General features: G+C 50.3%; 2 protein-coding genes across 5 annotated transcripts; both read right to left on the reverse strand.

Annotated features, from left to right (window-relative positions):
• Positions 1 to 31,115: 31,115 nt before the first annotated feature.
• PTPN20 (protein tyrosine phosphatase non-receptor type 20) lies at positions 31,116 to 59,207 on the reverse strand. 4 transcript variants are annotated; one of them, XM_006118146.4, is made up of 17 exons: positions 59,076 to 59,207; positions 57,666 to 57,840; positions 56,877 to 57,087; positions 54,398 to 54,435; positions 51,042 to 51,128; positions 50,558 to 50,622; positions 48,847 to 49,008; positions 48,070 to 48,238; positions 45,939 to 46,027; positions 43,863 to 43,936; positions 41,437 to 41,552; positions 38,805 to 38,953; positions 37,680 to 37,770; positions 36,507 to 36,841; positions 34,836 to 35,051; positions 34,534 to 34,596; positions 31,116 to 32,505 (listed from the first exon to the last, which is right to left on the reverse strand). In XM_006118146.4, the coding sequence occupies exons 1-17, from the start codon at positions 59,076 to 59,078 to the stop codon at positions 32,425 to 32,427; spliced, it is 2,124 nt and encodes a 707-aa protein (XP_006118208.2). In that variant the 5' UTR covers positions 59,079 to 59,207; the 3' UTR covers positions 31,116 to 32,424. The 4 variants fall into 4 exon arrangements, with proteins under 4 accessions (XP_006118208.2, XP_025037939.1, XP_025037940.1 ...); XM_025182154.2 differs by lacking the exons at positions 48,070 to 48,238; positions 48,847 to 49,008; positions 50,558 to 50,622; ... (3 more) ...; positions 57,666 to 57,840; positions 59,076 to 59,207 and adding an exon at positions 46,542 to 46,649; XM_025182155.2 differs by lacking the exons at positions 48,070 to 48,238; positions 48,847 to 49,008; positions 50,558 to 50,622; ... (3 more) ...; positions 57,666 to 57,840; positions 59,076 to 59,207 and adding an exon at positions 46,523 to 46,621.
• Positions 59,208 to 59,706: 499 nt separating this feature from the next.
• FRMPD2 (FERM and PDZ domain containing 2) lies at positions 59,707 to 103,377 on the reverse strand. Its single transcript, XM_075935621.1, has 29 exons — positions 103,257 to 103,377; positions 99,678 to 99,835; positions 98,848 to 98,913; positions 96,462 to 96,647; positions 95,823 to 95,940; positions 93,987 to 94,112; positions 91,123 to 91,207; positions 88,567 to 88,717; positions 86,718 to 86,789; positions 85,415 to 85,589; positions 84,630 to 84,780; positions 84,394 to 84,532; positions 83,022 to 83,174; positions 80,738 to 80,923; positions 79,602 to 79,758; positions 74,861 to 75,062; positions 73,909 to 74,012; positions 71,908 to 72,006; positions 71,155 to 71,262; positions 70,924 to 71,040; positions 68,473 to 68,708; positions 67,850 to 68,044; positions 67,260 to 67,353; positions 66,844 to 66,929; positions 66,519 to 66,666; positions 65,229 to 65,443; positions 63,492 to 63,590; positions 62,417 to 62,781; positions 59,707 to 60,099 (listed from the first exon to the last, which is right to left on the reverse strand). The coding sequence occupies exons 1-29, from the start codon at positions 103,375 to 103,377 to the stop codon at positions 59,757 to 59,759; spliced, it is 4,455 nt and encodes a 1,484-aa protein (XP_075791736.1). The 3' UTR covers positions 59,707 to 59,756.
• Positions 103,378 to 121,896: the final 18,519 nt, after the last annotated feature.

Raw genomic sequence — 121,896 nt, forward strand, 5'->3', positions numbered from 1 at the left:
TTTACCTTGGAAAGCTGAATTTTGAAACACAGCTCTGCAGAACGGGGCGTTCAATTCCATTGTGAAATAAGATCATAAAAGATGGCGGCTTCTCAGACTGTGATTCACCAACCCCTAGAAATCAGAGGCCTCCGGAAGGAAATCTTGTACGCAGTGCAGTGGGTCCCTGGGAGATTGGAAGAGAAGCCGAGTCTGTGGGTGGATGTCTCTCTTCCTGAGCGGACCACCCGACAGCAAAAGTGGGCACACTGCTAGCTGAGAAGTATTTTCCATCCCTGCGAAACCTCCCCCGCTGCCCCGTCACCAGGACGGTCTCAGGGTAGCAGAGTCAACGTGATGTACAACCCCCCCTCATTCTGGGCAAATACCTGAAGCAGCTGCCCGTTGCACTTCAACGAAGTCAAAAATTATTCTACGAGACGTGTTGACTCTGTAAATTATAAGGACTTAATTTTTCCAACCGCAACGAGCAGAAAATGACTGTGTGAAATGATAAATGGAAAGAACGGTTAATATATTTATGGTTTGGCTACCAGGAGCTGTCCACCTTCCAGCTTGCAGCAGAGATGAACCACGATTCAATGGGCCATGCAGGAACCTCATGGGATTGGTTTCTAAGGCTTGAAAACAATACAACTCAAACCTGGTACCTACAGCAGCTGCCCGGTGAAAGACAGGAGTGAGGAAACTCAGGAAGGAAAGGAGAGATGTGCTATTCTGGAGAGGGAGAGTTGGCCAGAAGCAATCATTTCGTGGACTTTGGGAAAATATTTTCATTTCCCGGTTTTTGAAAAGAACTTGTTTGGAAAATGTTTGTTGAATCTTACACTGAAAAAGTCTTTCCAAAAAATGTTGATTAGTTGGTCTCTCTCTTTTCCCTTCCTCTTCCCTTTGCTGCTCAACAAAGGGGGCAGGGGAAAAGGGAAGGAGAAAAGGGAGAAAGAGGGTAAGTTATAGAAGAAATAAGTGAATATAAAAAATAGGGGAAATTTCAAATATGGAAAATTTCAATTTTCTAATACAGAAAATTTCAAATGTCAAATATGGAAAATTTCAATTTTCTAATATGGAAAATTTCAAATTTCAAATATGGAAAATTTAAATTTTCTAATACAGAAAATTTCAAATGTAAAATATGGAAAATTTCAATTTTCTAATACAGAAAATTTCAAATGTCAAATATGGAAAATTTCAAATTTCAAATATGGAAAATTTCAATTTTCTAATACAGAAAATTTCAAATTTCAAATATGGAAAATTTCAAATTTCAAATATGGAAAATTTCAAATTACCAAAAAAAAAAAACCACCCAGAATTTCTCATTTTCTAAAAGAGGTACTTTTCAAAGAAAAAGTGTCATTAGAAAAATTCCAGTCCGTTCTTTAGAAAAGGACTGAGACATTTTAGCGAGGTCTTCACCAGTGCTAATGGGCTTGAGCCAGAGTACCCCACACCCTTATGTCTTTCCTCTTCCTATGGGGTATGATCATTCTGCCCCATCCAATGCAGAAGTCCAGGGGAAGAGACCAGAGGGAACTAAGTGAGGGCAGGAAGGCATCAATGGTCAAGGAGAACTCCCATGAACTTTCCCAACACTGCAACCATGAACCGTCGAGAATGGGATGCAAAATGTCTAAGCTGGGAGCCAGACCATGTGTGGGTGGGAGAGAAGCTCTGTTGACCTGGTGTTAGCTGTGGTGAGCGCAGAGACCTGCATTATCCGCCATTTCCTAAGGGGGGGCCGAGCCAAAGCAAGAAGGGGCGGTTACAGTGGGACTTTCATGTGTAAGAGTACAAGTTCAAGCATGCAGAACCTGAGGGAAGTCCACAAACATACAGATCAGACAAAGTGGGGCTGGATGGGCTCTCCAGAAGTCTTCTAGTCCCACCCCTTGCAATACTGCCCATCATCGTCAACAGTAGCAGAGTCCAATGGAGAGAGAAATCGGAGCTCGTGTGCAGACCAGCTGTCCGGTGGCTTGAGCCCCATGTCTTGTGACCCTGCTTAGAACAGGTCTCATCAACAGCATCTGCCCATGGCCCATCTACACTGTGGCTTCCACTCGGAACCTGGTGGAGCGGCGCTGGCGTTCGCCCCGGTGGAGAGAAGGCACTAAGACAGCAAGCGTTGAGTTTTCTCCATTTCATTTGCTGCTGCTTCTACTGACCTTCTGTGCAACCTCAGCTATGTCCCTCGGGGTCTGCAGGACGATTGTCTTGTGTCATTGTGATGCTGACAAAAGTTACCAGACAACACTGCTGGCTCCATAATTAAGAATGCATCTGAGAGTGTACGTGGAGATTGCGTTGTAAGAGCAGTTCAGCTCCCCCTCCTAACCCCCACCAAGACATGGCTTATTGGTTGTGAAATCCTTCCTTACATATCTTGCTTCCCAAGGCATCCATTTCTTCTGGTGTTGCTGCTGCTGGCCAGTCTTCCCTGAAGAGCGTTTAACTTCCTCTCTCCTTCTCACTTAAAAACCTTTGTCATGTAACCTGAGTCCTGAACCTTCAGGCCCCAGTTATTAAAGCAGCCCAGATCCATCTCTGCCGTTGTCTTTGGAGGGGAGTACTGGCTTCCATCGTGGAATGTACCAAACAAGGTGAAGTCTGCACAGGATGGTCACAAAATCAACACTGATCACAATAAATGAGACCGGCTCCCAGAGGTACCAAAGCTTGGGATGCCCACTGCCCTGGAAGTTCTCCTCAATGAAAGAAAAACAGGAACCTAGAGCTATTTTTTGGTCAAGTTAATGGAGAGCTCTCCAAGGAAAGCCAACCGGAGAGACAACATGGGTGTAATCCTCAATCCCTAGAATATGGGAGCCAGGTCTGGTTGCTACCCAGTGTCAATGAGGAGTAAAGCCAATGAAGTCACTGGGGTTATAGCAGTGTAAATCACCTCAGAGCCAAACCCTGGATGGGCATCAGATCTGTGGGCCCATTCTTCCCATTTGTTCCTTAGGTCTTGTCTACACTGGCATGTTTGGTTGCCAAAACCTGCCTTGTGGCAACAAAATTGTGAGAGCGTTTACATTAAAATGCAACTTTGGTTGGGAAAAACACAGTTTTGGTGAAAAAAACCTTTCACCCCCATAAGAGACTTTTGTCTTCCCCTTCCTTCATTGTCGACAAAGAGCCAGTGTGGACTCTGCTGTTTGTTTGGTCAAGAGAACTGGCTTCTGCCAGTATCGCACAATGCCTGCCCGGATGGCTCTACTCAGTGTTTGGTGATCTCTGCTGCCCTGCAGGCATGTGCCCCTCCCCTTTCAAAGCTCCAGGAAGTATATCACAGCTGTTTGTTTGGGGAACAAACAAAGAGCAAATTATTGGAATGCTCCTGTTCTGCCCTGTTAGGAACCCAGCATCAGGCAGGCTGCTGCTGCAGGGGTAGAGCTAGAGAGACAGCTGTGCTACTTGGATATTCCTCAGCACAGAGAACTCAGAGCTATGAAGGAATCCCAGAAGTGCAGGGATCAGCTCTGCCTTCCCACCACACTGCCCTCAGGATGCTTCCCCACAATGCTTTGCTCTGTCTGTCCGTAGGGTGCTAGCAAAGTGGCCCTACAATGTTGGCTCCCAGTGCAGACAGAGCCTGACTCACACCAGGATTCCTAGTGACATCCATTACTCACTCACGGGAGGGCTTGCGGGATCAGGCTCCGTGGGTTGAATCGAGCCATAAAACGCCTATTGACGGGACCTTCCTTGCTAGTTGGCCGCTGCTCCCACCAGATGTCTCATGAGAAGAGCCGTCCATTCTGTATTTCAGGGCATCCTCTGCTAGCAGGGAGGAGACAGAGCCATACACAAGGGGAAACAAAAAAAGTCAACTCCGAATGGGATTTGGGGTCACAGCAACCTGTGGGGTAAACTTCAGGGTTTATTTCCAAACTGGCTCAGCCATCCCAAACATCTGAATTTTGATCCGGAAACATTTCTCTCTCCCGTCTACATGCAGCCAACATTAACCCAGTGCTGGTCTTTATTCCCCTCTAGTGACTGGACCACATATAAGAGATCTCCATGCATGGCCGTCCTTACCCATACACAGATTATGCAGTTGCATAGGGGACCTGAAAATTTGGGGCACCGCTGGGTCTTAATGTCCACCCGCCTGCCTCTTCCAATCCCTGCTCTGCTTCCCCCAGGGAGGAGCTAATCAACTTAAAAGAGAAAAGGCCTGACAGAGCTTTTTAGCAGAACACTGAACCTGGGACAGAGCCATTGAAGCGGTAACAACATCATTTCCCAGACATTTGCCAGCCCAGGTATAACCTGTCAGTTTCTCAATTTACTGAGCTAGTCAACAGGACCTTTGTTGAAAATTTGCTTTAAACTATTTCCGTAGCGTGTTGCTCCAGATCACATCTCTAAAAAAATTGCCATTCCTGTGCCCCGGATGGCCATTGGGCTGGAGGGTACTAGTTTCATAGGACTACCTACGGCCCTGCACATCCTCAGGATGGCCCTCTCTTCATGAGCCTTCTACTGTCCTCAAGCAAATGGATCTGCCTCTTCTGAGGTGGGACTAAGAGCCAAGGGAGAGGAGACAAGGACGATAGAGCCTGATGGGGGGAGTAGAGAGACAGGGGTGGGGGTGGAGAAAGGACTGGAAATGATAAATGGAAGATCTTGAAGTTGGGAATTACACGTGCGGCCCAGGGCAATCTCAACAGGCCGCATGCTCTTGGTAGCAGCTGACTGAGCTTTGAGGGGCCAGTGCGAAATGAATCGGTGGCCACAGGCCAGTGCGGAGTGGTCAATCTCCCGACCGACCTGAACCCATCCTTCCAACTGGCCTTCCTTGGCCCTCCGGTCAGCGCTCTTCCCAAAGAAGACACGGGCTGCAGGGGCCTGCCCCCCCTCAAGGTGGTCCCTGCGGGCCGGGGTCGCTGCCCCGTGGAAGGGCTGCGTGTGTGGCAGAGCGGCTGATGTCACACCAATTCTACGGACAGAGGTCCTCTGTCTCCATGGCTGTCAATACGGCCTCGGAGCGCAGCAGCCAACTCACCCAAAGAAACGTGCTGGACCCTGCTTGGCCGATGCTCTTTATTTGGATCATACAATGAAAATGACAATTTTTTATGGAGGCGCCACTCAGGATGCAGGCCACGTCAGCTGCCACCCCCGGGATTCTTTCTCTTTGCTGGACCGTGGCAATGCAAGCACGGCCCATCATGGCACGGCTACCTTTCGCGCTCCCATTCAGGGCATTACTAACACACTGGTGGGCCCCTTGTTCTGGGCTGGTCTATTTCCTTAAACTTTCGGCCCCCTTTCGTATTATTATTATTTTTTCTGTCATGTGCGCGGCTCCCCATGGCCAATCAGGCCTCCCGGCTAGAGCTTTTCTGCTCAAGGGCTCGCAAGCAGCTTGCTGCTGAATGAAGAAGGCTTTTGTCAACGTCCAGGGACCTGCTGAGTTTTTCTAAAAACCAACCCGTAGGACAAGAAGCTTGGGAAAGCGAAGGCCTCTGATGGAAACAGAAAACAGAGGCGCGCGGCCAATAACCCTGGGTTGACACATGCTGGTTTGTCAGACTCATGTCCAAGGAACAAGCCTCTAGGAAACAAACGGAATAGCTATGTGTCCGGGACCGAGCCTTCCAGGCATGTGTGTTCAGGACGGTGTGTGTGCTGCTCCAGCGAGTAGTGATGTCAACCGTCGCACATAAAGGTGCCATAAGATAAATAGAACAAACAGACCAGGCCTTTGTAGAACAGGAAATGGAAAGGAGAGGACTTAAAACAAAGCCATTCTAGGACAATGCCTGGAGTATAGGCAGAGAGGATACATACTAGGCCCAATTCAATTTTACAAGGGCAAAATTCCAATTAACCCTGACCCTCCTATACACTAGTGCCTGAGGAAAATTAGGAACTGATTACCAGATCAAAACAATATAAATAAATCATTGTTACATTACAGATGAAAGCAACTGAAGAGAGGCTGTGTCATTAATCACCTCCATGATCCTCTCCCATAGATATTAGAAAGCATGAGGAAATCACAAGTCAAGGACGGATTCTTCTACATAACCTTAACTCTGCCCCAGTAGTGCTATTAATTGGCACCAACGGAGAGGACAGAATCGATCCCAGCACTTGGAACTGATGCATCCGGTGGGGGCCATTCACTTTTCTACCATCTTCATTTTGTTTCAGGCACAAAAGATGCACGACAGGGTTGCAGGATGTTTAGGAAGGTGGACCGGTACCAACTGTGACCTGTCTGGTCCCATAACACCTGTGTGAGAAGGACAGTGCGGGAAATGCCAGAACAACATTTTCACCCGGTTCCTACTCCCCTGCTCACCCCAGTGATGGAGCCGATGGATATTGACGGGAAAGATTCTGCTGGAATCTCTTAGGTTCTACTGGATTCAGCTGGTGGACCAGAAAGGACAGGTCCCCATTGCTATGGGAACCAGTAAAATCCTTTAGCTGGTCTGAATTTCCATGGCTCTGTTCGGAAGAGAAACAACAAGCATCTCTCTCCTCCATCCCCTCCCCCGACCATGCTTTACGTTACGACAAGAGGAAGCTACATGCCAAAGGTGGTGGGCCGTGCTCTTACCGTTTAGGAGGAGTTCTTGCACAAACAGACGGACAGACAGACTCGCTAGCTCGCTCACTGAACGGATAAATCTGCAATTTGCCCAGCTGCACTTATTATCTCTGCCGCCCGGAAGGTATCCCAGATGATCCCTCTCGCAGATGATATCGCATTGCTGCAAGGAAGCCAGGCACGATGATACAATGCGGTCTTTTTTTGGAAGATCGCAAAGCATGCCAGAAACCTGAATTAAGCCTCGTTCTCTCCAGCAATACAGAAGCAAGTTTCCATCCTCATCGCACAAATTATAGGCCCGTAGTACAGACCACGTGACACAACTTTACTCAGGCTGTGTCTAAACTACATGGCTCTGTCGATGGAGCTATGTAGATGAGGCTGATAGGCAGAGGGAAATGAAGCCGCGATTTAAATAATTGCGGCTTCATTTACATTTAAATGGCTGCCGCGCTGAGCCGACAAACAGCTGATCAGCTGTTTGTTGGCTCAGCTCGCTAGTCTGGACCTGAAAGCCCTTTATCGACCTCCTCATTATGCCTCGTAGGATGAGGTTTACCGGGGAGGTCGATAAAGGGCTTTCATGTTGACAGGGGAGTGTCCAGACTGCCCCAATCTGCCGACAAACAGCTGATGGGCAGAGCAGGGCAGCCATTTAAATTTAAATGAAGCCGCGATTATTTAAATCTCAGCTTCATTTCCCTTTACCGAACAAACAAATCTACATGGCTCGGTCGACGAAGCCATGTAGTCTAGACGTACCCACAAAGTCATAGGACAGGCCAGGATCAGAATTGAGGACCCAGGCCTTCGTGTGCTCTAACCATTAATCCACCCATCCCCCTCCTTGTAGAAACAAGCCTCCATTGCAAAAGTGCAGACAGATGGGAAACTTTGCTGCTAAGAATTCCCTCTGCACGGACGTTGGCCATAGAAGGCCTCGATAAAGGCGAGAGAGTCTGAGTAGGGCCCAAACCAGTTTGGAAGTGATTCGAAACGTTGCAGGCACTAATTGATTCAATATTGTGACCAAGGACGTCAGTGTAGCGGACGCCTTTCCCAAGTGGCTTCATCAAAGCCCACAGCAGGGTTTGTTTGGGGCATTCAGCTCACGGCTTTGCAATGCGTCGGCTTGGCATACGCGGTGCAAACGCCTCCTTCCTCCGCCTCTTACCGTCTGGGAACTCGCTAGCCAGACGGAGCGGCATTACTGGCTGTGTGCGATCAGCCAGAGGGGTTACTCCTACCAATCACACCCGCAAATAGCACCCTCTCGCCGGGACACCAACCCTGGCATCGGTTTAGCTTTCAAGTCCTCTTCGCTAGCGAGCTGCGGTTGTCCACATGCTCACTCCTTGTATTGCCAGAGTAGGAAACCCAGGTGTGCTCAATTCGGGCATTAACAGAAGGTGCTAGAAAAACTGGGCTTGCTGCTCTTCTACTTGGACAGTCGCTCAGGAGACAGTCACATGCCGCCCACTTGATTAACAGACCGCCCACCACGTGGTGTTTTGTTTCTCCTTGTGGTGCACATCCACACAGGCCTTGGTGCATACAACAAAATTGATGCCACTGGCGCCGACGCTGTTTTGACAGGGACTCTTTGGCATCACGTCAGCGCCAAGCATTGTTATTCTATTCTGCTCGTTTGGTGTTGATTTAAGAGTCACTCTTGGCAGCAGCCAATGGCGGGGATTAAAGTTTATGGGATTCAGCTGGTTATTAATAGAAAAAATACAAAGCCTCAAGCAGTAAGCTGGGTTGTTGTGTTTTTTTTTCTGGCAGGGAAACACCCCAAGAAGTAGATGGAACAGTCCCATCTTGTTACCTGCCCAATGTTTCTGACATTGGCTATTGTTGCTCGAGAGCCTTTTTCTCTCCGGTGGCGGGTTTTATATGTCGGAGAATTGACTGGAAAGAAAAGCAGTGACTTTCCCGAGTCGCTCTTTCATTCACCCTCCCTCCCCCGAGCTGTAGCTGTGAGACGACCAGGCGCTCACATGAATGGGTCTCCTTCTCTCTCAGGCCTGCTGGAAAACCAAACACATACCGGCATACATTTGAGCGACTGCGAGTTGACTTTGGAGAGGGCTGGTATTTTTGCACGATAACACTCCGTTGGATTCCCTCATAAGTCTCTCAGTTCTTCATTACATAAGGACTTTTCCTGAGCTGCAGGGTAGAGCGCGGCATGTATGTAATCCCTGTTTCACATTAATGCATCGCATGTGCTTCAGATTTCAAAGGTCAATATTTTGAGGAGCCTACAGTAGGGCTCTTTTCTGCAAGCAGGGTTTGGATTATTGCACAAACTGGTCTACATGGGACTCTATTTCACTGAGTGCAGGTTTTGCTCTGCTTTCGGTACATTTTTATGTTTGAAAAATGTTCCCTTTATATAGAGATAGAAACCCCCAAAGCCCAGCAGTGCCTCGGCCATAATAATTCTGCAGTACAAGCTGAACCTCTCTAATCCGGCACTCTCTGGTCTGGCAACCTCCATGGTTCGGCATGATTTGAGTTAGCTGAATGGCCACTTAGCATGGGTCTGGCCAAGTTTCCCATAATCCCAGAAAGTTTGTTTACAGCCCCCAGTCTTGGCTCTCAGTGTTCTTTGCTGTTGTTTAGCTCTAATTTACCCCCTCCATGTCTTCTCAGAGCCCAAGAAGCAGTGGAAGTGTTGGTAATGCTGCTAGACCAATGTTTCTTAAACTTTTTAACACCAAGGAACACCAAACAATATTTTTTTTTAAATGAGGAACACGAAGGATTTTTTTTGTTGAGCAAAAAAAAAAAAAAAAAGGTCGCCTGCCCCTTTAAGAGCAGCCATTTTGTTCTCTGTGGCAGAATACAGTTTAAGAAACACTGTGCTAGACAATATTGACCTCCCGTGGTCAGTACCGAACCAGAGATTTTGCCGGGTCAGGTTCCGAGGGTGCCAGACTGGAGAGGCTCAAACTGTATTTGCAGCTAAGAGCTGGAGTGGGTTTTTTAAAAGGCCTCACTTTGCAACCTTAACTTTCTTTTTACCTGTGGTTCTGATTGAGTCAGATGGTTCTTTATCAATTGTAAAGCTACACCCATCTATTGACTTGTATAGGGCCCCACATCTACACCAGATAAAGATCTGTCTTCCTCCGAACACTGTTCTATCTTCTTTTAGGGAAGCTAATAACGCAGTCACTCTAATCATTTCCTTTCATCGGGTTTAATCACACTGTCATTTCGTAGCATCTAAAAGAGGGGCTCGTCGACTGTCCTCCGGCGTAACATACAACTTCCCCACCACACTCCCTAGAGTGAATCTTTGAGAGAAACCTCAAAAAAAAGAGGTTTACAGGTTCTTGCGCAAAAGGGGTTTTTTGGTGCAAAACGGACCCGTCGATGCTACTTTTCTTTGGTGCAAAAACCTCTTCTGCAAAAAGCATCGGAAGAGAATATGCAAATGAAGCACAAGAATTTGCTAATGAGCGCTTCATTTGCATTGCCTCTTCCACACAAAAAAGGCAGCGTCGACGAGCCAGGGGACCATCAGGTGTTTTGTGTAGGCCAAAACTGTAACAGGGAGCAAAAAGGAATTAGGAATCCATCAATGGCCATTAGCTAGGATGGGCAGGGAGGGTGTCCCTAGCCCCTGTCTGTCAGGGGCTGGGAATGGGGGACAGGGGAGGGGTCCCTTGCTGGTTTCCTGTTCTGTTCACTCCCTCTGGGGCACCTGGCATGGGTCACTGTGGACAGACAAGACACAAGGGTGGATGCACCTTAGTCTGACTCTCTGGTCTTTCTTATGTTTTAATTTGTAAAGCGCTGATGGATCTGGAAGTCTGACATGGTGTAACAGGGTAACACTCGCTACCAATGGCCATCTAGCCTAGTGCATGTGCCTACTCTCGCTCCGTTCTTCAGCCTTTTTTGGCTATGCAGCCCTCCAGTCCAGCCCCATGCTGGGCTAATGCTAACCGTGCGCCTGCTCACAGAGTCGTGGGGAGAAATGGGGGTGGCGTGAGCTGACAGCTGGACGTAAGGCACACGGGCATTGCAAGGCCTTCGACTCTTTTCATCGCTCCTCCGCAAAGCCGCTAGCGAGGCTCCTCCATCTTCTACCCCGTGGCGTTAGGGAGGGATTAGCGCACTGCGTTTCCATCTTTAGCTCGTCTTCCAACACCTGAGACTGTGCGTCCAAGCCTCACCGGTGGCCTCCGTTGCACACACCAGGGCCGGTTTCTGCCCTCAGCTCCCCCTCCTGCAAACCTAACGACTGTCGAAAGATGGCAGGGCCGATCGCGGCCCCGTTCTGCCCAATTCTTTCCCATCCACGGCACCAGCCCTCCACGAGCTCAGCGTGAAAAGCGTCACGTTTCTCAAGACACTGCCTCGCAATCAGGCCGGCCGGCAATCGGCAGACACAGAAAGTTGTCTTTTGGGCATGACCCACCCTCCCTTTTCTGTCATGCGCGCACAATGAAATCCCCATGAGTGCTTCAGCTCAGCAGATGCCTGCTGAGCGCCACAAAGGGAAGTGTTAATGGTCAGGGCTTGTCAGCAGCGCATTGCTATTCACCGTTAGTCACACTTCACTACCAGGGTGTCATTGTTAGGATACGGCATTTTCCCGGCAGAGGCCGCAGATCCCGGGCTGAGAGACCCCGTGAAGACTCTGATATTCCCTCTCACACAAACCAACCAACCCCAGAGCCTCAAGCGGAGCAGCTCCCCACAAAACAAATCCAAGGGCAACGTGAGAAACGCCCGTCACTTCCTCCTTTTCGAAATGCGTGTGGGTTACGTGCTTGCGCTGTCGTGAAAAAGAAACCGCAGCCCTTCCTTTCTGAGTGCGCCTTTTCTTGGGAGCAAAACTGGACGGGTGCAGGAAGGAGGATGGGTTAAAGCGATCTGGGTTTTCTGTGATGCCGGGGAATTCATTCAGCCGCTTTGAGTCTCCGGCTTCTATTTCGATTGTGAGACCCTTGGAGCAGAGACGGTCTTTTGCAATGGGCAGGCCTCGATCTAGCCCAGTGGGACCCTGCTCTCAGTTGGAACCACTAGGCAGCACTGCCTTTGTTGTATGTATGCACAGTGGCAGTGCAGAAGGCAGGGTGGCATGGTATAAGGTGTGCATCTTGTGGCACCTGGAGTTTGGCTTGTGACCACGCTCACCGGTGTCAGTTCCAGACCCCCGGGAAGAAATCACTGAGCCCCCTGCCCACTCTTTGAAATGTTTCATTTTGACTTCAACCTTTTTTGGGGAGGGCAGGTTACACTTTTTTAAACTATCCCTTAAATTTCTAAATGTCAAATTGTTTTGCACAAAAAAAATATGGATTCTTTAAAATGTCTATTTGGGGTGTCTAGACAACTTTAAACTTTTTCTTCCAAACCCCTCTCCCCTCCAAAATTGGTCAAAACTGACAGTATCCTGCAGTTTGTTTCAACGAATCAGTATTTTCTGTCCACAAAAAAGCAAAAAATTCCAGACACCTCTCAAGACAGTGAACAAAAACGAACAAAGTCCGTTATCTTGCGGCAATAACAGATGGATACGTTATTACAGAGATGAGCCACTAGAGGGGGACAGAGAGGCACACGCTTAGGATGGGCTAACTCAGAAAACGTGGGGCCAGATTCCGCACCCGCCAGCGTTTGGGATTATTCAGATCTGGGATTGTGGGGCAGCCCGTTAGCGCGCGAGTCGTTGACGAAACACGGCCGCAGAATCGGGATTTGCATGTTGAACCGTCCCACAGTTTGGAAGTGCTAGAGCCGGGCTTTCCTGCAGAGTTCCTGTCTCCTTTTTGGGTCCATCTTTTCTTGTGATGGTTGTTTTTTATTTGGGGATTATTTGGCGCTCAAGGGAGACTCTGATGTCCGAGCAGCTAGAAATTAACTTGTCTTGCTAGTCACGGGATGCGCGGTGCCCTAAAACTCCACGTTAAATGAAATTCTACCTCCTCCTGCCTTCCCGACAGCAAGTGGCTCTGCCAAGCCGCAATCTACAACTCCTGGGCTGCCCGGAGCCACGTGGTCGTCTTGGCAGCACTGCCAGATGAAGGTCAACATTTGGGGATAAGCAAATCTAATGCTCCTTATTTGCACACCTATGAAAAATCAAAGTCAGTCATTCATCTCTTCTGCTGGGCAAACACAGCGCCGCGCTGCACTCCGCTCTCCGGGGGGCTGTTTGCGCACGCCGCCATGGGACGATTTCTGTGGCTGCGTTTGCCAATGTTTCGGGGCTGCCTCGCCAGCGCGAGGTCCTCCTATGCAGCCTTTCCCGCCTCGTCAATCAAGGGGCCCGTCGTGAAACTGAAGCGCTAGTCAAGCGCTTGACGAAGCTGTTTCGGGAGCCCTGGATGGGAGAAGGAGCACTGTGGTTTCTCAGAGGTCTAATGTGAAGACTCACTTAGAACCAGGGCCGGCTAGAGCCATTCCTGCGCCCCAGGCAGCTGGTGCACAACGCATGCACAGCTCCACCCCCGGGCCCACGGCGCATGCGCAGCCCCACTGCCCGGCGTGCTGTGCGCCTGATTTCAGCTCTAAGGGGCGCCATGCGGAGCCTGATTGTTGCCATCAAGCACCCCCCGTAGGTTGGCGCCCCGGGCAGCTGCCCAGTTAGCCCCCACCTTAATCTGGCTTAGAAAACAGAGCACCTGGATTTCTGCCCTGCTGCTGTTAGCGTGTACTAAAGGCGAGAATGGGACATTAGCCACGACGGGGGAGGGCTCTGCTGGGAAGACAATTCCACAGCATTGCGGTGGGGAGCAGGACGCATTTGCCTAACAGAGAAATTGTAGGCTATTCCATACGGAAAAATTCAGGGTCAAGCTGGAGGTTCTGGGGTCCTGTATCCTGAGCATCCACACCAAGCAGTCCCATAGCCTGATCGCTATCACAAGCCGGCCATGGGTGTTTCACGGCAACACAGAGCTGCATGACCCGGCTCTTTCCTCCCCCGGGACATCTCGCGGAAATGTTCAGCTCCACGAGCGTGGCTTTCCCCAGCTTCCGAGGCCTCGTTTGCAGCTGAGGAACATGCACGTGTGGAGTTTGCCAGCAAGAGTGCCACTGCCGGCCTTTGGGCGCGGGAGGCGAAATGTGCGGAGACTAGCGAGGCTCACCTAGGAATAAAAAGATGAATAAGAAGAGTGACGTCCCCGTGTTCTGTGTTTGTGCGGGATGAATGAGATTCCGCAACACACGTAGTCTAGCGGCGGGGGGACCTCCGCAGGTCCAGAATTTGGCTCCAGTTTGGAGGAGTGTCCAAAGGAAGGGGCGGCCGAGGAATTCGGAACCCCATGCCTCTCGTGCCTTAATGGTAAAATTACGCGACTGTCCATCCGACAGCAGAACATCCTCAGCGACGCGCTGGGACGCTCGTTTGCTAATGGCATAAAGGGAGGAGGGTCTGCCCAGCACCACCCCTGCTATCACCTCTATGCAGGTCTCCTCTGCACATCAAACTGATCCCCAGTGTCTCAGGAAGCCCAACAAGAGCTCGGTCCAGGGTGGAGTGAGAGCATCCAGGCACGGACACGAAAAGGCCGCCACACCGACCTCTTGTGCATGGAGGCCTAAGAGCAGAGATCTTGCCCAGCCAGCGAGGAGCAGGACTCCTGAGTGGGGCTGCCCCGGTGACTTGGGGGGGGAAAGCTGGCGATCTCTGTAGGCACGTGTGACTGGCAGGGCTCCCAGGTACCCTGCTGATAATCCCCGCAGACACTGACCATCCCAGCCTGAGTTTGTTCTCCAAAATATCAGGCTGGCAGGAATTTCCCCCACCCCGCCTTTCTCCATAGCATGGGAACTCCACGGCCAGCACGTGGACAACGCCACGCCATGACGGCGTTGGGCGTTGCCGCTGGACCATCCTGGAGATTCCTGCGCCACCTCGGGAGGTCGCCCGCTGCCCGCACAGCTCTGCCGTCTGCAGCGGCTGCAGGGTCCTCCGTGACTCGCCCAAGGCAGGGCTGTTCCCTCCCGGGAAGGGGGTGGATTTCTGCCAACCCCTCCCGAGGGGGCGAACACAGATGTTCTGAGGACGCCAGAAGGAGCCTGGCGAGAAGCACCGAGATCAACCAACCCAGAGCCATCTCCCCACTCGTGAGTCACTTCCAAGGGCTGGACGCTTGCTGCTTTCTCTGCAGCTACAACGTCACGCCGCAGCGGCCCAAGTCCGCATGCCGTTTGCGGTGCTCTCATCAATCACCCAATACACAGTCATTAAGGAGGCCAGCTTCCAACACGGCCGCCGGGGCTGCTCTGTTCGATCAAAAGGTCCGTCGCATTCTGACAGCTGCGCGACAAATTGAAAGGGACGAGCCGGGCTGCCTCGGGGCCCATCCCCTCCCTGCCTGGCAGTTCGTTTACAGCCCTTCCTTTTGTTCCCCCGCAGAGGATGCAGGCTGGAAGAAGGAGCTGCCAAACCCCTTGGCTCCGGCTTCCCGGCCGGGCCAGCAGGACGGAAAGTTCCACTGGGAATTCCTTAAGCAGGCAGAGCCTTTCTGAAGGCTCCATGGGGCGGAGACCCACACAGCTCCCTTAACTCGGCGACAGCCATCAAACCCTCTCCCCCTTGACTCCCAAACACCACTCCCCAAGCAAGAGCCACCCTCTGCCTGACATCTAAGCAGGCTTTTTACATCTGTCCATAGTGAAGACAGTGGTACTTGGAGATAAGGAAACAGGAAGGAAGCTCAACGTAGATGGGATGGAACTGGAGAACGTAGAGACGTTCACGTATTTGGGGAGCAACATGACGTATGATCTAGACCAGCGGTCCCCAACCTTTTGGGGCTGCCGGGCGTCCGGGGGTGGGGCTGGCCCTGGTCACTCGGCAGGCGCACATAAATTCCCCAGCGGGCGCTGTGGTGCCCACAGGCACTGCATTGGGGACCACTGATCTAGAAAGTAAGAAGGAAATAGCGACTAGAATAGCGAAAGCAAGAGCGCGTTTGAAGGCGATAGATCAGATCTGGAAAAGCAAAGTGCTTAGCTTAGGAATGAAGCTGAGCACCTTGAAAACGTGTGTATTTAGCAGCATGTTGTACCGATGTGAACCATGGCTGATAATGAAAGATTCGAAGAGAAGGATATTGCCGTTCGAGAGGAGTTGTTATAGAAAGATCCTCAGAATAGGATGGATGAAGAAAGTCACCAACAAGGAGTTCTATAGGGAGATACAGCCGAAAGAGAACCCGAAAGGTTATAACCCATCCCCCCACCTCCCCTCAGGCACCCCAGCGCTCCCTGTGCCCCCCCAACCCCACGTTACACAGAAGGTTATACAATGGGGCTGTGTCTAGACTGCATCCCTTTTCCGTAAAAGGGATGCAAATTAGACACATCGCAATTGCAAATGAAGTGGGGATTTAAATCCCCCCCGCTTCATTTGCATAAACATGGCTGCCGCTTTTTTCCGGCTCGGAGCTTTGCCGGAAAAAAGCACCAGTCTAAACATGGATCTTTCGGAAAATAAAGCCTTTTCCAAAAGATCCCTTATTCCTCTTAAAATAAGGAATAAGGGATTTTGGAAAAGGCTTTATTTTCCAAAAGATCCGCGTCTAGATTGGCACCTTTTTCTGGCAAAGCTCCGAGCCGGAAAAAAGCGGCAGCCATGTTTATGCAAATGAAGCGGGGGGGATTTAAATCCCCACTTCATTTGCAATTGCGATGTGTCTAATTTGCATCCCTTTTACGGAAAAGGGATGCAGTCTAGACATAGCCCGGAAGTTACAGCTATACGGGCATCTCTGCAGAATGAACGACAAGCGAAAAGTGAAGACCCTCGTATTCGGCATGATGGATGGTCCGAGTAGGAGAGGCTGACCCCACAGAGAATGGGGAGATGATCTAGTAGATTGGTGCGGAGCTGGTCTACAGAAACTAAGCCACTGCGCACTGGACAGGGAAATATGGAAGGAAATAGTGAGGGAGGCATCAGACACTGATGGGCGTGAGTGTTGTTGGATGCTGATGATGATGATAGCCGTGTCAGGAGAGTAGGTAAATAGCCCCCCTTCCCCGGGTGTGATTTTTCTTCCTTCAAACAGCGCCCGCCTCTGTACGGCTGTGGTAGGACAATCCCAAAGGAAGAAATGGCTGAGTGCGCCAGGGAAACAGACTCAGACTTCCAGGCCAAAGGGGACCGACCTCCCCCACCCTCTCCTGCAGTAGCCCCTGATGGCTGAGTCACTGACGCCCTCACCTCTTGGATTCCAAACTTCAAGTCACGGAGAATCCATCGTTCACGCTCTTTTCATTCTACAAGTGACCCGTGTCCCTGCTGCAGGGGAAGGGGAACGCCCAGGGTCTCCGCCAGGCTCCCTTGTGGGAAATTACTTCCCATCTCCAAATAGGATGATCAATTAGACCTGGAGTCCATGGGCAGGACCCTGGCAAGGAATTCTCTGGAGTAACTCAGAGCACTTCCTGCTGAGCCGCCCCTCACTGGCCACTGGGGATCTTTGCTGCTAGCAGCCTCCATCAGCCACAGGCCAGGGTAGGCAGGACCACCTAAGGTCCCAGTTTTTTTACCTCCCCTGCTCCCCTGGGAAGGCGGGTCCGGAACGGTCGCTCCTCTGATGGAGCTGAACCTTCATTTAAGCGGACACCAAAACTTTTTGATGGCCAGTTTACAGCCATTGGTTCTTGGCCAAGTTGTTGACTCGAGTCCCATGACTTGAACTCGAGTCCCACGTAAGTCGCTGAGGTGACTCGGCTTGAGACGTGACTCGGGTTCATTGTTTGTGACTTGAGACTCGGCTTCAGACGTGCTAATTTTGTTAAATCGACTTGGTGAAAAACTAGTCCGAAAATGCCGCTATTGATGGCTTGTACAAAAGTGACTTGACATTTTTAAAATTAAGACTTGAGACTCGACTTGGGACTTGACTCGAAAGCGACTTTAGGGACTCGAGACTCGACTTGGACTTGACAACAGCGACTTGAAGACAACACTGGTTCTTGGGTCCACAGGGGCACTCAACTCCTCCCCCTCCCTGGTACTTATGAGGGAAACTGACGATTCACAGCGAGCCTGGGTCCCTTCCAACGAGCATCAGGCTTACACGCCTGCAAACCTACCATGGGTCTCGCCACGCCTGGTATTTTCCCACATTGCGGCCCTCCGGAGAGTGCCAGCGAATCTCCGCTTTCCTTTGCAGGGAACAATTAAAAACCAACGTTTCTAGCTCTCGCGGGGGCAGGGAAGCGTCTCAAAATGGGACTCCAGTGTCCCCGGAAGGCTCTTTATCTAGAAGGTGAGCAAAGAGCTGCAGGTTTGTTCTCTTTTTTAAAAGCCCGTGAGTTTCATTTGCCTGCCTCTTGGCTTTTGTGTGTGCAGGGGAAGGGAAGGTTTGGCAACGTAGCTGGTTCCCGCATCAGGTCTGACTTACAGCGGGGCAAACAAGACCAGCCCTGGGCCCAAAGAGTTGCCGGAGCACACGCACCGGGAACAGGAAGGAAACGGCTCATGCTTGCCCATCGGAGACAGGTGCCAGGCAGAGCCCGTGAGATGATTCCAGAGAGATGCAGACCGGCCCCTTTCACATCAAGAACCCTGCTCGCATTTTCAAGGTCACAGGTCTACATGATTGACCTTGGGGGTGTAAAACCCTGTTTAATCAGTTCACTGGTTAACCGTTGAAACGGCCGGATGGGTGCAGCCCCCCTGCCGTAGCGGGAGCTGTGGTGGCCCCTCTGGGCTGGAGAAGCCCCCTGCCCACATCGGGCAGGGATTGCTCCCACCCTTCTGGTTAACCATTCACACCCCTATGTCACCTAGGGCTGAATTACACCTCCTCCGCCCTGGTGTGAACGAGGAGCATCAAGTGGAATTCCTGACCAGTACGAGGAGGGGCACCAGCTACGGAGTGGGGAGCCGCAGAGGGGAGAGGAGCACGGTGTGGGACCCCTCTGGCCGCTCCTCTGGCCTGGCTGCGCCGCCCCCGGCCCCTACAGAAGGAGGAGACGGCTGCCTGGAGGAGGTGGGGGCCGTGCCAGGGGACGGAGGCAGCGGAGGTCCCACAGTCGGGCACGCTGGCCTAGCCCCAGCGCTCTAGCCGGCGCGGCGTGCCGGATAGCGCCGCCCCGCTGGGTGTCCCTCTGCCGACGTCCACGCGGGTCCAACGCAAGCCAATTATTGGCCAGATTCAGGTCTCTGAATTTGGCACTGCCTGCCTCTCCCCCCCCGAATCCAGCCAAGCTCCTGTCACCTCAGGGAGCCTTAGGCAAGGGAGTAGGGTCTGCCCCACACCAGGCCTCTCCCGGGGAGCTGGGCCACTGGGCATCTGCTCCCCTCAGAGCCGCCGGCTACTGCGCTCGGCTCTCCGCCTCCGTTCCTGGCCTGGCTTGTGCTGAGACAGGGTCTCTCCAGGCCAAAGCAATTCCTTCCCCCGGGGCTGGGGGTCCCTTGCTGGGCCGGGGGCCGAGGGAAGTCAGTTGGGGGGCGCACACATGTGAGAAGCAAAACAAAACAAAAAAATCCAAACCCTCACGGGCGTGGCCCCTAAGGAGGAGACAGACCCTCCCCACGTGCCCCTCCCATCCCAGAGCCTGGGGGGCCCAGCCTAGCGGATTGTGTGTGCTCCCCGATGCTGGGGGGGAGCCCTGAGCCTTGAGGGGCTGGATGCAGGCAAGCTGGGGGCTGCCTCTGGCCCTGGGCCCCCATCCCTGCCTTTAACCCCTTCCTGCCGGGTGCTGGGTTTGTAGGCCCCGTCCCAACTCACCATAAAGAAAACGCCTCCCCGACGCAGGAACGTTTGACCCCAGCTGAGCATTGGGCCCAAGGAAAAAACTCCGCCTGGTGCTTCAAAAAGTGGCCTCAGGCGCCTCCACGCACGTAGGAGCGCTCCGGGAAAGCCCCCCGCTTCATGGGCCACACACGAGAGCTGCCGCTGCCCTCTTCCCTCTGGAATGATGCAGGCACCGAGCGCCTACGGCTTCCATCGCGCTCAGGGGGATTTAGGGGGCTCAGGCTTGCGTCGTCTGGCCTGAATTTATTGGGACTGGAATCCTCCCCCCAACCCTGGCAGCGTGAAGCGCTCCAGGGTACAACGCCAAACTTCCGCCCTCGAGTAACAGCCGGGTTGGTCACAGGAGGGCTAGGCAGGGGACGGGGGTGTTTAGAGAGGCAGGAACGGACTCACCCCGTAGCTTAAAAGCCTGACCGCATTTCTGCCCGAGTTTTATTTTGTGGTGGCAGGAGGAAGAGCATGGGAGATGGATTGTGATCCAGAGCCGAGGGGGGCTCCTGAAATACACCCATGCCTTCAGCCGCACGTCCCCTGCCACGGCACAGACAGTGCAAAAACAGCTAACGCTTGGGGTAGGCACTAGGCCTTTCCGTCGCCTTTGCAAAACACCTCGCGCAGAGGAGCCCCGGGCCGGATGGAGGCCTCTGGGCACCGGGGTTAGTCGAAGCCAAATGAATCGCGATGCGCTAATGTGGAGAACACAACCGGGATCAGGAAACCGAACTCCAGAAGCCGGGGCTAAATCGCCGAGAAACCCTCTTCAGAGCCGACAAACGGAGGGCGACGTTCTGAGTTTGCGAGTGCCACCGGAGCATTCGTCAGCCTCTCCCGGAGACGAGCGCAGACCCCGGCGTTGCAGTTCTGGGAGGACTCGAAGGGACCTCCGTTACAACAGGTTCTGTGCTCGTTTTGCACCGAACCGCTCCGGAGCGTCCCAAAAGCCTGTTAAAAGGGATTCTCTGTTTGTTCAATTGCCCCTTTGCACGCCTGTCCCAGCCGCCCACCCAAGTAAGCAGGGCCACTCCGGACTTACACAGGTCTGACCAGGATCTGTCCCCAGGTCCTAGACTACGGCCTGCGTTTCTGACCACGGTGGTGTCAGATTTGGCTGCCGATAGAACAGACCACACTGCGGCTCAGTGTGTCCCGGGCCAGGGTGGCAGAACAGACTGAGGCGTTCGTGGGGTTAAATCCCATTGCCCAGGTTGGATAACTTAGGGGAGACAGAGAATCAAACCAGCAACGAGGAAAACGCCCCTTTCCCCGGCTGGCAGAACCGTAGGGATGAGATCTTCCAGTGGGGCCCGGGAGGCAGGCAGGCCAAGGAGCCATAAGTTGAGTCTCTGGCATGCTAAATGGGACCGTGACCAGCGATCGGCCGTGCGCCCCAGACAGGGTAGACGTGGTTTCAGATCAGCGGGCACCACTCTCCGGACTTGAGCCGGTGCCTCGAACCACGCCGCTCTTGCTACAGCGCACGTCCAAACTTCTGGGAAGAAAGCCCCCGGCACGTGCCCAGGAGGCGCGAGGAGGAGAACGGGGCCAGGCGTGGCTCAGGAAACATGCCAGCTCGCCCCACACGGGGATGGCGAGAGATGCCTGGGGCTTAGGGCGCGTGACGATCCCCCACGTTCCAGCTGGCCTTGGGCGCTGCTGCCAGCGTCACAGCTGCTGGCGTGACATCTGCAGCAGCTGTCAGCGTGAGCACGTTCTCAGGGCTTCTGTGCACCCTGCCCCCGCCTGCCCAGCCCTCCCTGCCCCGTTAGCAGTCCTCATTAAGGGATCAAGGATGTTATTGTAATGGTGTGCAGAATGCATACCCTCCGCATCTAATCAGCAAGCCCTCCATTCCTGCGAGCCGGGGCGCTTGCCAGACAGGATGCCAGAGGTTCTTGGACAGTAAGGAAATAACCGAGGGCTGGCGTAACGAGCTAATTAAAGACGCCAAGGTCAGAACCCGGAACGCCGTGGGGAGATGGGACTCCTGTGATGCGCAGCCCTGCCCTTCCGCTAACGGGCTAAACGCCCTCCGAGCCTCGTCACGGCCGCCGCACGACCCTCCCGCGCCTGGAGTTCTCAGCCAAGCATGGCGGGGAGAGGCCGAGCGCGGCTTAGCGCACCAGCGAGCGGCTTGCGAAAGCCGGGAGCTGAAGCCCTGAGTCCGTGACTGACAGGTCACAGCTGACTGAGTCTGCCCCTCCTCCTTCCTAACGAGCCCTGGTTGGATGTGCAAATGCAGCGTTCGGGGACCAGCCACCAGGGAACGACTCAGGCCGCGGGGAGGCCAAGCCGGAGGTGACTGAGCTGGGTGTGACAAGGGACAGCCACCGCCCTGGCCAACGCCTCGGCCTCGGCTTCGGCGCAGCTGGAAACACCAGCGAGAGGACGAGCCAAGGCAGCGGGGACACATGCCCGACGGGGAGAGGCTGAGGGATTGGGGCTTGTTCAGTCTGCAGAAGAGCAGAGTGAGGGGGGATTTGAGAGCAGCCTGCAACTTCCTGAAGGGGGGTTCCCAGCCCCCACCATACACAGGGGAGAGGTTATAACCCATCCCCCACCTCCCCTCAGACACCCCACCACTCCCTGTGCCCCCCTAGTCCCTCCCTTACACGGGGGAAAGGTTATAACCCAACCCCCACCTCCCCTCAGACACTCCAGTGCTCCCTGTACCCCCCCCCAGCCCCACCTTACACAGGGGAGAGGTTATAACCCATCCCCCACCTCCCCTCAGACACCCCACCACTCCCTGTGCCCCCCCAGCCCTATCTCACACTGGTGACCCAGGATCGGGGCCATTCCCAGGCCTCTGTCACCCGTTTCCACGCAGGCCTCCTTGCACACCCGAGGCAGAAGGCTCCGATCCGGCGCGGCCAGGCCGCACTGGCTGCTGTCTCGGTCCCACGAGCATCCGAGCAGGGCAATTAGCGGGCGCGTTAATGAATACAAATCGCTCCCCAGGCTCAAGCCGGGCCGCCCGTCCATTATCTTACCTCTCGGCGCGAGCAGCCCTGATTGCCGCGCGGGGAGAGGCGGCTGTCAGGGCGCTCAAGGATGGCCGCGGCTGATGAAGACAAATGATCGCCTTCAAAGGCACGCCGGCCTCCCCTCGGCCGCCTGGCTCGCCCGCACCCTGCCTGGGCTTCCGCAGAGCCGGGGCCACGGCGGCGGGTAAGTGGAGGCAGGTGCTAGGTCCAATCGAAATGGAACGTCTCGTTAATAAGGACAGTTTGCAACAAGCAACTTCGCCGCCCCCCGGGGGGGATGTGGAGGCAGCCAGCTGAGCGCGGCGCCGAATGACTTCATTTCTGCCTGGCTTCCCCGGGCTCTTTGCGGGCTGCCCCACGCTTTCCTCCGGGGCGATGCGGAGGTGCAACCGGTGGAGCCGTGCAGGGGACAAATTGGGTCAGCTGGCCCCGTGCTTTAGGGGCCCAAGGCAGCCAGCCCTACAGTCCCTGGATGGGACGGACTGGGGCATTGTGGGGGCCTGGCGTAGCGGCACCAGGGTTCACCTTTCCCCATGGCAGGCCAAGGAGCAGGCCTGGAGGGGACCGTTGAGGGAAGCGCAAGGGCACAGAATAATTTTAATAACACAGAGGGGGGGAAAGTAATTCAGAGCACCAGGAATCCAGAGCTGCTCTGTTCCTCCTCCAGACCTGAGGGCAGCCTGAGCCGGGTTGGCTGGATCACACCCCCCCTTGACTCCTACAGCAACGGCCTCTCTGCACGTAGCCCAAATTTCCAACCAACTCCAGTCAACATAAGAGCCGCGTCGGTGCGAGTTTTGCCAAACATGGGGCTATGTCTCCACTCGTGGCTTCTTGCGCCAGAAATATGCAAATGAGGCTAAGCTTGGCATATCGCCGAGCCTCATTTGCATACCTAATGAGCCGCCATTTTTGCAGAAGAGGCTCTTGCGCCAGAAAGAGCTGTCTACACGGCCCCTTCTTGCGCAAGAAAAACCCCTCTTGTGCAAGGCCTTTTCGTCAATTATTTTCAGGAAGAACGGCGTTGCGCAAGAGGGTTTTTCTTGCGCAAGAAGGGGCCGTGTAGACAGCTCTTTCTGGCGCAAGAGCCTCTTCTGCAAAAATGGCGGCTCATTAGGTATGCAAATGAGGCTCGGCGATATGCCAAGCTTAGCCTCATTTGCATATTTCTGGCGCAAGAAGCCGCGAGTGGAGACGTAGCCCACAATGTGCCTGCCTCAGAGTGTGGGCGTCTCCCAGCCCCTCCGGCATTCCCAAAGGGTTATCACAAGGCTCATAATCGTCACTGGGTTTCTTTTATTTGGAGCCCCAGTTCTTGGTTTCCTGGGGAGCGGGGGGAGGGAGAGCTCAGCTTCCTTTTAAAAACGTTTCTAGCCTGCCGGTGGTGCAGAAAAGTTTGAAACGTTGGTGAAAACACCAACCCGAGAAGGCAAAGAAACCCCCCCTCCCCCCCCCAAAAAAACCACTTCTCCGTTTCAAAATCCAGAGGCTTTCTAAGCCTATGCCATAATATTTTGAATGGGGGATGTGACTCGTGCTTTTCAAACATAGGGGACTGGGCCTTCCCCTTTTCACGGGGGAGCCGAACTGAGCGACCCACTCTGTCGGACGAATTCAGACTGCCCCATTGATGAAGACATGGCAGAAAACCTGTTTGAGCTCCTCTGGATAGCTGGGGACGAGGAATGGGGCTGCAGGAGGGGGCCTTTCGATCATGATAACAACGGCATAACAAGATGCAATGGCTCGACGCAGAGCCTCCCCCCTAAAGTTATACGTTGACCCTAACAAATTCCAGCTGGAAGGAAGACTCCCGCTTGTAAGAGATTAACCACTGGAGCATGTCCCCACGAGCTGGGGTAACATGAATCAGTTGGTCTCTTTCATTCAAGCCGGGCTATTTTACCCTGACAGGGGTTGCAGGAGCTTAACCGCTAGGGGCAGGGGCAAATCCTGGCTCTCCGCCGTCGATGGGAGTTTTGGCATCCATCTATCAGCCATTAAGGAAACACCCTGGCGGGGCTTAGGAGAAAGGCCTGGTTCTCCAGCCATCTCAGGTTCCCTCCGATAGCGTTAATCTTTCGCTTCCCTTCTTGCAGGCTGGTTCGGCCGCCTGCCTCCGAGAGAAAAGGGGGTTTATCTTCACCTGACAGGAAAATAGCATGGTACTCGCTCTGTCCAACAAGTCGGATCGGAGATACACTGCACGGCTCAGTGCTGACATCTATAGGAGCTGGGGATGGGGTGTCGCATGGTGACTGCCGTGCCAGGAAACAGGTGAGGAGCGAAAGGGAAGATGCTAGCTCCCGGCCATGCTCCCCTCCGGCTGCATGACAGATTAGACGGGTTAACCTGTGTTCGTAGGGTGGTCCTGCTGAGGAGCCCCAGCCATGGTACAGACCTCCAGCTCCGATCGGGGCCTGTTGTGCAAGGTGCTGAAAGGGGAAACACAGCGAGACAGTCCCTGCCCCAAAGCGCTTACACTCTTAATAGCACAGCGGGGTGGGCAAGTGACATTCTCCCCACGGGGAACGTTGCCTTTCCCATGGCTCATTACAAACAAGGATGCGTCTTGCTCTTCAAGCAGCACTTGCAGGGTTCCCCCTCTGTTCCCGGCCTTTTCCATTCTTCCGGGAGCCTGCTGAAAAATGTTGCACTGGCTCTAACTAGACAAGAAAGGGATGAAAGCAGGTGGGGGAAAGCTACTCCCACGTCCTTGCCATTAGCCTCCACTGCCCTCCTGCTGTTGGATCGCATTTCCTCCTGTAGGTGGCTAACCCTATGTGGGTTATCACGGGCCAGATTTTCCCGTGGGCCTCTGAGGGAGTGGATGGGCTTATCCATATCGGCCACCACTACAATGGCTCCTCCCGGATGCTCATATCACCTTCTAGCTCATCCTATCGAGGGTAGGACATTGCTACTTGGGACCAGCAGAGTGAGGTACCACATTAGCATATGTGGGCGGGGCTTGTGCTTCTTTATCTCTAGAGGTGACAGCTGGCGGGGGGCCGATGACATATGTGTGGACACAGGCTGCTTGCGGGGGAGCGTGAGTCTGTGCAGGTGAAGGGTGGACGTTGGTGGTGTGTCTGCCCCTACTGCGTGTTTGCGGGCTGCTTTGTCGCAGGCTTATGGCAGGGAGAAGAAACTGCCACGTAATCCGCACTGGGGATGCCGGGAGGCGATACGGGATCAGGCCCCCGCGGTGGCACAGGGGGAGTCTCTCCGAAAGAAAGACCAGGAGTTTGCTTGTACAGCTCATGATGAACCTCCGTGGAGGATAACGGAGAGAGAGGAAGACTGGCCTCTTCGCATGCCCGTGGCAGGAGGTGGACCAGGGGGGACACCCCAGCCCAAAGGGGCGTGTGTACAGAATAGCATCCCTCCTTCTACCTAGTCTTCTGGACTAGCTAGAAGAGACCGACCCAGACAACTCATGCAGCCAGCTCCTGCCCCTACCAGCAAGCGGACCCAAAGTATAGACTGGAGTCCCTAGCTTGTAGGCCAAGGGGGTAGGGAACCCAGGACAGGGACAGACACGTGACAGAGCGGGGACTGGCGTATGAGCAGTGTGCACGCAGACTGGCTTGGGAACGACTTGGGGGAGCACATTCAGCCCCATGTGCCCTTGGCCTTCGCTGGGTCTCCCTTGGTCCTGGAGAGCCCAGTGCTCCCATTTCACACCCTCCCTTTGAGTGTCAGTTCCAGCCGCCCACTGGCTGCCCGCGCTGCGAGCCATCTGGCCAGTATTAACCCAGATGACCTAGAAGTGAAGGGTCCCAACCCCTGGTGCTAGGCACATGCCTGTCGTGGAGGGAGCAAACCCACCGACTCCTGACCCATGTGGAAGAGCGTGGCGACATCTAGCGGGTAAGGCTGGGATTGCAAACTTTTCCTTCTCGCCTTCCTCCCGTTATCGGTTTATCTCTGGGGGTCAGCAACAAGGGGCTGCTGGAAGACTTCTCAGCCAAGGGATGCTGGCCACACCGTCTTCAAAAGCAGACCCACCTTGTGTGGGTGTTGCTGCTTTTCACACACACACACACACACACAGACACACACACACACACACACACACACACACACACACACACACACACACACACCCTAGCACTGGAGCAGTAAAAGTAACCAAGGCGGGCTTCTGGGCAGGATATTTGGCACTTCAGAGCATCTCTCTCCAAGGCTCTTTCGGCACGCTGCAAATGATGACTAAGCCTCAGCCGCCCCCGTGAGGCGAGTGAGCATTGCGGCCCTTTGATAGATGGGGAAACTGAGGCAGAGCAAGTTGGCGCAATAGATGGGGAAACTGAGGCAGAGCAAGTTGGCGCGATAGATGGGGAAACTGAGGCAGAGCAAGTTGGAGCAATAGATGGGGAAACTGAGACAGAGCAAGTTGGCGCGATAGATGGGGAAACTGAGGCAGAGCAAGTTGGAGCAATAGATGGGGAAACTGAGGCAGCGCAAGTTGGCGCGATAGATGGGGAAACGGAGGCAGGGGAAGTTGGCGTCTCCATCACCAAGCGGGTTTTAAATCAAGGCTGGATGCTTTTGGAAAAGACCGGCTCTTGTTCAAACAGGCATTAAGACAAGGGAGCCCCCAGGCTCACCTTCTGGCCTTAGCACCTAGGAATTCTGAGCGCAGCAAGAAACAGGACCCAGGAGTCCCAGGCAGAGTGCAAGATGAAGCCATGTCATGTAGGGGCAGCGTTTCTTCCCCTTTTCTCCAAGACAACCCACATTTCCCAGTGCTCACCCTGAGCTTTAGGCTGAAACTGACCACACAGCCCACACCAAAAGTCAGTGAAAGCCTTGCGAAGCAGACATTTCAGCTGGGCTCCATGGGCGAAAGGATGCGGGTTGGGCTGGTGGCTAGGGGCTGGCAAGAGCTAGGTCTGGTTCTTGGCTCTGCTATGAACTTGGGCAAGTCCACTGCTCCGTTCGTGCCCCATTTGTAGACGGGGGATGCTGCTGCTACCTGCTCTGCCTCTGTAGTTCAGGGAAGGACTGTGTAGAGTGTCTGGGTCCCTTCTCAGGGGCAGCCCTAGACTAGCTGCCAGAAACCGGCACCCTAGGCAAACCCTGCAATCGGCTCCCCCACCTCCAAACCCCTCAATGAAATTGCGCCACCATTTGGCGCCCCATTTAATTTGGCGCCCTAGGCAACCGCCTACTTGGCCTATATGGACGGGCCGCCCGTTTCTGGGCCCTGCCGGGGGATTACCAACAGCTGGGCTGGTGATGAAATCCAAGGGCAGGTGAGCATGCTTCTAAATCTCATCGCACACACGTGGCAGCTTTGGACCCAGCTCCCAGCCAATCAGAAATGCCTGCGCCCTCTGAGCTAGCCGCGAGAGCAAGACTCCGGTCAATGCCGGTGTGGCGAGCGCTTACAGCAATTCGCAGAAATGGGGACCCCGTTTCTTGGCCCATTCGGATAAGGAATTCTGAGTTAGCGCAGATAATACCAGACTCCCTTCCACCTCCCTCTTCCGGCCCCTCCGCCCTCCACCAGTTCCCTCCTTCCCCGTTTTGTGTGTCTTGTTTCTTCCCACTTCCCACGGTCTGTCTATGCCCAAGAGTGCTGGCTCTGTACTGTCCGGTCTTGCAGCTGTGGCAAGCTGGAGCACTGCGCAGTTTAATCCGAGCGTGCCACTCTGGGGAGGCAGGGAAGCCGCCAGTCCGACTACCTGGCTGTATCTCTGGTTGTGTGTTTCTTTACAACAATTACCGCTGAACTACTCCCTGTTTCTTGGTGTCTGACAGTCGGTGCTTCAGCAAGTCCTTCCAGCGGCTACCGGCAGATGGGCCGGAAGAGCTCATGAACCGGCAGGTTTGGCCCAGAAGAAGGAGAAGGGAGGTGACTGGGGGCAATCTCCTGACACATTTGGATGGAAAAGGGGACGCTCTGAATCGGAGGGGCTCCTTTCCGAGAGGGGCTGAACCGCCTTTGCTGGAGGCAGGAAATGAATCGAGGAGGGAGATGCTGGTTAATTGCTGGTTTGTGCTAACGAGTGAGGAGCCCCGGCCAGGAAAGGTCCCATTGGGCCTGTCGCAGGGTCAGGGCTGCATGGTCCTGAGCATCATTCCTCTTGTTTCACGTCCAATGGCATTGGCTGTGAGGGCCGCGCGGTCCCTGGGCATCCAATCACAGCGCTGCTACGGTGCGGTCAGCACCCGCGCAGAGTCTAGCGACGCAGGCGCGGGGGGCTAGAAGCAAACCTCTGCCTTGGCTGTGACAGTCGGGCCCACTGCGATGGAGGAGGCCGCGCCTGCAGCCCACTCAGCAGCCCAGGCTGCCCCTGGTGGGTCTAGGCACTGAACAGGATCGGCTAAGGGTGTGGGGTTTGCCCTGGGCCAGTAGGTGGCAGTGTTTATTCACCGTCCGTCGACACTGCTCCCTGGCGTCTACATTCAATGGCTCTGCCCCGGGGACACAATTACCATTAACTCTGGCCATGCCCGGCCCTTTCTGCACTGCCCTGGGCTCTTAGATTGCTCTCTAGGGTAATGCAGGTGGGCCAAACCCAGCACTGCCCACTGCACCGCGCTGCCTTTCAGGAGGACTAAGCCGGTCGGGATATCCTGTCTCGCCGGGTTAGCATCCTGGGCTCCCAAACGCCAATACGCCACGGCTGCTTGGTGAACAGTTGGACAACGCGTCAAGTGCTTCTCGGTGGCTGGGCTACAGGAGGGCCCATAGTTAGGGCTGAAGGGCCAGGGGTTCAAATCCTGCCGGCACCGGTGAGTCACACAGCAAGATCTCCTTGCGGCGACTCCGCTGGGCAGCCTAGCAAGGCATCAGTCTCCAGTCACCCTTCCAGCGAGTGTGGCACGCCGCTCGCGTCACCTGCTGCCAGGTGTCTTGGGAAGCAAAACGGGCAGGTGTCAGTTATCCAGGGGTTGCTGCTGAAAACCTAACCCCCCTGGCTTGAGCTCCCCTGCAGAGAGCCGGGGAAATGATATGGCCTCCCCTGGACCCCGTTTGCAAGGCAATGCTTCCCTCTCGCAAACCTGCCGGTTAGGGACTTGACTGGGGAAGGGGAGGAGGTAGGAAGGGAGACACAGCGTAAGCTCTGTGGGTCACAGTCTCCAGTGCACAAAGCAGCTTGGCCTCACCCTTTGCGGGTGCCATGTGTGCTCCACTAGCCCCATGGCGACTCCTCCTCAGGCCTCCCCTGTGCAGCACCTACCGGAGCACTGAGAGCAAACACAAGGCATTTGCACCTGGCCCTTGGCGTTCTCTGCCCCCAGCATGCGTCTCCATCATCCTTCTCTCGCTCCCTGGCCCGCGCCCTCTCGGTGGCTCTCAGCAACTCCGCTGCGCCCCAGCAAATGGAGGCTCAGCACGGTCCAGTCCTGCCCCGCTGGGCAGTGCGAACCCAAGTGGCTGTAGGTCCCGCGATGAACACGGCTCTATTTCCTGCTCCAGTCCGACTTCTCCCGCAGGGAGAGCTCTCCCGCAGCGTGCTGTCCAGAGAGCTGAAGGCTGGCTCTGTGGCAAGGTGCAGCCTTACCACTGCGGTACATTTTGCCTGAGGCCGGATGGCAGGACGGGACCCACCTCTACAGCACTTGCCACGGAGGTTACGCTACCGAGGAATCAGGCTCGGCCATTGGAGGAACTCCGGGATTGCTGGACTGGATCACACCCCCATCTGTCCAGCCTTCTAGTGGCCACAGCTGCTTCAGAGGCAGGCACAAGAAATGCCACAAATGGGCAGAGGTAGGGCAGTTTGCCCCCAGGGAATCACAAAGATGTAGGCCCATCACGAGTTCATTGAGTCCACCCCTCGTGCTAAGGCAGGATTAGGTAACCCTGGCCCGGAGGAGACAGGTATTTGCCTAACCTCTTAAAATCCTCCAATCACAAAGATTCTACAACTTTCCTTGGCAACAGTCTACTGCGCGACTATCCTCGGAGCTAGGCTTCCTTCTGACCCCCATGTTGTTTTATGCCTAAGGCGGGGGAGGGTGGGCTTATATTGCTCCCAAACCACTTGCTGGTAGTTTAAACTTTGCTATTATTGCATCTATTTCATATCAAGAGACCGAAATGAGACACAAGCCACTGCTTCCAAACTTCTCTTACTTTAATAGCCCTGTAAAACAGGAAACGTGTACGTTCAAACAGCTGCAAAGCTGATGCACGTGTAAAAAGTGGAGCAACACGGGGCTGTCTTTACAAGTCCAAGAGGTTTGTTCACAGCCATCTCCGTACAAAGTCCAGAGCGTTTCTATTGCAAAACTGGTTTGAATCGGTTTACTATAAAAAGTGAATTGTGCAATAGGTGGTGCAATTTTATCTTACATTGCGATGCATGCACAGTGCGGTAAATAACACCAAAGTGAAAGGCCAGGACCAAATAGAGGTAACAGATTTATGAACATTCATTTGGCTAATGATGCTTGACAGATCTGTGCAAATAGCTGCTACTCTAGATGACACATGCGGAGTGAAACAAATGGAGAATGATGCTTTCTAGAAGGCTTAATTCATTCAAGATAGAACACCAGGTTCTATTCTCATTTACAGCAGTGTCATTCTGGAGTTGTGCCAATGACTTAATAGACATTCTGGATTTTTAGCACTGTCACTCACTCAGCATCTGGCTCATGCTGTAAACGCTACTCCCAAAAGTTACCCCTGGGATAGCTCCATGTAGCTGGGGGAAGAAAGCAAAAATTGGCCTGGAATCTCAGAATAATTTCATAGGGATGTATTTTTTGGAAAGTTGGGTTTTAAGTTGTATTTAATGCCATAATCCTCCTGTGCCAAAAATCTATCACTCGGATCCACAATAAAATGAAACAAGAGTCTTTATTATTGTCTTGTAGCTCAAGGAGTGGTTTTGTATGCCAATACCTCTTAACATGACTACTACCATCTTGAAGTCAAAGAAGCAGTTTTTATACACACATCACTGTTAATATATTTCGCCACTGTGTTGCCTGCCTTGACGGAAGAGACTCTTCTGTTGCATAGCTAAGAATTCTACATCCGTAAATAGAGCCCTCTAGGCAAATGAGTTACAAGAATATTCTAACAGTATGCAATTTGCAAACATGAAAAATGAACTCCACCGCGCCCCAGGCTGGGAGGCAGGTAAGATATTCCAGAATGCTTCCCAGTTTAATGCAGATTTCAGCCTCGCAGGGGGAACAGGAGATTTCGGCGCAAACCAGAATTCACAGAAAGTGAACCAGCTTTCGCAGATTCTAGTCAAATCGAGCTATTTCATGCTGTTGAAGGACCAGATTGTGAAATCGATGGGACTTTTCGTCAGCTTGAATTGGAGCTGGATCAGGCAGGCCCTAAATAAGGGATTCTTAGGGAGCAACTCAGTGGGGAGGGAAGAATTGCATGTTTAACGGGACAGTTATTGATACACATGCTCCCAAAGCTGGTTAGTAACCCTTTCCCTTTGACATGAGTGAAGAGCGAAAGAAGTTAATGATCTCACCTAGGCTGACATTGCTGGGGGAAAGTTGCTCCCGTTCCAATTGTTTGAGCTCTCTGCCTGCTCTGAAAGTGGCTCACTAGGGCTTTGGGGTCATGTCCCTCCATCAATTCCTTTACCCAATGGCAGCGGGATCCCTGAAGCTAGGCTGACAGCAGGAAATGGCTCGAAGCTGTTCCAGCCACCAGCAGCAAACAAACCGGCTCCCTTGCTTGAGAGCATCCCTGAGGGCTGAGAATACTGATTCGAAACACAGGAGCAAAAGTCTGGAGCGGCATGAGAGACCGACGCCCCTGAGCTTGACACAGTCATGTCTCGGGGTTCCTAGCTGCCCCTCAGATAGTAAAGCTAACCGGGTACCGCGGCAGTCCTTGATGGTACGTCACTCCAGGGCCACCTACCAGAGTTACTCTCCTGGCCACGTTAGGCGGAACATCCACATGACTCTTACCAGGTGACACGGACAGTCCTCAAGCCAGCGAGCCAACGTATAAATAATTGACCAGCCTACGTTCTGGGGGTTTAGAAATGCTTTAGAAATCAACGGTTCCTGACGCAGCGCGCCAGGCAAGAGGGCACGTGGTACAGCACCTGCCCATGCCGGACCGTCAGAACACGGCTCCCGGAAGGTGGGCTCTCCAAGGCGGCTCTTACTGCAGGAGATCGGCTTCCCTGGTTTCGATGTTTTGCAGCACTTGCAGCGCTACCTCGTAGCAGAACAGGTACTGGTCCTGGCATGTGGAGACAGAAACCAGCACGCAGGCACCCTGTTACATTGCGGACACACATCCAGAGAGGCCTGGAGGACTGGCTGGCCTGGGAGGGCGACTGTACCGTGCACATACTCTAAGGCTGCAGGAAACTCGGGGTGCTCCCCCTCCGCCCCACTCACTCCTGAGGGCCTGTCTCTGGAAAGGCGGCCCGGTTGAGGGCAGCGCGGCAGGTTAGGCACATTCCTGAGTACGGCTGGACAACGGGCCTGTGGGGGCTAGGCACTGCCTCCCTTACCCCTGCCTCAGTCGCTCCTAAGGCAGGCACTCAGCCATCTTCTCCCCCCTGGAAACTCATGGCCGAGCAGGGGTGACTGAGTGGTGGCCTGAACTGAGTTTTTCCCACCTTCCTGCTGCCCCCCCTCCCCAGGATTCAAGCCCGCTTTAAGGGCTGGCTCAGCCTATTACCTGTCCTTTGTAAAGAGCACACTGGCCCCCTCCTGGCTAAGGAGTCTGGGGAGTGTCGCCTACTCCGCTGTGCCCATCAAAGGGCGGGACACTCTGTGACCCCGGGGATCCCTCCCCCAGCATTTCTGTGGCCAGATTCTAGCAGCTTTGCACGACTGGGACCAGTCATGGAGGAAGGTACCAGCCAGCCTGAGCGGCAGTGGGAGAACTGGGCCTTCAGGCCAGTGCTTCATTCGAATGGAGGAGGGGCTCAGACAATTGTTTTACTTCCGCAATGGATGCAGCAAACCCACAGGGGGGCCAGGCCTCTGAACAGCCAGGCCCAGAGGGGCCAGGACTATGACCATGAAGGCCCAGAGGGGCGGGGTTATGAACGGCCAGGCCCAGAGGGGCGGGGTTATGAATGGCCAGGCCCAGAGGGACCAGGACTATGACCATTAAGGCCCAGAGGGGTGGGGTTATGAATGGCCAGGCCCAGAGGGGCGGGGTTATGAATGGCCAGGCCCAGAGGGACCTGGACTATGACCATGAAGGCCCAGAGGGGCGGGGTTATGAACGGCCGGGCCCAGAGGGGCGGGGTTATGAACGGCCAGGCCCAGAGGGACCAAGACTATGACCATTAAGGCCTAGAGAGGCGGGGTTATGAATGGCCGGGCCCAGAGGGGCAGGGTTATGAACGGCCAGGCCCAGAGGGACCAGGACTATGACCATTAAGGCCCAGAGGGGCGGGGTTATGAACGGCCGGGCCCAGAGGGGCGGGGTTATGAACAGCCAGGCCCAGAGGGGCGGGGTTATGAACGGCCAGGCCCAGAGGGGCGGGGTTATGAACGGCCGGGCCCAGAGGGGCGGGGTTATGAACGGCCGGGCCCAGAGGGGCGGGGTTATGAACGGCCAGGCCCAGAGGGACCAGGACTATGACCATTAAGGCCCAGAGGGGCGGGGTTATGAACGGCCAGGCCCAGAGGGGCGGGGTTATGAACGGCCGGGCCCAGAGGGGCGGGGTTATGAACAGCCAGGCCCAGAGGGACCAGGACTATGACCATTAAGGCCTAGAGGGGCGGGGTTTTGAACGGCCGGGCCCAGAGGGGAGGGGTTATGAACGGCCAGGCCCAGAGGGACCAGGACTATGACCATTAAGGCCCAGAGGGGCGGGGTTATGAATGGCCAGGCCCAGAGGGGCCGGGGTTATGAACGGCCGGGCCTAGAGGGGCGGGGTTATGAACGGCCGGGCCCAGAGGGGCGGGGTTATGAACGGCCGGGCCCAGAGGGGCGGGGTTATGAACGGCCAGGCCCAGAGGGGCGGGGTTATGAACGGCCGGGCCCAGAGGGGCGGGGTTATGAACGGCCGGGCCCAGAGGGGCGGGGTTATGAACGGCCGGGTCCAGAGGGGCGGGGTTATGAACGGCCAGGCGGGGCTTTGCTCTGGTAAGCCCTGGCACCAATTAAGTGCTGCTTAAGGCCCCAGTTCAGCGAGGCACATGGATACTTGTTTAAGTCTCATGAGCGCCGGTGGCAGCGCCCGTGCCTTGCTGAATCAGGGACGTTATACAGAGTTGGCCGACCTGGTGGCGGAGACCTTACCTGGGTTTGAATCATGCCAAATCGCTGGTGTCTGAGCTCTCTCACTATCTGCTTGACGTTGAACTGCCGGGAGAGAACAGGGTACGTCAGTGCCGGACAAGAGATTGAAAAGAAGGAACCATTCTCAATGAAGGGGCATAAGGCGTCTCTTCCTCGTTTGGCTATTAACTGTTACCCCCGAAGCCAACAGGAATCAGGACTTTCTACCGTTGTCTTTTGAAACCTGACCTGGGGCGAACTGTTGCCCCTCCACGAATAAGGTAGAGGGACCATTCGCTACGGCTTGGGTCAGACATACTCACACACAGATCCTTCTCAATGCAGCTCAGCAAAACATCGATACACAGCAGCACCCCGCTCCTTCCGATCCCAGCGCTGCAGTGGGCCGTGATGGGGCCCGTCTGGTGAATTTTTCTCATGTAGCGAACAAATTTGACAAGATGCTCTATCAGCCTGGGGGTGCCGTGATCCGGCCAGGTGGTGAACTGCAGGTGTCTGATGAAGCGCTTCTCTCCTGTCTGGAAGAGAGCGACCGCCAGCGTGAAATTCATGATAGGGGGCAGGGAGTGACACCTAGAAAGGCAACCAGTGGTGCCCGTGGACTTCCTCAGTAGCCGTGCACTGTTGCACATGGGTAGGTGGCCGAGGGCTCCCAGAGGTTTCGCCCAGGCATCCCAGAAAAACAAATAGGTTCCTCGGGTCTGTGTCGGATCCCTTTGACACTAGCATAGAGTCACTGCCTGAGCACTGGGCAATTGCAGTGACTTTATATCTGAGCCCATAGTTCAAAGGGACTGCGCTAAACGTGTTCACAAAGCATACAGACAAATGCCAGGTATTGCAGCGTTTTCCACAGTGTTAGTACCCATGATGGGCATCCTGGGATACTGGAGGACGGGAGTCATTCAATCCAGAATTCAAAATGAATCTTCGAGGCTCCAAACTGTTCCATTGACTCCCCCCCCCCCCATAAGAGATCCCTCTATCTCGTGCCTCTGCCTAGGGTGGCTCCTGGAAGCCCTGCAAAGAGCATCCTACCTGGTTGTCTGTTCCAGGGGAAGTAGGAAGGACTGGACATCTTGCCCAGGAACCTGTTCTAATCCAGCAGGCTCAGGAATCTCCAAACATCTGGACATCCCATGTAGCTGCTTCTCTGAATGGAATGCAGACTGTCTAGCGATGCCACCAGTGATCATCTCCCCGCCATGCCTCCCCCCACACCCCTCGGTCCTTGCTGAGGACACAGTTTTATCCCGGTTCTCATCTGAGCACACCCTGCAAATGCCCTCAACTGCATTAAAGGCCTTCAGACCCTGTCCTGAAAACGGCATGGCCAGATCCACTGTTTCTGCCCAAAGGTAAGGCCAAATCCCTCTCTGTGGCACTCCTGTAATTCCAGTTCTGAGCAAGCGGAAAGAAGATCAGAACATGCTACGGAAGAAGCGTATTCAGCATTGCTCTAAATACCGTCAGAGAGACACAGTACGTAGCGCCCGAGGCCCCCTTGTCAAACATACAGGCTGTGTCTAGACTGGCAAGTTTTTCCGCAAAAGCAGCTACTTTTGCAGAAAAACTTGCCAACTGTCTACACTGGCCGCTTGAGTTTCCACAAGAGCACTGACGATCTCATGTAAGAAATCAGTGCTGCTTGCGGAAATACTATGCTGCTCCCGTTCGGGCAAAAGTCCTTTTGCTCAAAAGCTTTTGCACAAAAGGGCCAGTGTAGACAGCTCAGATTTGTTTTGCGCAAAAAAGTCCCGATGGGGAAAATGGCGATCGGGGCTTTTTTGCACAAAAGCGCGTCTAGATTGGCACGGACGCTTTTCTGCAAAAAGTGTTTTTGCGGAAAAGCATCCTGCCAATCTAGATGCTCTTTTCCGCAAATGCTTTTAACAGAAAACTTTTCCGCTAAAAACATTTGCGGAAAATCAAGCCAGTCTAGACATAGCCATGTAGAAATGCACTTAACGTACCTGCTTGTGAATTATTTCTATGATTCGGATGATGAAATATTCCAGGATCTGGTAGGTGTCCAGCCGCAGATGGAATTCACTGAGTTCTACAGCGTTCTGTGGAGGTTCCGGCCAGTATCGGTGACACTTGGCTTTCCCGAGCTCCACTTCTTTTGTCATCATGGCGATCACATTTGACTCGTTCTCCCAAATCATTTGCCAGAAATCAGCCACCGTGGACGGCAGAGGCCCTTGTGTGGAGATGTAGAGATACTCCTCCTCTCCGATGCGCGATCGGATGTAACTGGCATTAATGTAGCCCCTGTTTGCTCCAAGAGGGACCCGGGTGGCATCATCTGGACAGGAAGAAAAAGTCCTTTCAAGTTTTGCTTGTTCAGCGGGCGAGCTGAACCCATGCTCAGCACAGGACACAAGGAGAGTTTGCACAGCTGGGACTTGCATGCTGTCTCAGTCATATTTAAGGTGCTTTCGGCTGGCCAATACTGCTGCGAATAAGCAGTTCCTACAATCGTATTATAGACTCATCTCTTCCTGCTAGGAACTGTATTGTTTCTTTAGGGCACTTTGGTCACAACCTGACACGCCTTACAACAGGATCCTATGGTAATAGTGCAAAACGCTGCTGCTCAGCCACCATGATCTGAACCAGAACCATAGGATACTGGCAAGTTTCTAAAACACGGGGAGCCTTTAAACCTTGTAATATTTCTCCAAGATCCCAGCACACTGCACTGCAGCACAGCCTGCCTTTTTAATCCCACTGGTACGGGTCCCAAAGGGTACGTCTAAACTACATGGCTCCGTCGATGGAGCCATGTAGATTTGTTTGTTTGGCAAAGGGAAATGAAGCCACGATTTAAATAATCGCGGCTTCATTTAAATTTAAATGGCTGCCGCGCTGAGCCGACAAACAGCCGATCAGGGAATTTGTGCTTTGCTTGGATTGATCAAGAGAGACAGGCAGGGGCCCTTCTGGGAGCTAGGATCCACATCGCTGCAGGGGTCCAGCTCCCACAAACCCCACACGCTCTACCCACTGCCTGTGTAACAGATTCCACTGATTCTGGCGCCCCCGTGACAAGAGGAGGGGAGGGATTTTGCCACTATAACAGCCTACCAGCTGCTTTCCCTGGGCTCCCGTGTATGCCCGGAGTAGCTTTAGGCCCTGCTTACATGGAAGGATATCTCGGTATCTGTTCTTCTCCCTGTTTTCTGGCGCTTTCCCGACGCAGCAGCCATCGAGCGGCTTGATGAGTTCTAAAGCCTAGATCGAAAGCAGACGGACAAGACACTCAATTTCCTGCCTCCCACAAGAAGCTGCAGGGTCAGTGTAAGGACTCACCATCAAGCTCTGCGACCTGTGGCCGGGGAACAGAGTTTTGTCTGGGATACGCTCTATATGCCCTCCTCTGCGTTTGCAGGGAAGATGAAGCAAGACGCTTTCTTTTGCCAGCTCCCACATCAGGGGTGGGGAGCCTCAGGCCCGGGGGCCGGACGCAGCCCCCTGCTTGTCTGGATAGCCCCCTCCCCAGCATTGGGGAGCCCACGTTGGCGCTCCAGCTGCCCTGCTGTCCCACCCGTGGGGCTAGAGCACACAAAAATCTACTCGGCCGGGCCCCCTAGGCACTGGTGTGCGGGGGCATGTGGGGAGTGGCGTTCTCCTCAGCTGGGGGCCACGTCAGTGTGGGGGTGGATTGTGTGTGTATTTGGGTTTCTGCTTCTCATTTGTGTGCAGGCCCCCGACTGATTTTTCAGGGGGTCAGCACCCCCCCCCCCCGACCCAAAAAAGGTTCCCCACCCCGTCCCAAAAGCCTCAAGAGACCCAATGACATTCTTCAGCTGTGTCACAAAGATCAGTTTCCGGTCCAGTGCCCTGGCAGGGGTTTCTCAATCGGATGCCACCCCTGGAGGCTCCCCGACACAACAGCACAACAGAGCTGAGAGGACTCTGCTGAAAAGGGCACACACCTCAGGTGTGTTGTCTGGGGATGTTTGAATCCCGCCCAAGCCAATAGGATCTAGGGAGATAGGCTGTCAAGGTGACTGAGCCCTCCCCTGCCTGGAAAAGGGAGATCTGCATACGTAAGGTCTCCTCTGGGCACACGTCATGGGGCACAGTCTAGCTGGGAGTGATTCCCCGACCCCGTGGAGTCCGAAAGGACCATCCGCACCCACAGGTCTCTCCTGCAGCCGGTGGGGACCTGCGAACCTGGGACAGGTTGGGTTCTCTCCTGCCCAGCTCCCTTTCCCAGCCCAGCCAAACACTTGGGCTGGTGAAAGTGAATTAACGCATCTCACCACAAACTCCTTCAGGGTCTCTTGCTCCTCAATCTGGCGCTGGAGGCTCTGGATCAGGCCTTTGAGACGCGAGCGCAGACCTATCCCCGTCGTGGCTGGCGTGATGTGAGTCAGCTCCGTCAGCTCCTCTTCAGTAACAAGGATGCTGCCTAGGCCGTGACAGCAAAGAGGAGAGTTCAAGCCTCGCTTTAATTCCTGCAGCGCAGTGGGCACACATGGCTCGGCGGGGATTATTCGTGCCCAGCGCCTTTTGCCACCTACTTTGTAGACGCAGAATCCAGAAGCAGGTTTTCAACCTACTTTACGTTTCCAGCTGACACAAGCACAAGTCAAAATCCCAGATCAAAACACTCCCAAATTCCATGCAGGCTGGACCATGAGCCAAACACCGTAGCTCTCGGACAGGAGTGATTTCTGAAACCAGCCTAAATACAATGTGACTGCAGAACTGTACACGTCAATGCCTGCTTGCACTGGTGCAACAACCACACCCACCTCTTCGTTGGAAATCATCTAATTTCTACTGCTCCCTGTGGTCCCTCTCCTGGCGCTAGGGAATAATCTCTGTGAATTAACGGTTTTCTCCAAGTCCAAAAATATCTTGGTCTCCTTTTTTCACCTCTCCAATAAAAATCATCTCCTCTGCAGAAATGGGGTTTACCCGTGAAAACTCACAATACCATGGATGTATATATCCTGTTAGTCTCTGTTACTCACGACACCATGGATGTATATATCCTGTTAGTCTCTGTTACTCACGACACCATGGATGTATATATTCTGTTAGTCCCTGTTACTCACGATACCGTGGATGTATATATTCTGTTAGTCTCTGTTACTCATGACACCATGGATGTATATATCCTGTTAGTCTCTGTTACTCAAGATACGGTGGATGTATATATCCTGTTAGTCTGTTACTCACGACACCATGGATGTATATATCCTGTTAGTCTGTTACTCACGACACCATGGATGTATATATTCTGTTAGTCTCAGTTACTCACGACACCATGGATGTATATATCCTGTTAGTCTCTGTTACTCAAGATACGGTGGATGTATATATCCTGTTAGTCTGTTACTCACGACACCATGGATGTATATATCCTGTTAGTCTGTTACTCACGACACCATGGATGTATATATCCTGTTAGTCTCTGTTACTCAAGATACGGTGGATGTATATATTCTGTTAGTATATATTCCACAAGGAGTAATGGTAGTTCGAATTAGGATCTTTAATTTGAACTACCTACTCCATGCCGCGTGTAGCCGTGGGCATGGAGTTCGGACTAAGGGGGATTTAAAAATGGCAGCTCCCAGGAACATGCAAATGAAGCCCAGGATATTTAAATTCCAGGCTTCATTTGCAACTCTGATTGCCCTCATTTGCCTACCTAGTTTGAACTAACAAGCTAGTGTAGACATGCCCTCAAGGACTTAGTTAGAATGAACTGCTACACGCGGCAGTTTAAAGTTAATCCAAACTAAGTCCTTTTAACTAAGTTTAAAGTTAATCTAAGGAGTCCCTGTGGAATGAGGAGTAACAGTTAATCCGAACTAAGTCCTTGAGGGCATGTCTACACTAGCTTGTTAGTTCAAACTAGGTAGGCAAATGAGGGCAATCAGAGTTGCAAATGAAGCCTGGAATTTAAATATCCTGGGCTTCATTTGCATGTTCCCATCTGGCCGTTGTTTTTAAATCTCCCTTAGTTAGAATGAACTGCTACACGCGGCAGTTTAAAGTTAATCCAAACTAAGGGAGATTTAAAAACAACGGCCAGATGGGAACATGCAAATAAAGCCCGGGATATTTAAATCCTGGGCTTCATTTGCAACTCCGGTGGCCTGATTTGCCTACCTAGCTTGAATTAACGAGCTAGTGTAGACATACCCTGAGGGGCCACAGGATCACTCATTGTTTCTAAAGTTACAGACTCCCTCGGCTGCCCCTCTGAGGCTAGGAGGACAATACTGTCTCTCTTCGGACTGCTGGTCACAAGAGATTCTGGGATGAATTAAAATACAGGACTATGTAGCACTTTAAAGACTAACAAGATGGTTTATTAGATGATGAGTTTTCGTGGGCCAGACCCACTTGGAAGTGGGTCTGGCCCACGAAAGCTCATCATCTAATAAACCATCTTGTTAGTCTTTAAAGTGCTACATAGTCCTGTATTTTGCTTCAGCTACACCAGACTAACACGGCTACATTTCTATTACTATTCTGGGATGAATTAGTTTGTGGCTTGTACCCGAGGGGCTAGTCTGTATCTGCAAAACCAGTGCTGAGTTTGCAACCTTGCCTTGTACTAGAAACCATCTTAAACCATTCTGTGTCTTTGCTTTGCATCCGGCTGCAACGTGCCCGCGCCTCACTTGGTGTTCTCGCCGAAGCTCACGAAAGCTGACGCCCAAATAACTCTATTAGTTTTAAGACGCCATGGGAGTCCTCACTGTTTCTCACGTTGCAAGGGTGTATACTGATGGACCAGGGCAAGCTAGGTTCTATTCCTGCCACCGCGGGGAAGCTCCAATGGCCACAACATACGGATTTGTGTTCCAAGCAGGCATAGGGAGATAGAGGGCCAGTATGCTGATGAAAAGAGAGAGCCTTTCACACATTTACCTTTGGGTTCGATAGAAATCCTCCGGGACACATCTTTCTCACTCAGCCAGCTGTAGGTCTCCGATTCCTGACTCTCTGTTCTGAGGGTGCTTTGGTGCGCCAAGTATCTTGATGATCTGTAAACCAACACTCAGATCACATTCTTGTTGGGAGCAGGCATCCCTGGGACAGGGAAGGGTTTGAGTTCTAAGCTCCTTTTTTAACCACTCAATGCTTTCACCAGCTTTTCATTTTCAGGCACTGTCATGAGTTTTAAACGTCAGAAGTCTGCTGCAGCAAAGGGTCCTTTGCTCTGGCATAGTGTCTGTTAATACAGCAGCTAACAGTATCCATTGTTAACTTTATGGAGCTCAATTTTTAAAGGGTCTAGGAGGCCTTATATAAAAGTCAAAACAACTCTTTAACAACAGCCAGAGCATAGCAAAGTTACAAGCAACTGAAAACGGAGTCTTACAATACAGGAAAGCCTACTTTAGCTAATAGGAAAATCTGGTAGGGCCTCCTAAAATAAATATAACTCCTGTGTATTATAGCCTGGAACAGAGATAGTCCTGAATTGAGTCACAATCCAAATACCTCTTAACTTTGGAAAGTGTGGGCCTGAATCCAAACTTTGAACAATGCAATGAGCCAACCAAAACCCCAGATCTAAATCACACTAAAGTTTGGGGAAGTCTGGTTCAAGAGCCACACTTTTAGCTGGGACCAAGTTCTAGCGTAAATGGCAGATTCTCTGTAACTGGAGTTCAGCGACTCAGCCAGAGGCTAGGGGTCTGTCCAGGAGTGGCCCGAGGCCGGCTGTGGCAGCTGGCACCCCAGGCGGAACACGCAATCGGTGCCCCCGCCTGAAGGGCCGTCAATGGACTGACGTCATCAGGCGCCCTGGATGGCAGCACCCTAGGCAGCGGCCGAGTCAGCCTATAGCCACGGGCCACCCCTAGGTCTGTCGCAGGAGTGGGTCGGGGACGTTCAGTGGCCTGCAATGTGCAGGAGGCCAGACTAGATGACTATGATGGTTCTTTCTGGCCCTGAAGTCTATGGCTGTGTCTACACTGGCATGAATTTCCGGAAATGCTTAAAACGGAATACTATTCCGTTTTCAGTTTTTCCGGAAAAGGAGCGTGTACATTGGCAGGCTGCTTTTCCAGAAAAGCCCTTTTTCCGGAAAAGCGTCTGTGGCCAATGTAGACGTGCTTTTCCGGAAAAGAGCCCCGATCGCCATTTTCGCGATCGGGGCTTTTTTCCGGAAAAGACTACTGGGCTGTCTACACTGGCCCTTTTCCGGAACAGTGTTCTGGAATAAGGACTTATGCCTGAGCAGGAGCAGAATAGTTTTTCCAGAATAGCGGCTGATTTTGTACAGTAGAGCATCGTTGCTTTTCCGGAAATTCAAGGGCCAGTGTAGACAGCTCGCAGCTTATTCCGGAAAAGCGGCTGATTTTCCAGAATAAGTGGCCCAGTGTAGACACAGCCCTCGTGTCTGGTATAGAAGATAAGAAACTTTAGCTCATCTTGAATTTCAACAGTCCACAATGAAAGGTCACTAGCAGGTCACACAAGAGCCACGTTCTGAACTACACAGAGACCAATACCAGATGCAAATATTTGTGTTCATAGTCGTTAATTTCCCACAACCCCCCCACCCCAATTCTTGTACCTCCACGGTCAAGAAAATCACATCCCATTTCTTTCTCTGCTTGTGTGAGGGACGGCCTCTGCTGATTGGGTGGAAAATGCAGCCCACCCAAACGTTCTACCAAAATTGCAGCTACAGACTTTGGAGGCTATGAAAGTAGCTGATTAACATTTTCTTTTCCAACTCCTGTCTGTGAGAGTCTGCATGAAAGGGCCAACAATTTATTCAACCAACTGAACTCCTTTTGCTGTCTGTGAATTACCCACAGACAGACGCCGGCCTTTATGATTTTGTTTGACATTTGACGAACGACTTCTACAAACATATGTCAGTCAATGGGCGGCGCACACCAATTCATTCATTAGTCACGCTCTATGATGGCAGGTCCCTGTCTGCTTTGGGTCACTGATTCGATGATTTCCAAGGTAGAGCCAAGCAGCACCAGAGACACTCAGTGATGTCAATGGCAGCTGATGCTGCTTAACATGCAAGCCAGACCATCTGGAGCTGCACAGACAATATAAATCTTGACATGGTTTTTGCAAGAGGATAATATGCCCCCATGTCCTTGCCTAAATTCTCCCTCCTATCACTTTGGGGAGGGGGGGGGAAACTTGTCAGCATCCTCCCTCCAGAGGTAGCTGCATTTCAGTGGTGGTGAATGACTGTAGCTTAGAACTAACTATAGAATGGGTGGTGTTAATGTATGATATTAAGGTGGCTTCAAAAGTGAAACAACCAACCGACCGTGTTTGTTTGTCATGAATTTTAATGGGCTGGATAGTCTGACCTTTCTGCATCTGCCTGATACTCCAGTTCACTTGATGGACTTTGCAGGGACGAATTGAGGGCACTTCCTGAATCCTGTGGGAACCAAATAAAAAACCTGTGAGAGGACGCATGGAGAATATCATTAACTTCCTTGATACATTTACTTTTCATCTGACAAACACAGGTCCCTTGTCAATGCCAGGAAATGGAAAGGTGAAGCACAGCTTCCCCATCAAAGATAACTCCACAAATCTCAATTGGGCATTGAAGGATCCACTCGGCGTAAAAAGTCTCGTCAGCTGTAGTTGCAAGCTCCTCAACAAAGCAGACATCTGTGTGCAAGCGCACAACCTAGCTCGCACCACAGAAGTGTGGAGGGAGTCACAGTAGATATTCCTCTCCGCTCTCACAAGGAGAGTACAACCACTTGTGGGATTTATGAGCCATGCCATGCTCTCTGTCTCCCAGGCACTGTATTAATTGGCAGCAGGAAGTGACACTGAATGAGCATGAACTACTGGCAATAAGTTGCGTTTGATCCAGGCACAGCAATGCCAGCTGTTAGTGTCACAGTGCAGCTGGTCCATGGAAGGAACACATGACTGGCAGAGAAAGCAGACACTTGATTGCCCTCCAGATGGCGGAGAGCATGGCTGATTGTGTCGTGTCAGAATAATCATTGGAGTGTGCATTTAGATTATGATATGAACATCTGCCTTTCTCATATGCAAGTTGCTCCGTCTGGATCGTAACGTTTGAGAGAGATTTACTTAGATTTCAGTTCAGGGTGGATTTACACTCATTCTTTGCCTACTCTGTATTGCAGATGCACTCAGAAAACCACCTTTGCCTGTTACAAAGTGCAAACTGTGGAATCTGCAAAAAGACCTTTATAAAAGTCATCATTTCTGCCTTATTGCCATATATTCAAGCTTACTTTCCCCCCTCAGAAATGCAACAAAAAAAATATGAATTCAGTAATCCAATTTCTACATCTACCAACCAAACTGAGTGGAGAAAACCATGGGGATTTCTGTTGGTATTTTAGCAGAGAAAATATATTTTCCTTTGCTCCTTTATTCATCCATGTTTCTCAGTTTTTTTGGCAGTTCCAAAAGCTACCTGTTGGGAGCAAAGGGGAGCAGTGGTTTGGAAAGTAAAGGATATACACTATCACCTGTGACTGGTCTCAAGACATGCTGAAAACAGACGAGAAGGAGACATGAATTTTAGGATCCTAACTTACAGGTGAATTTAACGATAAGCATCTGCTTTGCTGAAAAGGCGGGACTTAGCCATATGCTTAAAATTTAACAAGTGTTTTAATACCTTGCTAATTCAGGATTTCCTTTTATTTTGGGGGCTTGCTGATTTGCTAGGTCATAGGTGTGATTCTATATTTTGGTGATCTCAGACTGCTAAGTTACAATCTCCATTCTAATCCTTTGCTCAAACTTTTATTCAAAACATTCCTCCCACACTGAAATTTTCCAAGCTCAATTCAACTCAAAGATGCTTTTTTTTAATATGAGTTAAATTGGTTGAGATTTTTTTTATGATTTGAACATGGAAAAAGTTACAGTTTTGGTCCTATGTTTTGATCAGCAATTTTGCAGCTGGATAACTCAAAAATGGCCGAAACTACAAAACTTGGCATGTTCTGTAGTCCTTGCTGAGGCTTAGATACCAAAGCAAATTTGAGAAAGTGTAAGTGTTTAAAGGCAGAAACAGGAGGTCAGGAAGGTGAAACTTTTAATATGTATTCAATTTAAAAAAAACCCAAAGTTAAAAGAACCTGAAGGTCGCAAAGTCAGCCATTCTGAAGTTAGGAAATGCCAGAATTAAGGTTTTTTATGCAATTTCAATTCAGCCCCTTTGTGTGTCTGCACCATGAGACAGTCTTTAATTACATGATCCTGTGCTGTGTTTATTCCATATGAAGCCTCATTTAAGCCTATAATAGCCCATTCCCTTCCTCAGGGTGTATTGTTTTACAGAGGGGTGGCTCGTTAACTGATTTCCTTTCCCCAAACCCATGCCGCTGAGAAACCTGCAAACAGGCAGCCAGGTAGCATCTCTAGAAACTGCACTTCACCTTGCTGCACATCTGGCTGGCTTCCTCTTCCGCTCCTCTGATAGCAAAGGCGTGCTTGGCTCTTAGGTTCCCCGTGCCGCCTGGTTCATCTAAGCGCACGAGAGGGAGAGCAAAGAAAGGTCTTTAGGATCAGAGAGGCGAGAAGTACGTACACAGAGGTGTATACATCCTCTTCGGAGCAGGGTGACGCGGGCAGCTGAGCCGCCGTCGTGGGAAGCCCAGCAGCAGAGAGCTGCAGAAGCAAGCACTGGCTGTAAGCCCCCGACTCTGGGCAAATGACCTGCTGCCCCCCCTCTGCCCAGCTAGCACGCACAGGGTGCAGTCCTGCCCCATGGGAAGTCAATGCCATGGGCTTTGTGGGTGCAGAACCTCCCCCGGGCTGCGTATCTGCCGGCTCGTCCCCACTGGAGCCGAGAGGCGAACAGGTCACCCCTGCCTGCCAGGCCAGCACCTAACACAGCTTGCAAGCCTGATGGAGAAGCAACTTTTAATGTGGCTTGTAGCTGGGGCCGTGCCCTCAGCCTGACGCTTCCTTCATCTGGACTGGGAAAGAGAATGTAAACCAACCGTGCCCTAAATCTAACCCCAATTCCCAGGGGTCACCTGGGCGCCATCTCCCTCATGGGCAGCCTAGCCTGATGGACCCCCGCCCCGTCCGTCCCGCCTCATTCCTCAACTGCCGCCAACTGTCACGCCCTCTGGTAGAACCTTCTCCGTGGGTCTCTGTGACATCGCCGGCTGGCATTCCCAGCACCCAGCCTGGTGCACCGGCAGGACAACATGGGCAGCATCAGGGGGGCCAGAGGTTAGAGCCCCAGCCAGGCACTCAGGAGATCCGCGTAGGATTCCTTGCTCTGCCACAGCCTTCCCGTGTGACTCCGGTCACATCACTTCGTCTCCCAGTGCCCCACTACCCTACCTCCCCGGAGTGCTGCTGAGAGGAGAAATACACTGACGGTTGGTTCTTCAGATGCCAGGCTGACTGGAGCCTGGGCCTAGACAGACTGAGGGAATTACTAGCCACCCAGAGCCGACAGAAGGCGCGGATGTGAGAATGAGCAGACTGAGTGTAGACGTGGCTAACAGAAGGGTCGTGAGCGAGGGAATAAAGGCTCCATGTGGATGATAGCAGCAGGGAAGAAAAGGAAAACGGGCCCCTCTTTCTGGGTAGCAAGATGAAACTGCATCTAGATCTAGGGACTAGGAAATGCTTGCAAGGCTTTCTAGAAAACCACCATGCTGCAAGGTCCTTCTCCCCGCACAGTGCGCCAGCACCAGGCGAAAAGCACCAGTCGCTTGTCCTTTGAGCTCAGCTATTTCTATTTTCTTTGATGAGCAAGCCAAAACACGGCCAAATAACGATCAATCCAGAGCTCAGATCCCATCGTCTCCTGGAGCGCAAAAGCTTTGGGGGATATCCAGGGTGATTTTTGGACCATTTATTGGATCATGAACCAACAAGGCTGACTCGGGGACATCAGTTAGATGTTAAATGGCCAGCTGTCCATGTACACTGCCACCACTGTGTATGTGGCTAGTGCAATCAGTGTGTGCAAATTCTACGAGTCATGCTCTCTCGGCCAGCAAAAACATTGGTGTGCATGGAAGCAAGAATTAGGACCATGGATCTGATATCCAAGGGCTGATTCTTACCCCCATGACACCTGCCTGCACCCGCTGAGGAACTTAATCAGCTGCCAGGCGTCTTCTCGGGCAACTTAGAAATTTGGATGGTAGAGAACAGACCCCGTGACAGTCCCCCCGCCCTCCCCCCATTGCTAGCCTCTGGCACAGGGAACGTGGTAAGAATCTCTCTGTGCTCCAGCTATTCCCAGCTATGGGAACAGTCCCCTGAGAACAGAAGAAACCAGCGCGAAGGCAGAGCAGCCTGAAGCTGCTATAACTTTGCCTCCAACCATCCCCACCGTAAAGCCATCTTGGCCTGTTCCCTGCCAAGCACTGCTTGGCTGAGTGGAGAATCCGGGCCTGGGGCCTCCATTTTACTGGCACTTACAGTGTTGTCAAGGAGGAGCGACTCCTTAGAAGTCAAGGGGGCTAAACTGGGATCACTGAGAGTCGAGCCAGAACTCCCCCCACCTCCGTGAACGTGCGAGGAGGGGGCGGAGCTTACCCGGCTGTGCCGTTGCGCTCTGGAGGGAAGGGGTCTCGCACGGGCGGCCGGAATAAGCCCAGTGCAAAGCCGCGCTCCGGCAGACAGTCAGCTGGACGGTGCCTCGCGCCTTGCGTAAGAGGTCGATCACCGTATTGCGCGTCAGGCCTGACACCAAATCCCCGTTCACCTGCAAAGCACCAATGCTAAAGGCCTTTACCGCCCCGGCGCAGAGGGGCTGATCGCATCACACGCCGGCTGATCACATCACACGCCTGCAGCTCAGCGCTGTCAATAACCCATTAGAACCCCTCCGAGAGGAAGGCTTCAGTGCTGTGCGCCTCGGAGGGTTGTGCTGCCAGCAAGAGGGCGTGTGTGTGTGTGTGTGTGTGCGTCAGACACAGCCACCACCCCACCGGATCGGTCCCCCCTTCCTCCCGTCTCCCCACACCTGCCATCTCCACTGCCCCCGCCCAACTTGGTACTGATGCAGAGGGTGGGGGAGAAATGGCAGCTCCAGCTGGCACAGGCCCCTTGCGGCTTGGCCAGACGCCTGGCCCCTCAGCCAAACTTGGGGAGCGGGAGGAGAGGGGAACAGCTCGGGCCAGGGAGTGGAGCAGAGTCAGCAACACCCCACCCCACTAGCCTTCCCAAAGTTCGGACGTTTGCCCCTCGCGGCAGGCCGCGGGGAGCCCCAGGGAATCCCGGTCAGCGTTTGCTCGTGACTGCACAACCTGCTGCCATCTCTCCTGGGAGCGGCAGAGCAATCCAGGCCGACGCAGCCCCGCCCCGCGTTACCTTCAGTAAGATGTCACCCACTCGAAGCCTCCCGTCGAGATCGGCGATGCTGCCTGGGCTGATGGCTTTAATGAGGACAGCCCTGCCATTCCTGCCGCCTACCAGCGCAAACCCCAGGCTCCCGTTGGCGGCTTTCTCCAACTCAATCTTAATGATGCAGTCCTGCAATACAGAAGGGTCCCGCTCAACGCGGAGCCAGGTGAAGTGACAGCGGCTGTGCCTAGACTCCCTGGTGTTCTGTGGGGTGAAGGGCACCGTACGTGTGCTTTACCGTCGGCACTCGGGGATGGTATAATGTAGCAACGCGTCCTGTGAAACGGCAGCTGCTCCCTTGGATCAAAGGGATAGTATGACCGAATTCTCTGTAGCAAATGAAGTTATTCAAAACCAATTGAAGTGCCTTGAGGGGAAAGGCCACCCCCAAAAACAACGCAAGGCAAAGTCTAGCTCAGCGATCCTTCTCTAACAGGCCCAATTCACCACTTTCACGGATGGGCACGTCACACACCTCTCCAATACACACAATAAACAACACGCAACACGGCCTCTCCCCTGGACCGTAATGCAAAACATAAGCTTCAGCACCACCACTGTGCATGTCTGTGAGGCATCTGTGCACTGCTGGACCGTATGATGAGTTGCTTTCACAGGCAGACCTTTGAGGTCAGAGCCACGGTTTTGCAGACAAATGTAGATCAAGTGCAGTGCCCTGGAAACGTTTACGTTTTGCTCCTGAACAATAGGGAGAGCACACTGATTTTGAGGCACATTCTCTAGCCCTTGTTAGACTCTCTTCACTCGAAAGGACAAAGAATTGCTCTTTAACGTGCTTCCTGGATAGTCACTGCTGATTGAGGGGATGCACAAGAAGCTAGTGATGGCAGGGTAGCTCTTCCTGGAGTTTGGTGGCTGAATTTTAACAAGATGCTTCCAGAAGCCCCCTCCAAAAGATCATCCCCAAACAACGGGGCAGTTTCCATTCCAGGCCACTTTGCAGCCCTGGCATTTTTGCAGAAATGGGTTTCTGCCGGGAGACTTGGGAAATGCCGTCCGTTTCAGGGGGAAGACTGATCGTCCTGCAAACACACATCTGGACACTCAATGCGTCACACACCCCACCTCCTCTCCCGGCCAGTCAGACTATTTTTAAGGGAAAGCTATTTTGGCCCAACAATGTTTGTACAATTGTACAGCTGCACCACACTCGACTGGTTTGACAATCTCACGATGAAATGCAGAACTCTGGAGTTCCTGGGAGTTCGGGAGACTCTCACACTGGGAAAACGTTTCCCAGGCCTCAGTTGCGTTTATTTCCGCAGAATCACCAGCCATACCACCAGATCTCTAGCATCTGTGCTGTATCCTTGATCCTGAGAAGAGCTAGAACCTCTATGTGCCTTGTGGGCGCTCCCGAAAAGGCACTGTGTGTAATCCGGGGGTTGTATACTGCCTTGCTAGTAATACAGTGACATTACACATACAAACACAACAGCAGAGGGACTCAGGCCTGTGAGCCATTCAGCACCTCCAAGTCGGTGACCGCTCTGTACCTCACAAGCTGAGGCCGTCGTCGAATATGCTCACGCTTGCAAAGTAACAGAAGATGAAGCAAATATATTCAGTAGAAAATCCCGCTACAGAAAGTAAAATCTGTATGGAGATCCTTGCACTCGGCAGGCTGCACCACAAACTCGTTAAAACCACGACTTACCTCGTTATCTGCTGAGTCCGATGTGCATTGCTCCCCACCGCCGCTTCCCTCCTCTGCGTGCTTTGCTGCGAGAGAGCAGGAAGGGTTCTTACAAAGCTGGATTAGTAGCAGGTTTTACCGGGTCACACTGGACCTCACACGACTATTAGACACAAGGCAAGTTCTTGTTGGCACTCGCAAAAGGCCAGCACCACAAACTCACTCTGCACTTACACGGTTTGCTGGTTCGGTTCCACGTCTTGAGCTGTTAACTGAACCTCTCCTGTTCTCTTACCTCCCACATAGCAGTTTCCCCAGCAACCCTCATAGCTGCACATCACAGGCTCAGAGGCATCAGTTGGATAACTGATAGCACCCAAACATGTTCTCTGATACTCCGGGGGGGCAGTTTTGCTGACTAATAATTAATCTTTTCCTGCCAATTGTCTTGCAGAAGGCATGAAACTACAAAGTCAGACCGAGAAATGCAAAGTAATTTCCTTACTAGGTTGACTGGGTAGATGTTGATCTTGGAGACTCACATTTTCATTTGAGAGTGATACTTTGACTTCCTCTGGTTCAGCAGGTGACCCTGAAAACAAGCATGTAGATTTGCCATAGCTGGTAGGCACCCCGCTTAGCGTAACGTATGTGAGGGAGCACAGACAAAGGTTTAGATTAGCCAACGAAATGTCTGGACTCCTAGATTCTAATCTCCGCCCCAATACTCGAGTGCATTTACACTGCAATGAAAACCCTGTAGCTGGCCTGTTCCAACATGCTCGGGTTTGCACGGGGCTCATGGCTGTGAGGGGGGAGGGTCCTAGAACTCCGGTTCCAGTCTCGTGTGTCTAGCTGCTGACACAGAGTCCCTGTTCTGTGCTGAAACTTCCCCATTTGCACCATGGTATAATTAGTACTTGCATCACTCCGGGGAATGTCGTGCATCTTAATCACCGTAATTAACAGTTTTTAAATGCTGACAAGAAGCACAGGGCAAAGTTAATGTTATCTTTGGAGAGGGGGGTGTTGAAATACAGCAGATCGTTTAGAACAACCTACAGGCTTGATTTAGATATATGCGGCAATAGAGAATGCGGTTAATAGCTCCAGGCGGTCCAATGGCCGCATTGTTAAAAATGTGCATCTTATTCCTAGTCTGAATTTTTCTAGTGTTAATGTCCTGTCATTGGATCTTTTTATACCTCCGGCTGCTGGACTGAAGAGTCTTTTATTTTCAGCTGTTTGTTCTTCATGCGGATGCTTCTAGACAGGGCTGGCAACAGACTTCCCAGGCCCTGGCCAATGGGGCGGGGCTCGGCTCCAGACCTCTTGGAAGGGCGGGGCCTCAGACAGAAGGGGCGGGGCTAATGGCATGCTGTGATGGGGCAAACAAGCCCCACACTAAAGGGCTGGGAGTAGCCCAGGCCCAGCTGGCTGAAAGGGCCCCGCCCTTCCACCCCTGCTGGGCATGCTCCCAGCCGGGCCAGTATATAAAGCAGGCAGTGGCCCAGCAGAGGGGAGAGCAGCTAGAGGTCAGGAGGAGCCAGGCTGCAAACCCAGTGCTCCTGCGGCAGCTCGGACTCAGCTGAAGGCGGGCATGGGACCCGGGAGGGAAGCTGGTCCCAACCCCGCGGAGTAACGGGCACATCTACCCTGCCAAGCCAGCCCCGGTAAGGAGCGCCGCACAGGCGGACAGGCTACGAAAGGGGGTGCTGGGGTGGTAGCAAGCGGCCCAGGGCAGAGGTTTCCTAATCCAGCTTGGTGCATAGCGGCTGGATTCCCCACCAAGCCGGCAGGGCCCTGGGCCGGGACCCAGTGGAGAGGGAGGGCCCGGGTCCCCCTACAAGCCCTTGCCGCACCTGGGGAGTCACTCGGGCCTGGAGAGGCTTTTCCCCAGAACTAGGCCGGGGTACCGTATATGACCTGAGAGCAGGGCCGAGACTTTTGGGATTTTGGGTACCGTATATGACCTGAGAGCAGGGCCAAGACTTTTGGGATTTTGGGTACCGTATATACCCTGGGAGCAGGGCCGAGACTTTTGGGATTTTGGGTACCGTATATGCCCTGGGAGCAGGGCCGAGACTTTTGGGGATTTTGGGTACCGTATATGCCCTGGGAGCAGGGCCGAGACTTTTGGGGATTTTGGGTACTGTGTATGCCCTGGGAGCAGGGCCGAGACTTTTGGGGATTTTGGGTACCGTATATGCCCTGGGAGCAGGGCCGAGACTTTTGGGGATTTTGGGTACCGTATATGCCCTGGGAGCAGGGCCGAGACTTTTGGGATTTTGGGTACCGTATATGCCCTGGGAGCAGGGCCGAGACTTTTGGGATTTTGGGTACCGTATATACCCTGAGAGCAGGGCCGAGACTTTTGGGTACCGTATATACCCTGAGAGCAGGGCCGAGACTTTTGGGATTTTGGGTACCGTATATGCCCTGAGGGAAGGGCCTGGACCAAGACACGGGCTAGTAAAAGGGGGCCGCAACCCCCGTCAGGGACGTCCCCCCTGACACATGCCTTTTGCATGACCTGGACTGTACCATGTGGGATTCTGGCAGCAATTTAAAGGGCCGGGGGAATCGTTTGGGATTAGAAGAAGACGCCATCAAGGAGATGAAATGTAGTGTGTCTTTATGTTGCTTGTCATCACAATAATACATGTGTGGGGAGCGGGGAGAGTCACTGGGAACCTGCCTGCTGTGCAAACATCCTGAGAATGTTTGTCAAAAGGTAAAGTCTCACTAAGAAGCTCCGGTGAGAAATGTTGGTCCAGATGTGACCGTTTTCAGGCCTGCCTCGTGTGGGTAAAGATTTCAGATGCTCAGTTCACTTAGGCCTCACCGACAGTCACTTCTTGCACCAATGTAACTAAAACAGTTGAAAACCAGATTGTTACATTCATGCAGCCCCCAATGACTCGGATAATGTGCTGGAGAGCATGCTTCTAAAGTCCTTAGATGACACCAACCTGGGAGGATTAGAATTCAAAACCACCTTGACAAACTGGAAAATTGGTCTGAAATCAACAAGATGCAATTCAATAAAGACAAGTGCAACGTACTGCACTTAGGAAGGAAAAATCAAACGCACAATTACAGAATTGTGCTAGCTAGTGATAGTACTGCTGGAAAGGATCAGGGTGTCATAGGGGATCACAAATTGAATACGCGCCAACAACGTGATTCAGCTGCAAAACAAAAGGGATATAATTTGGGAGTTTATTAATGGGAGTGTCGTATGTACGACATGAGAGTCAATTGTCCCATTCTGCTTGGCCCTGGTGAAGACTCAGTTTGTCTTGTCTCCGGTTCTGGGTGCCATATATGAAGAAAGATCGGTGAGAGTCCAGAGAGGAGCAGCAAAGATGATACAACGTTTAGAAAATCTGATCTACGAGACGAGGTTAAAAAATTGGGCACCTTTAGCCTTGAGACGATAAAAAAACAGCTGAGAGGGAACCTGATAACAGTCTTCAAATACGTGAAGGGCTGTTATAAAGAGGACAGTGATCAATACGTCTCGGTATCTGGTAAAGTTAGGACAAGAAGTAATGGGCTTAGCCTGCAGCAAGGGAGTGTTAGGTTAGATATTAGGAAAAGCTTTCCCGTTGTAAGGGCTGGGACAGGCTTTCGAGGGAGATTGTGGCATCCCCATCATTGGAGGTTTTCAAGAGCAGGCTGGACAAACACCTCTCGGGACTGTCTAGGTTTACTTGGCTCTGCCTCAGTCCCAAGGAGTGGATGTGATAATCTCTTGAGGTTCTCCCCATTCCTACCTACATTTCTCTGAATTCGTGATTCCCACATTCAGGCCTGGGATGGGAACCCACAAATGAAAACAACCCTCGCATTACTTACTGTTCTGCTGCTCTCTGGGAACCACGGGGCTGCCGTTTCTGCAAAACAAGGACATGTTCTGAACGTCACGAGCGCCAAGCTCTGTAATGCGTTTGTGAAAACTGTCCTTGTAAGAGGCATGCAGTTCAGTGCTATCTTTTCACACCGGTACTTCTCCCATTTGGCTATTTTGAAAGCGGCAATTTATAAAGAACTTGCCTTCCATTAACGTGGATTCTTATTCCATATTTGCCCTACACCAATGCACCATAATTGTCTATGGTTGAGAGACAAAGCATGTGTTATGTATGGTCTGTGCCAACGTAGGACTGCTCCACAAGGCTCCAACCTCCGTTCCCTGTCTGTAATAACCCTTCATTTCATTTACTCTTTGCCTGGCTTGTCCAGTTACATTGCAGGCTCTTAAGAACACGGGCCTTCTCTTACTATGTGCATATACATCTGGGTTGGGGTCTGTAAGTGCTACTTTAATGCAAGCTGGAGAATAATAGTAAATGATTCATAGGAATCCTGTTGAGCGTACTGCAACAGACTCCCGGCAGTCAGCTCTTTAACTCTTTGGGGGGTGTATCTATGATTTGATTTTCCACCTGAGATCCGTAGGAGTTGTTTACGTCTATCATGCCTGTGCACACGCTTCATTGAACCAGGGACCCAGATAAATGCAAAGTGCAGTGGAGAGCAGACATGAGATGCCCCCAGCTGCAGCTTAGTGTCCCACAGTATGAATTAACTATTTGTGCAATTCTGCCGGAAAACTATAAAACCACGGGTGGCTGTGGTAAGCGACCCAGAGTTCCCAAGCATGGACAGTTGCCTGCCTGTAACTGCGTCTCTGAGAAGATACAGAACCATCTGGAACAGATTTCTACTCTCTGGGCTATGGTAGAGGAAGGAGGCAGGATTTGCATGGTTCCACTGCATAGGCCATTCTGAAACGGGGAACTGACTCATTCCTGAGACATACCCATTGGCGCTGGTGAGGGAGAAGGTCTGTGACCCTTGAAATCATCCAAATTCATTGGTAGCCACTTCCTCTAATAGTAGGTGCTATCAATAGGAACTAGGAATATCTGGTTAAACTCTTACATCCCTGCTCTGGAGCCTTTTTGAAAACTCACTGTCATATTAGCTACCCTCTGGTCATCTGGCAGGGACCCTGATTTAAACAATAATTTACATATCACAATTAGTAGTTCTGCAATTGCTCATTTGAGTCCCTTCCAAACTCTTGCGTGAAGTTCTAAAATCGAACAGTGCAGAATGGATTCTGTCAGACTTCTCCTCTTCGAGCGGGTGTTCTTGGGCAACAGGATTAAGCTGTCCTGAAGCCAGATTTAAGGAACAGGAAGTTTTTCATTGACCGTGTGCTGTTCTTGGCCAGTAAATACATTTCTGGGTAAAAGCACTGCAGGGAATTTCACCTGGGCTGCGTCTAGACTGGCAAGTTTTTCTGCAAAAGCAATTGCTTTTGCGGAAAAACTCGCCAGCTGTCTACAGTGGCCGCTTGAATTTCTGCAAGGACACTGACTTCCTACTGTCTGAAATCAGTGCTTCTTGAGGAAATACTATGCTGCTCCCGTTCGGGCAAAAGCCCTTTTGCGCAAAAGGGCCAGTGTAGACAGCTCAGATTTGTTTTGTGCAAAAAAAACCCCGATGGCGAAAATGGCGATCGGGGCTTTTTTGAGCAAAAGCGCGTCTAGATTGGCACGGACGCTTTTCTGCAAAAAGTGCTGTTAAACGCAGTTGCGGAAAATCATGCCAGTCTAGATGTAGCCCTGGTGTGAACGGAACACTTTGCATGCGTATGGTTTAAAATACAATTTCATTGCGTACAGCATCGTGTATACAGGGCATCACTAAATGCTCTGTAGAAAGTCATTCATAACGGGGGGGCTTACGGTGAGTTTTACAACCTTGATTCGTTTATCTAAAGAGCTTTAGATAACGCAGCATGAAAGAATAATGATGAACTGGATTCAGCACAAGGGGTAGACCCGTAGTCTGCTTAACACATCTTTGCACTCCCAGCATCTCAGGTCTGCCACAGGCTGACTCCACCCCCGCATCATTTAGAGCAGTTTCAGGGCTACTCTAAGTTCTGCTCTCTTGCAATGTCCATCTAGACGAGGGCCACCCGCTCGCCAGCACATACATTCTATCACGCCCCCTATGTTAGCAGAGTCAGGAGTGGGGGGCATAAAGCCAGCTACGCTGGGGATTTCAGATCCGAGGTCCTATGCCATCCCGAAGGGGGCCAGGATCCAGTCCAATATCCAGCAACCATGCTGCTCTATGTTCCATCACGACTGCCCACTATATCAGCCAATTACCTCTGACGTCACATCCCACCAGCCAGCCAGGAGCCGCTCGGTTCACAGAGCAGCTGGAACGGGGAGGGAGCCGCAGCAGCAAGCCCGGAGGCAGAGGCGGAGCTGCGTCCTGGGGAAGGCTCACGAAAGCGTCCCGCCTGCTTTACCTTGTCGCCTTGATGCGCACGTCGCAGCTGGCAGCCTCGCACACGCGCACGGCATCGTCCAGGCTGAGCCCCTCGGTCCTCAGCCCGCAGAGGTAGACGATCTGATCCCGGGGCCGCAGGCTGCCTTCCACGCTGGCGGGGGAGCCTGGCACGATCTCCAGCACGTAGATACCCTGCAACTTGCTCCCGGCTCCTCCGGTTAACTTCAGGCCTGGAAGAGGGCAGAGAAGTGCATTGCGCCCTGGGTTTCCGAACGTTCCTGAGCCGTGAGACCAGGAGAGGGGAACAATCTCCCCTGGTCAACTCGGCCCCATTGATACCAGGCTGCACAAAGCACTGGATTGCTCCTGTGTGGAGCAATCCTGCCCAGCAGGACAGGTGTGGGCAGTGCTGCACAGGGAGATGTTACTGGAAGAAAGACCAGCACAAAACAAGGTGTTTATTGGTCTAACGTTGCTCCATGTTTCCCAGCTGACGTCTGATGTCAATATCTAGGCCTTTGGCCTACGCCCCTGTCATGCCAAAATCTGATCAATATGACAGATGCCACAGAAAATCTGGCTGAACCCTGATCTTACTGTCACGGCAGGTGTCTTGCCCCTCACTTCAGGAGCAGTACCATCCAGCTCCCTGCGTGATGATCCGGGCCGGCCTGAAGACTGGCACTGGGAAGCTGGCAAGCTAACCCCTCAGTGCACCGCTCTAGGATTGTGCCACTGCTTCTCCATCTCAGCCCCGCCACTGTCCTGGTCTAAAAAGGGGGCACATTTCAGTCTTTGCACCACATACCCAGTTGTCCGTTGTCGCCTTTGGTAAGGGTGATTTCAGGCATCTCGTCTGGTCCCCCGGCGGCAGAAGGCTCCTCATGAACCCGGCCAACCACCAGGCTCAGATCGGGAGCAGAGCTGTGCAGTAACGCCAGGGCGTCCTCGAAGGACCATGCGGTGACATCAACTCCGTTCACCTACACAACAGAGAGCAGCTGCAGCCCTGTCCCGGGTCCTTCATTACCTGACCACACCGTCCTGCCTTTCACCCCATTACCAAGCTCCATCTACGGATTTCAGGCAGCTCCCTCTCTGGTCTGTTATAGGATCCGCTGCTACAAAAATCTCTTTGCAAACAGACGTTCCGTGCATTTGCCCTAAATTGCTCCTTCAAGGTGCACGAAGAGAGTCTGAAAGGTTATTTAGGTTTATTGTCTTCCTCTTTTCTTTTTTAACTTTACAAATATCAGCTCTTGTCTACCCAATTTTTGTGGGGGTCTTTATAGAAGTTGGCAGAACTAGCAAGAGGACATCATGAACCAAGGCATGGAAACCTCAGCAATTCAGAGGGAAAGGAGAACCCAGTCAGACTCTTTAAAACTCTGGGGTCATGTTTAGTTTTTTTTAACATATTTAACTCAAACACCTGACATACACTTGCAGGGAAAGCTGCCTTTGTTAAAGAATCAACACTTCCAACACCCATCGATTTGAGGATTGAAAAATTTCCCGTTCCACTTCTTCTTGAAGGCATCCTCTCGCAGCAAGGAGACCCTGCCTAACGCAACCAGCCGAGAAAGAACCTTCAAAAAATCTAGGCTTTGTTTCTATATAAAAATTATTATGAATTATTTATCAATGGAGCTTGTTACATCTAATATAAATAAGTGAGGGTACGTCTACACTAGCTCGTTAGTTCGAGCTAGGTAGGGTAATGAGGGCAAGCGGAATTGCAAATGAAGCTCAGGATTTAAATATCCCAGGCTTCATTTGCATGTTCCCTGGTGCCGCCATTTTTAAATCCCCCTTAGTCCGAACTCCGTGCCCGTGGCTACATGCGGCACGGAGTAGGTAGTTCGAATGAAAGATCCTAATTCGAACTACCGTTCGAATGAGGAGTAACGGTAGTTTGAATTAGGATCTTTAATTCAAACTACCTAGTCTGTGCCGCGTGTAGCCGCGGGCACGGAGTTCGGACTAAGGGGGATTTAAAAATGGCGGCGCCCAGGAACATTCAAATGAAGCCCAGGATAATTAAATCCTGGGCTTCATTTGCAACTCCGCTTGCCCTCATTACCCTACCTAGCTCGAACTAACGATCTAGTGTATGAATGAATTAACATTGCTACTGTGTTATACCCCCACTACAAAGCAAGAGGACACTGGTCTACTGGTGTTTTTTCCTCCTTTTTAGTTCAAAGGATTTCTGTACCATAATGAGCCTGTCCCCTCTTCTCAGCCTTTTGTCAGATAGGACAGGCTCCACCAGGACTTCCTCCACATACAGGCAGTTGTCCAGTTTGTTTGGAACCACCGTGAATCCGTAGTCCTCATTCTCCGACCTCGTCACAGTAACAAGCACCTCCCTTTCCTGCCAAATGCAGCACAAGATGCATTTCACACTTTCCTTCCTCTTGCCGTCTTCCTTCACGTTGCAGATACAAATTAGGGAACGGCTCTTTAGCTGGGATAAATCAGCATCAGCCGTAGCTACGCCGATTCACCGTGGTGGGGGGTAGGTATTGCCAGATACTTTCACAAAAAATACCAAACACGGCAGGGGAAAAAATGGTTAAGAAAAAACAAAACAAAACGGGGGACCAAAGTTGTTGAGGAAAAAAAAAAGTCACTGCACCTTTAAATCCCTACTCTCCCCACTCTCCCCACCACCACACACAGCAGGGGAAGAATGTCCCAAGCGGCCTTCAGTCCAAGAAAAACAGAAAATACTGGACATTTTACATGTCTGGTATTTTCTGGGTTTTTTTACCGGACAGAGGCTACAAATACCGGGCCAATACCAGACACCTGGCAACCCTAGAGGGCGGGGTCTGGCCGTCAGTCTTCAATGCCCCAAGCAATGCACATATGCAGGGTTTTGGGCCTAGCCAGATCAGACCCTGTATTTCAGACTGTGATAAAAATATGGGTCATGACAATAGTACCTTACCCTGGTGTATACCTCCTCCTTCTCCTCTCCCTCTAGTTCCTCCAGGTCCTCCCACTCATTGTCACTATTGCCCGGCTCTTGAGCAGTCCAAGGGACCGAGGAAGGGCCGCGCGGCTGCGGGGTGGCGATAGCGGTGGAGGCTGTATCTGAGCTTCCGCCACACGAGAGCGAGGTCAGAGACGTGGAGCTGAGCGTGAGATACTCCTCATTGAGAGGGGTGGTGGAGAGACTGCCAGGGACACAATAGGTACTGGCCGGGTCATCGTCACTCCTCTCAAAGGCAGGGCTGGCAAAGAAAAACTCATGTGACTGCAGAACAGGAAGGACTTGTCTTCCAGACTTTTCACCAGCAGGACACTGGAACCTTTGCTGTATGCAGATTTGCCTCCCTGAGGGCTTATCTAAACAGCTAGGACACTAAACTGCTCTTCATGGGCCCCAGGCATAATGCAAATAATCAAACGGGAGGCCAAACTCTGCTTTTTCTACAGTTAGCCCGGTCAGTGCAGGTTTCAAAATCTGCAAAACACAGACACGTTTTTCTCAAAACATCTTCCAAAAACGTTTCCTCCTGTTGTGACTAGCTTTAGTTTTATTCTCACATATGGAAGAAAGGCTAAATAATAAAACTAGGGGGCTGTGTCTACACTGGCCACTTATTCCGGAAAATCAGCCGCATTTCCGGAAAAAACTATGCGCTCCCGTTCGGGCAAAAGTCCTTTTCCAGAAAACTGTTCTGGGAAAGGGCCAGTGTAGACAGCACAGTAGTGTTTTCCGCAAAAAAGCCCCTATCGCGAAAATGACGATTGGGGCTTTTCTGCGGAAAAGCGCGTCTACATTGGCATGGACGCTTTTCCGGAAAAAGTGCTTTTCTGGAAAAGCATCCTGCCAATGTAGACGTGCTTTTTCCGGAAATACTTATAATGGAAAACTGTTCCGTTTTAAGCATTTCCAGAAAATCATGCCAGTGTAGACGTAGCTGGGGTGTTTGAGTGTAAGGGTATGTCTACACAGCAACATTATTTCAAAATAACTTAGTCCGTGTCTACATAGCAGGCAGTTATTTTGAAATAATGTCGAAATACTGTCACGCTGGAGGACTCGTTACTCCGACTCCGGTAACCCTCATTGTACGAGGAGTAAGGGAAGTCGGAGGAAGAGTGCTCTGTTTCGAAATAAGTGCTGTGTAGACGCTCCCAATTTCGAAAGAAGCTATTTCGAAATAAGACACGCAATTGACGTAGCTCAATTTGCATAGCTTATTTTGAATTAAGCCCTGCTGGGTAGATGTTCCCTAAATGACTAACCATTTAACTGATAAGCAAATGCTTATTGGTTAACGGTGTCGTTTACACTCAGTGAAGCCTGCTCCCCCGGAACTGGGCTGGCAGCCCCAGGCTCTGAAATATAAAGCTAGGCATTTTTACGGGAGTTGATAAAAAAAAAATTCTCTTCCATGTGGAATTTTGCTTAAAAGGTCTCTTCTTCTGTGGGACGTTTTGAACCCATTGGAAATGAAAATTTTCATCCAGGTCAGATGAAAATAACAAATGGGTTCTGTTTTTTTGAAGCAGAAGGATATCTTACGTTGAAATGAAATGAAAATAACCCCTTTGAATGGACATTTTGATATGAAGGGTTAATGTTGTTCGAGTTTATTTAAATTCAGAAGTTGAAACTAAATGACTTTTTAAGTTGATAAGTTGATATTTCTCACATGGGGGGGAAAATTGCCATTGGAATTGCCACGTTACTACAAAAGCTTCCATTTCTGATTTAAACTGTTTTCTGCCAGGAAAACGTCCAACGCCATAAACGCTAATTGACCCACGTTTTCACACTAGAAATGTGCGTGTGAGCTAAAGGTGGGGTGAACCTGTAGTCCCCCTTTCCCCCCCACCTCTCCCCAAAATGTCTCTGAGCAAGGATACAGCCTTTCCTTTCTTTCAGAATGGTACATCTGGAAAAGGAGTCTTGTGGACGTTATGCTTCTAATACAGGGTGAGCGTCCCTTTGTACGTAATGCAAAGGATTTGGGAAAGACCTTGGGCCAGACTGATCCTCAATTGCTCTGCAGCCTTTTTGTGCCACTCTGCTAGTCCACGGGGACCTTAGACCAGATCTCAGTAACTTTCATTCCTAGAGCCAACACTCCGGTCATCTGAAGACGTGGGCTGTGCCCATGAAAGCTCATGATCCCATCTGCATGTGTTGTCTGGTAGCACTTCATAGACTAACCATTGGTTGTTTTTTACGTTTTTCCTGTTACAGACTAACTCGGCCACCTTCTGAAGCTTTTTAATTCCTAGGTTAGTCAGTAGGGGGCCTTCCTCTGGTCTCGGTGGAAGCTGCCTGAGGTGCTGGCGGGACAATGCACTTTATTTCCATACTGCATTATTCATACAAGTCTCTCACAATGCACAGCACCAGGAAGGAGGCAGGGGAGGGTGGAGATAGCAGGCTGGGACCGGCAGGAACAGCTGGCCAGGGGAAATGCTGGCCAATTAACACAGCAGTTCAAAGCACAGAATCTGGTGTTTCACCCCCAGCACTTCCCGGGGGGGTGGGGCAGAGTCCTAAGGGCAGAGCACCGCTTTGCTTACCTTCCAGCCCTTCCGCTCTCCTGTGGCGAGAGGCAGCTGTGCCTCACCTCGTCCTCCAGCGAGAGGAACAACTCCGAGGCAAGAGCACCCTGACGCAATTTCCAGAGATGCTTGTGCATGCGTTCCCTGGGTGCTCCGGGCCTGCCACGTGGCTTCTCTTGGGGTTCTGTGTCCTGCTCCTCGATAGGCAGGCTCTCTTCCTCGGGAGGGTCACTGCAAGAGGCCACTACTTGGGAATCCATATGGTCCTCCAGTTCTGGAGAGGTACTGTCGCGCTCGCTATCGGCATGAGCCACACACCCGTTGGGCTCTGGGGTAGCTGGTGTCACCGTCCCGAACTCCTTCACCGGAGAAGGTGCTGGGGTCTACCAACACAGCAGAGAGAGGGGGATTAATCTAGATTCTTCTCCCTCTCCCATCAGTCCCTCTCCATCTTCCTCTGTTACTGGCCAGAGGAACGTAGCAGCACAAATATCAACAGGTTGTAGTTACAGTGTTGGAGGCATGGCGGAAGCAGCCGCTAGCTTGCTACGTAACTCTGAATCTCGTGGGAAGGAGGGGGAGGGCCAATCGAGGGTGGGGGGTGAGGGGGTTAACTAAAATGTTCATAAATGTTAATGAATGTGTATTGGTTCTGATGGCCCAAGATTAGACCGTGATGAACGTGTCCTCTCAATTCAGCTGACTTTAGGAACAAACCGCTACAAGGTGCTGAGGAACCGGAACCTAATTTCCTTCTCTGGTCATAGCCACACTAGAGACATTTGACACACCAGCCAAACTCCTTCTGCTACTGTCTCATCCCCAGAAGCGAGCGGGGGGGGGATGGAATGGGCTGCCGACTGTATGGATAATACGTTCTAAAGCCCCAGGGGTGGTGATGAAGAGGCGGTTTTGGTCAGTGGCTGAGGCTGGAAAGTTCTCTCAGGGGACCAGCCTAGGACAGAAAGGAAAGGAAAACCAGAGCTCCCTTGTGGAGCGGGGAATCCTCCAGGTCCGTCCTGCCTGGGACTCCCTGCAGTGAGGGTTTCCAGGCCTACAGATGCAAGCGCAGTCCGGAAAAGGCTTGTCTTACCAGTGCGCTCGGGTCTATGTCCGGAAGAAGCCCGTCGGGAGGCCTGCAGAGAAGCAGCGTGACTTGTCGAGGAGCGCCCCTCAGCAAGTGCAGGACGTCCTACGCGAGGGGAGAAATGCCGTCAGCCTGGCGAGGTCACGCCCAGCTCCCAAGCTGCAGCGCACCCCTCCCGATTAAGAGAGCAACATTCCTGGGACTAGAATGCACTTTGGTGCCCACAAACCTTTCTCTAGCACGTGCATCCAAAGGCCAAATTAGCCCTTTTACGCTAGCTCAGAATTTGGCCTTCCAGTGGCCCCCGGGGTTCAGTGGCTCTTTGCTTTCAGTTGCAGTGAGGGGTGTAAGTTGCACCCAAGTAGTGTACGTCATAGAACCTAAAACTCTTGCGCACCAACACACACACCCCTTCCCCAGGTTTCTCCTGATTTGGTATCTTCTATAGGAACTGCTAGCTTTGCTGGAGCCTGAGGGATAATTAACAGTGTCGGCCAAAGGCTGTGACCAGCGTAGGCCTGGCCTTGGCAAAGTAACCACACACCAGGGCCTGAGAAGAACTTTACCTGAGGGCGAGAAATTAGGATTTGTAGCAATTTCTCTTTGTGTATTAGGCTTAGCTGGCCTGTTTTGTTTTATTTTAGCTTAGTAACGTACCTTGATCTGTCTGTTATCCCTTGCAATCACTTCAATCTTACTTTTTATACTTAAGACGATCATTTTTGTTTGTTATTTAAACCCAGTGTAAATTATTGTGACCTGGGACAGTTGTGTCCATTTCTCATTCATTGATAAAGGGAGCGAACACTTTATGAGGTTACTCGGGGTAAAACTTTTATGTAGAGTGAGATGGATTGATTTGGGGGTTTGGTCTCACTTGGGCTGCGCTTCTGGGTGCTGTCAGGTCCCTGTGATAGAGTCTTCCAAGAGCTGAGCTTTTCTCAGTGTCTGTGTTGCTCTGCTGGGGGCTGTTATTCCAACTCTGTGCCTGGCTGGGGGAGACCGGAGCTTCTGGCCCAGCAGGACAGGGTGGTGGAGTGCCCCAAAGGGCAGGCAGGAGGGCTCAGTGGCATGATCATCGCATCAAGTGACAGTCTCAAGGGGATCTCTGCGACTCAGCATGTCACACCCAAGTCTTCCAATGCCCTCTCCCTTGCTCTAAGCGTTTGACCCCATTTTCAGTGAGAAAGTGACACCCTATCACTTCTATGCAGCACTGGGTATCCTCGTTAACCATGGTTTTATTAATGTAGATCTATCCGGTGACTTCACAAGGGAAGAAAATATTATATTTTGACAAATAAACAGCAAAGATAGGCCTAGATTTGAATCTCAGTTCTATTGGTGTAAAACCTGGAGTAATGCCTATTCAAGGGAATGGATTTATTCCGATTTTTCACCTCTATAACCGGAGACTAGAATCTGGCACATGGTATTTAGCTTGACATTATAAAACACCCATGAACCAGCGGGGAAAACGTGTCAACTCACATGTCTCAAAGCAACACAGACTCCAGCTAATTAAGTAATATGTGTGTTTGCCAATAGATGTTGTGTGTCAATGGCAGAAAGCAAGGCAATTAAATAGTGAAGGAAATTCGACATAACGATTTTATCCAAACGCGGTACAACGGTGCTTCTCCTGAGCCCTTTGGGCGAGAATAAAATAGTGCAGTGAAACTTCATTTACAGTTAATGAATCTGTTACACTGTGGGCGGCCCATTCAGAGCCCTGCGTGGTACCTGATACGAGAGTCCTTGAATAGGTTTCTCATTAACAGCTAAAATGACGTCCCCGACTTCAATCTCTCCGTTCTCTTCAGCCGGCTGCCCTGGAAACAGTCTTTTGATCCTCACAATTTCTCCTCCGCGGTGCTTGCAAGCTTCTCTTTCCATCTGCAGAAAACTAAAGCCGAGGCCGCTGGAGTTCTTCGTCAGCTTGACTTCAAAGGTGTTATCTGTTCAAAGAGGGAACAGGAACATGAGCCTGCTCTGGGCGCACAACTCCCGTTCCGCTCGGGAGAGTGCCGGTATGAAAACGACCCGCTCTGCCTCCCTGTTTGCAGCAGAGGCAGCCTGCAGGCGGGAATGACCGAGAGAACGGTTTTATGCCTTTCGACTGCTGTGAGCCCCGCCGTGTGGGCTCAGTTCTGACGGCCTGGGTTGGATTCTGTTCCGCCACGTGCATCGCTGGAGGAGTCAACCCCGGTCGGTCGCACCCGGGCATGCCCGCCGCAGGAGAGGGACATGGCCTTGTGGCAGATCTGCGCCGGGGCTGGGCTCCCTCGCACACCTAGCAGTGACTTAGCGTGTATTTACTGAGCCCCATTCCGATGTCTCTCACCCGCATCAGTCAGGAGTACGGAGCAGGGGGGCTACTCGAGTACATCTGGGGTTGTGCAGAGCAGAATAAGACCCATTTTTTCTTCCAGGCCAGAGGGACATGTGCTACTCCAGACACATACGGCCAAATACTGGCTTTTGCTGCAAGAAAGGTGCTGGGAAGGAGCCAGAGGAGAGGGGCACCCTGCTGTCTGAGTGCTTGTGGGGGAACGGGGAGGGGCCGGTAAGAAGTGGGACCTGCTGGACCGTCAAAGAAGGGCAGTAACAGCTCTCCTCAGCTCTGGTTCTCCAGCAAGGTTTGTGCATCATACGCCACAGCCCTGCCTCCTTTGGCAAAGTCCCTGTGCTCATGGCAGCATCTGGCTGCTCCTGGCGGGAGCATGCGGTGGAGGAGGAGAAAGGGGCTGGATGCCCCATCCTGATCAGTGCCCTGGCTCACGTCCCTTAATCATTTAACCGTCCATATGCCCGGCGAAAGCAAAAAGCGTCACTCACAATGCCTACTAGGCCGGACTGTGCTCTTGCTTACACCAGGAGTCACTCCGCTGACCCAGGAGGTAGTTTACACTGCACAATCGGCAGGAAATAGTCTGCCCAGTGCAAATCGCGCGTGATCTTTCCCTCACTTCTTACAGAGCAGACTGAGTCGGGCGAGAGGAGGACACCCCAGATGCCTTCAACATCACTCACCATCTGTTGCAAAGGAGTAGCCATGGGGACCCACCGACAAGGGCGTTGCCAGGGAAACGATGGCCGATTTCTCCTCCGAGCTGCCGTTAGCAGCTGGACGCAGCTCTGCCGATTTGTACTGTCCCCTTTCTAGCAGCAGCCTGGCCACCTGACAGGAGATGATGGACAAGTTCCACTGACCCCCGGCACAGTCAGCATCAGCTTTTCATTTCTCCCTAACCAACAGAGCAGGAAAGAAATGCGCCTGGGCCCCGTTCTGCTCCCCTCCTCTGGACTCACACGAAGTTGCCCCTGGCTCCATCACGAGCTTCCCCCTTCCACGAACCTGGCCAGATTTCTTCAGGCATTCCACAGCTTGCTTGTGCGTGATGCCGCAGAGGCTGGTCCCGTCCACCTCCAGCAGCCGATCCCCTGGGGCAGACAATTGGGGCAAGTCGCTCTGGTGTTTCTACCACACAGGCATGAGCTACCAGCACTTTGCCGCTCGTGACCGATCTCGGCGAGTTAGGCTTTACAATGACTGCCCATTCCTGCGGCGTTTGCCGTATTTCCTCGCTAGCCCTCGTGCTGAGAGCCAGCACGAGCGACACCGATTGCATGTTCGGCATCCCAGACAGCTGGAAGCTATGCCTGTCTGCCCCTCCAGCTTGGAACCGCTAACCCATTTCAGAAGTCCCTGCAGAGAACGCAGCCCCGCACATTTAGTTCTGCAGCACAGAATCGTGTTGTCACGTGCCCTACCTTTCTTTATTTGTCCATTCTTATCAGCTGGTCCTCCGGGAATAACGGACTTCACGTATATCCCACCATCACGCACGCTAGTGTTGATTCCACCCTGAAAAATATTCACCACTCTTTACAGTAGTGCCTCGGCATGATTTCTCCTCCCCCGGTAAAAGCAAAGCAATAGTCTGAGATGTTGAGAAGCAAATTCTGAACGGAGTTTTTCAGAAATTACTTATGTTTAAAATCTGTTGGGAGGGGCTGGAAACAGACACTTCCCCCACTTTATATCTGGTTTGTAACATGCTCCTCAGATCAACGTAAAGCACTGTGCGTATCTATACAGTTACACACAGTTTTTTAATCCTAATCATTCATAAACTCCTCCCCATACCGCTAGGAATGTGGTTACATCTTAAAGCCTGCTAACAGGCCTAGCTCCATACATGTGCGTAATGTGCTCAGTACAGCTTTAGCTAAGCATCATAGCTTTTAGAGCCATACTGAGGCTCATGGCTTTAGCCCCTAAGGTCACAGGTTCAATCCCTGCCAAAGACCCAGGTTCATTGACTTTACAGATGCATTGTAAGACCAACAATAATACTTGCAGTCACGCTGATACCAAAAGTCCCATCTTCTTTATCCAGCTCCACAGAATAAATTTCATCTGAATTGCTTTTGGCGGACGGTGGAAAACGGGAGGAGCTGGCTTCCTGTCTCAAAATATAAACACTAATGAGACAGTTACACCGGAGACAAAAAAAAGATATTCCAGCAGAAATAAAGGGCTCAGTCCTAGTCTCCTTTACAGCAACGTAAATCCAGAGAAACGCCACTTATGGCCACTGCATTCCTCCATGTTGATAGCTAGAATGTGACTCAAACTATGTAAGCAGAGCCCTGCAAACCCACGGATATGCACTTTATAGCCACGGGTATCTGCATCCACGTGTGTGTGGATGCAGATATCTATGGCACATTTTGGCAGACACAACATGTGGTATCCGCATAGGGTGGAGCTTTTGAAAGTGAAAGTAATCAAGACGCGTTTTTTTTCAGCAACCCGGCCCCTCCCCTTTGTCGAAAAGCCGCGTAAACCTCATTCCCGCGGAATTTGCATATCCTCTTTCGAAACTTCCCCATAGTCGAGATGAGCCCCCAGTGTCCCCTGATTCCATGATTCTACATTTGTCATTGTGTCACAGCTGCGCAATATCAAAACTGTGGTTACCTCTCTTTCCATGTTGTCGATTGAAAACACAGGAATCTTGGGAGCCAATTTTGGGGCTAAGTTCCAAGAAAGAACCTTTTCAAGTTCGTCTGTGTTTATGTCTGGTCCTTTGGAAGATGCCATATCATAGTCTTGAATCTTTTTTCTTCTGCTGTCTGCACAAGAGATCTCAGATCCACTAGTGCTGTTTTTCCTTGACAGATTCTTCTCCTCGTTGACTCCTTCTTCAGATATGTCTGTGGAAACAGAGCCAAACCAAACACTGACAGGTGCAAAAATCCGGGGAGAAAGACATTATGATGTATTGACATAGGAGGAGTTCGCTTCAAAAGTGACTTTTTCCTGAAATCTCAGGGCCATTTACAAAACAAGCCAAATTTGAGTAAGAGTTGTATGCCATAATGAAGATAAGAATTTCTGCTCGGAAATATAGGGTGAGGTTATTCATTTCACCTCTTCAGCACTCAAGAAGTTCAAAAATATTTTGCTGAATTTTTAAATAGAACAAACTTTGTTCTTGGACTAAGATGGAGCACGGAAACTTTTTTAGCACACACACACAAATTTAAGAAATGTATCAGCCCCAGAAAGGGGCAAGAGTAGATGGAGTGTCGGAGGGAAATCACATTTCAGTCTTCGTTATTTTGTTTGATATTTTAACGGCTTTAACATCTATTGACATTTCTTATCTGTGTCATCTTTTTTGAGACAACCAATCACTATTCATTCCTGTCATGTCTGAAGGCAACCACCTTTTCTTAACCAATGCGGATGTCAGAACATCTTCAGGATTTGATGATTTCCCACGTCGAAATTTTCTTTGTTTTCTCCCCCTCTCTGCTTTGGAGTGAACTGATTGCTAGTCTGACAGCCCAGGGGGCAGAATTTCCTCCTTACGTCAGAACAGGTAAAGCACACAACAGGTAGCTTTCCCACACGGCGCTTCCAGTGTCCCTCAACACGCCCCTAGGTGGAGCACCAAGAGTGAACTAAGAATGGAACTTTCTATTCTCCCATATTCCGGCTCTTATGCTCTGCCCTTCACCTTAATATTTGAGCTCCTGAGCGCTGGGGATCCAGCTCGGATCCTGTTCCAGGACATATCAAGACCCTATGGGAACGCTGAGAGGGACGGATCCATTCGGTGCAGGAGGTCCAAAGGGGCTGAGTCAGAGAGAGCCGGAGGAAGAAGTTTAAGGTGTCTATGGGGGGGACTGTTGTTTTCCGGGAATGCTTTGTGTGGTGCATCTGGGCCGGCCTTCTCAGGGGCCCAGAGGGGCCCGGGCCACTTCAGCGTTTGAGGTCCCTGGCCATAATAAAAAATGACAACGCGTAAAACAAAATAAGGCGCCAGGAAAAGAGTGAGCCGTAATTTGATTATATTTGTATTGAACAAACGCTTGTCTAGCCTCTTTCTGTGCAAGAAAAAATGAACAAGTGTCTAAATATGAGGGCCCCTTTGAGCTTGGGGCCCAGGCCAAAGGCCCTCCTGCCCCCTCCCCCACCGATTTGATTGGCTCTGCATCTGGACCCTCGTTAGTTTTAATCTGACCCTGGTAACCCTCTCTTCTTCACACAGCGTGTAGTCAACCTGTGGAACTCCTTGCCAGAGGACGCTGTGAAGGCTAGGACTATAATAGAGTTTAAAGAGAAGCTAGATAATTTCATGGAGGTTAGGTCCATAAAAGGCTCTTAGCCAGGGGATAAAATGGTGTCCCTGGCCTCTGTTTGTCAGAGGCTGGAGAGAGATGGCAGGAGACAAATCGCTTGATCATTGTCTTCAGTCCACCCTCTCTGGGGCACCTGGTGCTGGCCACTGTCGGTAGACAGGCTACTGGGCTAGATAGACCTTTGGTCTGACCCAGTACGGCCGTTCTTATGTTCTTATGTATGAACGACAAGGTAGCCCAGGCTCAATGGCACGTGTGTTTCTTGGCCACTTGTGAGGTGCACACCCACAGACTAAGAAGTGAACCATGGGGTCAATCCTGCATCGAAGTGCCCATCGATTCTCATGTGCTGGGACAGATCACCAGCTCATTTCACAGTGACTGTTGGACAGCTGTCCAGGGAAGCTACTTGTGGTCACTTGCACTTACTACCGAACGAGACCGGATTATGACCTGCAGTTTAGAAGCAAAAGGCTCCAAAGGTATCCCGTTAAAACAGCCCTGCAAATCCGTGCATGCCCATTTTTAGGGAAGTCCGTGGATATCCATTTTTAGGGATGCAGATACATATTTTGTATCTAGTAACCTGAAAATGTGCAGATATCCACTTTATATCAGTGGGTATCGGCATCTGTGGATGTGAATGAGGATTTCCACAGATCATTTTTGCAGACGTGGGTACCAATTTTATATCCTTGCAAGGTTCTACCCATTAACAGTGCCCTGAGTCAACCACTGATCATGACCCAGAAAACCATTCATTTCCCAAACCCTATTGTACCTCTGGGTTGAGAGATGATCAGTTCCACTTCATCAGGAGAATTCTGTATAATTTTAACTGCAGTGTTAAAAGAAACACCCTCCAGGCTAACATTATTCACGGATATGAGTCGTCCCCCTACAAACAGGATTAAAACAAAACACATCAGGAGGGGAGGGGGAATTAGGTCAAATCGGTTTATTTTAAACCATGAAAGTATTTGAATTCTAATTAAAAACTGTGGATGGTGACCTGGTTTGATATGCCCCGCTCTGTCTGCAGGTCCCCCGGGGATAATTGATGCGATAAATATTCCAAGGTCTAATTTCCCCACATTTTCTCCTCCAATAATTACAAAACCTGCAAAAGTGAGATAGCGTGAGAAGTTGGAAAAGCTGGCGTGAGTTTACAAAGGAACCCTATGAAAACAAAAGCATCTTTCCCACTATCTGCCTACTCTGGGGAACGGAGCTCTTTGATTTTGCCTCATCGAGGCCCATCTTTGGGAAGCACGTCAGCGTGCATTTGACTTTAAGAGTGCACTTTTTCTTCCCATAGATTCTAAGGCCAGAAGGGACCACTGTGATCACCCAGGCCTGCCCCCAAATCATTCCTCGGGCAAGTATTTTAGAAACACGGCCGATCTTGATTTAAACTTTGTCAGGGACGGAGACTGTTCCGGTGGTTAATTACTCTCACCATTATAAACTTCACCCTTCTTTCCATTTGGAATTTGCCTCGCTTCAATTTCCACCCATTGGCTCATGCTAGAGTAGACCTTTCTCTGTTAGACTGAACAGCCCATTGTCAAATATCTGTTCCCCACACAGGAAATTGACAGCATTTCTGCAACTGCTGGAATAGCTTAGCCTGTTAACCAGGATTTGTTTTTTTGAATGAGCTTTTAAAAAATGTATTGACTAGAAAGGAAGAGTAAATCTAAAGGCCTATAAACACGCTCGGACAGGCCTGGTAGCAAACATGCCATTCCCGCCCCGTACTCACCAAACCCATTTTTTGGATCTCGTTTTAAGGTGACACAAATGATTTCTCTTTCTAATCCAGCCAGCGTGTTCTCTCTTTGGCTGACGGGGGAACCTGGGGCTGCAGAAACAAACAGCTGGAGTAAACAGGCCAGAGCAGACAAGGAAAGGACTCCACCATGATTTGGGTCATTGTGTGTTTAGAAGGTAAGAGGCTTTCCTCTTCATTTCAACATTATTCCGCATATTTGGGCATTCGTATGTCGCAGATCAGAGGTGCTAGATCAGTGGTCCCCAACGCGGTGCCCGCGGGCACCATGGCACCCACCGGGCCATTTCTGTGCGCCTGCCGAGTGATCGGGGCCGGCCCCACCGCCAGGCACGTGGCGCATGGGCTGTACCGGCCCTTGGGTGCGTAGCGTATGGGCGGCCCCAACATGGCACAGGAGCAGCGCCGGCCCCAGGCATGCAGCGCATGGGCTGTTCCGGTCTCGGGAGCGCAGCATATGGGCGGAATAGGATCAGCACTGGCTCCGGGCGCATGGTGTATGGGCAGCCCCACCCCTGGGCATGCGGCACAGGAGCGGTGCCGGCCGTGGGAGTGCGGCAAATGGGTGGCACTAGCACCGGGCACGCGGTGTAGGGGTGGCCCCGCCCCTGAGCGCATATGCGGCACCGCCCCCAGGTGCCCGGCGCGTGAGTGGCTCCGCCCCCAGCAGCCCCAAAGGTAGGGGACCACTGTGCTAGATGGAGAGCCCTGTACGTATCTACAGAAGGGGTCAGTGCAAGCTGCCCCCACAATGTCCCACCAATAAATATTTCCCTTCATTTGGAAATCTTTCTGTTCTACGCTGGTTCAGCACAAGAGGATTCCGGCCCACGACTGGCTCTCCTAGGCACTACGGTAACACACCTGGAAATGTACAGTGCCTAGCGCAGTGGGGCATGACTGGTGCCATGATCATACAAAGAATCCACAGCAGGTATCTATTTAGGGACTTAGGTACCCTAAAGCACAGGTTAGAAAAGGCATCCAGGTTGTGCTGCACCCGGCATTATAACACCTAACGGACGTAGCAGCCTCGACTGTCGATGCCTAAATCCCTGTTGAAAATGAGATTTCGGCTCCTCAGTCTGCTAGGCCTTGCCACGCCGAGGGCAGCAACCCCAAAACATTTTCTCAGATCAGGGCCTGGTCTCCATGCACTGCGGAGGTGGCAGGTGCGGAAACGGGATCCAGGCAGCTCCACGCGTGGCGATGGCTTTTGAGTGGGTTCCCCGATGGAACCACGGCCCTTACTGCAAGGTGGACACTGGACGTGTGGCTTTGTGCAGCCTCACAGCAGGCATGTGGATATAGCTGGGCAGCCTGCCTGAAGACAAGGGGGCACCCCTGGGGTACGTCTAAACTATATGCCTCCATCGACGGAGGCATGTAGATTAGCCAGATCGGCAGAGGGAAATGAAGCCGCGATTAAAATAATCGCGGCTTCATTTAAATTTAAATGGCTGCCCCGCTCTGCCGATCAGCTGTTTGTCGGCAGACCGGGGCAGTCTGGACGCGCCGTGCTGACAAAGAAGCCTTTCTTGATCGGCACAGGTAAACCTGGTTTCACGAGGCATACCTGTGCCGATCAAGAAAGGCTTCTTTGTCGGCGCGTCGCGTCCAGACTGCCCCAATCTGCCGACAAACAGCTGATCGGCAGAGCGGGGCAGCCATTTAAATTTAAATGAAGCCGCGATTATTTTAATCGCGGCTTCATTTCCCTCTGCCGATCTGGCTAATCTACATGCCTCTGTCGACGGAGGCATGTAGTCTAGACACACCCCTGGGGAATAGCTTGGCTTGTTGGGCCCTGACGGCTCACGGGGATGCACAGAGAACAAGCCTGGGTTAGTTTGCAGGCCTGTATGTGAGAGCATTAGTCTTTTACACTGTAAAGGGAAGGGTTTGATCTGCAGTCGCTGGGACATGATGAACCCGGGGCCCGTCTCGGCGTGCGTCACAGATAGTTATACTCACTGCTGGCTGTATTCGGAGCGGAGTGGATGGAGAGATAGTCATAGCTCCGCCGTTTCTCATTCAGACTGATGTGTACTTCTGACTGGGACAGTCCCGAGTGGGAGCTAGGGGCAACCCAGGAGACGGACGTTAACGACACAAATGGACAGCAGCACGCTCCCTCTTCAGAAAGCTTTTCAAAGCAGGTGGGAGCCAAGATGGGAACAGAGAAATCGCTGGCTCCCGGACATGAACTCAGGCCACCAGGTCTCCTTATCAGAAAAGGCTGGGCTTCGTCTGGCTGGCGACAGTGGTCATCTGATATCCACGAGGGATGTGAGAGTGTAACCGATCAACTATTCACTCACAAGTGGGTGCTTATCAATTAACAGTGTCATTTACACTCAGCGAAGCCGCCTCTTCCATCCCTCCCACCCAACTGCTCCCTTTCCATTTTATGAGAAACAATCGAATTCCAGGCACATCCTGTTGTCCTGGCACAACCAATCCCTGACTTGCCGTGCTGTACGTTACGATAAGAGGAAGCTCCCTGCCACACTTACCATTCAGGAAGAGTTCTTGAACAAACAGACTCACAGAAGGACAGACAGATAGATGAACATTTCTATAATATATAGTAAGAAGATAGTGAAATATACATCTCAGCCTAAGCCTTCTCCTAAATTTGGCTGCTTTCAAGGGCTTCTTACTACAGGACCCCTTCTCTCTCTACCTTTAGTCCCCTCTGGCTCAGAGATTTTCAGATCTCTGTATGTCCCAATATTGGAGCTGATAGGACCCTCCTGGTCTGACATTAGAGCAGAATAGCGGAAGTAACTCTGCGCCTTCATACAGCGTCCTAGAATTGGACACCCCGTCAGACAAAGGTTTTAGGTAAAAATCGCAGGCCCAATCACTGAGCCAACTTCTGCTCTTTAGTCAATTGCAGAGGGAAAGGGCAATTTAAACGTACCTGCCTAGGTTGCTTTTGTCTCCGATCCCATTGTGGGTTTCCACACTGAGGTTATCGCAAGACTTGCTCAGCATCCCACCAGACATCTGCTCCAGGCTGGTCCCGTACAGCACGTTTTCTGAGCGGGACAGTCTCTGAATCAGGGCAAGATGTTCGTGCTGAGTTGCATTTGATTTCACTATTTCCATAAACTTGCTTTCCTCTGAAGGGGAAGGGGAAATGAGAAAAGATAAATCCACTGACTTTCTTCCGGCCTTTTACGTTCAGAACTGCTTTCTCTCTATCTTTTTCAACATCCAGCCTTACAAGGCATCTGACATTTTATATCGTTGTTCTGTTATTCCTAACGCTATCGAGCGGTTGGGGTGTGAGAAAGGGGTTTCTAACTTCTTCAACCCTTTCATAGAAGGTACTGTGTTCTTCATTTGGACTGGCTTTCATTCATAGAATCATAGGACTGGAAGGGACCTCGAGAGGTCATCGAGTCCAGCCCCCCGCCCTCAAGGCAGGACCAAGCTCCGTCTACACCATCCCTGACAGATGTCTATCTAACCTGTTCTTAAATATCTCCAGAGAGGGAGATTCCACCACCTCCCTTGGCAATTTATTCCAATATTTGACCTCCCTGACAGTTAGGAATTTTTTCCTAATGTCCAATCTAAACCTCCCCTGATGCACTTTAAGCCCATTACTCCTTGTCCTGTCCTCAGAAACCAAGAGGAACAAATTTTCTCCTTCCTCCTTGTGACACCCTTTTAGATATTTGAAAACCGCTATCATGTCCCCCCTTAATCTTCTTTTTTCCAAACTAAACAAGCCCAGTTCATGAAGCCTGGCTTCATAGGTCATGTTCTCTAGACCTTTAATCATTCTTGTCGCTCTTCTCTGTACCCTTTCTAATTTCTCCACATCTTTCTTGAAATGTGGCGCCCAGAACTGGACACAATACTCCAGCTGAGGCCTAACTAGTGCAGAGTAGAGCGGCAGAATGACTTCACGAGTTTTGCTTACAACACACCTGTTGATACAACCTAGAATCATAGTTGCTTTTTTTGCAACAGCGTCACACTGTTGACTCATATTCAACTTGTGGTCCACTATGACCCCTAGATCCCTTGTGAACTCTGCTGCACGTTCGCTAAGATGCAACGTGCAGCCCCATTAAACCTCAGTGCAGGTCTGAAATCGACACCTAAAACATCTGGCAACAGAACTGGAAGGGGAAGGCTCTCCTCTCTGCAAGGTCTGGAGCAGCTGTGATCAGCTGATGCTCACCGATGTGGACCACCACCAGCCCAACCCACATGCTCCCACAACCTCAGGGAGAGAGCGGCCCTGCACACGCTGCACTGGCAAAGAAAGGAATATTTTGGTGGCAGGAAAAAAAACAACTAATTGTCCACCTCTACATAAAACCACCAGTTCCTTGCTGAGAGCCGGAGTTGGGGGCCGCAAGAGAAGATCCGCAGAACGGGAGAGGTCAGGAAAGAGCCGTAAGAGTGATTAAAAGATTAGAAAACATGACTTAACAGTGAAGGGCTCAAAGAACGCTAGCGTAATAAAGAGATGGGTACGGGCTGACTTGGTCCCAGTCTGAGTATGGGGACACAGGAAAGGCTGGGGTCACAGGCTTGGGGAGGGCAGGCCACCCATGCTGGGGGAAGAGCTGGAGTGTGGGGCACCCAGGCATGGCGGGGCATGAACCATCCATATTCCGGGGGCTTGGCGTTCATGAGAGCCATGGGCAGTAGGGGCGGGCTCTGGGCTTGCCTCCCCCGGCCGTAGGTTCACCCACCGCCCCGGGTTCTACGATCTAGCAGAGAAAGATCCAACACGCTCTCATGGCTGGAGGCAGAAGCGAGACCAAGTCGGACTGGAAACTGGGGGTCAATTTTTGCCAGTGAGGGCAATTAACCACTGGCCCAACTCCCCACGGGTTGCAGTGGATTCTCCATCACTGGCAATTATTAAATCAAGTCTCCCCCCTCCCCATCCGCCCCCATGAGTTCTGCATTTGGAATTATTGGGGGCCTGGCCTGTCTTGAGCTCCGATGAGGTGGTCCCAGGGGTTCCCGATGGCCTGGGAGTCTATTTACATCCCCGGCCCGGCCCATGGGAAGCCCCGGGTAAGCTAACGCTGAGGGAGTTGCATTCATTTATACAGGCGCTCTCACAATGGGCTAGAATACCTCTGAAAGGGGATTGGGGGCAGCTGATGATTAAAGACACACCCATTCCCCCTCCTCCCCTTGTCTGACCCTGACCTCCAGTGCCTTCCCTGCTGGTCATTTTTGTAACCCGCCAGAACCTTGCTTTTCAGTTTCTTTACCCCGAGGCTGCCCCCGACCTCAGCAGTTTGAGCAGAGGCATGGAAAGGGTTAATTGTCCATCTTCTCCGCAGAGCCTGAGAGTTGCCATGGCGATGGCTGAGCAAGGGGGGCTGCCGGGAAGGTCTGTGCGAGGGATGCAGGCAGCCGGAAAAGGCTGGAAGGGACGGGATTCTGCCAGCGTGGCCATGCTGGGGGAAGACCTGCCTGGATTGCAAAGAAGGCCTAGTTCTGAACCAGGGTCCAAGCCGCCTGGGCTCCAGGAACCCATCCGTCCCGGCGGGCGGGAGGACAAGCTAACTGCCCTCCCGCCCCGCCGCCCCAGGTCGTCAGGCTAATGGCTTGCACAAGGCGGAGCAGTCTGTGATTTGAAATGCTTGTAATCAGGGCTCACATTTTAATTCCCTGCCGCCTGATTAGTTTTGCTCCCCCTGGTATCTCTCGTGGACTCGTTTTCATGACAGAGCCCTGCTGCTCAGCACGCCGGCGGGTGCACTCTCAGCTCTCCTGCGCGCACGGCCGTTCTCAGCTGCGCGGCGTTATGTCAGAAGCGAAAGGATCCCTAACGACACAGGGCCCTACCAAAATTCACAGCTCTGAAAAACGCACCACGGACCCTGAAATCTGGTCTCTCACATGCGTTTGCCCTATACCATAGAGATTTCAGGGGGGAGACCAGCATTTCTCATCTTGGGAGAGACCCGAAAGGGAGTTACCAAGGGGGGGGGGTGGGAGGTTATTTTGGGGGACGGGGGTCACAGTATTGGAACTCTTACCTCCGCACTGCCTTCAGAGCTGGGTGGCCGCAGTGTGTGGCTGTTGGCTGGGTGACTGCCAGCAGCAACACAGAATTAAGAGTGGCAATACCATACCATGCCATCCTTACTGCTGCTGCTGGTGGTTCTGACTTTAGGGCTGGGCTCCCAGCCAGCAGCTGCTGCTCTCCGGCAGCCCATCTCTGAAGGCAGCACTGCCCCCAGCAGCAGGGCAGAGGTAGAGGCAGCAGCACCAATGACACCCCCATATAATAGTCTTGAGATCCCCTTCCCACACCTCCTTTTTTGGGTCAGGACCCCTACAATTACAATGCCATGAAATTGTAGGTTTAAATCGCTGACATCGCATGGCCCAAAATGGGCCCTCAATTCGGTAGGGCCCTTGACATCAGTCTCCTTTCCATCACCTTCCAACACCTCTGAAGAGCAACTTCCTGCTGATGAAACTGCGCAGCAACAACGTAATTTCCTATGAAAGAATTTTGGAAAGAGACTGATTCAGATATTAACCATTCGATGCCCATGATAGAACCTCATTGCCCAGCATCCAACAAGTCAGCTCAAGAGAGCTCGTGCGCTGGTGTGAGACTCAGAGGGTATGTCTACACTACAAAGTTAATTCGAACGAACAGGCGTTAGTTCAAATTAACTTTGATAGGCGCTACACATGCAAACCGCTAGTTCGAACTTAATTCGAACTAGCGGAGCACTTAATTCGAACTAGGTAAACCTCATTCTATGAGGACTAACGCCTAGTTTGAATTAAGTAGTTCGAATTAACTAATTCGAATTAAGTTAGTTCGAATTAGTGCGGTAGTGTAGACATACCCAGAATTCCTAGCTCTGACACTGACCCAGAGGGTCAAACCTGCAGCTGGCGTTCATTGGCCTAACTCCACGGAAGTCAGTGGGCTGGATTCATAGCTGCTGTGAATTGGTGTCGCTCCACTGGAATCAAGAGAGGCATGTGAAACCCTGGCCAAGTGACGTCCTGTGCCCCTGTGCCTCAGTTTCCCCATGATACTTATCCATCTTCACCGAACACTTTGAGAGCTGTGGATGCAGAGAGCTCCCTAACAAACATAACAACCTAGAAATGTCAGGCCGGAAGGGACCGGACCTGAGAAGTCGTCTAGTCCAGCCCGCAGAATTGAGGCAGGACCAAGGAAACCATTTGGTCCTCACTCAAGCAAACACGCCTGCTGGACTACATGTGGACAGGTAGGCGCAGCAGCTGCTGAGTGTAATGCAACAGGTCTGTGTTTGCACCAGGGACAGGTCTGATCCATTGTCTCAAAATTGCCAGCAGGGTTCCTGCAGCTAAGTGAAACGAAGCTTTCTCCTATGACTGTTGTTTTACTGCACACGTCACCAGGGCGTCTCCCAGTGGCTAGCTCAGCGGCCCAAAGCCCCAGCCCGTCTGAGGTTAGGAAACATTACTCCAGGACAGGTGAGGCAGGGTGAGATGAGCTGATGGCACAAAGCCCGTGGAGTGGCTGGTGGTGAGCCGCAAACCCAGATCTGCTGATTCCCAGCTTAGTGCCTTACTCAGCTCCTCTTTCCTTGAGCTTCCTTCCTTACCAAACCTTCCTGCCCCCACCTGATCCCGGCGAGACAGTCAGTATCTTTGGCGCTCACCAGCCGAGGTTTGGTGAAGCTGCCTGGAATGCATCTGGGCGTTAAATTTGTGCTGGGCAGAGCAGAGATCCAAGACATATTTGCAAGTCTTTGCCGTGTCGGTGACGAACGTGTGTTTTTTGCCACTGAAGCTGCTTTCGATCATGAACTTTTTTCTCTAAAAGAAATAAAAATGCACCTTTCACTTTATATCCCACCCAAAACATTGCCCCGGGGAACGCAACGCTTGCTGACAGATTCACAATAGTCCGTTCCTGTAGGACACTGTGCGTGTCAGACATGTGAGGCCTATCCCAGCCTCCATGGAAATTAATGGGACTAAGGATATAAGAAAAAGCCCCAAATATCAAGATTGTCCCTATAAAATTGGGACATCTGGTCATGCTGCCTAAGAATGATGGACATTGTAGCCAATCAGACTGCAGCAGTAGGCTAGTGGTGGGAAGGGAAAAAAGTAGATGGCAACATGCTAATTGGCTGATCATTTTAATGTCAGAATACACAGTGGAGAGGGCAGGGGGGCGGGCTAAGTCCGAACAGCTCTGTTCGTAGGTCAGCAGCATACAGAGAGGAAGAAGGACAAAGAAAGAGCTCTGTGCGAGGAAGGGTCAGTTGCCACAGTAGCCCGGTACAGTAGCAGAGGGATCAGAAAAAGAGAAAGAGAGGAAAGGAGAGAAAAGAGAAGAATAGGTAGGGGTCAGAGCAGCAGGCTATCAGCTGGTATGATAAAACCCCTCTGCTACCGCCCATGGTGCTTGGTGACCAAATAAAAAAAAAAAGGGTGAAATGAGAGATTTGTTTCATTGGCGAGGGAGGGCTAACACATTTTCACATGGCTTTTTTTCTCCACGATCTGCCTTAGGATTGTATAAATTCCCAATCAAAACATCTGGACATTTTCCCACAAAAGCCCCGTCCCCGCCTCCCAGCTGAAACAACTCACGGAAATCGGCTCACGTTTGTGAACCGTTTGGGTCGAGTTGAACCGGCAATTCCGTCCAAAAGAGGTTTGGCACCAAAAATGTTGCCCAGACCAATGCTACACATTCTGCCAGAATTCACGATCCAAACATCACTGGCGGCTCAGAACCCCACGGCTGGATCCCAGTTTAGTTTTTTGAACGGATCACACTCACGTGAGCGGAAATCCTCTCCATTTCTCTCCACTGAAATCTTAAACTGGCAATTCGGGTGCGGTTCTTCATCTCGTACACGATGATGCCCTTGGCGCAGATTCCTAGGACAGTGTCCCCGCCGGCTGCCTTCTTCTCCTGGGACACCCGATGGAACAGCACCCCGTATTCAGGGAGTTGCTGAGTCACCTTTGCGAAGAGGGAGAGGGGCGCACTTACTCAGCGCTATGTGCAATGCATGCTCCCCGAGCTGCGATGCCGGTATGGGAGCAGGTAGCAGCAAAGCCAAGGGGGACCTGTGCGGAGGACAGGGAGCGAGATGGGGAGCAGCGGCTCCCCCGAAGGCTCACATTCTCTGAAAGCTCAGGAAGCTTTCATCCAGCTAGGGATGCTACTCTCTGCCTCAGTTTCCCTATCTGTAAAATGGCAATAACCCTTCCCTTCCTGCCTCACAGGGAGGCTGAGGGATGGTTAGTTGCCTATACAGTGCTCTCTGATGCTTACAGTTGATGCAAGTGCTCAGCATCCCTGCCACGTAGGGTGCATCTAGTCTACCTTTTTCTTTCAAGATATGCAAATTTGTCAGTAATTTGCATATCTTCTTCGGATCGCTTTTTTGAAAGAGGTTTTTTTTTTGAAAAAGCAAGCAGTTTAGACACGGTTCTTTTAGGGAAAAAACCCTTCTTCCTCAAAAATTGAGGTTTACAGGTTCTTTTGAAAAAAGGGTTTGTTTGTTTTTTCAAAAGAACCACGTCTAAACTGCTTGCTTTTCCAAAAAAAAACCCCTCTTTCGAAAAAGCGATCGGAAGAAGGTATGCAAATTACTGCCAAATGTGCATATCTTCTTTCAAAAGAAAAACGTAGTCTAGATACACCCTTAGACATGGTGCAGACTCCTGAGCAGAAACCTGCTGGGGGGTAAATGCTGCTCCACAAACATTCGGTTCTGTTCCTTCCCCTCTTCTCCTCCAGGCCTTTGTTCCTCTGATCCAACCAAAACACCACAAGACGCAGCAAACACACTGGTAGTGCTAGCCCTGGAGTTATGTGCTTGAGGGATCTGCTTTCTGCATTGCAAAGAGCCTTTAGAAATCTTAGTGTCAAGGAAAACAGCTCTCCGCTTTCAGTAATTCCACTCGGGGACGGGGCTACGGACCTGTGGTGCTTTTTTAAAAAAAATGTGCTACTGGGATGGGTTCCCTAGGGAAGTAGTGGAGTCTCCATCCCTAGAGGTGTTTAAGTCTCGGCTTGACAAAACCCTGGCCGGGTTGATTTAGTTGGGATTTGTCCTGCCTAGAGCAGGGGGCTGGACTTGATGACCTTCTGAGGTCTCTTCCAGTTCTATGGTTCTATGATACTGACTCACCTAGAAGCTCCAATTCTAGGGCTCGCTAAATGGTAATTAAAGAGAGGGCCAAGTCTGAGAGCAGTTTTCGGGAGGGGATTTTGGTTCCCACCAGATCTCCTCCTAATTGCAGAGGATTTGCTCAGCCCTGTGCCCTTCCTGCCCAAGGCTCGACTCCGGGCAAGAGGGCTGCGTGTCATGGAGCCAGCACTGCAGCTGTGGGGTGTAGCATTGTCCCTACCCAGAGCTGAGTGCGTAGGCTGGAGAGGGCTAAGAGAAGCACTCAGTCACCCCCCTATTCAACAAGTCCCCCCTCCCAGCAGCTCTACACCCTGCTACAATGTGCTCAGAAATGATCCCGGGACTCAAACCTCACGCAAAGAGAAACCTAGAGAAAGGCATCCCGGAGGAGCAGCTGCACGGACTGGAAGAAACCTGGGGAGAGGTTTTTGGGTCAGGGGTGCAAGCTGAACTGAACGCTCCTGGGGCTCTGAGCAAAAGAAGCTGTTTCCTGCCATTTGATTGCTTCTGTGTTCAGAAGAGACCCAGGACTCTGCACATCCTTCATAAAGAAACAAAATGGCCACAAAGAAAGACCTGTCACCCATGTTCACATGAAACAGGAGCGAGCTACTAGACCCCACACTTTTGGTTTGCTGCTCAGGCCGAATGGGGCCACGGAAACTTTTGAACCGTTAGGTGTCTCATTGGCTTAGCCATAGCTCTGGCTGGCCTGGTTTTCCCACGGATGTTTTGCGAACGCTCAAGTCTTTGAAGGGATCAGTATCCCTAAACTGCCGGCACACAGTTTGCACATGAGTCCTGCCCCCTTTCTGATGTCGCAGCAGGCAGGTGACAGGGAAACGAGAAAGGGACGGGGCCTGACGAGAAAGGGACGGGGCCTCTCTACTGAAAAATAAAGATGGACGTGTCTTAGGATACCCTTAAAAATTCCAGCTCAGCTTCATCTTCAAAGAGGGAGCGGTTGACGCGGTGCAGCTTGGCGAGCTCTCGCTGGATGCACGGCAGGGTCATCTTCTCTATCCGGCTGGCAGGAATATAGTCTTCCACGCGAAAATAGTTCTTCCCATGCATCTTCGGGAGGGAAACGGAGAAACGAGAGAGGAACGGGTTAGTCCCCCAGCAGCTGTAGAGAGGGCTGAAAATACAGTACACGCAAAAGCTGTAGAGGGAGGGGGCGGTGATCTTCGGCACGCAGCGTGACACCCGGCGTGGGGCACCGGTCTGGCTTGTGCTGCCGGCGGTGTGCTGGGTGGGATGGGGTGCAGAACCACAGCAGGCAGATGCAAGGAGACTGCCTCACGGGAGCGTGAGCACGGCTTCCCATACCCGCTGCCTAAGTGTGCAGCATCTCTCCCGCCACACGCCTAGTGGGTCCATGAGAGGCCAGGCTCTCTGGCTCCCACTGCTCTTGGAGCACCACTAGTTCTGTGTCCGCTGCCCTTCCACATGCTTTCAGGAAACTAGCCCCGCTCTGTCCGGGAGAGAGAGGAAGCGAGGTCCCCTGCCCTGCTTTTTGCTTTCTTTCCCCAGTGCAATTGCACGAGGCAAAGCAGTGTACATATTCACAGTGTGGAGTGTCCCCGTAAAACTGCCTGTGGCCAGAGACAGCAGCTATTCTGTTCTCAGGGCGGCCGCAGTTGTTCCAACAAACTGCGCATGGCCCCCACCATGGGGACTCTACTTTTACATGAGATGAAGGGCCGGAGTCGCTGTGAATCAAAGTGACTCCACTTCCGGCGATGGAGCCACGCCAACTGGAGATCTGGCCTTGGACACAAACAGCCGCTCTTTGTATTTGGAAACAACGTCACGTATTACACACAAGGCTTGGGTAACTGGTTCAGAAATATCTACACTGACCTCCCTGTACCTGCACCTCTTCTCCAACCCAGTCCAGAGGGCAGCCCTTGCAAGGGGCTGAAATGTTCAATTCTGTCTCTTCCCTTTTCGTTTTTCTCTCTACGAGCCCCTCCGAGCTTGAATTGCATCCCTGGTGGGGATTACTCTGGAGAGCTCCTGGGATTTCTGCCCTTGCCGTGCAAGCGGACTCTCCCAAGAAGGGCCATTGTCCATGATTTGCAGCCGAGCAAATTCACAAGTTCTGGGCACTCAGGCAAACTTTAGGGTTTTCTCGTTTAACCTGAACTGTGAAGCCTTTGGGACTCGCTGACTCTACCGAGAAAGGCCAGCCAATCAGAAGGTGCGTTGCCCTGTAATTTGCATCTTAACGGGGGACACTGCACAAGCTGATGGCGGACACCTCGGAAAAGAGGTGTCGTATTTACCGTACCTCAGGAGCATAATTCCCAAGTTCTGCCTGTAAAGCTAAAGCACCCAACTGCAGGGAGGTCTCGTCACTGCAGTACAGCCGCTCCTCCAGGATATCCTTACGAAGCTGCAGGTAAAACTGATGCCTTGTCAGGCCATGTCTGCAAAACAAGAGAGAGCGGGAAGGTCACCCGAGCATCAAAGCTCAATCTTAAATGCACGTTCCTTGCCAGTTGCCGACACAACCTCGGCACTTACTGGATGAGGTTAAAGTGGTTGACGAAGAATTTGATCCTCAGAAAGAGGGTGAAGTTAATGATGGAGGTTTTCTTCTTGGGCTGGTCGCTCCAGCCCTCTGGGGCCACTTTGTAGAGTTTGGTCTCATCGTCCAAAAAGAAAAACTCTTTCCCTGAAATGAGAAGGGTAGGTCCTGTGAGGAGCAAAGCAGCCGGCGGCCGTTCAACAGAGCAGAATGTTGCTGCTTTTCACCTGTCCGTGTCCCTGTCCCTCCCCCCTTCCTGCGGCACATCACCAGGAAGGGCTCAGAGAATCAGAGACCACAGCTGCCGTACATGATGGCTAACTCCCTGTGCAGCTAGCCAGACATATGAGGGGGCTGGTCATATGTGCACGTGCAAGAGGTGGGAAGGGCATAAAGAGACGTTGACACTTCCCCGGCCCTGGTGTTCTGAGTGCAAGGACTGCTCTCCACCAGTGCTCTGCAGGCACTAGCCACTCCAAAGGGCTGGGGCGGCCCCTTTAAGGGGAGCAGCTGAGGTTGCACTTCGTCATCGAACGCAGAAGTTTTGGGAGGCATGTGGCCTGGAAGTCGTGCTCAGCATAAGTCTGTGTCCACGGCCGTATCTACACTGGGATAGTGTTGCTGCATTGGTTCACTCCTTCAGTGGCCACAGTTTGCGCTAGGGAGGCTTAATCTTATTTGAAACTGAACTTCTAAAACGCCTTCCGTCTGAGGATCTCCAAGGGCTCCACTCACATTCCCCAGCCCAGACTAGCACGAGCCACTAGACACGGCCACGTACCTTTCAGGGAAGCCAGGCCGAAGTAGAAATGTTCCACCAGGTTTGCATAGGCCACGACTGTATTGAAGACATCTCTCGCCTTCGACTTGACGTCGCATTTCACCTCGAGGCCCTGCCCGCTCAGCAGAATCACGTTGAGGTCCCTTTGACAGAGGTAGGATTTCCCTTTTTTGGTCTGAAAGCACAAGCCGGAGAGTTGGGAATGAGTGCCCTGCCCATATTCCAGCAGACACGCCTGCCGGACTCCTGGTCGCTGGGTCGTCTGGTCCCACGGCCCTGCCGACGGGAATTGGTCACAAGGTTTGCTTCTCCCTAGCGATGTTACAGACGTTTCACACTTTTCAAAAACGTTTGCAAACCACCGAGCATTTCCGGACTCTGCAGCTTCTGGGGTTCTTTCAAGTTGAACCTGGGTTTCAGTATTTGGGTTCCAGTACGGCTGTGTCTAGACTGGCAAGTTTTTCCGCAAAATCATGTGATTTTGCGGAAAAACTTGCCAGCTGTCTACACTGGCCGCTTGAATTTCCGCAAGAACACAGACGATCTCATGTAAGATCGTCAGTGTTCTTGCGGAAATGCTATGCTGCTCCCGTTCGGGCAAAAGTCTTTTTCCAAAAGACTTTTGCGCAAGAGGGCCAGTCTAGACAGCACAGTAGTGTTTTCTGCAAAAAAGCCCCGATCACGAAAATGGCGATCGGGGCTTTTTTGCAGAAAACTGCGTCTAGATTGGCCACGGACGCTTTTCCGCGAATAGTGCTTTTGCAGAAAAGCATCCTGCCAATCTAGACGCGCTTCTCCAGAAATGCTTTTAACGGAAAACTTTTCCGTTAAAAGCATTTTCGGAAAATCATGCCAGTGCAGACGTAGCCTACTTATTTATGTGTTAACACTGCTATTCCTCTTGGGTTTGTTTTTCCCCCAACACCCCTTCTATTCACTCTCAGCCTTCGCTCCAGCGTAATGAAGTTTTTTGTCCAGGAAGTACGCCACAGGCGCTCACTGCTTTAGCAGTCGGCAGCATCGTGTGCATGATGTGCTGCGTAATCACAGAGGTCACAATTGACCTTCCCCGATGATGGCTTGATAGATGAGGCACCAGCATTTTCACTCTGACCACAGCAACAGGGACCAGACGTAGCAAGTGAAGTGCTCACCTGCGCTTCGGTCTCAGTTTACTACCTCTGCAGGACTCCCACCACCGGGCGTACGGGCCTGGGAATGGAATGTAGGTCTGACGGGGTAGCATGAAGATTTAATTTACGAGTCGCCACGTCAGGTCAAAATTCCAAACATTCATATTTACCACGATGGATCCAGGCAGTTGTAAGGTCACTGGTGGTTCGCTGGACAGGATGATAAATTCTGGCCCTGAAAACTGGGAAAAAGCAATTCAGAAAGTGAATAAAACAATTCATTCATATTCTCACCTGTCTGCACACGCCCAGCAAAGCGGGTACGTGAGCCTGGCTCGTCTACGTCGCAGGTGAAGTCCCGACCTCCAGGCTATAGGCTGTAGCTGGGGGCAAGTTGCACCCTCATTTTGCGCTAAAAGGCGCCAGTTTCACCCCGCAGTAGAAATGGGAAGTTTTCCAACTTTCACAATTGTCTGAGCTAAGAAAACCCTGCTCTGCCCTTTATGCTTCTCGAGCAGCCATAAGGGGCCACCGAAGCTCCTGGCAGAAGAGAGTAGGATCAGCTTAGGCAGCCTTAGGTCCCCCACTCCTGTGCTTTCTCAGGGAAATGGGGATGGGGAGCACCGGGGCCTAGAAGTGACCCCTTGGAGCGTGCTGGCACTATTAAAGAATCCAGGGCTGGGGGTCAAAGAGAAGCACAATAGCTTGTCTGTCTTCCCTTCACTATTGTTTACAGATGTTTTGGCAGCTGTTTGGGACAGGAACATCTTTTTGTTCTGTGTATGGACAGCACCTAGTGCATGGGGGTTGGCCTGTGGCGGGGCAGGCCAGGCGCTATCGTAGTGTGACCGATGCATAGATCATCGCTCGCCCTGCCCATCCATGCCACACGCCTTCTCTCCTTGCTCTTGCAAAGTGTTCTGTCGTGAGATTATCGGATTCCCATTATTAATCTGACTCCCTCCCAAAAGTAACAGGATTAAAATCTAAATTCCCGTGCAGAACTGTTATTTTCCTCTCTCCGACAAGCTCCAAGTGCTGCCGCGGGTGGCTCTTGATCTTCAAAGCCCAGCCCCTGCTCAGGCCTGAGAGGGGAGGGAATTTGAATTCTCTAGGAGCAGCAGCACTGATAGAGGAGGCGAGCAGCCGCCGCACGCGGCCACGCAGGCACAGCCAAGCCGGACTGGCTCAGGCGGAAAGCCGAGAGGAAGACACAAGAGAGCCTGAAAAGTGACCTACAAGAGACGCGCGTTCCCCGGCTCCACAGATACGTGCTTGCTGCAGCGTGCGGCAAACAAACCCCCCCAAACTGAAATATCCACCGGCTCCTCTCGGAGCCTGCCTGTGCAGCTGTGTGAATTTGGCACTGGAGATCAGATTGACCGTCCTGGAGGCTGACCCCTTGGTTCTCCCTAGCGCAGGGCTAGCACGTTCCACCACAGCTGAGGGAGAAAGGGGGGCTAAATTCTGGCGGATCATTTATTCCTGGGCTTCTATGCTCAGAGTGCTAAGCAAATACCCCCACCCCCATTTTACAGCCAGGACATCAATAGCCACAGGTTATACAGCCCCTTAGCGGTGGCACTACCCACAGCTCCAAGCTCACCCGTCCCATTGGTGCGCAAACATCTAGGCTCTGCCTTCCGCTTGGGCGTGTACTGTCAAAGGGGAGTAACACGGGGCTGCTCTAAGGATCTTCGATCCCCATTGATGGCAGTGGGCATTGGATCAGCCAAGGTGACTGACAGGAACACCCCTCAATGCTCATTCCTGGCCACAGGGTGCGTGGCTCAAACCCCACGAGGGAAAGTTGGTTTTAGGGTTCAGTCCTACGCCTGTGCAGACAATGCTCCCGGCACCGTCTCTGGGAGGCTGAACGCTTTCTCACGCCCAGATCTGCGGTGCCCTTCTGGGCTCGGCCAGTCTAGGAGGTCGCCTCCCCAATTGCCCCATGCCACTGTGGGCTGGCGTCTGCGGGGTTTACAGTTCACAATCCGTGCGCTCCTTTTCACTAGTCACCTTTTCTTTCCTTTGGAACAAGCCCCGCAGCGACGCAGCAGCGGATGTCGAGTCCTTGGCAGGCACCGAGAAGGTAGAGCCTAATTTCGGCCGGTTGCGCTGGCTGTTCTTCTGAGCCCCAGCCGGGATTTCGTCCACGGCACTTGCCGTTCTTCAAAGGAGCGAGCAAAATTCAGAGCAATGGACAGAGAATTGTAACGCCTCCGAGTGGTACTGCCTTACACCACACTGGCCAATCTCCATTATCTCGGTGACCTGACCCCCTGTTATATGGATGCAACCATGAAGGTTCTACAGCAATTAATCTCAAAGGTTTAAACAGAGGATGTGTTCCTTTCTACACTCCCTGGGTCACATCCACAGCTTCTGAGACCAGCATGGCTTCCCTGAGATCAATGAAGCTATTGCCCAATTTACATCAGCTGATGTGGCTGTGGGTTGTTTGAATTATCCGCTAGAATTCTACAGCCAGCATGATATTTCCTATTCAATTCTACAGGGTGGTTAAAAAAACATCTGGGGGAAAAGGTAACATTCTCCGTTTCTTCATTGTTCTCTATAGGCTACTTTCAAGGTAGGAGACATTGAATCGAACAACTGAGGTTTCAGGCGATCAAGGGGATTTTCAATGTAATTAACAGACACTGAGGGCTGGGGAAAATCGAGGTTCCGATAATGACTCCAATACTGGAGACTGAGCCCTTAACACACTGATGTTGTCCACACTGCTAAACAAATGTAAGCTTAGCAGGAATATATCATGCATGTGCACCGTTATATCCAGGGATGGATGATGGCGAGCTGCAGGCATGAAAGTTTTGCTGGTGTTAATTTGGGTGACGTGTTATTAACAAATGGCAAAGCTGCAGGTTATGGCAGAGTTATTCCAAACTTCTATACCCACCACACTGTCACATAGTCTGTTTATACCACGTGTTTTACAGCTATTCCGTGTGAGAGACATTTCAAAAGGCTATTCAATGTTTCCCTGGGAATATTTGTTGTATCATGTTGCCTGGTGGGTACCTTTTTTACCATCAGTCCAATCTCAGAGGGAGAGGAAAATTAATGCCAATGACCTCAAATAACTTTTCTAGACATAAAAATGTGATGAGCAGCATTCCCTGTAAGCTGTGTGCTTGTGCAGCTGCTCAGGAGAGACTCAGATACCGCCCAGATGATTCACGGAGCTCCCACGGAAAGGTGGTTTTTTTGTTTCCATTGGTGGTGCACATTCACACACACCTCGGTGCACATACAAATTTATTCCTCACGTGGATGGAAGAGATTAGAGGGAGCATGGGTCCTGAGTGTGAATGTGCAGCCCAATGCCAAGCGCAATGGGTTCCACCGGGAAAAGAGGAATCTCTCCTTGCCCGGGGGAGAAGGCTGCCATGTCTTGTCCTACCGAGGGTGAGATATCAGACTTCAAAGCTGCGACATTTTTACCAACAGGCTCCAATGCTGCTCACACTCCTGGGCAGCTTCGTTTCATTACTCACTGAGGTCACTGTGGCAAAGCTGAACCTCACATGTGGGTTTTCAGGGTTGTAGTCACAGATCACACACCCGTCCCAGGCCTAGGCCTCTATAGTCCCCATCCCAGTCCTGGCCCTTTTGATCATAGTAATCTGGGAAGTGATTCCACCTCCGGACAGAGAAAGAGAAAGAATTTCTCTGGCCGACTGGGTTAACAATAGAAGAGCCAGCACTTTGACTTGGACCATCCTGGCAGGGATTGTTTAGTGGGCAGGGCCCGGAGAGATGCTCGACAAGAACACAATAAATACACACATGACGTGTGTGGATACAGCAGACACATTCCCCACAAAAAGCATGGCTGTCCCGGGGCATGCACAGCACTGATTTCTGGTTGTAGGCACAGGGCAACACAGAGTATCTGACCCAGCCCTGATAACTGCGGTTAACTCTTGGTTGCTTAATCGGAAATTCAATCAGTTGACTCAGGATGTGGTGAATGGAGAAATCTACATGCCACATTTACCACGGGTCTGGATTAACTCCATTGCACTTGCTGGCAGGAACTCCTCTTGAGAAAGTTCTGCTTTCCTGGGTCCGGATCTCGGACTAGGGGCACATAAACTCGGGAGCCTGTTCTTTGTGATGCATTCTTAGACCTCGTCTACACTTGGAATTGGTCTCAACTGCAGTAGCAGCCTGCTGTGGACACCTCACAATCGGCAGAGGTGGAGCACGCTCCCGTTTCAAGCCGGAGGGAGCTGCAACGGTGCACATCGCAGCGTCCCTTGTCTGCACTGGGTGTTTGCACTGGAGCACTCACAACGGGCTGCTGGCCACCCATGGCTCAGTCAAGACTGACCCCACGCACAGAAGCACGGCCCCACAGCTAGCAGGGAAGGAGACGTTTTCTCGGAGGCAGGACTGGGCAGGATTGCAAGGCTCCAGGTTTGGGCTCTAGAGGAACAGTGTTGGCTACCACGGGGCTAACTGATCCAGTGGCTCCTGGCAGTTTTCACAGATCCCTTGCATCATAAACAGCATCCGTCTTTAAAGGACAAAAACTTCACTGCTTACCTGTTAATGAAGAGCTTGTAGCTACCGTGTGCCCTCGACCCGCTCTGGCTCGGGTCCCACGCTCGCTGGGCCGGCGGAGCTCTCCCTGTGGTTAACCAAGGGAACACCACAGTCCCCGTCAACAGCTTGTTTTAAGCAGGGAGGCAGAGGGATGGGAAGGGGCAATAGGGATGGGGCCTCTGCTTGGAGACCGAAGAGAGAAGCTACTGAGACCCAGGGGGATGGGGCAGCTGGTGCTAAGCTGGGACCAGCGTCCCGGTGGTTCCTCTCTCTCTTTTACCAACCATTAAGGCAGCTGCTCCCAGCTTCAGGCCAGACACCCTGATTCCTACGTGCTGCCCAGTCCGATCAAAGGCACCATGGTGACTGCTCCATCCCCATCTCCCACGTCTGCCACCCTCCTAGCTACCGCAGGCATTGGTTCCCAGAATGCAGCAGGAAACCACGTGTGGGTGGAAACATCACTCTGCCCTCCTCAATATTTCCATTGTGGGCCCCCGGATCTCCTTGCCCCCTAGCTCCACCTCCCCCGAGCAGCACACAGCATTAGATCCTGGGACAACATGGCAGGGAGCAAATTTGGACTGGCTGTCATGTATCTATACAGCCAAGGGACTCTGGTCCTCAGTTGGGGGATTGAACATGCAACCTGAGGGGCCAAAGGCATGAGCCTCTCCCGCATAAGCGAAGAGCCAACTGCCTCATAGCTGAAGAGCAGCTGTCCCTTTCTCAGTGCTCTCCGTGCCTCTGGGTTACATGTCCTTGTTCAGGGGACAGAATATCTGGCTGAATGCTGGATAAACAGCGTTCGTGAATAATCCATCGGAGCGGGACTGGCTGTTTGGTTCAGCTGTGTCTGAAGCATTTGTTATTCACCGCTGATGGATGTTCAGATGAATGAGTTTTGGGAAATGGCTGCTTGTGTGGGAATCCCTAGATGTGAGTATCAGGATCCTGTGTGCAAACCGTAACATTTATTATTCCACTGCTACTCCTTAGTCTTCTGTTTAAACATTTTCCTGTCGTCCGCTCAATGAAGAAAAACAGTATTATGCAACGTACGTTGCCAATCATGCCCGGCAATACAGAACAGCTGAAGCGAGCTGTTTGCAAAGATTCCACAGGTTAGTTTGTAGAAACAATGTGGGGAATACTTCTGAATAACTAAAACAATTGCAGGAACTAGAGTCTATTTTGGAGTGATTTGCAAATGGAAATGAGCTAGAGAAGGGGGATGGGGGGATCTGTTGCCTTCTAGTTATCAGGGAGGTAAAATCGAGGGGCAGAGCCAGAAAGGAGTACTATGCTCTAACTAGCAACACAAAAATATACCGTTGGATTCCAGTCAAACAGCTGCCAGCTAAAGCATTTTTAAAAAATTCCCAGTAACTAGGAAATCTACATTTAATTTATGTTGAGAAAAAAAAGCCAAATAGCAACAAACTTTGGGGATGTTTGGGTCTGGACCCAGACACAAACTGTGTGGGTACATCTCCACTGCCATCAAAAACCCACCGCCCCAACCTGCCATGCTTGGGTCATCTGACTCGGCCTTGGAGGGCCTAAAATAGACCTTTAGCTGAAGGTCTAAAAATAGCAGCCCAGGTCTGAACATCCACACTGCTGCATTACAGTCCTGCAGCCTCCCCCATGCTACACAATACGATTAACACCCCGCAGAGATCCTCATGCAGTCGGGTCGTTAACGTTGGATCCAGTGTGAAATATAGTGGCAAGTGACCGGCAGCCCGACAGCCTCCACGGGCCCCCAGGCAGGGTCGGGCAGTGCGTGCAAGGCAGTATTCTGGGCCATGATTTAAAGGGATCAGGACATCAGCCACTGCCGCAGTAGCAAAAGTTGTGACCGAGAGCCCCAGGTCCTTTTCAATGGCTGGGTCCTGGGGCATTTGTCCCACCCCTCCCGGGGGTAGGCCTGCAAGTGACTGATTGCAGAGCTCTGGGTATTAGCCGAGGATGCTCTTCCAGTGCACATCTGAGCCAATCTCACACAAGCCAGGTCACAGCGTTTTAAACACTCGGCATTTGGAGCAAAAATGTTAAGAAAACGAATCGTTCAGACATAAGCCTGGTGCACGGCAACGACACAGGGGAGGTGCTGAAAACAAACACACACATAGCTACAAAAAAAGAAAGAAATCCAGGTGCATTTTCTCCAACAGCAGATGGCAGCATTGCAAAGTCAGGCTTTTGGGGGGACTCGGGGGAAAAGATGCTGGCAACGAGAAATGAGAGGCCGTGAGACATGCCTGATACCAACGCCAGATCCGCCGCCTCTGAGATCAGTTAATATAGGCCCATCGAGGTCAACATAGCTGTGGGGGTGGACACCGGATGAGGATCGCAGCAGGCACGTTTACACTGCTTTTGGAAAACGCAGCCTTGCAAGTCGGTACCTGCCCACTCCCCCAAGGCAAGTTACCTGCATATGTTCTAGGACAGGCACTTACAACACTGTAGCTTTGCAGCATCTGCGTGGGGAACCCTGATGAGTTCCCAGGCCTTGGTGCCATGCTTTTAGCACGGAGCAAGCAAGAGATCCAGCTCAGTTTCAGCAGAGCTCACATGGGAGGGGTCTCTACCAGCCCCACACCCAACTGCCCAGGGCATTTGGTTTTATATCCATTTGCCTCCACACAACTCCACTCACCCCCTGCAACAGAGCCAGCAAAGCGGTTTCTCTACAATTTCAGGATCGGCCAACTTGCGGTTGCGTCTTTGCTTGCACGGCATTGATCATTCAATACCTCTTCTGATAGCCGCCCAGAGGGGAAAGCTGGAGGTCAGGCTGGAGGTGACCTGCTGCAAGGATAAACCATCGTGGCCGTTTTAAAGTCAACCCTTACCTCTCCGGCGGCCCCTGTTTGACAGTATCAAAGATGTGCTCTCCGAAATGCTGCTGGAGTCACAATAGTCCACAGAGAGCTGCCTGTAATCTTCCGCCGACCGACTATAATTCAGTAACCTGGCCCCTGTGTGTGGAAACAGAAGCCTGGTAAATCCCCCAATTCCGTTTTGATTCCAAAACTGCAGGCACTAAGCGCCTGCTTAGCTGTGCTTGGACTTCCTTGCTTTTGACTGTCTTGAGAGCTTTTCACTTCCACCAAGAAGGCCTTCACCAGCCCTTGCCAGAGCTGCTTCCACGCCCTCGTTCTTTTTCGATCCCTGCTCAGACAGAAAACAGCCCCCACAGCCCTTTCAGGGATCCAGACCAAAATGAGTCCAGTTTACAGCTTACTTCCATCACGTTTTAACTGGAAAGTGTCTCGAAGGGGCAAGCTACTTGTGTTCTCCAAGGTCACATGCAGGGTTGCCAGATGTCCAGTTTTGAACTGAACAGTCCAGTATTTGAGCTTTCTGTTCAGGAAACAAATTGAGACAATAGAAATGAGAAAATAGAAATGTCTGGTATTTTCTAAATAAGGTGTAATGTAGATTATGATGTAATGTCAAGTGTGTCCGGTATTTTTGTTGAAACCATCTGGCAACCCTAGTCACAAATCTGGCAAATCTGGCAACCCTAGCCACATGTCCTTTGGGAGCTCTCCCTATCGAGGGTCGAGACACAGATCCATGGCACCATGCAGCTGCCACAATTCCACAAGAATGGCGACCTAACACACGACGAAGTTGCAGCCTCTTTTTGCTTCTATTATAGCTGACCCCCATCTTTTTTCTGGGCCTTACAACTTGCAGTGGTGATGGTTAAAGAATGGAATGCATCCTAAATAAAATACGCACCCAGATCTTCCCAGCTTAATGTAACAAAGCTACTGATTTAGTGAGCAAAGGTTCAATTTCAAACCTGCACTTGTTTCTTATAGAAGTCAATGAGACAGACGCACAGGCTCAAAGGTTTGCTAAAGAGAGATACTATATGTTTCAGCATACGCGCTTGCTGATTTGGGGGCAAAACCAGGACAGAAATAAACTGATACTAACTTCCAGTGACCATTAAGATTCTCTTATCAAGAAGACAGGAAACGAATGGGCATGAATCCAGAGTCCATATTTATCTTGCAGCCGAGTTTTACCCACAGGGACAACAACATCTTCACGTTCAGTTAAAGCGAGCCATGAAGTCACGCTGCCTTGCTGCACACGTTCTGAACGGGGACCCGAAAGGAGGAATCCTGCTTGCATTTCGCAGGTGGGTTTTTTGGTTGGCTACCGTAAGGCTGCCTGCATAGGGCCGGTGAGCAGGATTTGGCCTTGTTTCTTGAAACCCCTCTCAAAGTTAAAAACAAAAAGGAAGAGTAAGGAAGGTGTATTTGCATGCTGACCTTTGCTGGGCTATTCAAGAAGGAAAGACGTTGACTATGCTCTTGAAATGGCTTGAGCGCAGATTCGGGGAAAACTATTCTTCTCCTTTCAGTGTTCAGTCGGATACACCGAGCACCAAAAGAATTATTTTTTGTACTGTGACTTTCCTGCAGACTGTTTTTAGGAGCTAAATCTATGCGTGCCAACCACTTAACATTGCTGTAGAGCCTTCAGATCGGAGCCTGTACACAGTGGAAGTCTTACTGAGTTGTCATAGATTTTTCTCCATATGCTCATTCAGAGGTAACGCAGTAAATATCACCTTCAGCTCTCCATATGATCGGCCCAATATAATTTGAAACAATTTACCAGGCCCAGGAGACCCTCTGAGAGCCACAGTCAAAACCAGAAGCCTTTACCTTGAGGAAAATTCAGTGGGGAGGGCAACGCTGAGCTGTCAGGCGCTTTCTCGTGCAGCCTTTTCCTTATCACATGGCTTCTGTCCAGCTGGCTGTCTTCAGCGGCCACCTGCTCTACCTGCAAACCAATTGCACTGCACGTCAATGTCAGCAAATCAGGGGACTTCAAACCTTCAGGAGGAATTGCTCCCTGCCCTCCGCTTGGTCTATGTGAGTGTTAAGTAAATGATGCCTGTTTCCACTGTTGTCAACTCACTGTTGGCAATACATTGTATTCCTAAAATTTAATGCTATTGGCCCCGGTATACATTTGAAAACTGCCTACGTGTGTGACTTAGGAGCCTAAGTCCCATTGATTTTTTTACCAGGTACTTTTGGAAAAATGTACCCCTGCTTCCCTGGTGCAACAAATAAGTAGAAGCCTAATAGAAAAATGCAGCCTAAACCCTGAAAGAAAGTACATGCAACTTCTTCCATGGCACAAAAGCCGCTCGTTTCAAGCCGTCACTGACTGTTCACCGATTGTCTTGCTCTAAAATATTTTCCCATGCTGTCCATACTCCCTGCTGCTCTCCCTCCCCCAAAACCCAACCAGGACTATTGTGGTACTGTCATTGATGGGAAATAAAAGGTACTGACCTCAGCGATGCTTCCTAGCACATATTTGACCATTCTCTGGATGTAAACACTTGCGGGAGATGAGGAAGATTCCTTCTGGTGCATATCACACGCTTCCAAAATGGACTCTGGAGAAAGTCTTTTATGGGGCAGATCTTCACAGAGCGTTAGCAGCAGGGCGTGTAACTGATCGCTCAGCTGAAAGGACTGAGACAAGAGGGAGGTAATGGTGCATAATCACTCTCATTTAGCGAAAACACTGGAAAATGCTCCATCGAGTAGGGCTGGAATTTTCTGACACACCTTTGAGTTCCAATGAGGCCTCACTTCATTTCCTTAGCCCCTTGGAGAGTCCTACTCTAGATTAATAGGTTCGCATGGAAATGAAGCCACCCTGGGAAGGAGAATGGCGCTGAAAGTAACTGTCATATATTATGATGCAGAACCGAGCATCTAGGGCTGTGGTTCTCAACTGGTGGTCTATGGTGACTTTTTCGGTGGTCCACAGGAACATTGTCCAAAGTCCATGAAAATTTTTTGATTGGCCTGGTGGTCCGTGGACTGAAACGTGTTGAGAACCACTGATCTAGGGGGAGACGTGGCTACTGGCAGCAACTCTGAAATTCAGATCATCCATTTTTAAGAGACCACCCTCAAGCGGTACGGCACTCCACCGCCGTCTCAGGCTGTCTACACTGGAAAGATTGGGCGACAAAAGTGCTGTCTACATGCAAAAGTGAAAACCGGTCAAATCAATTTTTCTGCTTCCCATTGTTGACATTTCATGGCCATGTTGTTATCTCCCACCGACAGAGCAAAGCATTGTGGGTAACCATCCCACAGAGCGGTGATGTGAGAAGGCAGAGTTGATCCCTGCACTTTTTGGGATTCCCTCATAGCTCCAGGAGCTCTCCGGGCTGAGGAATGTCAAACAGCATAGCAGTCTCTCCAGCCCTCCCCCTGCTGTAGCAGTCTGCCTCCCGCTATGTTCCTAGCAGGGCAGAACAAGAGCAAGCCAATGATTTGTTCTTTGTTTGTTCCCCAAACAGAGCAGCTCACTCAGCTGTCAGACACTTCCCGGAGCTCTGAAAGGGGAGGGGCACAGGCCTGCAGGGCAGCAGGGATCACCAAACACTGAGCAGAGCCATTCTGGCAGGCATTGTGAGATACTGGCAGAAGCCAGTTCTCTTGACAAAACAAACAGCAGAGTATTCACTGGCTCTTTGTTGACAATAAAGGGAGGGGAAAAGACAACAGTGTCTCTTAGGGCTGGAAGCTTTTTGTTGCCAAAACTGGGTGTTTTTCCCGACAAAAGTCGCATAGTAGTATAAATGCTCTCACTGTTTTGTCACCAAAAATCAGGTTTTGGCGACAAAACATGCCAATGCAGAGAAGACTTCAGAAGTGTGAAGAACTGAACTACTCAAATCTATGTTTCTGTGGAGACCCGGCATTTAATTCTATGTGGTTCTTTAGTTTGTGGACGTCCTACACTGAAACCACAGAGAAGTAAAACAGCCTAGGAAAGGAGCCTGGATGGACGAAATACAAACAGCTTCCATATCGCCAATGCATGGATAACAGCCTGAAGGAAATGTTAGTGAAACAAGAGTGTCCCTGCAAATCTTTAGAGAGACACTGAACTGGCTGAGAAGGAAATGTTTAGCCACTAATGGCAGTTCTGGTGGTAAAAATCTTGCCAGGGCAGAACAAGATAGTGTTAGTCACTTCACAGCCATCCCATGCTTTGAACAAAAGTCATCTTCATTTGCACACAGTGTGTGTCTGATGTACCAACACACCACCATAATGATGCAGCTGTGACTTTTTCAGCATAAGAACGGCCATAATACGTCAGACCAATGGTCCATCTATCTCAGTATCTATCTTCTGACAATGGCCAATGCCAGGTGCTTCAGAGGGAATAACAGAACAGGGCAATTATCGAGTGATTATTCGCCTTTTATCTACTCCCAGCTTCTGGCAGTCAGAGGTTTAGGAACACCCAACGCAAGTAGTTGCTTCTCTGACCATCTTGGCTAATAATGGTTGATGGATCTATTCTCCGTGAGTTTACCTAATTCTTCTTGGAAACCGGGCATGAATCCCTATTTCTTTTATTTCTGGTCTGAAAAAAGTTCCCGTTGGCCTGCCTTGGGAAGGGGGGCTAGGCGATCCCAACTCTTTATACAATTCAAATGCAAATCCTGAATCCGGATAATACTGAACTTTTGGGATCTGGCTCTGCACTTCCCAGCTGGTCCTGATCTCTCTCAGGGGCCAAACCAAAATGCCAGCCCCCCAGCGTTCCACCTGGACGTGAGAAAGTTCGACTCCTACCTCCCAACTTTCCAAACTGCCAATGTGTAAGCAAATCAAGGAAAACAAAGATGTTAATCGTACTGACCTGATCTGGAGGAACCTGGTAGTCTGCTGACCAATAGAGGGTCATTCCCAAAGAATACACCAGCATCTGCCAGACAAGAACCCCCAATCAACCAGTTACGAATTAGCGGTCCATAATTACAGAGAAATCATCTGCCAAGGAGCTCTCTGAAGCTGAGGGCCGTTCTCCAAGGGAGAAGTGATGGAAGCGCCGCTGACTGGGACTTTTAAAGCTGGACTGGATAGAGCAGATGTCTGTGTACCATGGGACACAACTCTGACTAGCAGAGTGGTAGAATAGATGGGATATACTGGATCTTCAGCTACAGGGCCATGTCTTCAGCAATATATGGGCCAGATTGTCTCCTCTGCAGGAAAACACACGGTGGGGATGGTCAGACACTATGGCGAGTCAGCAGCTGACTCATGCTCCTACTCAGAGTGTGGCTGATGTGCTCAGGACCTACTTAGCTGGTCAGACTGCAAAGCACAAGGAAGGAAGTGCAGAGGGAAAAGAGGGGCTAGCAGAGCCCAGGGGAAGCCAGGCCTGTGGCTGGCGAGATCGCTTCTTCTCCCTAGAGACAGCGTGGAGGACTACAGTGCTGCCCTAGGACAGCGATGGCAGCGTGAGGGAGGGAGTACCAAAAACGCTCACAGAGGGGTTGGCAAATGGCAGTCAGGAGGCATCCAAGAATGTTTGCGAGTGATCCGCAGACAGGAGAGGATTCTCGCCCTATCCGAGGCCTCGTACCTCTGCCCCCCAGCTGGGATCACCCGCCACTGACACATTGGGACCCGGATATTTAGCCTAACAAACTCCAAGGCACCATCCGGCCGCTCCGAAACTCCCACCTTTGTCAGTCCAACCGGCTTGTTTTTACTCTGTCCATGGAGCAGTTCTGGTGCCCTGAACGGGGCAGCCTCTGGGGGTGCCCCAGTGTCTTGGAAAGACAAACTTCCTCTGGCAGAAAGTATCATTGACCATGGGCAGATCACGTGGATAGCTGGGTCTGAAAAACAGGACCAGAAGGAAAGCAGGGTTAATATCCTTCCAGTCGCGCTGCTGGGACCAGGAGCTGCTGAGGCTGTCGCGTCAAACTCATGTGGCATGGCCTAGCCAGGAGAACTAAACTGAGTCCACTGGGATTGTGCCTGCTTGTGCCAGGGCGGATTCTATCACTTGGATGCTCAGGGACCTGATTCTCCTCTCACGTACGCCACTTTTACACCTCATACGCTCAGGGCGGCATTTTCAAAGGAGCCAAAGGCTGTGTCTAGATTACGTCCCTCTTTCGACAGAGAGATGTAAATTAGACACTTCAAAATTGCAAATGAAGCCGGGATTTGAATTTCCCACGCTTCATTTACATCATCCCGTCATGGCGCTCTTTCGAAAACGTGCTCTTTTGAAAGTGAAACCGCAGTCAAGATGATGTTTACAGGATCTCTCAAAAAAGGCTTCTATTTCTGAAAGAACCATGTCTAGACTGCGGTTTCACCTTCGAAATAGCACTATTTTGAAAGAGCGCCAAGATGCGATTATGCAAATGAAGCATGGAAAATTCAAATCCCAGCTTTATTTGCAATTTCAAAGTGTCTAATTTGAAAGAGGGATGTAGTCTAGACACACCCTAAGAGAGACAAGCACCCAACGCCCACTGAATTGCACCACCAGGGTACTAAACTCTGCCATTTTCTGCACCACTTTTTGCCCCATGTTGCTCCAAGTCCACCGTCACCAGCTCTGCGTGTAACCCTGAATCTTACAACAGTAACCTGGCAGCTGCTGACCAATTACTATCAGATACTATTGTGTTTTTCAAATGGAAACACCAGATTCAAACTGTCCCATATGAACTTTGGGGAAATTTTTAATCTGCATCCAAGTTTCACAACTGTCCCGTTAAATGGTCAAACCAAACACCTGGAGCCAAATCCCTGCTACTCTAGGGCTGTGTCTACATTGGCAAGTTATTCCGGAAAATCAGCTGCTTTTCCGGAAAAACTTGCCAGCTGTCGACACTGGCCGCTTGAATTTCCGGAAAAGCACTGACGATCTCATGTAAAATCATCAGTGCTTTTCCGGAAAAACTATGCTGCTCCCGTTCAGGCAAAAGTTTTTTTCTGGAAAACTATTCTGGAAAAGGGCCAGTGTAGACAGCTCAGTAGTGTTTTCCGCAAAAAAGCCCCGATCGCGAAAATGACGATCGGGGCTTTTTTGCGGAAAAGCGCGTCTAGATTGGCCACGGACGCTTTTCCACAAAAAGTGCTTTTGCGGAAAAGCAGCCTGCCAATCTAGACGCACTTTTCCGAAAATGCTTTTAACGGAAAACTTTTCCGTTAAAAGTATTTCCGGAAAATCATGCCGGTGTAGACGTAGCCTAGAGGTGTTCATATTCCGGTTTTGTGGCTCAGCCTTCTCTCTGCTTTAGATGCATAGCATATTGCAGCCCAAAGGATCCACAAGTGCTACGCAATGGAAAGCCAGGCTCCCAAATCCCTATTTAGGCAGCTAAATAACTAGCCAGACTTTCCGAACTGTAGAACACCCAACAGCTCCCTCTGAGGTTAAAGCTGAGCTTTCCTGAGGCACCGCCCGCTCTGGTATGAAATTGGAATGGCTCCAACCAACCCATACACATTGCAAAAGAGAGAGAGAGAGAGAGTCCCTCTCCCTGAGCAACCCCTCCCAGCGCTTCACCACCTTCCTAGGGAAATAGTTTTTCCTAATATCCAACCTGGACCTCCCCCCGCTGCCACCTGAGCCCATCGCTCCTTGTTCTGCCGTCTGTCCCCACTCACAACAGCCTCTCTCCATCCTCTTGCAGGGAATTGAAGGCTGCTCTCAACCCCTCCCAATCCCTCCCCTTCTCTTCCGCAGAGTTCCCTCGGCCTCGCCTCAGAAATCGTGTACCCCAGTCCCCTAATCATTTTCATTGCCCTCTGATGGATTCTCTCAGTATGTTCACATCCTTTCTGTAGTGGGGGAGGGGAAAGCAAAATTGAAGGCAGTCCTCAGGATGTGGCCACACCAGTGCCAAACAGAGGGGAGATATCACTTCCCTTGATCTGCTGGCAATGCCGCTCAATATGCCATTAACCTTCTTGGCAGCAAGGGACTTGACTCATATCCAGCTGTAATCCCTAAGTCCTTTTCTGCAGTACTGCCACTTAGCCAGTCGGTCCCCAGCCTGTAGCAATGCCTGGGATTCTTCCGTCCTAAGCGCAGGACTCTGCATTTGTCCTTGCTGAACCTCTTCAGTTTTCTTTTGGCCCAATCCTCTAATCTGTCTAGGTCACTCTGGACCTGATCCCTGCCCTCCAGCGCATCCACCTCTCCCCCTAGCTTACTATCGTTTGCAAACTTGCTGAGGGTGCAGGTCACCCCCTCATGACCCAATGCGTCCCCTTGATACTGGCTGCCACCTGATCATGGAGCCATTGACCACTACCTGTTGAGCTCGATGATCTAGCCAGCTCTATATCCATCTTATAGTCCATGCAACCAAGTCATACTTCTTTAACTTGCTGGCAATACTGCAGGAGACCATATCCAAAGCTTTGTTAAAATCGACGTATATCACCTCCACTGCTTTCCTTGTATCCAGAGCCAATTATCCTTCCTGGAAGGAACTTCCAATCCCTGCTGTCACAGACAACACCATCATAAAGAATATCTGTGGGGTACCGGGCAGAGGGCATGACCTTGGAGCAGCAATGTAGGGCTTGCGGGGAGGGGGGGGAATCAAGGCTATTATCCTGTAATGAACTCCTTGCTTGGTGTCTCAGCAGACTACCTAGAGATAGTCGTCACATTTTAAAATGTCTGTTGGTTTTGAAGGGTCCTGCCTTTCCAATCACTGATCTTTTTTTCTGTCATGGGGAATCCCTTGAGTAAATCTAGAGTCCTTCAGAAGGATCTGAACCAGGGCTACTCAACATTTGTTTGCAGCTTGCGGTGCAATTCAGGTTTACGGAGGGCTCAACCCGCAACACGCAAGTAGAATCCTTCGAATATGGCCTCTGCTGGGAACACGCTCCACAATGGTGAGTCAATACAATGGTCTTCTGTTGAGATGCGTTTTAGTAGTTAAATTTCTGGACTGTCATTGCTCATTAAAAGTGCTGTTAGATGGGTGGAAATTGGGAAAATGTTGCATTTTATTAATATCAGCAGCACCGACTTAAATGGGGCCTGTGTGTTGCGTAGTCTTGCTTTAATCATTGTATTCATGCCCATCAGAGTGAAAGACGTTATTATTTGCCTATATATTTGCATGGACATGCAATCACACTTAAGTTGTGGCTCTCCGCATGTGCCGTGAGTATCATTGGGGCACCCCGGGGCTTCCAAAGTTGAGTAGCCCTGAGCTAACCATTCCCGTGTAGGCAGATAGATGGAGAGCTACCAAAATATAATCCTCCACTCACCTTTGGGCAGGTCCCGGAGATGTTGGGTGGCCAAGAGTAAGAGAGACCATATCTCTTCCTCCTCCAAAGGGCTTCCCTTGAGCTGCAGGACTTCAGCCAGCGTCACACACGAGCCGCTCATCCTTGCTACAAAGCAGACAACCAGTCAGCAAGAGCTGACCGAATTGCTCAGAACAAATCATATTCACAGCACATTTATTCCCTTTTCCGGGCAGGGAACCGTTCATGAATCTGACTTCTTAGACCATAGGCTGCATGTGTAACGCGTCACTGGGTCGTTTGGGGCAAATGGTTTCCATCTACCAGATTCTTTGTGGAAGTGGCTAGCATGATTATTCATTATTCAGGCTGAGCCGTCACATGAATCATATGATATCGTTTCTGCTGCTTCATTGGATGACTTACATCTTCTAAATAGGAGGCGTAATTGTAGAAAGCATTGCTGCTGTGATTTTCTCCAGGGAGATGGTGGATGGGTCAAGGAGGGAGACCTGATTGAGTACCTGAAGTTGCTCCTGTTTTTTACCAATGTAAATGAGAGCAAAATCAGACCCTTTTGCTACCTATCCACATATCTGCAGCAAAAAAAAAACTTCAGGACCAGACTTCAAAGAGAAACTGCTGAGCTACATCCTCTGAACTGTTATTCATGCTAAAATTCGATACTTTACGCCAGGGACTTAACAAAGACTCTAGTTATCTTACCCATTACAAAGATAGCTTCCCCAATTATCACCTCTAATATCATTAGCTCACAGACATTTACCTTCCCCCCCACCCGTCCCCCTTCTGTTCTGAAATGTGATTTGTCCTTTTCATATGTGTTCATTTTTATAATTGCATTCTTTGGTATATATGGTTGTGACTATTTTCTTCCACTATTTGATCTGAGGAAGTGGGTCTGGCCCACGAAAGCTCATCACCTAATAAACCATCTTGTTAGTCTTTGAAGTGCTACATAGTCCTGTATTTTGTTTCTGCTGAGCTACAGTTCATCTTCAAGTTTGACACAATCAACTCAGGATTAAACAAAGACTGTGAATGGCTCGCTAACTACAAAAACAGCTTCTCCTCTCTTGGTATTCACACCTCCAGATCAGCTACTAGAAGTGGGCCTCATTCTCCCTGATTGGATCCACCTCGTCATCTCCAGCCTGACTCTGGCCTGCGTATTTATAGCTTCCTCTGGAAATTTCCACTACATGCATCTGACGAAGTGGGACTTTGCCCATGAAAGCTTATGCTCCTACACTTCAGTTAGTCTATAAGGTGCCACAGGACTCCTCGCCGCTTTTGCAGATTCAGACTAACACAGCTCCCCCTCTGATACTATCTTCACATAGAATTCATGTGCGCACATGAACCTTATAAGAAAAGAGAATTTCTTTTATGGTAGATCCTGCTGCCTGTACTCATGCTGAGTAGTACCATCTTTGGAAACTATTGGATTACTTATGCTTCTCACTGTGAGTAAAGGGAGTAGAATTTGGCCCATAGTCACCTACACCCCAAAAACCTTAACTCTGCTCCTGTATTCTGCTAAACTTTTCTCTGTGCCTTTTAAATATGCATTTTGGGGAACACAGTAAAAACCTCTATTTTCCTGGTGAGGAATTGAAAATGGAAAATAGGATAGATAGAACACTATTTGCAAAACTGGGATTGTACATATTTGTCCGGGAGTTTTAGTAGGTTATGATTACACACTAGCTTTGTGTCATGATATGGGTACATGGCATTGTTTTGGTATTCGGATAGGCTAGAACTGTTAACATAGCTTTACTTTTGCAGTTTGTATTTAGTTGCATAAACACATGCACAAGCGTGATGTATTAACAGTGCATAGACAGGTCTGAGAGCACGTTATACAGGCTATATACAGGCCTTCTGTCTGCCACTGAACATGGTTTCATGGGGCTCCCAGCACATGTGAGTCAGACATAGGAATTGCCATTCTAGAAAAAGCTGCTGGTACATCTAGTCTGATGTTCTGTCTCACCGGTGGGCAACAGCAGATACTTAAACGGAAAATGAGGGAAATTCCACAGTGGATAATGGTCACAGGGACCGTTTCTTCCTAACTCCAGGCACTTGGGGTACGTCTACATTGCACGCTAATTTTGAAATAGCTTATTTCGAAATAGCACATCTACAATGCAGGGAAGACTCAAAATGAGTCCGAGGCAGGCTTCCCTAATGTACATGTGCTATCTCGATTTACAGCCATAGGAAGCACTGGGGAAGAATAACTTTGAATGGCTCTAGTGAGGGGCTATTTCGAAATAGCAGCAGTGGAGCATCTACACACTCCGGCTACGTCTAGACTGGCATGATTTTCTGGAAATGCTTTTAACAGAAAAGTTTTCCATTAAAAGCATTTTCGGAAAAGTGCGTCTAGATTGGCAGGACGCTTTTCCGCAAAAGCACTTTTTGTGGAAAAGCGTCCGTGGCCAATCTAGACGCGGTTTTCTGCAAAAAAGCCCCGCTTGCCATTTTCGCAATCGGGGCTGTTTTGCGGAAAACAAGTCTCTGCTGTCTACACTGGCCCTTTTGCACAAGAGTTTTTCAGAAAAAGACTTTTGCCCGAACGGGAGCAGCATAGTATTTCCGCAAAAGCACTGACAATCTTACATGAGATCGTCAGTGCTTTTGCGGAAATTCAAGTAGCCAGTGTAGACAGCTGGCAAGTTTTTCCACAAAAGCAGATGATTTTGCGGAAAAACTTGCCAGTCTAGACACAGCCTCCTTATTTTGAAATAGCTATTTCAGAATAGGCGTTATTCCTCATAGAATGAGGTTTACAAATTCTGGAATAAGCCGTCTGTTATTTTGAAATAATTTTGCAATAACGGAATGGCTGTGTAGACGCACTGTTATTTCAAATTAACGCTTGTTATCTCGAAATAACAGTGCAGTATAGACGCACCCTGTTAGAGGCAGACTTGTATCTGGAAGCATGAAGGCTTATGTTCCTCAGCTGGCTTTATCTGCTGAATGAAACTACCGATGTTTTTTGTTATTCATAACAGGATATGATTCTTCTTTGATTGACCTCATTGTTATGCCTCTGTGGAGTCCCTCCAGATTCACAGTGGTAAAAGTAAGATTGAATTTAGACTGACAAATGTCTCATCCTGTTTTGGACTCCTGCCAAGCTTTTGTTCTCAGTAATCTCTTGTGGCATGGAGTTCCACAGGTTATTTGCATGTGTATGTGTAAAGCCTTTGTATCAGGTGGGTCGTGGCAGGAAGGTGGCATGCTGGGGAATGGAAGAGGGGATGGATTCACCACTGTCTGTAGCCAGCCACTGTTGCCATTCATGGAGTAGAGGTGTTGGATCCAAGGATGGTACTGCAACTTTGTGTTCATCCCAGAGCCTGAAAGCTCTTCCCTTTTGCGACACCTCTGTGCATAATCCAATTGCCACAGCCGCTTGCTTTCTGCATGGAGAAGAGTTTGCAAGTCCAGCAGGCTGTTCCTCCGCCTGCTTCTCCTTTATAATGCAGTCTTTGCCAGGGCGCTGTGTGTGCACCTGGGTGTTCTGCATTATTTATACTCTCTTCCTTGGGGCTCTGTCCCCCAGATTCGCTGTCTTGCAAACCCAAAAGCACAGCATTGGCAGTAAAGTGAGCCCTCAATGCCCTCTCCCTGGTTTTCTCAACCAACTGGTCTGCATTTCAAATGGGACCCAAAATATTAATGTTAGTCCATGTGGCTGCAAGGGACAGTAAAGCTTCATAAGGCCTAACCTTAATTAGAAAAGACAGGCAAAATCTTCTTAAGCTAAGCCATCTCCATTCTCTCCTAGTAATAAATAGCTGGGGTAGCATTTCATTTAACCCTGTGGTACTGGGACTCAGAAGCCACTTCACATCCCTGCCGTGATGTTCCCCCCACCATAGGGTTAATCCACCACACCGCTTCCCCCCAACACACACACACAACGCTGCATGTATTTGAAATGGTGACGCTTCTGCCACGTTAGTTCAGTAGCGATGCTGCTAGCTAGTTTAAATGGCTTAGCAAACTAACGTGGAGGGTCAAGACCAGCCTACATGGCACCCGAGCCCTGAAGCAAGTGAAGTGACACTAGTTCTGCTTAACCTTCACGAGGCAGGTTTCTCTGGGGAGTCAGGCATGTGTCCCAGATCGATCGTAAGCGCAAGTGAAATAAATTCTGCTAGCACTGAGGCGCAAAGTTCTCAAAGGGAAGTAATTAGGTTGTGTGGGCAGGGGGCGGTGGAGTGACTCGAAAGGGGAATGAATTGTTGCTTTAATGCTCCTTTTCAGGGCAGAGTCAATGCTTAAGGAGTGTTATTTTAAAAGCAAATTAGCAATTGATTTTTAAACACACAGCCCAAGCGCTGTTTATTTATGGAGTGTGCCTTTGAGTTCTGACTTTCAGGGTCAGTGGGAAGTGATATTTCTGTACCACGTTGGAAAGAAAACTCTCCCCACTCGCAGGAATGTCTGCGTTTTGTGAGCAGCGGAGTAAAAGAGAGATGCTGTCATTGGAGTGCCGCCTGGGTGCCTGGTCTTTCAGATCAATGAAAGGCATGCTCCATGCTCCTTGCTCCAGGGCGGTTCACTCTGTACTTGGACATCACACAGGGGATAACACACAATGGCTAGGTCAGGAGAAAAGGCAGAGAAAGTTCACAACTGTGCAGACGGAGGACCTACCAGCTCACAGGGACTCTGCGCCACAGGGTGTGAAGAGTAAAACCGAGCCTCCATGGGGGAATGTAGGTCAGCACAATGTAATCACCCACATGGGAATTGGCCAGGACGCTGAAGCTACATCCCTGTTCTGTGAAAAGCAACAAAGGACCTTTAGTGCCTAATCCCCCTGCCATTGAAGTCAGAGGCAAATCTTCCACTGACTTCATTGCAGGGGTGCCATTTCAGATTTCGGAAAGGGATGATCTGGGCACGCAACAGGGGGAAGAGCGAGAGCATGGGGAGCAGACTGACAGCGGCGGCTTCAGCAGTGTTACTGAACATGCTCGGTACAAGCCAAGTAGCACACTGGGAGAGGGGACCTTCCCCATCTCCTCTCCCACCATGCACATACATCACCTCTGTCCAGTGGCTACCAAAGCACCGGAAAGCAATTTTTGGGGGAAGATCACTTAGCAGGTAACTGACAGGAGCACTGTATCTAATTCCTATACAAAAAAAGAAAATTAATTAAATATTAGACCTACTCAGATCTAACACTAACATATTCCGACATCCTCTGACAAGTCACTTAAGGGGCACTGGTTAGCCTTAAAATTGTAATGTGTAAGCAGGGGCTTGCTATCAGCCAGCTAAAAGGAGGGGTGGGTGTGCCCGCGACAGTTGTTTAGCTCTGCAAGGTAAATAACAGTTAACAGTTAATTACCTTGCAGATGAGCTATAAGACTGGCCCGGCCTGCACCTTTCCCCCTTTGCTTTAAGGACAGACCTAAAGCAGAGTCCCTGAGGAGTCTTTTCTGGGGAATCCGTCAAATCCTGGGGGCCTGGGTGGTCCCTGTTCCCCGACCATCTCGTGACTGATTCTCCACATTTCATTCCTGCACTGACCTTCCATCAGCCCTGGCTGAATGGGATTTACATAGCCACACCTCGGATTCCCTCCTGAGCTGTATTTACATAACGGTTAATCCATCTCTTGTCTCCCATTCCAATTTCTGGAAACAGAGGCTAGAGACACCGCCCCTACCACTAGTCGACACTAATAGACTTGTCCTCCTTGAACTTATTTTATTTTTATTGGAACCCTGTTATGGTTTGGGCCTTTCCACCATCTCCTGGCAAAGAGTTCCATAGGACGACTGTGAAGAAATAATCGGTTTTGTTTGTTTTTTGTGCTGCCTTGAAATTTCAACGGGTGAGCTTTTTGTGTTATGTAAGTGAAGGAATAAATAGCATTTCCTTATTCTATTTTTCCAAACCATTCATGATTTTCTAGGTCTCTGACATATCCTCCACCCCTTTCGTCATTGCTTTCCAAAGTTGAAAAGTCCCAGTCTTGTTAATCTCTTCTCCTATAGAAGCTCTTCCTTATTCCTAATCATTTTTGCTGCCCTGTCTGTAACTTTTCCAAATACAATATATTTTTAGATGGGGTGACCAGATATGCAGGTAGTATTCAAGATGTGGGCATTTCGTGACTTTATATAGATATTTTCTGTCTTCTTATTTCTTTCTTTCCTAATGATTCCCAATATTCGGTTAGCTTTTTAGACTGCCACTGTACACTGAGCAGACGTTTTTATATCCACAACAATTCCAAGATCTCTTTCTTGAGTGGTAACAGATATTTTAGACCCCGTCATTTTTGTCTGCATTGTTGGGATTATATTTTTCCACGTGCATCACTTTGCATTTATAAACACTGAATTCCAGCTGCCCTTGTGTTGCCCAGTTACCCAGTTTTTGTGAGATCCCTTTGTAACTCTTTGCAGCCACCTTTGGACTTATTTATTTTGAGTAACTTTGTTTCATCTGTAAATTTTGCCACCTCACTCTTTTCTCCCTTTTCAAGACCATGAATGAGAAATTTAACAGCAGTGGTCCAAATGCAGATGCCAGCAATACATCACTATATAGTCCTACTCTTCCCCCCCTCCCCGCCATCTTTTAAGTGGTGTACCTAGCAATGTTCTCATTATGATCTTCAATTACTTGAATGACAAGACTTTTGTTATCTTAATCAGCCTGCCTGGGATTATAAGCAAAGTCCCTGCCCCAAAGCAGCGCAAACACTGTGGCAGTTAAGAACTGCTTCAGGAGCTAGGGCCGTGGTCCCCAACGCGGTGCCCGTGGGCTCCATAGCACCCGCAGGAGCATTTATGTGCGCCCACCGAGTAACCAGGGCCGGCCCAAACCTTTCTTAGGCCCTGGGCCCCGGGTGTGTGGCGCATGCGTGGTCCCACCCCCAGCCATGTGGCGCATAAGCGGCCCCACCCCCGGGCACATGAGCGGCCCTGCCCCCAGCAGCCCCAAAAGGTTGGGGACCACTGAGCTAGGGCGTATGCTTTAAGCAGACCTCAAGTATGAAATCCAGAGGTTCATGCTTTAGGGGGGCTATTGGGCTTCCCTAGCTCCCCATAAACGGAGGGGGTGGAGCAACCGCTTCACCTCCAAAACCACAGTGCTCCACCTGGAAAAATCAGCCTGAAGTCCACTCGCCAGTGAACCCTTCAAAGCACAGATTCACCCATTGCATAATCTCCCTGCGATCAATGACGTTAACCCAGAGAAGACTTTGGTTTCACATGTTTGTGTCTCTCTCTGTAGTGTAATGAGAACAGACCCCAAAGGCCCTTTCTTCATGACCCACGTTTACCATATTCCCTTTTGATCTGTTTCACATTTTGGCCACAGTTTGGTGGGTCTCCTCCCATGCATGCATTTATCTCCCTGTGAACATTCCTGAGATCTGGGGTCAATGAAGGTAATAGAATTGCTTAGGAAGGATAATGAAGTACAGCTTTGTAGCTGAATAGGACACTTTATACCAATCAGCCATTGCTCATTTCATACGCCAAGGTCACTTTATGTGCAATTTGGAGTTATTAGATTTGACAATGTGGTTCGGTAACATGTAAGGGAATGAACTGACTTTTGTCAGCCTTCTCCTTTGTTTTTGCTGTTTTATCCACTGTGTAACCGAGGAGAGACTTGAAAATGACCATTCCCATGCTAGTGAAACAGGCTTTTGTGTTGGCAGACACAGCTAGGTGGACATAAAACCCCCAGAGGATGGGAATATTTAGAATCCTAACTAAGAGAGAGGCATTTTTCATAAAAGCCTATCTGAGGGACTTTGCTAGGGGTTTGGTTCAGCTGTGGAAAATGGTTTCTCCACAAGACGCACACTCCCTGCTCCATGCCAATTGATAAAACGGTAAAAGGCAGCTAGAAGACAGGCCACAGGAGCCGGATTGGGGGGATCAGTGCATGGAGGCGGGAGTCTGGTTAAGATTGAAATCAGGGTCTCAGGACTTGAGCTGTCTGAGGAAACAATCAAGTCTGCTTTGCTTCAAAGGTTACGCACTCAGCGACTGCTTCTAGGGATGCTGAAGCCTCTTGGTGGTTAAGACTGCAATGTTGTTGCTGCTTCATGTGCAGCAGTGCCCTTAGAGTTCATAAGCCCCTGCTGTACTAGCTAGTATGCAACTACAGCCCCTGAAAGGAGCAGTGACAGTGGGAGTCAGCTCAACTATCAATGAGACCTCTCGACACATGAGTTCAGCCTGACAATCAAGTTCAGTCCCACCATCTAATTGGCTGGTATCTTGCTCTGCTGAAAAGTGGGCGACCATCAACTGGATTAGGCTATTACACGGAACAGGCGCACACCTGCACAAATGGGGAATCAATGATTTGCCGTAGCGTGAATGTGGAGACCTTCCCATCACTGCACATACTGTGAACAAGTGCCCCATCTTTTTATTTCCAGGAGGTACCACAAAGGTGCACTCTGCACTCCTTGATGCCACTGAATGGATTTCAAACCTTTCTATGAACTTGTCAGTGTCGCCATTTCTACAGAAAAGAAAAAAAGTCTCACCCTACTGACTCACTACAACCTATAGAACCATAGCATGCAAATCAGCTCTAAGAAAAAGATAATGATTGGATGTTAGAACAGAGCTAATCTGTTGACTTGACACTTTCTTTGTCCTATATTATGCAGGTGCCAGTTCTGGCTTCATAGTTGAGCTATGTTTTATACTTGAAGCAGACATTCAATCTCTTTTTATATATTAGAAATACCACATCTTACCCAAATAAAGACCAATCACTCTTTGAGAGTAGAATGAATGTGGTTAGAAATTAGAAATCGATTCATTAGTTTTTGAGTTAAAAATAAATCAAAATTGGCCTGCTAAGAAATATAGCTCCTTGTGAATGGCAGATGGGAAGGACGGAGAAACTGAGTCATATACTCTAGCTGCATATATCATTATAGCAATGCAAGTGAACTCTAAACCTAGCTCGGCTGTCCAGTATGTTCTGACAGCTTTGTGTAGCTCTGGAATCTCAAAAGCAGCAAGAGCACATACACAAATCTGGCTCTACAAGATCAGAATTTTAAAAATGATTTAAAATTGATACTACATATCTTCAAAACATCCGAACTATCACATTCTTGTGGGGTTTCGTGCTCAAGTATGAACCCTGTTGTAGGCCTTGTTCTACGCGTTCTGAAAATCTAAGTATACTGCATCCATTGGATCCCCACTGTACACATTGTTGTTGTCCCTCTCAAACAATTCCAGTAGATTGGTGAGATGTGATTTCCATTTACAAAAACCATGTGGAGTCTTCCCCAACAAATTATGTTCATTTATGTGTCTGATGATTCTGTTCTTTAATAGAGTTTCAACTAGTTTGCTCAGTACTGAAGTTAGATTTACCAGCCTGTAACAGCCAGGATTACTTTTCTGAAGCCCTTAATAAAAACTGACTTCACATAAGCTATCATCCTGATGAGCTTTCGTGGGCCAGAGCCACGTCTGGCCCATGAAAGCTCATCATCTAATAAACCATCTTGTTAGTCTTTAAAGTGCTACATTGTCCTGCATTTTGCTTCAGCTACACCAGACTAACACGGCTACATTTCTATTAATAAGCTATCATCTAATCGTTTGGTACAGAAACTGGCTTAAATAATAGGTTACAAACCACAGCTAGTAATTCTGCAATTTCACATTTGAGTTCCTTCAGAATCTTGGGTGAATATCATCTGGCCCCGGTGACATTATTATTATTTATCAATTTGTTTCAAAACCTCCTCTAATGATACCTCCATCTGATCCAGTTTCTCAGATTTGTCACCTTAAAAAAATGTCTCAGGTTTGGGAGAATCTTCCCCATGTCCTTAGCCATGAGGACTACTGCAAAGAATTGATTTAGCTTCTCCATAATGGCCTTCTCATCCTTGAATGCTCTTTTAGCCTCTCAAATGTGATTGTGATTTAACCTTAACTTTGAAATATGCAACTTCTATTTCCAAATAATTATATCATCCTTGGTATGTATTTACTCTAAATTTCTGATATGAACTGTCATCTGTAACTCCATTTTAACACCGTTTTTGTTTAGGAATAAAAAGTATAACAATTAGATACAACAATCATTATTAACCTACCTTAACCACAACCTAATTTCTTCAACTGGAATTTATGCACCAAGAGTTCAATTAGTTAACTACATGGGAAGCTGGCAGAGCCTGTGTTCCATTCTTACAATAACTTCATGCAAAATAAAAGGTCTGACAAGTCTAAATTTTCTAAACTTAATTTAAATGCTAATTATTCTATTCAGTGATTAATTGTACATGAGAATTGCAATTTTGGGAAGCACATACGGTATTTTTCATCCATAACAAAAAGACTGGATCCCTTTATGTACCAAACTCACGTCTATTTTTACAACGGCCAGTGCCCCTGTAATTGAACCAAATGACTACAATAATTTTAGAGACATTGCAATAAGCTGGACATACCAAGCCAAATCTGTAAACATTTCTGGCAGTGTCGTTCCGTAGTGGGTGGGTATGGGTAAGAAAACCGGTGACGTTTTAACAGGTTTTTGACATGGCTGAAATGACACAGCCTATTATGTGACAATATTTCCGCCCTTCACTCATACAGTTTACCTTTTAGGAAAGGAATGAATGGAATAAGAATCTCCTTTGTCAACAGGCGAACTTATTGAACTATTCCAAACCACACAGCACAGAGAGAAACCACATTTTGCTTTTGTTGAGGTTAGAACCTGGTGTTCTGTTCGGTCGCTTTGCAAATGAAGTTCTTTCAACAGAAGTGTCTACAAACACCATTGGCAGGATGCATTCAAAAGCAAAAGGTTCTGCATCTGATTCAGAACCCATATGTTCTCTTTCATACACACCTCCCCTTTGGCCCAAATTCAATACCTAAGTAAAGGGAAAATTACATGACTTCCACTCAGAAAAGAAAGTCTGTCTACTAAGGACTGGCTCCCATCACTGTTTAATTTTCCTCATATGTCCCTCATAAAGAGCAGATGTAAAAGGAGAACCTTTGAAGAAATCTATTTATGCTGATGGCCTATCATTAAATCCACACTCTGAAGCTTGCCAGATTTAACCCTTCAGAGATTTGCTTCCCATCCCTACAAGACCAGGCGTGATAGGACAGTAGAACTCACATAGCAGTATCAATTCTCTTTTTAATTTGTGGATTTTTTTGCATCAAAAGATCCACCTCTTTTTCCTCTAGGTTTTAGCAACACCTTTATCAAAATCATCTTTGCAATGAGATGGTGTTTTCCCCTGGATAACATTCTGTACTAAGGGTCAGGAGACAAAGATTATATTCCTGTTTTCTTCATCTGCTCTATGAGCTTGAGAAAATCTCTGTCCTTATATCTCTTCTTGGCTATGTCTAGACTGCAAGCCTCTTTCGAAAGAGAGCGTCTAGACTGCACGTTGAACTTTCGAAAAAGCGGCTTGCTTTTTCGAAAGAAAGCATCCAGTGAGTCTGGATGCTCTCTTTCGAAGAAGCCCTATTTACATTGAAGAACGCCTTCTTTCGAAAGAGGAACTTTCAAAAGAAGGCGTTCTTCCTCGTGAAATGAGGTTTACCGCCATCGAAAGAAAAGCCGCGTTCTTTCGATTTAATTTCGAAAGAACGCGGCTTGAGTCTGGACGCAGGGGAAGTTTTTTCGGAAAAAGGCTACTTTTCCCGAAAAAACCCCTGAGTCTGGACACAGCCCTTGAGAATGGAGACCATGAGATTTACCATCTTTAGTTACGTACTTTGATGACTTTAGATGTAAGAATTAAGAGCTAAGTGTAATTATTAGTTGTATTCCTTTGTGGATCTTTCATATAAACATTTCAAATTGTTTTACACTTACTTACACCTCACAACATCTTTGAAAATATGGATTAGCCTTATTTACAGATGGGAAAATTGAGGCACAGAAGAGTTAAGTGAGATGCCCAAGGCCAAGTTATAATACAGTAGCAGAGCTAGGAACAACAATTAGGCATTCAGATGTCCTATCTTTCTGCTCTAGCCACAAGAAAACACATCCTCCCTTTCTCAGGTCTGTAGTGTAATCGTTAAAAAAGTGACTGTGCATTACAAGTTCATGAAGAGCAATAATGGGTTTGACACATGAGCTATGGTCATTATTTATTATTATAATTACAATATTGTGGGTCCTGAGACCAGAAAATACAATTTTAAAATGGTTTTATGGAGTTTTTTGAGCTATGTCATTCAAATGCAAAAATATTCAGTGTTATCGGTTCTACGTAAACAACAACCTTCTATCGATTTCTTTTCCTTCATGTTAAATATTTATGCCCACATTCGGCCCTGGGATAGATGTTTCCAACTTCTGCTGAAGTCAATGGGAACTGAGCAAAATCTGACCACTCTGAATCACTGTTTTTAATACATGCCATCATCCCGTATAATCTAAGCAGCTAATGCTCTGGGAGAAAAGCAATGATCTTTCCTCTAAAACCAGGGTAACTATTAAATACTGCTCTCCTAAGCAAGGAAGCCACCTAATTCTTATTTAATCACTAATGATATGAAGAGAAACATACAAGAAACTACCTGCATCAGCTGGACAGATGCTGCATCCAAAATAATCCAAAATCTTGGATATCTTTCCCTGAAACCAGCAGCCTAAGTCTTCATATCACAAACTTCCCAGGGAAGTGCAGGGTTGGTTTGTTTTTTTCATTTCTTTCTTTCTTTTTGCTGCTTTGTTTGTGTTTCGTAACCAAGCACTGAGTAGTCTGGCAAGTGGCTAAGCAAGTGAACAATAAGTTCTCTTCTCTCACTTGCATGCCCAGCTTAGCACCTCCAAGGTTGGAGTTGAGGGCAATGACATGGCTGTTGCATGTTCTTTGTGCTTCCCTCGTGGTTTTGGATTTTGTTTTTTGTTTGATCATTCAGCCTCCAGTGGAAACAGTCAGCTTTTAGTAGCTGGCTGAATGGGAATCCGTGGAGCTGTGGGCAATGTAAGAACTCAATTGGATTACCTGACGTACAAGGCAGTCATAGCTCCAAAGCTCAGTAGCCCGTCTGCAGGCAGATGTCACTTTCAGATCACAGCCGGTCCAAAGAGGGAGACGGTGCACCAAAGAACCAACTGACAACGTAAGGTAGAGAGGCTTTGTTTTATGATCAGGAAAACCGTCAGCCCTGAAGGACACCAATGAAGGCTTTGGAGACACTTTCTAGGAGAAAAAAATGGAAGTTGCAGGGGAAACCACTGATCGGATTGCTATGCAGCACTCAAAATAGGAAGAGGCAAATCAAGGAAAATCCTAATAACCACAAGACAAGTCTGACTTGGGACTGGAGCACATGGAGAGGAAGAGATGTGAAAGCAGGGAAGCTCGCTGCAAGGCAGATCTGAGGTGGGGACCATAGTATAAAGAGGCAATAGCAAACCCTCACATTCACTGTTTTGTTAAACTCTTCCAAAATATATTAACTTGAGCATTTTATTTCATCCCTTCAGTCTTTGCGTCGTTTCCCTCCGGTTTGTGTTGAATGGTGATTTGTTTTGGAAAATTAAAATTAAAATGACGACAATGGGTATTTTGCATTCCAAAATACCACCCCCAAAATGTGGACACTTCTGAGGTATAACACCCGGATGGACGACTGGTGTGCAGCTCTCTGCACAGCATTGTGGGAAAGAATGAAGTACGCTCAGGAACAGAACCAGGGGCATCTTCAAAGTTCGTGTAACCGGGCAAGGGCCTACTTTTTGATGACAGAGCAGGCTAAGACAGAGCATAGTGATGAAAGGCCAAATTAACAAACCACCCAAAGGTAACCGTTGGGTAGCCCTTGCAGTCCAGTTGTAAGGAAGACATGAGTCAGGACACACTTACCAATTTCATTGGGCATCAGAGGCTGAAGCAAACCCTACTCCGTTCTCATCCTCCTCAACTTGGGAACTGCGGATCATGCTTTCTTTCGTGATACCCTGTCCTCCCTTGGCTTCTAAGACCCTCTCGTCTCTAACTGCACCTTCAGTGTGTCCTTCAGGAGATCCTCCTCCTCAACTCTCCAGCTCTTGGTGGGTTTTCCAGAGGGCACTGTTCATGGTCCGCTTCTCTTCTCTCTCTGCCCCTCACCTCTGGGTAACCTTATTGGCAAACACAAATTCAACTTTCATCCCGATGTTGACAGCTCACAGGCCTACTTCTATCCTCCAGACCTCTCTCCTTCTCTCCAATCTAAAATCTCCGCGTCATCATCGATTCAGCCCTCTCTTTAGTTCCTCACGTCCAGGAGATGTCTCCATTTGGCCGAGTCTGTCGGAATGGCCCCTCTGAGATGCAGCCTTTCCTACCCACCCACACAGCTAAAACCTTTGTTCGGGCGGTCATCATCTCATGGCTCCATGACTCCAGCCTCCTCTTCTCTGGCTTCTACAGATGCAATCCTGACCCACTTCTATCCGTTCAGACTGCTCCTGCAATGATCAGTGTTGTAGCATGCAGTTTTGCCTATGGCACTGTTCTCTTTGCAGCTCACCACTACTTTCCCCTTTTCCATTGCTTGCCTCCTTGGATGAGGTCCTTCACTGCCTATCCCCAACCTCCCTAGCATGTTCCATTCACTACCAACACATTGGCTCCCATCTCCAGCTCAACTGGCCCATGAGGCAGCATCTATCACCAACATGTTATGTTTTTAAAGAGCCCCTCCATGCTTTCTGCAACACAAACCCGCTCAAAAATGCATAGGCAGCATGTAGAATAGGCCAAAGCAGGTGAAGCCGCCACCTGGGCTGTAGTGACTCTACCTGCCTGCCATCTCCTCGCATCCCTGCTCTGCCCCTTCACCAAGGCCCTCACCGTTCACTGCTGCTCTGTGTGTCCCTCCTCTCCTTCAGCCTCCTCCCTGTGAGACCACCCCTGCCCACCATGTCCTGTGGCAGCCACCTGGACGTGGGCAGTCTAGCCGGATGGTCAGGGTGCTCAGGAACTGGAAAGCAATGGGCAGGACCAGCGTCAGGAGCCAGCTGTCGGAGCCGGGGTCAGGCAGGGAATGGGAGCCGCAGCCTAGGGTTGGAGCTGGAGCAGCTGGAAACGCAGGGCGATAGGGTTTTGAAGGAGGCTCAAGGCAGGAGCCAGGAAGTGAGAAATTACGGGCCAGGCTGGGAACCAGGTGGCAGACAGGAAGTCCATAGCAGCAGCAGCTCGGAACTGCTTTGTTTCATGGACAATCTCAGTGGTTACATGTGCTGCTCTGCAGTATAAAGCTTTGCCCTTGCCCACCTAGCTCCTGGGGAGCAGGCATCGCTGAGTGTAACCGACACCCGTAACCGACAAGCACTGGCTAATCAGTTCCATGGCTAGCTGTTTACACTCAGACATGCCTGCTCTAATCATGACCACATACTCCACAACCTACTGCTGCCCCAGCTGTGTACAGCATTCCTTAGGAACTGAACACAAGTGCCCACAAACCCTGAACCCCCTTCACTTTGCAGGAGGCAAAACCTTTGCCACCGGCAGGCCCTGAGGCCTTTCCGTTTGTGAGAGGAAAGAAGCAGCAGACGAGTGCAAGGCCTCCAGTGTTGAGCAAGGGAGACTGAGCATCCCTCTGAGCTCAACAGGTTCTCTGGGATGGGCCACCTCTCTGTGTAAACATAGCACGAAAGGGTTGTGCCTGCTCTTCCTATGGCTATGGACTGTGGGGTACGTAGCTCTACTGACAGTGGTTTATTTGGTAGGTCCCAAATGAACTTGAAGTTAATAACCTTATAAGGGTGTCTGTACAGTTAACAGTAAGGACTGCTGAATCACCTTGCTAGAAATAAATGGCTGTGTGCATTTGCCCTATTATAATGAAGTTAAATAACAATACCACTACGTCAGGGGCAAACAGATTTTATTAACTAATCAATATCGTTAGCCTATTGCTGTGACAATAGACCTAATCATCCCATTCATGAGCCCAGGGGATCAGATTCTCATGTCACCTCGCCCAAGGGAATCCAGATTAGCTCCATTGACTACAGCAACTACTCCGGGTTTATACCTTGTTAGTGAACTCAGAGTCTGGCTCAAGATTTGTCTTCCTGTGTCCGAAGGCAGCTTTCCTTTGAAATCAAACCAATCCTAAACAATTCACTCATGCGCTGCACTGCTTTGAATCTACATGATACTTCAAAGCCATAAATAAGAAGAATATTAGCCTGTTAAAACTGGTCACCTGCCATGTTTGCTATTCTTTCTGTGTATCAGGATGGTCTGTTCCTCCACCCGCAGTAGCCTTTACTGGATGATACAGAAGAATGTTCATGACAAACTTTACATAACTAGACCACTGTGTAAGAAGGTTAACTAGATTGAAAGGTTGTTTATCTTGGTGGGGGAATTGCTGGGTGGAGGCTTAAAACTCCCGTATGTTCCATCCAGCTTTCTGAGAAGTGGCAGGGATCAGAATCCAATTATTCTTGACATTAATGCCCTTTCATCCCTGCGCTGAGGCCGAAGAGTGGGAAGCGCTTAACATTTACTTAAAGGGAAGAGTTATTATTGACAGCTCAGCCAAGGCTGGTTCCGACGTGCTGCCAAAATGGAAGCCACGGCACGGCTCAAGCCACGGGAAACTTGCAGGGCTAATATAGGGTTAATTGCTGTTGTTCCAGGATGGCATTGTACAGGCCATGAACTGTTAGAGCCAACAGAGCTGGTTGCAGATCATCTGTGTCCTTGGGGGAACAGCAAATCTCCCTCTTCATCCTGTGCAGGGTATTTTGCAGGGTCCCCTGCTTTGATGGTACACCTCAATCCATCATGCCTATACCAAACACACACACCAATTATGGATACTTTCCCACACTGCTTCACTCAGGTTGAACCAAACATGCCACCCTCCCCTGCCCCAGCCCCACAAAGCTCACTGATTCGTGTGCTTTGCAGTCAGGGTTTGTCAAGTGCATGTGATGCTCGCGTCCCAGGTTTGGATGAACTGACCCTGATCTCAGTAGTAAAGAAAAACCAAGAGGGAAAGTACCAAGATACAACAGGAGACAGAGTGTCTTCTCGGGGAAGGTAAGTATCAATGGATGGACAATCCCAAACAGCTGAGCAGCTGTGTCATCCAGCCAGCTACCATCCAGCCAGCTACTTCCTTCATTAGTGAAAATCTTCCTGGAGGTGAAAGGGAGAGTCTCTTAAAGGCAGAATTCACCCCTCCTCCAGACCTTTGGAAATTGACACTGAACTGGTGAGTGGCAGGAAGAGTGACTTTGGATTTTCAGAGCCAGTCCATTTAACTTTCTGTTGCTTTCCTAACTGCTTCTGGGATGCAACATGATTGATGATATGCCCTATCAAGTGGCTCACACTTGTACTACCAGACTTTGCTGAGCCCGCAGGTAAACTGTCTCTCAGAGCTTTGCTTAAACTTGGGAGCAGCACCCATCTGGGAGTTAGGCTAAGTGGAGTGGGACGGACAAGGCAGGTTTAAGGGGCCAATGGTGCTGTCTTTAATAAACCCAGCTACCACCCCAGACTTCAATGGACATTTGCTCAGAGTAAGGCCTATAGCCTGAAGAAGGAAAGAAACTTTTTTTAAAGCCTTAATAAACCCGTTGGAAGATGCAGCTGTTTTATATGGTGAGGATCAACTAACTTTTGTATTGGGATCACCATGATGGAATGCTGGATCTGGTGAGCTGAGAACAAGATGTTAAATAAGGGAGGGAGATCTCTGGTTTTGTTTTCAAAAAAACAAGTGTCTTGCCCTACTCCTTCTGAAGCTAGAACTCAGAATGTAACCTGAGAACTAGGAAGGCTTTTTAATGTTAAAAAGAGACCTTCTGCTTCCAAAAGGTAAAGTGGGGGGGAGAGGGGGGAGGACTGGTGAGCATCTGAAGTATTTTTGGTTTTTTTCAACCAGAAAAACATACAGGGGCAGCTCATGGGGATCCACCCAAGCTACACACAACGCAAGCTGGAGCAGGGATTGCTCTAAGGTAGGGTAATATTACCACTTGACATCCCCTAATCCCATGTGTACGGCTGATGCGCTGTGTAAATAAGAGCAGCATTCCAATGGCTCTAACTTTCGCCAGCTGCCAAGACCCGAAACAGCTGAAAGCAAGGCAAGAACTTGCTGCAGGGTTGGGACATCCGGATACTTCCCCTCCGTTCAGCAACACCCGATATTAGCAGCAAGACATTGGAGCCCCTATATGCTAGCTCTATGTCACTGGAGATGACTCCTTGCACTGGGGTGATCCCTGCAAAGCCAGATACATTACTGCTATGACTAGAGTCCACCAGAGGTGTAACGTTGGACGAGCTGGGCAGTCGGTTTTCTTTATCATTCTTAGATAAATTTTGAAGGGAGGCGATTTGTGAATTAACTGTGCAAACCTAAAAGCCCCATAGATGCACATTTACAATTCATCTTTCCCAGGCAACAAAAGCATTTAAGCAGCCTCTGGGCTCTATGTGGTGCTGCTGCTTTGAAACACCGTGTGCAGCCCGGGGCCAGCTGGGTTCCCCATGGTGTTTCAAAGCGGCAACACCGCATGGAGCCTGGGGTCAATGGGGGAGTCCCCAGCTGATCCCGGGCTCCACACGGCGCTGCTGCTT

This window comes from Pelodiscus sinensis, chromosome 8 (genome assembly GCF_049634645.1).
Source record: "Pelodiscus sinensis isolate JC-2024 chromosome 8, ASM4963464v1, whole genome shotgun sequence".
Taxonomy (NCBI): Eukaryota; Metazoa; Chordata; order Testudines; family Trionychidae; genus Pelodiscus; species Pelodiscus sinensis.

Excerpts from the sequence above, each read along its gene's own strand:
- PTPN20 (XM_006118146.4), bottom strand. Across the intron at positions 38,954-41,436 it reads GATTTCTATCGAACCCAAAG|GCAGCATCCTTGTTACTGAA; the intron begins GTAAATGTGTGA and ends GTCACGGCCTAG. Across the intron at positions 37,771-38,804 it reads AGACCCTGAAGGAGTTTGTG|GCTTTAGAACTCATCAAGCC; the intron begins GTGAGATGCGTT and ends CTTTCGATCTAG.
- FRMPD2 (XM_075935621.1), bottom strand. The coding sequence starts at position 103,377 with ATGAGCGGCTCGTGTGTGACGCTGGCTGAAGTCCTGCAGCTCAAGGGA. Across the intron at positions 71,263-71,907 it reads AGATCCAAAAAATGGGTTTG|GTTTTGTAATTATTGGAGGA; the intron begins GTGAGTACGGGG and ends TCACTTTTGCAG. Across the intron at positions 63,591-65,228 it reads TTCAAGGACTCTCGTATCAG|GACGTCCTGCACTTGCTGAG; the intron begins GTACCACGCAGG and ends CCCCTCGCGTAG.